General features: G+C 37.2%; 1 protein-coding gene across 3 annotated transcripts; it reads right to left on the bottom strand.

The window, feature by feature from the left end:
- Positions 1 to 45,041: 45,041 nt before the first annotated feature.
- LOC131069693 (protein WHAT'S THIS FACTOR 1, chloroplastic) lies at positions 45,042 to 128,109 on the bottom strand. 3 transcript variants are annotated; one of them, XM_058005216.2, is made up of 2 exons: positions 125,585 to 128,109; positions 45,042 to 45,140 (listed from the first exon to the last, which is right to left on the bottom strand). In XM_058005216.2, exon 1 carries the CDS (start codon positions 127,913 to 127,915, stop codon positions 125,603 to 125,605), a length of 2,313 nt encoding a protein of 770 aa, XP_057861199.2. In that variant the 5' UTR covers positions 127,916 to 128,109; the 3' UTR covers positions 45,042 to 45,140; positions 125,585 to 125,602. The 3 variants fall into 3 exon arrangements, with proteins under 3 accessions (XP_057861199.2, XP_057861200.2, XP_057861202.2); XM_058005217.2 differs by lacking the exon at positions 45,042 to 45,140 and adding an exon at positions 108,550 to 108,669; XM_058005219.2 differs by lacking the exon at positions 45,042 to 45,140 and adding an exon at positions 125,260 to 125,422.
- Positions 128,110 to 144,179: the final 16,070 nt, after the last annotated feature.

The following is a 144,179-nucleotide window of genomic DNA, read 5'->3' as shown; positions in this document are numbered from 1 at the left end:
AGTGTTCAGGGTTTACAAACCAATACAGAGCAGAGCTATAACCGAAACTCTTTTTTGCATTGGAGATGCATTTTGTGAGTTCATCATTATTGTTTTACTTCAGCAGAAGGTTGTAGTCAGTGAGACTCTTTAGTGATGAGTAGTGTGCTCTAGGCAGTGTGCCTTCCTGCATGTGTAGGCCCCATCTCTATGTAATATCTTTCATATGACCAATGAATTGATATTGCGGGTCACAAATCCCACCGTGGTTTTTCCTCTTTGAGGTTTTCCATGTATAATTTTGTGTGTTATGGTGTTCATTCATGTGGGTGGTTTATTTGCTTCAAGTTATATGTTTATTCATTTATTGGTTTATGTGTGTATGTTATAAAAGCATAAAATCTTATCTTACCGGCAGAACACTGATTCACCCCCCCCCCCTCTCTCTCAGTGTTCTTGGATCCCAACAGCATCCTTTCTACTTGTTGTTATATTCTTTTATAGTTACCGGTTACTAAGATAGTTTGTTAATAAGGTTAAAATTGATCTTACTGATAGAACACTGATTCACCCACCCCTGTCAGTGTTCTTGGATTCCAACAACTATACCCCTAGGGACTTCAATTTATTTTTTTTAAGAACCTTAATAAGGTCAAATACATGCATAAAAAACACAAATTATAAATATTATAGATTACCACAAGCTACCACCCTTAAGACCTTACAAACTCCAAAATAAATTAATATTACAACATAATAACACCATATAACAAGCATAAACAAACTCATATATATGAAAAGAAACATTTTTACAACAATAACAAATGATCCAATCTCCTCCATATGAGAAAGGATCTGTCATACTAAGGATACACAATAAGGAGTAGGAGATCAACCTCGATTTTTCATTGGCATGTACCTGCACACTTATAACAGGTGTTAGTAACACATTCATGGATCATATAGTCATAACATAATATAATATTATGGATCTCATCAAATGAATTACATCTAACGAACAATAAACATATCTCATCATTATCCATTAAATCAACCTCATTTTTTTATGAATATGCATCATAAACAATCATTAAAAGACACTAAACATCACCTCCTTAAGCAACTAAACAATATCATCCTCACATATCTAACATGCTAAATTGGCATTGTAATACCATCACCATAATTGAACTCCCAAGTCAAATATATAGAACTTCATTGTAACATCTCATCAATAAATTGTTAATCACCTATGATATACAATATAGATGACCACACTAATTTCAAGAATCCATTCGACACTGGAAAACATAATACATATGATACAAATAAAGCAGGGTGATCCATAGTTATGAATCAAACTAACCTAATTTCATCTAACCAAGACATCACATAATCAAATAATCTCAATGGCATCCACTCTATCTTTTAAGCAAACACACACACACACACACACACACACATAACCCAGTCAATCCATCAACATCACATCTATTGTAGAACAGTAAGTACACTTTAAAATATGAGCACTCTAATAGAACATACTCAAACATAAATGCATAAGTAGAACATGGAACTAGGTTATTAGGGTCACAATAGGGGTAGCATCACAAGTAGCATATTGGAGGATGACAAGAGTTTGTGCTTTATGTCATGGGCATATCAAATGTTATTGTAGGTATCTTGTTGGAGCATGAGAGCATCTTAGACATTCAAGTAGATTCATGGATGATAGTGAATTTGTTTTATTGATTGGCTCCTAGAAAACAAAATCGTGTCTTCCCATTGGCTCTTCAAAGGTGTTTGACATATGGGAGAACTTTAGAAATAAGGTATCTCAACCTTTGATAATTATCAACAAGATTATTTATATTTTTTAGATTATGTTACTATTTACTTTTTATGGTCTTCATTCTTAAAGATATTTCATGACAAAGTCAAAAATGGAAACTTTCTATGACGATATGAATGTGCATGTCCTTTGCATGTTGCATTTTACGTGTTCATGTATTGAAAACTTGTGAATTTTTGTGGTGTCCACTTTTAGAAATATCCTATTTACATTTTCAAATCCATCAATATGGATGTATACTTGAGGAGTGTTAAAGGAAAATTATTCATCGCAAGGTTATGCTATTGGATTTCCTCTAGAAGAGAAAGATGAAAATCTCCATATTAAGGATTTAGGCCTACAAGTATATTGTAGAAATATTTTTGTGGATTAATACATTGGTTCAATGTTTTCAAGAGTAAGTTTTTACTCTAAAGGGATTTCTACAAGTATATAGCTAGTTCTTCTCTTTTGTCTATCATTTTTCTATTCTTCTTTCATGTTCTTAAAGTGTTCATTTAGATGTCATTATGTTGTTTAAATTTACTTATATTTTCACACTGTTGGAGACCAAGAACACTGAGAGGGGGTGTGAATCAGTGTTCTACTGGAATGGAGAAATTTAACCTTATTAATACAACAACTCAGAAACCGGTAAACATAAAAGAATATAACAATAAGCAACAATGTAATCACAAAGATGAACACCATAGATTTATACATGGAAAATCTCAAAGAGGAAAAACCACGATGGGATTAGAGACCCATAATATCCATCAACTGTTCAGATGAATAACTATTACAATAAGGGGCTTGCACATGCAGGAAGTGTTAGTATTTAACCACATAAGTATCACATAACATAGGCAATTATACGTGGAAACCCTTGGTTATAGGGAGAAAACCACGGTGGGGATAACCCACAATCTCTCTTACTGCAGTGAAAAAGAGTGCCATGTTAAGAGCTTACAATCAGTTCTTTCGAAGAACATCACCCTATTAGAAGTGACTGGTATCCGGTTAAGAATACCTTAGAGCCTGTTAAAGTTCACCTTGCAAAAGGATTTTACAACTTCATATTTCAATTGACTTTTAAGTGATTTTACATAAAGAATCGGTTAAGGTTTGCCCTGTTAAGGGATTTACAATGTTTCAATTGTTAGAAGGCAACAAAGATGATTGATCTATCTGATCACACTACCTCTGTCTCATAGATCCACTCTGCATACTCTATTATGTTGATCGGTGTCGACTTCACCGTTTTATACTTCTTTCACCTGCACTCTATTCTGCTCCTCCTGTTTTCACTTTCACATTCTCCACAACAACAATTCAAATGAATGATGTGGATATATTAGCCTATAGTTTTGGCGCCAACTTTCCCTCCAAAAATCAGATTCAAAATTTTGTTATCACTCCTCAAATTCCTCTCCAAAAATCATTCCAAGAATATTAGTCAAGACAGTCGTTCATGCCGATAAGTTCGCCAATTGAAAAGGGAAGATTGTCGGTTCAACTAGATGTTAACTGGACGTTTCCAAGTTTGTCGGTGAAACTCTTATTATGTCTATGTATCAATCAAATTCTCCCTAACCAGTTACCTCTTGTATACCGGTCTATTATCTACTTAGTCGATTATCCTTTGTATCAGTCTACTCACTGCTTAGCTGGTCTACACTCTATTTCATCAATCTATACTCTTCTTAGTTGGTTAACCTTTGTATACTGGTTTATTCACTGTCGATAGGAATAAGAACTCTTGTTCTTTACCAGTTGTCCTTTACTCCTTTATCGATGGACTCTAAAGACTTAGAAGATGATGTTGCCAACAATGACAACTATTTCATTCACCGGTCATACAAAAATGCCAACAACTATTTGATCTATGATATCCTGACTCTCATTTAGTTGTAGAGATAGTTCCTTTCTTTTAGCATGACAATTTCTCAGTCTCTCTTTCAGCTAAGCAATAATTTCATTAGCTTCATCAATATGCTTTTGATATCGGTATTCCTCCATGATCTTTTACCTCAAGTTGTCAATATTTTCTTCAGAGGACCCGAGCTATGATACCAATTGTTAGTATTTAACAGGTGACTGAGAGGGGGGGTGAATCAATCAAAGCAATTTAAACATAATTCAACCATTCAAACTAACCGGTCTGCAACTATCCTTCATATTGTCTTAAACATTGTGTAAACCATGAAAGTAAATAACATTAAAGAAAAGATATTTGCATGCACACGTAAGTATCACATAATACAGGCAGTTATACATGGAAACCCTCAATTAGAGGGAGAAAACCACGGTGGGGATAACCCACAATCTCTCTTACTGCAATGAAAAAGAGTGTCATGTTAAGAGCTTACAAACAGTTCTTTCTGAGAACATCACCCTGTTAGAAGTGATTGGTATCTGGTTAAGAATACCTTAGGACCTGTTAAAGTTCACCTTGCTAAAGGATTTTAAAACTTCATATTTGAAGTGACTCTGTTAAGAGATTTTACATAAAGAATCGGTTAAGATTCACCCTGTTAAGGGATTTACAATGCTAAAATTGTTAGAAATCAACAAATATGACTGATCTATCTAATCACACTACCTTTGTCTCATAGATCTGCTCTACATACTCTTTTCTATTGATCAGTGTCAGCTTCACCGTTTCATACCTCTTTCACCTAAACTCTATTCTGCTCCCCCTGTTTTCACTTTCACAGATCACTTTCACATTCTCCACAACAACAATTCAAATGAATGATGTGGATATATTAGCCTATAGTTCTGGCACCAACTTTCCCTCCAAAAATCAAATTCAATTTTTTGTTATTGCTCCTCAAATTACTCTCCAAAAATCATTCCAGGAATATTGGTCAAGACTGTCATTCATACCGATTAGTTTGCCAGTTAAAAAGGGAAGATTGCCGATTCAATTGGATGTTAATTGGATGTTTACAAGTCTGTGGTTTGAAAATCCTATTATGTCGATGTGTCGATCAAATTCTAACTAACCAGTTACCTCTTGTTAATGGTCTATTATCTACTTAGCTGATTATCCTCCTATGTATCGATCTATTCACTTCTTAGTTGGTTGACCTCTTGTGTGGCGGTCTACTCACTGCTTAGTCAGTCTACACTCTTCTTCACCGATCTATACTCTTCTTAGTCGGTTAACCTCTATATACTGGTTTATTCATTGTCGATGGGAATAAGAACTCTTGTTCCTTACCGGTTGTCCTTTACTCCTTTATCGATGGACTGTGAAGGCTTAGAAGATGATGTTGCCAACAATGACAACTATTTCATTCACCGGTCATACAAAAATGCCAACAGGAAGGCCAACAACCTAGAGCACACTGCTTATCACAAAAGGACTCTCACTGACTCCATAAAACATCGGACAAAATTCCTAAATGAAGATTGAACTACAACTATAGCATCTCCTATGCCTAAGTACAATTCTAATTAAGCTCAATACCAAAGGCCTAAAACCTCTTCCACAAATCCAATTCGATCACCAATGATCAACCAGATCTTCTGTGTGAATGATTACAACATTATTCACTTTCATACATCCTTATCATCCTCACACATGATCTACAATGAAATATTACATTATATTTTTACCAACGCGGGACCTAAACAATTAGGTCGGCCACCTAAAAGACAATACAATAAATTCATAACATAAACCCATAATCTAATGATCAACCAAATCAGCTTCAGCCGAAAACAACATAAACCAATCCTTAAATCCTGTTGGTAACGCATTAGGAACATCAACCAACACGTTACATAAACCAATCCATAACCTAGATAAACTGGGACCCAATTTAGGCCCACGTGCTAAAACAATGATCCCAATCAACCAAGTCTCGAACATGATAACCATCAACATCCTTAATCTCTACCAGAAACTACACCAACACCACTTATGCATAACATCAAAGATCTTCATCAAAGCTTTGTCGATGAAACCCTCACTGGAACAACAAACCAAGCTTGTCAGCAAGTAGGATAGCATCCGATCCCCAAAACAAAACTGATTGACTGAACATGAATCTGAGTAGCATGAATAAGCCAATTCCATAAGCCAAAACATACCGGATCATCATGATCTAACCAAATGTAATGCCCCGCCAGGAAACCCCGAAGGGATAAGCCAAAATTACAAGAATAGAGTGCAAATTTTTTTTATTTTATTTTATTTTAAAGTTACAACACATAAGATGCAACAAGATAACAAGATTCAGATTACATAGCAGAAGACTTCAACTAACTCCTAAAGAGTTTCCCAACGAGATTACTTAATTTATCACAATACACTTTACTCACACAATTAATCCAAAAGCTGAATATCTTAATAACGAGATAATTCACAATTAGGATAATTCTTTTCAAAAGAGGGAAATGTAAACCACAAGCGAAGATTCATCATTGAGATCCATTCATAATCTTCATTCAAGCTTTTCTTTTAAAATTACAAACCATACATCTAACATTCTAATTCACTAGGATTTCATCATAACATAAGAGATCTTTCCAAGCATATTAAATTTCCTTAGCAACAACTGAGTATAATTCATTACTCTAAGATACCTTATTCCATATTCCAACTTATTACATTTTAAAAGTCGATACACACATGCATCTACGATAAAACTCATCTAAACTACTTAGGCATTCGATCAACATGGCATTCAAGAAAGAACTGAATATAAGCATTTATAGTTAATTCCCATTCATCCACTTAACCATTTTAACATAAGCTAAACATACCTGATAAAGCTGAATAAAGGAAACATAAGAGAATACACCACATAACACCATAATGATCTTGGAGTTCACCCCTAAAGGGCTACATCTCCAGGTCTGCGCAACTGCAAGACCCCTATGATAAATAATAAGGTTAAGAGTACAAGAGGTTACACCAAGTACTATCCAGCCATCAAGGCGATACATAAGCAATATACAAACGACCACATCGGTCAATAATACATAAACGATCCTTAAAAAGAACAGGATCCAGCCGAACATAATCCAAGCTAATACAAGAGGTCCAAGAGAGCATCCATAAAACTGAGCCATCACCACCCAAGGTCTAACATGAAACCGACACTCACAAGGGCAGAGACAAGGACGACTCACAAAGGTACTCAAAATAGGACAAAACGACAACACACTAGTGAACGTAGGGACAAGTGTCATCACACAACCTGGTATGGATACCATGGCAAGTCTTCATAGGTCCCGGCCCCATACACTGGTAACCCTGGCAACCTAATCCGAACTTCCGGCCCATCCAAGCCTCATGTGGACCCACACATCCTCTCGTGAAGACAAGGAAGATGGTTTGCCATTTCAAACCTTCTCACAGCATGTCGAGTCTATGCTAGCACCCGTCCCATGTGTGAGGCACATTATCTTATTTAGAGATTATTTTCTAATCTACTTAGGTTATCACTTATTAGACTCACTTCCGACGGGTTATCCAGCAGCCACTTTGGGCGCGGCCCCCAATCGAAAGCCACTTTCCCATACGACACTAGAACAAACTCAGACGAACTCAAAACCAAGGAAAGCACATGGTCTGACGAATGGAGTTCAAGAAGAGAGAAGCAATCATCTGGTCAAACACGACTCAAGGATAATCACTTACTGACGGTACTCTAACTAGAGACCCGACCAACAACGGTCAACCACAATCATCATTCGACTCACACACAAGGAGGATATGACCAACTATGACAACATCACAATACAACAGTCAACTCGGAAATCGAGGACTAAAACAGGCACACCAAATCATTTCATACGACAGGGTCCTACCAGACAAAGCAAGACATGCCATTTCATAATTAAAGGCGAATACAGAAATTAAACTCGCAAGGCGATAATCAGAAAGGACAATATCTTCTCAAACTGATTTAAACATTAAAATCGATCAAGTTTTCTACAAGATCCAAATCAGATTACAGTTATCTATCTCATCAAGGGTTAAGTTGTTCTTGGTTTTCTAACTCCTAAGGTTCAAGCATCGAACAGGAAAATTAAGCCATAATGAGTTTTTAAACCAATTTCATATTAATCAAATTCAGACAACCATTAACCAATTAAACTAAGATATTTAATCTCCAACAAAACATCATTAACATACCGGTCTAAAACCGACCTCTACAGTTTCTTACTTTTCAATTTCCAGATACATTATACGGGTTACGGAAATAAAAATGCAGAAGGAGAATCTAAATGGAGATAATCATTTCCAATAACATAATATTCTATTTCATTTTTTAAACAATACTACCTCAATTAGCCAACTTCCCTAATCAGCTAGCAGGTAAGATCTAGATTCATTAATCTAAGATCAATAGGGATATAAACAACAATATTCAATTGCGAAAAATTCACGTTTGAAGAACTTAATTAGAAAGAAGGCGTAAATCACAAAATAAAGTTGAAAACAAGTAGCCTATAACTCCATTATAAAGTTAATCACTACCAACTAACATTTGTCAAGTTTAATGCCTCCTTAACCAAAATTAAGAACTAACTAATCACTAACATTACAATAATATTCAACATATTATAAGCCCCCCCTTTTTTTTTTAAATGGTAAAAAAAATACATATAAAAAAAACCATATTAAAACTAGGTTTTCTTTTTAACAAGAAAATAAAACGCATTTTAAAATAACGCATTTTGAACACGCATTAAAAAAAAGCATTAAAAAAAAAGACAAGGCGAGGCGCTTTTGCCCTAACCCTAGCCGAGGGAAAGGGCGGCGGCGCTCGCGGCTGTGCTCGCGGCGGCGCCCGCAGGTGCCGCGGCGCCCTGCGGCCACCGCCGTGGGCCGCAGCCGCAGCCACAGTCTGTGAGAAGATAGAGGCACAGGGGGAGGAGCGAGGGGGGCATGCAGGGGGAGGAGCAAGGGGAACCCCAACTCACCGCTCGTCTAACACAAAACCTCCGCCCAGCTCGGTGGACAATGAACACACAGTCCGAAAACAAATACGTTTTAAATTTAATTGAACACACAGTGCGGTAACAACACAACGCCCAGCATGAAATTAAATGTTTTCTTTTCCCCTTTAAAAACACAGTTCGAACTTGGCTAAAACGCCATCCCCAAATTTCATCACGAATATAAATTTCAAATACACTATGAGTTCGGTTTAAACGAACTGGGTTGGATATCAAAATTTTCTTGATGGATTTCCCATCCTTTCCAATAACAAAGGGTTTCAAACACCCAAACAGCCATGAAGAAAAATACACATTTCCATTTAAAATCTCCAGCCAAACAAATTGATTTTCAATCACAAATTCATTTCTTTCAATCAAAACAATAAATTCTTTTGGCAACAAGAAGACAATTCAGAATTCCTACCTTCCTTCGCAATCCTGGTATGGCTGAGGGAGAGCCCAATCCTGCCAGATCCAGACTAACAATCATCCTCTCCAAAACCCCCAATTTTTGTCCAAAAATCCTCTCCAACCAAAAATTTTCCAAATTTGTCCATCCTCCAATATTTTCCCCAAATTTGGGTTATATGGAAGAGTTGACCCAAAAATTCCATTTTTGGAATAAAAATTCTTTATTTACAAATAATACTCAAAAATTAATTCTTTTTCCAACTATCAACAAATAACTTGCTTTATCAATTCAAAATTCGATTTCTTTCTCAATCAATTCAATTTAACCTTTCAAATTCTAAAAGCCAACAGAATGCAATTGACTCTATTGCGATAAAATATAAAACTTTCTTTTTTCAACAGCATATATAAAATGCATTTAAAATTCAAAATCAGTCATTTAATCAAACTTACTCCAAATTTAAAATAGGCAATTCATTAACAACGAAAATCGCATAACGAATACCCGATTAATTTAATCCATTAATCTTCACTGCACAAACGCATAAATACTCAACATAATTACTAAGGACTAATTAATCAACTAACCAAACACACCAGGCACGCAAATCGAGAAGGCCAACCAAACAGACGACTTGCAAACCCAAACAAGAAGGGATTACCAACGACGACTGGCGATGCTCACTTGAGCACGACGAAGGCCGACTAGGGTCTTACGGCCACCTAATCCAACTCTAAGGATTAAAAAGGGTACACTCAAACCTGCACATCCAGGTGAAGACGAACCTCGCACTCATGCGGCATTGTACTTGAAAAATCCTGCAACCAAGAGTCATACATGCATACATATATAAAATTTACTGAAAACGTTAGCTCGATGTTAATACCACGAAATAGGTACACTAACAACTTGCATATAACTAGTGAGAAAACCACATCAATAGCTATGCGTTAATTCAAACATCTGACTATAACATAATATTACGATAAACTAATCAAGATTAAACCAAGGTTAGAAATAGACTAGGGTAGGGGTACTACACCAAACATCCTATCGGGATCAACTAGATACTGGTAAACAACCAAAGCAGCTAGTGTAGCCGGTGTTGCCAATGTTGCTATCAGTGACAAACATCAATGTAACATATAATCAATTCCTCCAAATTTCTAACAATCTACATTATCTTTCCTCCAAATATTATGTGATGAAAAATTAACCATGTTTTTTTTTTTTGCCAAAAGTGACAAGCCACCATAATATATTATTATTAAACATAAAATATTTACAAAACTAGTTCAGAGGAGCATATCGACAGGAAAGAACCAGCAAAAAACCCTATAATTATAGCTCGGAGAATATATAAATAATTAACCCAATCATATCATTAATGGCTATAAGGTTCAATCATGAGTTTACATATGCATATATCCATGTGCAAAAAAAACATATCAATGTTATTAACATGTGTTTTTTTTCAGCTTTTCGTATGCAAAGTGGGAAGATCATTTTGGAGCTTAGACATAAGTAAATGATCGTGAAAAATTAGCAATGTTTGTTTTTGTTTTAAAGGCATAATATTATGTGCTTGTATCAATATATTAAATATCTAGTTAAGGAAAAGAAATAAAGAATACTGTAAGGTGCATTTGAGTGGTACCTCTACAATGTTATTTCCCCTTTCACCCAAAACACGGCCCAAGTGTGAGGATACCCAACATAGGGGTTAACAATCAAAGCATAATCACCAACAATGGTCAAAGTAGGACTGACACAAGAAGTTGTTAGACTTGTGTTAATATTGTTGTCATTGATATCAAACCACTCGTCTTGTATGGATCGGATAATGTATGTAGTATATTGAGGACAATTCAATTATCCAATTTGGTGAAGATAAGTTATGTATAGTTCATTATTATTATATTTGATTAGGATGTTGTATGCAATCAGTATGTGCATTTTTTTCTATGAATAGGTGTTGTGCATTTTGGTATTAGGAGTGATGCAGTAAGATGGAGTTCTTATAATGGAGTGATATCCGAAAGATCTCCATCTCTGAAATTTTGTATTGTGTTTTCTTTGGTCTTGGTATCAGTTATGTGTCCAACTATGAGCTATTTTGGTCATGTTAGTTGTATATCTTCAAGTTTTATGTTGTGGTACTCTTGGTATGCATGGAATCTGTATCTTTGGATTTTGGAGACATTATACTTGAGTTTTGTGATGATGGGTCAATACCTTTGGGTTCGGATGACCCTTTTCCATTCTTGTAATCATGGTAAATGCATCGATAAATGAATTATGTAAAAGGAATAATTTTGAGATCTTGCGGAGGCTAACTTGGTCAAGGTTTTATTAGATCAAGTGTTAAGCTAGGCTGAGACATTATCCCCATGTATATGTCCTCTGGTATATATGTAGAAGCATGTGGTGTGTGCGATAGTGTGAAAGGAAATGTTTGAGGTGTGTGTATGTGAGTATTCAGTGGCGAAGGACACATAGCAGTGAAGATAGCAGAGAAGTAGCAAGATATGGACAACGAAGGCAGTTAGTGTAGAATCAAAAGTGCAGATAGTATTGTAGAATCAAAAGTGCAGATAGTATTGCAATATTGCAGTAGTCCTTTACCGAACCTATTGTAAGTGCTGAAGGACAATTGTATAGAGATCTTTCACTAGATCTGTTGTAAGGTTTGTGATATGTGATCTTTTTGTCACAGATTTCAGCTAGCCTAAATCATGGGACAACCCCTACGAAACTTGTCCATTTCGTAGCCTACGTCCTCCAAGGTCAGTCAAATTCCCTCGTAAGTCATGTTGATTTGTGTCTACATTTTTGTCATTTTTTTTGTTTTCATGGTTTTGCCTTGATCTTTTATTTTATTTTTTTATTGCACTTCAGGTTTTAAAACCCGAAATGCAGTGTTTATTGTGTTTTCCTACACATCGGGTTTTAAAACCCGAAGTACAATTTTGGTCTACAAAGTAGTGCAGGTCAGATTTTAAAACCCAACCTACAGATTTTCCTATTGGCACGTTGGATTTTAAAACCTGGCCTGCAGGTCATCCCCCTCGATAGATTGGGTTTTAAAACTTGACTTGCTAACCTCTTTTAGTGTTACATTGGGTTTTAAAACTCAATGTGCAGACCTTGTCTGACTCCATTAACAGGGTAGGTTGTTTATTCAAACTTTGTAAGGCACGGCTGTTGATTGGTTCTATTATCTTCCTAATAATTGTATCACAAATTGAGCTAGCCTCAAAACAAGGTTTGAAGCAAGGTTCAAAGCCGTTGAAGATGAGCATGCACTTTTAGGGCAGTTGACTCAAATGAAGAAGGAACCATAGGAGCCTGTGCAAGAATTTGTGGAAATTTTCAATAAGTTGCACAACCACATTCCGGCTGCATCACAACCTACTGCTAGAAACTTAAAATGTTTCTTTATAAATACAAAATTGTCGGAGGTGAGTTTTCTTTTGGGTAGAAATGCTCCTGCAAATTCTGTTGTTGCACAATAGCTAGCCACAAAAATTGAAGACAAACTTATCCTTGTCGATAAGATAAAGATAGATCCAAATGCATTCAAATAAAACTCTTCTTTGGGAGCATGGTCTACCAAGAGAACAAATCCCATGGTGTAGAGGTTGGATAATGAGTTACTTGCTCTTAAAAATAAATTAGCTCAAGGTGCATTCTCTTCTCCTTGCAAAGACATTCTGAGGAGGTCGTATCCAAATATTGTTCCTAGTTATGTATCTGAAAATCAGGACAAGCTTCCTTCACTGCCAAAAAGGCGTGTAATTGAGGCACCATCAGCACATACAGTAGTGGGGAATTTTGAATCTGAATAAAGTGATCTTGCTAATCTCTTCCAAGAGGAGGAAGCAGACATGGCTGGCGACTCTCATATCTGGTTTATGTAGTACAAAAAAGTTGTTGAACAAAAAGAAAGGTATATTCTAGATACCATGGACAATACACAAGAAGAGGTTGAAGGCCACTTTTCAAAGGTGTTTGTAAAGGAGGACAATCACATCATGAGATGTGAAAAGATGGACATGCATGAAGGTATCAATCAAGTTGAACAAGATGAGAAGACTGCATCTATATTTTAAGCTCATGAACTTCAACATATTATGCATGAAGATAACAAGGAACTTGATGAAGACCTTTTCACAAACATAATAGAGGATTTTTGCTCATCTTGATAACAATTCTCCAAAATCTGAATTTTGTGAACAACATGAAGAAGCATGCTATGCAATCATGTCTTTACTTGGCTCGCATGGGGAAACTCATTCTAATCAACATGAAATTATGGTTGAAGAAGTAGTTGATAAAGATGTAATCAATAAGAAGAGTTCTATTTTTCGTCTTTTTAAGAGGATGTCCTATAAGACATCTAGTTTGGTTGGAAGCTAATAAGATCTCAAAAGTCACACTTGTTCCTCAGCATGAAGATACAATGGAGGAAGGGATAAAGGATGCATCTATGGTTGAGCAAGGGCAGTCCAAAAACATTGATCCAATTTGGAGCAGAAATAGGTGTGATTTATTTGAGGAGACGAGAATTTGTTCATCTTTTTCAAGTAGTGCATCAAGATATGGTACAATTGTTCGTGCCTCAATTAGTTGTGGCTACTTATGATCATGCAAGGCATTGCAAGCTACTGAAGAAAGGTAGATATTTTGGTGAGCCCGTGAACGGTTTCACTTAGGGGATTTCAATGGTCAATTAGTTTATAGATTAGGTTAGTTTCCTTTTTCAATAAGTGAAGCTCCACAAGTTTTTGTCTTGTTTTCAATTAGTTTCTTTGCATCAGTCTTGTCATTTGTATCTTTGTTGGTTGACTCTATAGCCCAATGGATGATAAAGGCACTTGGAGTTATAGATTCTACAACCTTCATTAGTAAAGGTCATTCCCCAGCAGAGTCACCAAAAAATTGTTGGGTAAATATTTTGTCACCAACATACCAATGAGAAAATATATTTTTCACACATAGCTATGTTGAGACAAATTCCTCTCATCAAGGGGAGGTTCCTTGGTAAAATTTTGGTATTTCAACAAATTGAAAGTAAATTCGAGGGGTAAGATCAAGGTGTATAAATTTTATTTTTCCGAATTCACATATATCCTTTCACTTGATAAAACTTCTTACAAACTAACGAACTAACTACACTTGCCTGCAATGATTAAAACATATCCCTAAGTCAGCATAAACACAAAGTCTTATGTGAGTACACTCTAATTTCCAATCTAATAACTATTATAACTTACAACTCAAAGTCTTCAAGATATAAGTGAAACTTCCATTAACCAAAAGTAATCAACAGTAGTACAAAGCCTCCAGCTTAATCACCGTATCACAATAAGATTTTTCAAATATGAAAGATAGTTCAAAGTCTATAATCACAATTAGAATGCTCCTTTAATAGCATAAACCAAACACCAATACCATCAAGAAATTAAAGAACATATATATAAGCAATGAATGAAAGAACATTCACTTATATACACAATTTTTTGCCAACTCAAAGTTTGGAAACAAAGGGAATTGTCTTCTTTATTTGCTTGAATAATTTTCACAAAAAAAGAGCTCAAAGTTTCACTTGAGGCAACAATTCGGTAGAGTTTTGCTACGCATATAAAAGATAAATATTTACAAATGAGGTTCCTCCTTTTATAAGAAAGGAGTTGAGAAAAATGTGGGCACAATTGACTAATTCAACTGTATAGTCCCACTTGACTACAACTACTGCATAAAATAAAAATACAACTGGAAGAAAATTTGCACTAAGAAAAGATGCAACTACGTCAATTTAAACTAACTAGTGTCAACAAGACACTTTATTCTTCATTTCCGTCCCTCCGGATTTACTTGGAGAAGGATTAGTCATCTTCTAGAATCTGTAAAATTTTAATCATGAAAATCAATATTCACCATTAGATTGTCAGCTTCAAAGACCCAGAATGATGCCTGAAAGATCAAAATTACCCTTAGGCAAAAAGACTAAAAAATCATCAAATCGGGTTTTAAAACCTGATCTACACTTGGGTAAGTCATATTGGTAGATTGAGTTTTAAAACCTGATCTCATAATGTTGCAGGTCAAGGATGTAGGTCAAGTTTGGGTCGGGCTTTAAAACCCGATCTGCAGTTGGGCAAAACCTAGGTTGCAGATCGGGTTTTAAAACCCGACCTACACGTGCAAAAAAAGACTGACAGTGGATTTTAAAACCCAACATGTCAATAAGCAAATCTGGATTGACAAGTCGGGTTTTAAAACTCGACCTGCACTACTTTGCAGACCAAAATTGCACTTTGGGTTTTAAAACCCGAAATGTAGTCCACTTGACTACAACTCCTGTATAAAATAAAAGGAGGAACCTCATTTGTAAATATTTATCTTTTATATGTTTAGCAAAACTCTGTCGAATTGTTGCCTCAAGTAAGACTTTGAGCACTTGTATTGTGAAAATTAATCAAGAAAATAAAGAAGACAATTCCCTTTGTTTCCAAACTTTGAGTTGGGCAAGAAATTGTGCATATGAGTGAATGTTCTTTCGTTCATTGCTTATATATATGTTCTTTAATTCCTTGATGGTATTATTGTTTGGTTTATTCTATTAAATAAGCATTCTAATTGTGATTATAGAATTTGAGTTGTCTTTCATTTTTGGAAAATCTTATTGTGATACGATGATTAAGCGAGAAGCTTTGTACTACTACTCATTACTTTTGGTTAAATAAAATTTCACTTATATCTTGAAGACTTTGAGCTGCAAGTTATAATAGTTATTAGATTGGAAATTGGATTGTACTCACATAAGACTTTGTGCTTATGCTATTTTAGGGATATATTTTAATCATTGTAGGCAAGTGTAGTTAGCTTGTTAGTTTGTAAGAAATTTTATTAAGTGAAGGGATATATATTAATAATGAAAAAAAAGAGTTACACACCTTGATCTTACCCCTCGAATTTACTTTCAAGTTGTTGAAATACCAAAATTCTACCAGTGAACCTCCCCTTGATGAGAAGAGAGACTTTGTCTCAACATAGTTGTGTGTGAAAAATATATTTTATCATTAGTACGTTGGTGAAAAAATATTCACCCAATAGATCTGAGCTTAATCTTGGAATTGATCTCATGCTTTTGGAGATGCAATCCTCTTCAGTTCAATATTTTTTGTTATAGTGAGCATTCTGGTAGTTGGTCATCTTTTGTATCTTTGCAGTGAGCATTCTGATAGTGAGTCATTTTTGTAATCTAACAGTGAGCCACCTCTTTTGTAAAACACCATATAACTAAGTATATTCTATTGAGAGTTAACACTCTCCATGGTTTTTCCCATTTGGGTTTTCCACATATAAAATTTGGTGTTCCTTTTGTGGTTGTGATTTTCATGTTTATTTTGCATTTGTTGTTTCATGTGTGTTAAGCATATTTGGTTTGTTAGTGTATATGGTGAAAATGGATAAACAATAATAACAAGATTGAAAGGCTAAATGAATCCAACCACTAAACCCTAGCCTAACAATGAACAAAGATCCACCATAACATATGAAGATTACCTAAGACAATGCAAATAACTCAAAATCACAAAGATTATACCATCACATGTCCAATAGGGTTTTGATCTCCATTCTTCCTATCTCCATTGATCTTGCTTGATATATTTGCTCTCAGATTTTTATATGCACAAGAGCTCAACAAAGAACGGAATGTGGTTGCAAGTAGGATCGTAGTGTAGCCAAGTACTCCAAAATCAGTCATTAGGGTTTGACAATGAAGGAAGCATCTTCTTAAATAGAAGACACAATAAGAAATGGAGGGTTAAGATTGAGAGGTGTAAAAAGAGAGGTCGGCTAGGATTAGAGGGTAGGTAAAAGAAATACCAAAATAATGAAAGAGGTAGGTAGTGTAGGAATTAAGAGATGAATGACATGTGTCATGTGTAGAAAAAGATAATGAATTAATTAAATAAATAAAGATTTATTTAATTAATAGAAGAATAGGACAATTAAATAAATAAAATATTTATTTAATTTAGGAAAAGGGGGTAATTTAAATAAATAAATGTATTTATTTAAATGAGAAATAAGGCTAGAAGAGGATAAATGAATTAATTAAATAAATAAAAATTTATTTAATTAATAGAGGAATTAGGCTTATATAATTAAATAAATAAAATATTTATTTAATTAGACATGACAATTTTGGGTGTCTACATTTTGCCCCTCTTTGAGACAATGCGGCTTGTCGCGTTGTTTCAAAGAAGATAAGAAAAACTGATACAGAGTTGCCCCAGTATGAAAATAATATGCCCCCTCGAGAGATTGGATGAAAATGTCAGAAAAGATTGCAGACAATCTCTCGATAAGAAAGAAAGGCTAGAATGGACTGACTGGATAAAGTGACAAAGTCACAGGATGAAGAATATTGACTCGGGAAATGAAGGCGAGGGCTAGGGTAGGCTATAAGATAGACCACGGGCAAAAGACATCCTCATTGTCATCCACACCCTTACAAGATCATAGTGCAGAGCGAGAAAAGAGCAGCAGCAGTCAGCAGCGATGGCCTTCGTTCATAGATTCGACCGCGTTCGCCGATTCTAGAGGCCAGCAGAGGCAGGAGAGCCGGTAAGTACCATGAAACCTCCTCGTACTTTCACGCATTTCAATTTTTGTCATTAATACTCAATAGGTAGCAATAAATGCGCTAGGAATAGGGTATTTAAAAAATGCAAAAACGCGCAACCGTGTCTGTGTCAGTGCCAGGCGCGTCTGTGTCCAACAGGTGCGTCTGTGCCGGTTCCAGGCGCGTCTATGCCTGGGACCGCGTTTGTGCTGCATGCGGGCGCGTTTGAGAATTTTAGAGGCGTCTATGTTCTGAAGTCGCGTTTAGGTTCCATAGGCGCGTTTGTGCAGGATTTAGGCACATTTGTGTTCAAAAAGCGTGTCTGTGTTGCAGAAGCGCGTTTGTGCAGTCAATAAGCGCGTTTATGAGTTTAAAGCGCGTTTGTGTGTCAAAATGCATGGTTGTTGGTCTTCTAGGGCAAATCGGCAGTTCTGTGATGAACATACGTTGTCGATTGGATAAGCTGCTGAGGGGATACACTCAAACAGGTCCTCTAGGAAGACTAGGATAGATCAAGGCACTTTGTGATGAACAGGGAGTACCAGGATAAGCAGCACTTTGTGATGAACAGGGAGTGCGAATGTGAGTAACACTTTGTGATGAACAGGGAATGTCACACATGTAGTACTTTGTGATGAACAGGGAGCACTACTAGGGTAGATAGCAACACTTTGTGATGAACAGTGAGTGTCACTAGGATAGATAACCAAATGCATTTAGATAGCAAGTAGCATTTTGTGATAAACAGTGAATGCCACGATAACTGACATGATTGATTGGTTGACTGCAGGAGTATCTGCCTATGCTGGAGTCACGGGAGAGATTCCCGTCGACACAGAGATTACGAGCAGAGTTGTCATTTGAGGAGAGAGCAGCTATTGAGGAGATGGGCCTCAAACATGTACTGTATGTGCCTGAGTTTCAGGAAAACATGGGTTTGCTGACTGTGCTGGCGGAGAGATGGCACTCCGAGACTTGCACGTTTCACTTGCCGATGGGGGAGATGACAGTGACCCTCGAGGATGTATATAGGATACTGCACATACCGATCAATGGAGAGCTGATTCCATATGATCAAGATGGAGACAGAGAGGCGCTGAGACGGGTATTCCAGGATCCCGGGTTGGAGATGAGAGCAGGGCACGTCGCATGGGATACCATGACCGCGACAGGTTTAGCGCTGCCAGCTGTGATCGGAGGAGCCATCAGTGGGTTCTTGTGTCCTGACAGGGCTACACGGGGATTGGCAGTGGGCTGGGGAGGAGCACTGGAGATACTGGTGACTGAGCACACTAGATATGCATGGGGGCCATGTGTCTTGGCGCATTTGTATTATGAGCTGCATCAGTTTGTCTATCACGGATCAGTGGGACTGGGCTGTGGGGTTACATTGCTGCAGGTTTGGGCATATGAGCACCTTCCTATCACACGGCCGATTCACTTCAGGGGCAGAGGGCATGGACAGAGTTTTGTACATTTGTATGATATGATTACGTCACAGCCTCGGATTGGTCAGCTGGAGCACTGGAGGCATGTTATAGATGATATTGACACAGTCATCTGGAGCCCGTACCTGGGGTGCGAGGAGTGGGAGGATGACGCCTTAGAGCTGCCATATACATTTAGGAGTAGATATCTGATTGGGCGGACACCCTACATTTTGGAGAGACAGCTGGTTAACAGGGTAGGCAGACAGTTCGGCAGGATCCAGAGGATGCCGCGAGGCTCAGGCATGTATGCCCGTACAGTCAGGGATTAGGCACAGTTCGGGCCATTGTTATTGTATGATCAGGCCGTGACACAGATGACAGAGATGATGCCACTACCCTGGGATATGTGGCCGGAGGTTGAAGATGTGGGTATGGACGCAGAGTACTCTGCATATTGGGCAGAGCATCCATTTCCACGGTTGATAGATCCGGGAGAGCTGCTGGAGGGAGAGGTTGGAGGGGATGATGATGATGATGGTGGAGGGGATGGAGGTAGGGGCCGACGTAGACGGAGGGGAGTAGTGGGGGAGAGGCGGGTGGCACCTCGGAGGGAGGGAGGACAGGAGGGAGTAGCCCAGGTGGTGAGGGGTCGAGGTGGATTGCCCTTGCAGGTACCAGCAGCACAGGGACAGAGGCAGGGACAGGTACAGAGACAGGTGCCAGTACAGGCATAGGTACAGAGACAGGTGCAAGTTCTGAGGCATGTACAGAGACAGGCACCGGTTCAGGCACCCAGACAAGTACAGGGGCAGGCACAGGTACAGGCACCCGCAGAGGAGGAGGCACAGGCCGAGGCTGAGGGTGGGGATCCCGAGGAGGATGAGCTGCTAGAGCTGAGAGAGATCTGCCAGGGCCAGGCAGACGAGATCCAGGAGTTGCAGCGGGAGAGGGATCGCCTCAGGATCAGGCTCCGAGATACAGAGCGAGAGAGGGATCAGGCCATCCAGTAATATACTGAGGCTGAGACAGCTCTGAGGGCAGGGAGGCAGGCGGCAGAGGACATAGGGGCAGGCTACGCATATGTGCTGCGAGCCGGAGAGGAGATTGGTTACTGGAGGGACCTCTACTATGGTGCAGTGTCAGCGGATCAGCGGGCGAGGAGCTTCCATAGACCATCGCGGACAGCGACGACTACGGGAGGGAGTCGTAGGAGGTAGGCATCTAGTGGTGGGGTCATGGGTCCTCCACCACCACCAGATAGGCAGGGGGATCCTGGAGCAGGTCCATCTACAGCTCAGCGTCCATCGAGGCCAGGCGGCTCCGAGGGAGGGAGTTCATCATAGCCATAGAGGGCTCCCCTTTGTATCAGTATATGTATCATTTTTGTATTGTAGACACCTGCGGGTGATTTTGTAGCCATATGAGTCTTTTGACATCATTGTATCATGACACATTTGATTATATATAAGATGAGTCATTATTTTTGCGGCAGCTATATGCATGTGTACCTTATGTGATGAAATGTTCTTATGTAATACATGTTTTATGATATGGATGTTTATATGATGCAATGCAATATATTTTTGTTCTTTTATGTTTTAGATGTGATGCATGATGCAAATGTGAATGTATGTAATGCAAATGAATATGATAATGCAAATGATTATTTACATAATGAAAATGTGAGATGTGCTAACATGTGTTGTATGCAGGATGTGATGCAATTGTGATATCTATATGTATGTATGAAATGCTTATATGTGGTGATGCAGGTGTAACTATATGAAATGCAAATGTTTTTGGTGTGTCATTATACTCAGTCATGTGATAGCGGGCTACGCGGACTCGAGAAGGACAATGGAAGTCAATCAAGAAAGGGGGATGGAAGGCAGAAGATATGAACGTGAAAGAGCTTCTTGTGCATTATCATCATTGAGCTTTATTATGGCAGAATAGGTTATGACAATCGAGGCATTTGTTCGGCCCAGAAAGTCATTGTACCTGTTTGCATGGAGATAAGACAGTCACAAACAAGGAATGCCCCAGTTCATACTAGACTCACAGTGTCCTCATATCCTTGGACAAGTCATAGCATTACTAAAAAACAATCCACAGACAACAAATGCAAATAGGTGACGATACCCCATCCTCGCCTTTCTAGTCAAAGACATCCTGGAGATAGAATCTCTAGCCAGAGACATCTTGGAAAAGCTAAAAGACATGTCACCAAAAAGATAAAATCAAAAGAAAACCAAGACTCGACACCAACATCCATTGTAGTCCTCAAGCTTAGTGTCTCTTGTCACTTGTATAAGTCATGTTTGATTGTGGTCACAATGTTCACTTTCACAAAAGGGATAAATTAACACTGAACCATAATGTTGTCTGAGTCTGTTGAAAGATTTGATTTTGTTGAAGCCCACTGTTGCCACTGTGTCTCATTTGAAACTGACTAAATCCATGAAACTGATACTTTATTGCGGAGAAGACGGAACTTTATTGCAGATCTGCGATGTAAATGTTGCTTTATTGCGGATTGTGCGCGAATAGACTTGAAGGAAGCTGGAAGAAACTGTACTCCTCGAAACATGTGATGTTCCCAGTTCCACACCCATCACTAGACGTAGGATTTGCCTTAGCCACAGATAGGATCTGATTTATTATGGATGGAAAGGGAGTGAAAAGGGAGGGTTATGGATGGCTAACCAATCTTAGGTAGATCAATAACAAACCATGATGGGAATAGGTAAGTTTATCGTGAACGAATAGGTTGTGAGTGTGTGCAAAGTGAAAGATGAAAGAGAATCCTGAAAGAGGGAGAAGAAAAGTCTCTACGCATGGCGCTGGTGACCCAATTTTCACCATGGTACTTGCCCAGGGCGCCACCGAAGTGGTTTTCACCGTTGGACGAAATTATTTCTCTTTACTTTTTTTTCGATTTTTTCAATTTTTGTTGTGTCACAAGGTGCCTGTTTGCCAGGTTTTCACCAAGTAACGATTTTTTTGTTTTATAATTTTTTTTGTATTTTTGAATTAGGATGTTCCAAAGAGCTTATGTGTAGAACCTGCGAAGGTGCATGCTGTTGATAGGATCCTCCAAGGGTTCACCTTCTGTAGTTGAGAGCTGATATGCCCCAGATCCATATACCGCTGTGATGATGTAAGGACCAAGCCAGTTTGGTTCGAACTTGCCCTTCTTATCTCTGTCTTGCTGATTCTTGGGGTTTTCTCTGAGAACCAAGTCACCTACCTCAAATGTGCGAGGCTTGACTTTGTGATTGTAACTGCATTGTTCCTTGACTGAATGATGTGTAGCTCGAGTGAATATCTTCCTCGATGAAGGAATTGAGATAGAATTACTACCGTGTGGACTACGCAGGCCCATATGCGTGTCACCTGAAGAAGTTTGGGCATCCCTGATAACAAAGTCCCTTGAGGAAGCTCCATTAAAGGTCCATGATGTATCACTAGAAGAGAATATATGTATGGAACAAGTGGATGAGTTATCAAGGCTTATGACTGTGAAAAGAAGTGAAAGTAGGATAGCATGATAGAGACTAAGGATCAACAAGTATTCTTTTTGACTTAAAATTGTAGAACTTTTGCCCCCAGTTATTTTGGTATTAGGGGAAATCATCTCTTGTTCTTTTTTCTTCATGGGATTTTTATCCTTGACTTTGATTTTTGCAGAGTCCAATAGCTTTTGATTTTGATTTGTACTAAAGGACTTATCTTTAGTTTTGACTTTTAGATTTTTCTGTTCATAGCTTGATTCTTGATCCCCAATGAGTAAGGGCTTTTGTAATTCTTGTTGATCCAAGTCTGGAAGTGGAGTGGAAATGGAATGAGTGGATGAAATGGTAAAGCTATGTGAGTTCTCAAGAGGGATGGCAATACACTCAATAGATTCTTTGTTGGAACCACTCTTAGGATTATTGATATCAAGAGATGCTTGCACCACTAGAGGAGATTTGCATTCGGACTTAGTAGCCACAACACTAGGTGGTTCACACCCAATTCCTTGATATTGCAAATTGTTTGTAATTTGTTCTTGTTGACTGAATACCTTAGCAGATAGTGGGAGTTGATCAACATGAAAGATATACTCACCACATCCCATGTCTTTAAACTTGAATTTTTCTTTTAGCTCTGCTTGTTTGGATGTAGAATATTTTAAGGATTCAGGATCCACATATGCCGATGAAGGAATAGCTTCGCAATTGACTGGGATTGTTATTTCTGATCTAGGTTGTAGATTGTTGCAATATATGAATGGATTTGGATCTGCTTTGACAGTCACTTCAGCTCCATTGTGTGGGAACTTGATACATCGATGATATGTAGATGGTATTGCTCTCATTTCATGAATCCAAGGACGTCCTATTAATATGTTGTATGTGAGATCAAGATCAAGGACTTGACAAACCACATCCTTGTAACTGGCCCAACTCTGAGAGGTAAGGTGACCATGCCCTTGGATGAGCGCTCTTCATCATCATATGCCTTGATGGTGATTTGATTTGTTGAATTCACAGCTTTATCAGAATATCCCAATTGTTTAATTGTGCTCAATGTACAAATATTCAGACCTGCTCCTCCATCTATCAAGACTCGTTTGATTCTATGTTTGTGTATGAAGGCTTCAATGTGTAAAGGTGCATTATGTGGTTGACTTACGAAGGCGTCATTGGCTTCTGTGAATGTAAGAGAGTGTGGAATGGAAAGGTATCCCACCATGGCTTGAAACTGGTCCACGTTCAGATCAGTAGGAACGGTAGTGTCTCTCAAGATTTTGTCAAGAATAGCTTTATGAGTGGGGGATATGCGTAAGAGCTCAAGTATGGAAATGAGCGTGAGTGTCTTCCCTAACTGTTCTACAAGGTCATACTCAGGCTTGGTTGATGAAGGAGCCGTATTTTTAGTGGAGGCACCTAGCAACGTGATTTTACCTCGACGAGTTGTAACATGACATTCAGAGGTAGGTTCAGAAGAAGATCCAACACCTCTTAGGACAATCTTGGGTCTCTGAGGAGGATTCTCAGGATTTTTGTTTTTGATAGTAATAGTAGAGATATGATTGTCCATCGAGATGTGATTGATAGTAGAATCATAATTGTAAGGTGCTCTAGTGTAATTGGCTTGATCATCTGTGACTTTGCCTTTTCCTTTGTCATGTTTTGGGAATGGTTCCTTAAACACCTCATGTTCTTGATTAGATGAATGTCCCTCAATCTCAATTTCACCTCTATCAATGAGATCTTGCACAATGTTTTTCAATCGATGGCAATTACCTGTCTTGTGACCCTTACTCTTATGAAATTCACAATACTCATCATCATTCCACCAATTTGGTTTGACCTTTGGTTCATATGGAGGAAAATCTAGAACTGTGATCACTTTGTTTGCCACAAGCTTTTTGAATACTGATTCAAGTGGTTCTCCCAATGGAGTGTACTTCCTTCGTGGTCTAGAAGTTGTTTGAGTGTTCACCTGATTGTTGGTAGAACTTGATCCATAAAAGACGAACTTGGGTCTCACTGTGTTGGCATCAACAACACCATCATTAACTGTGTTCTTGTTCTTGTTCCAAAATTTTGGTTTGTCCTTTCCTTTAAAGTCCTCTTTGTTTTCTTTGAATATCTTAATGACTCCTTGTTCAATTAAGACTCTTTCTGTTGCTAGGCCCTTTTCAATAACATCCTTGAATGTAGACAAACAAGCTTTCCTGAGATCATAGCCAATAGCCTTGTTAACATTTTGTGTGAACATTTCTACCATTTGCTTCTGTGGGATTTCGCAAGAGCATCTGCTAGCTAGATTTCTCCATCTTTGTAAAAATGTTGCGAAAGATTCTCCTTCTTTTTGCTTAGGATTGCACAAGGTAGTAACTGAGACATCTGTTTCTATATTGTAAGAGAAATGCTGAATGAATGCCTCTGCTAAGTCGCCCCATGACTTAATACCAGGAGGTAATTGAGAAAACCATTCCATAGCTTGATCGCCTAAGCTCTGTGGGAACAACCTCATCAAGTATGTTTCTTCTGCCGCTACCTCAATGCAAGCTGTGAAGAATTGTCTTATGTGTGCCTTGGGGTCTCCTCTCCCTCTATACTTATCAAATTTTGGCGTCACAAAGTGTGCAGGAAACGGAGGCATTGGAATGCTCTTATCAAAGGGATAAGGACATATATCTCTCATAGTGTATGTAGGTTTTGATGTACTCATGTCCTCCATCTTCTTTTATAAATCTCTTATTTGTTGCTCCAAATTATTCTTGGGAGGAGATTGATTTCTTGTAGCATACCCCATGTTTGAAACACCCATTTGAGGAGGAGCTTGTTGCATGTATGGATGATACTGATCGTAGACATGTCCATATGGAGGTCTATATTGATGTGGCATATATGGAGCACTTGGCATAACTTCATGTTGAGGGACCCCATGTCTATTTTGTGCATATATACCATATTCAATAGGCATTTCATTTTCCATTGTGTTGCCCCCAATTTTGACATGAGGTCTCCTTGTGTCAAAATTTTGGGGATGCCTTTGAATATCTACTTGTTTTGATTGATCCATACCTTGAGCATGTGATTGAGCATATCTGTCTGCATAAGGCTTCCATGATGGTCTTCGAAGGTAAGTATCATATGTTTGAGCTTGTGTATGTGGGATCTCTGGTTTTTGAAGCAAAACTGATGGTGACTCAGGCATCATATTCGGTCCTCTATTTCCTCCACTATTTGGTCTCCTTTGATCCATGTTGGATTGAGTTTGTTGTGAGGGTCGACTTTCCATAAGTTGAGACATGTCAAAGTCATGAGGTATTTTAACTCCACTTTGTGCCATCATGTGTAAAAAGCACTGTCGATCTCTCCTCATTATCTCTTCAACCAATCTATTGAAATGAGGATTCATTATGGAGTCTTCTATGTCTGCTGATAGTATTGAAGAGTTGTCCACATTGTCATTGTGTGTAGTATTGTTGTTTATAGTGTTTGCGCTTTCCACATTTGGATTGTTTCTATAAACATCCATGTCTGGTAATGTAGTGTGCTCAGGATTGAAGAATAGATCATTGTCATACTCATAAGAACTCATGTTTGCGGATTCTTGAGCTTCTTTAGCAATTCTCCTAGATTTTTGAAGGCGGGTTTCAACCATGAACTAGGTGTTTGACCAAGATGTGAGAGACTAGATGAAAATGGAAAAGGTATGGAAGACCAAGAGTTGTATGAAGTGTAAATGAATCTTGAGGTGTACTTGCAATGTCCAAAGTGTAAGACCAAGTATGTAAGTAGTAGAGTAGGTGTGACTTCCAAAGAGAGGATCGTTTCTCTTGATGAGGTAAGCTGACCTTGACTCTAAATAAAACCAAATGAGACCCAAAGGTAAGAAACCTTGATGAGGGACCACTTAGCAAAGTGTAGTTGTATGTAGTGTGTTGACAAAGTATGATGAGGACAAGCAAGTGACCTTTTGACTCAAGTTTAGACAATTGTGAATGTAAAATGAGATGTGAAGCAATGATGGACTATGTGAGACCCAAGGACAGGTTGAATGCTAGATGAAACCTGAAGAAACAACCTAGGAAGCTCAAGTATTCCGAAACTGATTTCTTTTGTTTGCTGGACTGAAATTTTTCCAATTTGTGAAGTTTTTGGTTGTGACCAAATCTGAATGTTTGACTATTTTTCGTGACAAGAGGACACAATGTGGATGAGGACTCAATGTTTGCAAGTGTTTAGACTCAAAATGACTCCAAGAAAAGTGTGTTGTTTGATATAAAATTGTTTTGCATACACTTGAAGACACAAAAGACACAATGTTTTTTTGTTTGGTCTTGATTGTTTGAATGTTTAACATAAGTCAAGCACAATTCTTATGGCTAGCCAAGAAAATAGTTGTTGATCCCACATGGGGTTTTACCCCCGAGGCTACGCTATTCAGAGCGGATACTTAGATGCTTGACCTCACTGGCTCCACCCTCGGCACTCACTTCTCGGGTCAGCCAAGCATCAGTCCCCATGAAAACTCCCCATGGCGAACTTTTTATCTCTACTAAGAACCGTATGTGTGTGGGCCGCTACCAGAGGTCCAACCTCCTGCCCCAACAACTAGAAGGATTTGGGCTTCTAAAACAAAAAGGTGCTAGTAAGGGCATCCGCTCGTGTGGCCATACATGCGGCACTTTCAGCTCTGTAAATACAGAAGGCTCCCAGCCGGTAGGGGTTACGCCCTACAAATGATCAAATAAATTTGATCAAACGGGTTTATGGGGAGACATAGTGTCGGTATGAACTAATCAGCACACGTTATTCATAGGTTTCACCATGAATACATTTGATTATAGTGGTTTGGATGAGGTGGGTTTTTCTCGCTACCACTTGGGTCGTTCTCTTCTCACTAGTAGTCCTTATGACCATACGGGAAGACAGGCCCTCTAAAGATTAAACAAAAAGAGCCTATTGCTCAAGACACAAAAGACAATGATTCAATTTTAGTGCACCAATTGAAGTGTTTGCTAGTCTATGAAAACAAGGCACATAATAAAAATCCAAAAACCTTTGCCAAGGACCTACAACAAAGATTTATTAGTAGTTTGGATTGTTTCAAATGATCACCCCTTCCTGCAAGCACACAAGTTAGGTAAATTTTAGATCCAAAAGACTTTGTGAAATAAGGGCCTTCAACAATGCGTTTTGTTGACCAATTAAAAGACCTGATTCATCATAAAAAAAGAACAACTGTTAAATTTTAAGAGATTTCCAGAAATGTAAGAAAATCCAACAAATTTGCTAATTTGCTCCAAAAATTAATTTTTTATGAAAAATCATAAAAAATTCATATAAAATACAAAATCGATCCAAAAAATCTCAAATTTTTAATGAAGAGTATTGATGGTCTTCCAAACCTGAAAAAATTTCCTGCAACAAATCCAAGCAGTTTGTGAGATATGAGTAAAATAATGCAAAACCCTAATTTTCAAAGATCTAATTTTTGAAGAATGATTTTGCATCAAATTTAAAATCACAAAGAACGGATCCTATGTATAATTCTGAGAGATTTTCAAAAATGTAAGAAAATCCAAAAAATTCTCTAATTTTCTCTCAAAATTAATTTTTTATGAAAAATCATAAAAAATTCATATAAAATGCAAAATCAATCCAAAAAATCTGAAATTTTTACTGAATCTTTCTGATACTTTTCTTGACCAAAAAAAAATTTTATGTCAAAATTCGAAGCCGTTTGTGAGATCTGATCAAAATAAAGAAAAACCCTAATTTTTAAAGATCTGACTTTTATGGAAATATTTTGCATCAAAATTAAAATCACAAAGAACAGATCCTGTGTATAATTATGAGAGATTTCCAAAAATGTAAGAAAATCCAAAAAATTCTCTCATTTGCTCTCAAAATTAATTTTTTATGAAAAATCATAAAAAATTCATAGAAAATGAAAATGTGCTCCAAAAATTCTAAATTTTGGATTGAGAGCTCCTGATATGTTCTTCAACTTGCAAAAACAATTTGGTGCAAAATTTCGTAGCCGTTTATGAGATATGATCGAATCTCTCCAAGATCTTGATTTTGTGTCTAAAACCCTAGCTGCACAAGATTATTCTCCAAATTGTTTTACAAAACAGCAATATAGGGTTAGAAAAATCTGCAAAAAAACATAGATCTAAGAAAAATCCATGTCTCACGGGGCGTGCCAAAATGTGTATGGTGAAAATGGATAAACAATAATAACAAGATTGAAAGGCTAAATGAATCCAACCATTAAACCCTAGCCTAACAATGAACAAAGATCCACCATAACATATGAAGATTACCTAAGACAATGCAAATAACTCAAAATCACAAAGATTATACCATCACATGTCCAATAGGGTTTTGATCTCCATTCTTCCTATCTCCATTGATCTTGCTTGATATATTTGCTCTCAGATTTTTATATGCACAAGAGCTCAACAAAGAACGGAATGTGGTTGCAAGTAGGATCGTAGTGTAGCCAAGTACTCCAAAATCAGTCATTAGGGTTTGACAATGAAGGAAGCATCTTCTTAAATAGAAGACACAATAAGAAATTGAGGGTTAAGATTGAGAGGTGTAAAAAGAGAGGTCAGCTAGGATTAGAGGGTAGGTAAAAGAAATACCAAAATAATGAAAGAGGTAGGTAGTGTAGGAATTAAGAGATGAATGACATGTGTCATGTGTAGAAAAAGATAATGAATTAATTAAATAAATAAAGATTTATTTAATTAATAGAAGAATAGGACAATTAAATAAATAAAATATTTATTTAATTTAGGAAAATGGGGTAATTTAAATAAATAAATGTATTTATTTAAATGAGAAATAAGGCTAGAAGAGGATAAATGAATTAATTAAATAAATAAAAATTTATTTAATTAATAGAGGAATTAGGCTTAGATAATTAAATAAATAAAATATTTATTTAATTAGACATGACAATTTTGGGTGTCTACAGTTAGATCAGAAATTCTAAGTTCGGTAAAAGTTTTAGTATATGTGGGAATACTAATTCAACCCCCCCTCTCAGTATTTCGGCCCCTTCAACCAATCCAACAGAAGCAACATGGTCAATAGCTGGCATGAGAACCAACACACAAACAACAAGTACAAGGGGAGAAAATCAACACCCAAGACAAGTAATAAAACACAAGAGGTGGGAATAGAAGACACAAAAGCCCCATCAGCAGCACCAATGTTGGAATACAAAACCCTCAATTCATCAACCACTCTCAAAATAGCACCCAAAATGATGCAAGAGCATCTGGTGGTGTAGGGGAAATCCTGCATCTCCCAAAAAAATTCTCTTTAGTTAGTTTTCTTTTAATGTTTTTGCTTTTTTGGATACCCATTTGGAGGAATAAGAGATTCCAACTTTCAGAATTGACAAGTTGCTATTTCTAGCTGACTATCAAATTTAGAAAGTTTTTATTTGAAGGCAGATGGAGCCCGAGTTTTGCAAGAAACTTGAGAATGGAAAAACAAGCACTTTGGCAAAAGAATCGGGTTAAAATAATTTATGGTTTGAAAGTTATTCACGTTTCAGTTTCTCAAAAAATCAAAAAAAAAATCTTCTGAGTCAAATTTGATGCATTGGATTCTTAGCATATTCTTCACTCGGAGAGCTTTTTGACTCTTCAAATGGTGCATCAATCTGATAACTAATTCAAAAGTTATGGTTGTCAGAAGTTGGACCATTTTTTGGAACGTTTCCAATTTTCAAATTTGGCTCAATTTTGAAATTCAAATTGTATGTTTTGGTGCTAGACCGCCAAATTTTAATTTCTAAATTGTAATTTTGGCTTCAAATCGGTGGAAAGGCTATTTACGACTCATTGGAGGAAACTTGTGAGTTAGTTGTTGTATGTGAGTTTTTGGAGAGAGTTTTTGGGTTGGAAGATTTTAGATTGTGGGAAAGGGTTTCCAGAAAACTTGGTAAGTTGTAATGTGTCCTAGCATGTGAGGTTTTATTTCTCTTATATGTAATTGCATGTATCACAAATAGTTTTCAGATAATAATAATATAGATCTTTTATGTCTCTTTTGTTGTGTTTTTTTGTGTCTTAGGTTCTACCCTCATCACAAACAACTACCATCACAACCATGTCTAGTAGGGAACCAACATCTACAACCAAGAGAGCTAGATAGAAGAAATTTTAAAAAATGAATGTTGTTTTCAATTATTGAAAATATGTTAAAATCATTTTTTTAGAAGTATTTAATGATGAATACTAAGAGGGGAGGGGGGGGGGAGGTGAATTAGTATGCCAAAAATCTTTGAACTAAAACACTTACACAGTCTAAAGATAAACCGATAAAGCAGTCTGGCAGTCAAACCGGTTACCACGCATGCAAACCAAAATGTGAATAAAACATTCACCCACAAAAGCAATACAACCATAACACAAGATATTTGACGTGGAAACCCAACTGGGAAAAACCACAGTGAGATGGAACTCACAAGTCACTATCTGCAGAATAGAAACCAGACCGGTTAAGGTCAGACCGATTAAGGTCTTACAATGTTCTTCACCAGAACAGATCCTATTAGGAATCTCAATCTCTATTAGGAGATAAGTCCGATTAAAGACTACCTTGTTAGAGGATTTTAGATTCACATGTGTGAACCACCTTGTTAGAGGATTTTACAAAGGCTTTGAGGCCTACCCGGTTAAGGGCTACAAACTTGTCAAAGATGTGAGTAATCAACAAGTGTTTGATCTATCTAATAGCACAAACTGCTTGGTTAGATCCAGTATTGCTCATAGCTAATGCATTCCAACATTACTTCAGTCTCCTCTATCTCTCTCTCAGTTACAACTCAATCTTCTTAGATAAGATCACTCTCAACTTCCACCTTAAACCCTAGCTCAACATTAACCCTTTTCACAACTTCTTCAACAACTTTAAAACCCTAGACATGATGTCCTTTTAAAGGAATCTGATTTCATGTCGGTCCAATAGGATTACATTACAATTTCCTAGGTTCAATGAATCTAGACATACTCAGTAACACGACACAAGAATCACCGTCAATGTGTCGGCACCGTCAAACAATTGGTGGATTGGTAACTCATCACAAAATGTCGGTTGGTAACTCATCACAAAATATTACCGGTTCATACAAAATAGCGGTTGCCGGTTTGACAAAAATGAAGACTGGTAAGAATGTGTTGTGTCGCTTTTCTCCCTTGTACCGATTGTGATCTGTGAACCGCTTGGGGCCAACATGCCGCTTCAGACCGGGAAACACATTCTGCAAAATCACCACTAGTCTAGAGACTAGTATACAACATACCGGTTGGAACAAAATACCAGTTGAGCATAAGCTCATACATATAAAGGGGATCTTAATACAAGTGTGTGTCCATCAATGACAATCATAGCATAAACCACAAAAATGCCAACAATCTCCCCCTTTGGCATTGATGGCAACACTTAGGAAAATAAAATTTTAACATCTAAGTGTTTTACAACAGAAAAACTTGCCATTAACAAAATTGCTCCCACTAAGCATATTCACTATCCCTTAATCAACAGATTGTATAGAAATTTTGCATTCAAAGCATAATCATCAGAGCATATAGCATATATCACAGCATATATCAAAATTCCAAAACAAATACTTCTCCCTCTGATATACTTCTCCCTTGATATATCAAAATTTCAAAATTTTAAAACCAAAAACTAGATATACTTCTCCCCCTTTGCCAACAATGACAAAGTACCGCTGAAAAACCTGTTTCCATATATATATAAAAGAATTTATGAAAATAATGAATAATACTTGTCAAAACCCGCTTTATAGTCCTACAAAAATTGTTTCATGGAAAGAGACCAGGACTCAAGTAGGGAGGTCGCCACTTCCTTCTCTGTCTGCATTTGTCATACCTGTTCCTCCATGGCATCTATTGTGCTTAGTTCTTGTGTGACTGTCAGGGCATCCAGGTTCAAATAGCATTTCTGGAGAATTTGCAGTCATGGAAGTAATACCAGTTGAAGCTCCTACAAATCCCTAGACCTTGTGCTGATCTCTTGCTCCACCTTGGCTGACTGGATCTGGAACTGGTGAACGGTTTGCCCATATGCTGCAAAGGAGTCGTAAGGAGTCTTGAATGTGCTCAAGTAGGACTGTAAGTCCGTTTGAAGTTGTTGCTTCTTGGCTAGCACATCATCATAGAATAGATGAGGTTGATAGATTTTGCTGAGTAGCAAGTTTCCCTCATCCAAGGCACTCCTTATGTCGTTTTGATCCTTTAGCAGTTCAGTCCTAAGCTCATTTAATTTCTTCACTAGAGCAACATTAAGAGCCTTTTGGTGCTCTTTCTTTACATTGGCCTCTGTTGCTTCTTCTAGACTCTGCACCTGATCATCCACTACAGTACACAGAAGTTTAAGTTGTGCTAGTGATGAATCAGTGTCAGGAAGATTAGTACCGGGGATTAAACCGGTAAGTGTGTCTACAGCTGCCTAAATGATGTCTCGTTCCCTTTTCCTTCGAATGATCTCAAGGCACTCTTGAGAAACCTTGATGCTCTGCATAAGTTCCGACTCACTTGCAGATTGGAGATCGATAGGACTAGAGAGATCAACCGGTGAGGGTTGACTTCCGGTTGCCTTCGGAGTCTCCACCTGAGAGCTTTTTGTCGATTCTCGTTCCTTGGCTTCTTCAGCTTTCTTCTTTTCCGCTTCTCTTCTCTTCTCTTCTTCCTTGTCTTCCTCTGCCTTTTTCTTCTCCTCTGCTCTCCTCTTCTGCTCTTCCTTTTCTTCTTCTTCCCTCTTCTTCTTCTCTTCCTCTTCCTTTTTCTTCTTCTCTTCCTCTTCCTTTTTCTTCTTTTCTTCCTTGTCCTTTTCTTCTTTCTTCTTCCTTTCTTCTTCTTGCTTCTTCTTCTCTTCATCTTTTCTTTTCTCCTCTTCCTCTTTTATCTTCTCTTCCTCTTTTTTTTGTTTCTCATCTTCATCCCTCTTCTTTTTCTCTTCATGTTCTTTTGCCGCTTGTTGTGTGTCCACAGCTTGTTCACCACTCTGATCAGCCTGTTGCCCCTGCTTAGTTTCCTCAGAAGGTATGTCCTAAGTGACATCTTCTATATCCAGGGCATCGACATCTATAGTGTCGATTGGTTCCTCCACCAAGTTGCCTTCCTCATCAAAAACCTCATCTGGTTTGGAAATAACCGGTTCCTTCTCCGCTTGGAGGTTGGCCATTCGAGCTTTGTGAGAGCTGATAGCATGGGCCATGTGTTGATGTGTATCCTTTTCTACATCATCAACTCTCCCCTCCAACAACCAAAGTCTTCTTCTCCTTGTGAAGAAGAGACCTTTATTTTGATCTAATATATCAAATAATTCTGAATTTGAGAGTTCGAGGAAGTACTGTTCAAAAACTTTCTCCCTGATCTCCTGTTTCTTTTCAATGACAATGCGCCATTTGTTATCCAATGCTTTAAATAATGAATCCGGTGTCTGAGATTTAATCTCTGATGGTGACCGGTCATTTTTACATAAATAAAGAATGATTTCCTGCAGTACTTCATCTTTTTCCTCATTATTGAGTTCATCATAATAGTCTATTAAATCATGAAGTATCTTTCTCCTAATATTCTTTACTATTCTTTGACAATGTGTCAAAGGTTTGTAAGAGGAGATATCTATATTTACCGGTGCAGATGCTGCCGGTTCATTCTTCTTCATCTTCTTGGTCTGTCAAGCCTTCTTTGGTTGTTCATCAGACTCGATTTCTTCAGAGTCTGGTTCAGTTGCCTTAGTCTTCCTCTTCCTTTCGAAGACTTTTGCCGGTGTTACCTCCGGTTTCTTCTTTGTTGGTGACTGCTTGGTCACTCTAGGAGTCACAATGGTAGTCGGTGCCGATGCTGCAGGCACTGCCTTAGCTTTCTTAGCTACCGGTTCTTTTCCCTTCTTCACCGATGGTTCTTCAACCGTTGTGATCCTCTCCAAGTAGGTTCCGGTTCTCTTAGCCTTTGGATCAAGAGGCGAGGCAATAAGGGTTGAAGCATATCCTTCCAACATGTCAAACATGACCTCATAGCCCATAGGCTCCACTTCCTCCATTCTAGGCTCAACAGCCTCCATTAGACATTTGTCCACCTGAATAGTGAAACAGATGTCATCTTCGTATTTCTTCACTATGTCTCCTGAGATTCTTACCCTCTAACTCATCTTTCTTCTGAACTCATCAAAGTATTTGTTTAGTACCTCAGGGTAGCCGGTTCCAATGGCTTGCACACTTTCCTTTATCTGCTTGGTTATTGGTTGGTCAGAGGACCACTAGACATCTCCTACACCTGGAAAGTAGCCTTGGAAATAGAAAAACAACCCTACCAGTAGTTGTCCAAACTTAAATTTTAGTGAATTGTCCTTTTTGATTTCCTTAAGGTTTTACAGGAGTTGCCTCTGCATGTCGGTGCATAAGTCAAAAGCTGCATCCTTTATTATCATTCGATAAGCGGCATTTACCGTTGCAGTAGATACAGAATTAATCCTGCTGGCTGAGAATGTTCTGTAGCCTATCACCATGCAGGCGTATTTCACCAGTTCATCCTTGATAGAATTAACTGTCATACCTCGTGAATCACTTGTCGAACTGGTGAGCTTGGTCATTTTCGTTTGGCTTACCGTTCTCGGGGCTGGCACTTCCCCTGTGTTGCAGAAACCGGTGACTGCATGAATTGCCTCAGGCATGATATCATGCATTCTCTCCAGGTACATCTTATCACCATGGAATCTGCTCAAGATGATCCTGATGTGATCCTCTGTGAAGTCTTCAAGGAAATATATAGCGTTGTGGAATTTCTTCTTCTCTATGACACTAAATTCCGGTTTGATCCTTTTATCCTTTCCACAAAATAGACCTAATTGAGTATGAATGGCTAAAGACTCTAGGTCTTCTATTTTGCAATCAATATAATCTGAAATTCCTTCTTCGACTATGACTCCAGCTGGAACTTGTGACAAAGCATTATACTTGGACTTCCTTTGAATGAAACTTTCTGACTCTATGGATGTGCTTGAACTGGTATGAGATGCGGAAGCCATTGTAGAGCATTTCAAGAACACGAAAAATACCTTGCAAACGCGAAATTAGGGCTTTCTGATTCTGCTTTACTTCGCTCTTTGTCAGATGCCAAATCACCGCTTTGTGTTCTCCACTACCGCTTGCAAACTAGATTTGAACCTCTTTCAAGGTTACCCAATTTCTTGAAATCTAAGCTCAAATCGCCTTTTCTTCGCTCTGCACTTGAAAACTTTTCTTCGCTCGAAAACAGATAGTGAGAAATGATTTGAAAATTGCATTTATACATGTCTCTCACCTACCATCATTAATGCTCCTCTATTAGGGCGTTAACCCTAATTTGTCTTTTTACCATTTCCGGTCTTCTACCAAGCGACAAGTGTAACATACCGGTTAAGGTGTTTTACCAGTGTCAACCAGGGGTTCGAAAGCAATTCGCCATTTGCTCCCCCTAAGCCTTTGAGGCTTAGTTTGCCGGTTCCGATATTTCCACACTAGGTGCAGAAACCAGTTCCTCCTCCGACAATATTGGTTTCTTCTTCCATGTTTTCTTCATGTCTCCTTGAACTTTTTCAACATCTATTTCTCCTTTCTGAGTGACCAATATATCATCAGATATACTTTTTCTGCTTCTGCAGAATCTTGCAATGTGACCCGGTTTGTTGCAGTGATAGCAAACAAGTTCAGGTGCTCTCCAAGGTCCATTGTACATGTTTCCATTCTTTCTTTTGCATGTTGCAGCAGTGTGACCATGACCATGACAGATCATACAATTTTCTCTCCATCCGGTTGTCGCTTGATGACCACCGCTTCTTGACTGATAATTGAAGACATTAAACCGGTTGTGGTTCCAGTTCATAAAAGATTCAGGACCAGTTCCTTGGGTCCTCTGAGGATATCTTCCAGTGTTATCCATTACAGACCTGCATTCAAATGCTCTATGCCCAAACTTGTTGCATGCATAACAATGACCATTGAACTTATTGGATCTAGGTACATTGTTGATAAAATAAAGAAAATTATTGTAGGCTTTGCGCCTACATACATTGGCAGTGTGTCCTTCTTTAAGACAGTTAAAGCAAACAGGTTTGAATTTTTGCTTACCTTTTCCTTTGAGTGTCGGTTGCTTCTTTGATGCTTCAACATTTGTTCCTGAGGATTCTCCTTCCTCATGTCCAGAAAAACCAAGACCATTGGTATTCTTTGTCGTTCTAGATGACTCAAGCTTTTGCTCTAGACTGACTATACTTTTGCCAAACTTAGCAAGTATTTCCTTTGACTCAAAGAGTTCTTTGGAAATAGCAGTGTTTGTCTCCATAAGACTTGCATTTTAAAAGATGGCAATGTTCAGTTCTCCTTGCATGTCTTCTTTTTCCATTTTACTCTCATGAAGGCGAGCAGTTAGTGCACTAATCTCATGTTTCAACTTGGAGATCTCATGATCTCTGTCTTTTACCAGATCTTCAGCTTTTCTCTGGTTCTCAAGCTCTTGACTAAACCGAATAGTCAGTCCTTCCAACTCCTTTCTCAAATTAGAGTTTGAATCATTCAACTTATTCACTTCAGCAATCATAGCTTCCATGTTAGCTTCATCTTCAGAACTACTTTCAGATAGTTCCATCGGCCTCTCTGCATGTTCTCTTCTTTTTGCTTGAGATGCCTTGTATTTGACCATCAGATCATCATAGGCTTGCTCAGACTTAGTGAGCCATTGAGTAAGTTCCCTCAAGGTGTATTCCCCCATATCTCTTTCCAAGTGGTTAAACTTATAGAAAGGTTGGTTCTGATACCAATTGATGAATACTAAGAGGGGGGGGTGAATTAGTATGCCAAAAATCTTTGAACTAAAACACTTACACAGTCTAAAGATAAACCGATAAAGCAGTCTGACAGTCAAACTGGTTACCACACATGCAAACCAAAATACGAATAAAACATTCACCCACAAAAGCAATACAACCATAACACAAGATATTTGACGTGGAAACCCAACTGGGAAAAACCACGGTGAGATGGAACTCACAAGTCACTATCTGCAGAATAGAAACCAGACCGGTTAAGGTCTTACAATGTTCTTCACCAGAACAGATCCTGTTAGGAATCTCAATCTTTGTTAGGAGATAAGTCCGATTAAAGACTACCTTGTTAGAGGATTTTAGATTCACATGTGTGAACCACCTTGTTAGAGGATTTTACAAAGGCTTTGAGGCCTACCCAGTTAAGGGCTACGGACTTGTCAAAGATGTGAGTAATCAACAAGTGTTTGATCTATCTAATAGCACAAACTGCTTGGTTAGATCCAGTATTGCTCATAGCTAATGCATTCCAGCATTGCTTCAGTCTCCTCTATCTCTCTCTCAGTTACAACTCGATCTTCTCAGATAAGATCGCTCTCAACTTCCACCTTAAACCCTAGCTCAACATTAACCCTTTTCACAACTTCTTCAACAACTTTAAAACCCTAGACATGATGTCCTTTTAAAGGAATCTGATTTCATGTCAGTCCAATAGGATTACATTACAATTTCCTAGGTTCAATGAATCTAGACATACTCAGTAACACGACACAAGAATCACCGTCAATGTGTCGGCACCGTCAAACAATTGGTGGATTGGTAACTCATCACAAAATGCTGGTTGGTAACTCATCACAAAATATTACCGGTTCATACAAAATACCGGTTGCCGGTTTGACAAAAATGAAGACTGGTAAGAATGTGTTGTGCCGCTTTGCTCCCTTGTACCGCTTGTGATCTGCGAACCGCTTGGGGTCGACATGCCGCTTCAGACCGGGAAACACATTCTGCAAAATCACCACTAGTCTAGAGACTAGTATACAACATACCGATTGGAACAAAATACTGGTTGAGCATAAGCTCATACATATAAAGGGGATCTCAATACAAGTGTGTGTCCATCAATGACAATCACAGCATAAACCACAAAAATGCCAACATTTAAGTGGCAATCAAATGCAAATAAAATGTTTGCCTACAATCAACAAAAAACAAATTAGGAGAAGGATAGATATACAAAGTTCCAAAAGCATCAAAGGATAATTCAATAAACAACGTATCCAAATCAATTGTCAAAAATTTATATTTGCTATTAATCGTTTTCATTAGTTTTTTTCCAACAATACCTTGTTTTCACTTTTTCCCCAATCACTTTGATCTTTCTATTTGAAATCATGCATGTCCTAACAAATTGTCACATTTCCATGGATGTTTACAATCCACAACAACTTGTGATAGAGCTTGATCCTCCAATCTTCCCTTATGGAGCTACAAGGAATCACTCCAAAGGCTACAAGGGAATTGAGTTAGGACTCAAGATAAGCTTGTTACAAATATAAGAGATACTACATAGATTTTTACGAACACTGAAAAACAAGGATCCAATGGTTCCTCACAAGACTTCTAATTTCTTCAAAAAATCCCTCCAACCACATGGCTCAACAATAAACAATTCAAATAGAGTCTAGGTTTATGTTTTATCGGATGAAAGCTTTCAACATCTTAATTTGAGTAATAACACGCTTTCTAACCCACTTCTTTCCACCCTTATGCTCATATCTATAATGTCTACAAGGATGAGGGGATTATTGAGTGTCAAATTTATTTAAATGAACATGCACTTAAAAGTAGTTTTTTGAAAGTATGGCCTAAATTAAGTGATTTGCATGCATGAATTATAGAGTGGTGAAAAAATCTTGAGGATGAATACTACATCATAGGACTCCATTTGAGGCCATGCAACGACTTCTTCAATTTACAAACCAAATTAATTTTACCTTTTACTACATAATTCTCTAATTGTGTTGTATAAATATCATCCTCCAAATCACCATGAATGAAAGAATTTTTCACAAGAATTTTCTCAACCTCTAAATCACAAGCAGCAACAATATCTAAAGCAAAAATCCAATGGATATAATTTTTGCAACAAGAGAAAATATCTCACCATAATAAAACCCCTCAACTTGAGAATAGGATTTCACAACCAACCTTGCTTTATACTTCTCAATACCTTCATCTAAACTAATCTTCTTCTTAAACAACCATTTGCAACTAACAGGTTTTAGTCCTTTAGACAATGGTATAAGATCCCATGTATCATACTTTTGCAAAGTTGTCATTCCTTCATCCATAGCAATTTTCCAAGATTCTTCATCATTCATACCTATTTCCTCCTCTACAAATCTAGGTTCATCTACGTTAGTATTGAAAGAAAAAATGCAACTTCAATCATTAGGTGAATACCTTTCAAGTGGTTGTCTACTTGTAGACCTTTGAAAAAGCTAAGCTGGAGATTCTTCCTCCTCTTATGATGATTCAAAACTAGATGAGATCTCTTCAACTTCTTGTGTATCTATGGGTCTCGAGTCAACTTTCTCAAGCATAAAAGGAATTTCAATCACATCTTTATTTTTAGTTTGTTATGGTTGAAATGTAATAAAAGATGGGTTAGTTTCTCTAAAAATAACACTTCTACTATGTATCACCTTTTGTGCAACAGGGTCCCAAAGCTTGTATCATTTCGCACCATAACTATATCTAATAAAGACACATTTCATTGTGTTGTTCTCCAACTTTGTTCACTTCTCTATTGGCATGTGTGCATATGCCTCATAGCCAAAAACTCTAAGATGTCTCAATGAAGGCTTATGACCAACCATATCTCTGTAGGCATTTTATCAACAAGAGATAATGTAGCAGACTTGTTAATTAGATAATAGGAAGTGGTAACATCTTCAACACAAAAATTTTGTTCCAGACCAACACCACTTAGCATACTCCTAGCCTTCTCCATCAACATCCTATTCATACTTTTTGCAAATACAGAATTCTCTTATGTATATGAATGCCACAATATTTATAGAATCTATCAAAATCATTAGAGAAAAATTCATTGCTATTATCAGTGCTCCAGTATTTTATTTTATTTGCAATATGCAACTCAACAATTGCTTTAAATTCTTTAACTTGATTGAAAACTTTAAATATAATCTTTATAAAATAAATCCATGTCATTTTTCTATAATCATCAATAATAAAAACATAATATGTGGATTTTACAATGGAAGGAATGTCTATAGGACCAAACACGTCAAAATGAATAAGATCCAACACACCACAAGATCTATCAAAATTCAAGTAAAACTAAACACGATTTTATTTTTCATAAAGGTAATGCTTACATAAATCAAAGTCAATATTTTCAATCATTTAAACCTTCAACAAGGTTTTTAATTTTTCAAGGGCATTAGACCCTTTTCGCCAATGTGGTCAAGTCTCTAGTGTCACAACATAGTCTTATCTACATGTAACTTTGATTCAGTAGAGAGAGCACCCTTAGGTACCCAAAAGCCAAAATCGTCTACTAAAGGTGAAACCCTCACCTCTTCAAATGAAATGTCTACTTATTTACTTTTCACAGGAATACTATTATACTCAACAGTGTATGCATCCATCTTATACATTGTGCCAAATATGACACTCTAGCCATCACCAAAGCACCTCTGACCATTTTGCATTCTACATCAAAAAAGTCTACGTGCACACCCGCATCTATTAGTTTTCTCATGGATAATAAATTTTGTGAGTCCAGGGATATGCAAAACACCATTAATCCTTTTTATTCCATCATCAGGAAACCTAATTTTAAATTTACCACGGTCAACAATATCTAAATAAAAATCATCACCCAAGTACACCTTACCTCCATCAAAATCTCCATATTCGAAAAACCAATCTATATTCGAGGCCATATGAAACTATGCGCCTGAGTCAATTAACCATGCATCATTACATGCATGAATGGAAAAAGTTGCAATGAACTCATCACCATCTTCCTTCTCAGACATAGAATCAGAATCAAATTTCTTCTTTTTCTTCTTTACACTCCTTAGAAAAATATCTAGACCAAGATTCCATCAAATAACTTTGGACTTTCCATGAGATTTGGATCTCCCCTTGGACTTAGATTTGTTATGCTCCTCATTCTTCCTGCCTTTTTCCTTAGATATTTCAAGAACACTTAGGATCTCCTTAGCATTCATGGACACCTTCCTCCTCATCTCTTCACAAAGAAAAGAACCCACCACATCTTCCATCTTCAAAATAAAAGAAGTATTGCCAATAGCCATCACAAAAGAATCCCATGAATAAAGAAAAGAACAAAGAAATATATGACATTTCTCCTCCTCATCCATATTGACACCAATAAATGGAAATTGAGCCACAGACATATTAAATGCTTCTAGTTGGTCTTTAATTTGGCCACCCTCTTTCAATCTCAAGGAAAATAATTTCTCCCACAAGAAAATCCTTCTCACTAAACATTTGGCTCAATAGATCTCACCAAGTTTCTTCCATAGTTTCTTTGTAGGGGACTCTCCATGCACATTGATTAGAACAATTTTTTCCAAGCACAATTTGATTAGAACCTTGGCTTTATTATCCATAGCATCATAATAAGTAGCCATAATAGGATATGTAGGTTTGAATGCATTCTCACCAATACAATCTCATAGGTCTCCACCTATTAACAAATCCTCCATCTTTAGCTTCCGCATTCAAAATTATTTTCTAAAAATTTATCCACCTTTATTCTCCCTAAAGAACCTTCCATTTGAAAATTAATACAACAAGATCACAGAGTATCTTCTACACAAATTGTCATTAAAACCTATAATAGTTTAAAAAAACCCAACAACCCACAACTGTAACCAAATTTGATCAAGCTCTTATACCACTTCAAAGGAAGTTAAGATTGCAAAATAACTTCCTACACTAACCTTGATAAGAGGGTTATTCAAAAAAAAAACAGATTTACTTAATATAAAAAAACATAAATAGCATGCATACCACAATAGACTGATTTACATGTAGAAAACCCCACACTCCAAAAGTCACCCAATATATTATTTAAAAATCAACAACAAAATGCAACATACTTGCAAAACAAGCTTCTCATAGGAGTATCACTATCTAGAGATCCAGAGGTAAGTCAACATCTATAAGACTCTTACACCCAACCTCCATCTTACACACCTAATATATAAGAGATACAGCACATGAAAGCGTCAAACGATATTACAAAATTATGAGCTCAAACCAACCAAAAAGTGGCTTCTAACTTATTTCCAATCCAAGATGCCCTATGATGTGTCATAACACACACCAACACATCTAGCTCTCTTTTATAGTTCATTTATGTGTCTAATATGTTTTCATGTTTCCCATTTCAGTAGACCCAACTTTCAGAGGCCATAACTTTTCATCTAGGTGATAGAGTGACAAACCATTTGAAGTGATGAAAATGTCATGAAGTGCTCTATCAAGATATAATTGACTATGCCATTTACAAATACTTTTTGGCCCATTTGGAGCCTTTTGGGCCTTCAAAATTGACTTTGAAACATTCAAATGTAACTTTCAAAATTGGAAACCTCAGTATCTTCAAATCTAGACATGTCCTTGCAATTAAAATTTACCAACATGCTTATTTATCCAATATGTTCTTTGGGGAAAATTTTTAATCAATCCAAACTTAATATAAACTTACTATGAATAGTTGTGTCATATGAATGCAAGGTTGAGACGCCATTTTTCTAACTAAATAATTATAGTTAGGTTTTAAGTACAATTTCTTAAAAGCATTGACACAATCCATGAGACTTCTAATTCCATTGCAATTATCATAATAATAATTAAATAAAATTGCTTAATATAATTACATAAGAATATTCAAAACACATGGATTTAACTTTGACGAATCTATTTTCAATGGAAGTGGTCTCCCCTTCAAATTAGTATTGAACTTAATGCAATCACCAATTGGACCTGGCTAAAATTTAAAAAAATACAAGTGCAAGCTATCTATGGAATCCATCCCTACCTCTACTAATTGATTGGAACTATGACTTACAATTTCTACACATGAACATGGAGTCACTCAAGTGAATGTATTATTGTTATGAATAGAGTGCAATGTAGCATTGCTAAATTCTTGGAGGAACTTTTGCACTCTTCCAAGAGGTGCATTCTTGACATAAATCAAAAGGGGGGCCCAAGTAAACCACCTATAAAATGAAGTGTGTAAACACAAAAAGATCCTTTTGTACCCAAAAACTAATTAAAAACCTAGTGATTACCCCCCATCACTTGTAATATTATATTAAATTTCATTTCATTATTACCTACTCAATAAAATATACAAATTGAAAAGGTATACTATCTCAATCTTCAAATAAACTTAGAATCAAATGTGTAAGGAAACATTGATCACTCTTGATCGATTGAAATAATTGGTCCATATTGAATTGCATATCCTTCCCACTTACTCAATGTCCCTACGTATATTTAATTATTGATAACATACATTCACACATCATTACACCTAATGGACACAATTGTTCTCGTTTACTCCATAGAATGCTTATCTTGTTGTGGCTCTCATTCTCAAATATAGTGGAGTGTATGCCAATTATATATTATATGACACATTTATAAATTATACATATCAAATGGAAAGTTTTTGGTTCAACAAAAAACACAACAGAAGGTAAAAATTGCACATAAATCTTCCTTCAATGAATGTTCCATCCTTCATTCTCAAGTAAAAATGGATACTTGTTCTGAATCATTGATTATGCAAGACTATATTGGTCATGGAGTTCCATATTACCCTCAAAGTGATTTCCCCAAGTGTTGTTTGTGCCTTGTTTGTCAATAAAGAACAACTCCCTTTTATGGTTGTCCAATGATAAGTGGCATAGTCTTCTTGACTACTAGAAGATGACATTTTGTAATCTAGTTCTTTAATAGTATTCAATATAGAGCACATTTAATAGAACATTAAAATTTTAAATGCAACAATTTATCATTTTAATGGAAATATGCATTAATTTAATTCTTAATTCAATTGAAACAATAAAAAATATTAGACAACAAATTTATTATTTGGAAAATTTAACTACTAAAATTAATTTAATACTCATCTTTATATGAATATGCAGAAAATCACAAGATTGCCTAGAGCGGATTTTGGTTCAAAGTTTTTTGTCTATGAGCAATCTAGGAGTAACCAAATGTTTTCAAAACATAGCACATCATTGCGCTTTACACAAGTATTTGTTCAACAAAATAATGCTCAACACATGTGCACACCATTCCCTAGTTAGGACCATCTTGTGTGCACTATGTACCTTGATTTAGACACGCTCTAGGTATGCCCCATTGTCTAATGCTCATAGCCTATGAACCCAAAATATCATTCCTTGCAATTCCTCAATCAATTTCCCTCTTCCTCTTCACCCTACACAAATCAGTTTTTCACAACATATAAAATATTCAAAGCATGGTTCCAACTATCACACCCCTTTACAAATTAAAATTATATTACATTTATCAATAATCATCCCTTGAAAGAACTTTGATAATTATTCTAATACATTTGTTTAACTAATAAAATTAATTCCTCTTTTAATTGTTTTTACATCATTTCAATATGGTGAAAGAGTCCCATAACAACTATATCTTTGTTATTTATGTTATATTATGTGAGAAGTGGGAACCGAGTTATGATCTGATATTGGTCGTAGATCACATGCAACTCCAAGCAATACATGATCGAATATCAAAATAGCTAAATGAAGAGAAATCTAAAATAATATAAAATATAGACAAAGAAGAGAGTTTTAAGAAGACTCTCATTGAGCTATCATTGAACTAGTGAAGGTGAGAGTATAGTTCTTATTATATAGAAAAATAATAGCATATACATCCAAGAAGTGCATTAAATCCCACTCCCCTTAAAAAGTGGGAGGTTTTACCTACTTGGTAAATGTCAAAACATGTGGCATAACCTCCTTACATGAAAATAGAAAAGGAGTTTAAAAGGTGACAAATAAAGCCGAAAGAGGATGAGAAACCCAACTACACCATAACCTCTTAGAAAATGAAAAAATAGTGACAATGTGAGGTGATACAACAAGCCAAAAGAGGGTGTGTAACTCAACTACCCCTGAGTAGGTGGGAGATACACATGTAATTGAAATATTTCACCACGTGTCCTCATATTAACCACTCGTAATAACCTAAGAAAGATTAAATAATGTGTAGGAAAATAAATACCCCCTAACATAACAAAAAATAAAACCTACACTATCCCTCCCCTTAAGCATAGCTTAGGTGGGTGAAAAGATGGGTCCCGACAAATGAGGCCATGTTAGGTACCCATGTACATAGAAGTTCCCCCCAAGAGAAGAAGCCCCCCCATTAAAAGAAAAAGCCCCTCTTCAAATAGACACCTATCGCAATAGGAATCTATATATATCCGCCCAAGTCAATATCCATGCCTGTTGTATACTGAATTCCATAATTGTGAGTAACATAAATGTAGTGGAGGATCGGCTTAGCTACTTTTAAATGCAACTCAAGTGGCTCTTGCATGAATCAAGAGACCATGCTCGCACCATATGAAATGTCAAGTCCCATATGAGTCAAGTATATGAAAGTCCCAACAAGTTGTCGATATAAAGTGCTATCAACGAAGCATGAAGAGAACTTAGCCTCAAGTTTGACCCCTAACAAAAATGGAGTTGGTGCAGGCTTATAGTCAGCCATGCGAAATCTAGAGACCATATCAAGTGCATACTTGGGTTGTTCAGAGAACACACCTGCAGATGACTGAGTGATCTCAATCCCCTACAAGTAATGGAAAAGACCCAAGTATGACATCAAAAATCTATCATGTAGAGAAGTTTTCACTACCTTGATGGTGGATGAGTGACTCCATGTGATCAACAAGACATCAACATAGAGATCCAGAAATGTGAAAGTTTCATCTTGCTCTAGAATGTATACGTTTGGATCATAATGGCATCGAGCGAAAGAAACTATCAGAAGGAATGAGTTCACATTGGCATACCAAGCTTAAGGAGCTTGTTTGAGGCCATAGAGAGACTTTCGAAGTTGACACACAAGTGAGGGATCCTGAACAAACCCCCATGACTACTTCATGTGGATTTCCTCTTGAAAGTCACCATGAAGAAAGGCATTCTTCACATCCATTTGATGAACTTCCCAACAATGGGCTACAACTATAGCAATGAGAAGTCGAATGTAATTTGTTGACATTTGCATGAAGATTGCATTGATGAAATGTTATGTAGTCATTGATGTCAACTATAACTGGTAATGATGTTGTTATGATGTTGTTTTGCAACCAATGGAAGAGCTGGTAATGGGAACTGCAACCGGTAGGTGAGCTTGTGGAGGAAATGAGTATTACTTATGAAGAGGAGAGATCAACCGATAACCCTACCTGTTGATATGCCAAAACCCTAACCGATGGAGCTTGGTGAATCGGTTGTATTGGTTTATGATCAAATGATGAACGGTAATGATTACACCACATATGCATGTTGTATGAGAAGAGCTTCAAATGATTTTTGGCACGTAGAGATAACGGTTTTATCTTGGGAATGAGCAAGTTCATTGCATGGAGTAGAAACCGCGTGATGAGTTACAAAGTTCGATGAAGCGGTGATCAAGGAGCAGTCGAGGTTGTCTTGAAAGATGTGAAGTGATTGCTATGTAATCCAACGGTCATACTTGAACCGATTTGTTTGTAATCTCTATGAGATGTTAGGTTTGTGATGTGTTACCGACCTATTGATTTGTTTATAAGGTCGATAAGTTGTTTTGTTGTGTGGTTGGCAATTTTTTGGGGGTTGAGAGTAAGAGTGGGTGGTTGCCGAACCTGATGATGTATTTGCAGTATGTGTAAAGGCAGATACGGGCATGAAAAGGATCTGATCAAGCAAGTGTAGTTCTATTCAACAGATCAACAAACCCCTATTGTTCTCTAACAATTACAACAGTCAAATCCCCTAACCGGGTAAGCTCTAACAAGCTTAGTGTTATCTAAATCCTCTAACTAGGTGATCCATTAGCTTGGATTTCAAATCCTCTACCGAGGGTACTCCTAGCAAGGTATTGCTTCTAATAGGGCATTATAGTCAATCCCTTAACCGAGTGGTCCCTAACAGAATTTGTTCTTACCAAGACTTTTGTAAAAGCTTTAAAAGGCTCTGCTCCTAACAGGGTGAACTTCAGAAGCATTCAGAATACTTGTGGGTATTCATCCTCACCATGGTTTTTCCCATTTGGGTTTCCACGTCAAAATAATTGTGTCAAGTGGTGAATGTTTTTGTGGTTATGTTTCCTATGGTTAAATTGTTTAACTACTAAATCCACCTAGATATGATTTGGTGATCGGCAACAATCTGAAATATGTTTTTACTTTTGTCGGTAAAGTATTTGAATGATTTGGTTAAAAGGTTTTAAGAGTTTCAGAGTTATTTTATTGTTATTCTGTTATGACAATCAACCGGTTTACTTGACAGTGATATTGCATTTGATAGTTCAGTGTTTAAACCAGTCAGTTCTGAGTTTAACTTGAGAGTTTGTTTTTAAGTTTGGTAAAAGTCTAATCAATTTTCCATCTACTGATTCACACCCCCCCCCTCTCAGTAGTTGTTTGGATCCTTATTGATTCATCATACCATCGAAACTCATCTTACCAACTAGTACAAAAGTCTCTGAGTAGTCAATCCTGCGAGCTTCGGAGAATCCATTTGCTACCAAGCAAGCCTTATACTAATTAACTGGACCATTTACTGCAAAAAAAATTGGCAAATCCACTTGCATCAAACAAGTTTCCTTCCCTTAGGAAGAGGGACTAAATCCTATATGTGATTCCTTTCTAAGGAATTGAACTCTTCCAGCATTGCAGCATCCCACTCGGAAATACCCAAAGCATCTCGAAAAGATTGTGGATCGGAAGCTAAAGCAATGAACAAATGTGGAGCTTCCTAAAATTTTGGCATTGTTGTTCCTACATTTGATGGATCACCTACCCAATCACCTGATAGCTCAATGTTTTGTCGAGCCCAAACAAGCACTAAGGCTAGAGAGTTGAGGGGAGAATTATCAACCTCTAACTGATGACTATGAGAGGAAAGTGAATCCTCATCATCACTGTTGTCATCTGAAGTGGAGGAATAATAATCATTATCAATATTAAGAAGATTAAGATCCTCTAAAGAACTAGCATCACAATGCAATGTCTTCAATGTGACAATGGACGAAGAAGTGGTATGAGAAGAACTGGAATAACTCTCCTCAAAATGAACATTCCTCTCAATGAACAACTCGTGAGTGGTTGGATGGAAAAGTCTACACCCTTTGGCATCATCCGGATACCCAACAGGCTTACTCTGTGAATCCATAGCCTTGTGTTTCTCTACTAGAATGTCAGCCCATTCAAAAGAACCAAACACTCTGAAGTGCTTAATTGTGAGTTTACAACCAATCCAATTTTGAAAAGGAGTAACCCCTTTCACAGCCTAGTGAAGAACTCCGTTTTGTATGTAACATGCACAGTTGATGGCATCTACCCAATACTGAGGTGCCAAAGACTTAGAGTGAATCACACAATTGTTCATCTCCTTCAAGGACCTATTCTTGTGCTCTGCTACGCCTTTTTGTTGAGGATTGTATAAAAGTGTGTGTTGCATGTATATACCTTTTGAAGTACCAAAATTTTCAAACTAATTATTAACATATTCACTCACATTATATGTACGCAGAATCTTGATGAATTTCCCAGATTGTTTCTCTACAAGAGCCTTAAAATCTAGAAAATCCATACATGAATGTCAATGCATATCTAGCCTTGTTAAAAGATCATTGTGGAGATGGTCCTACCAAGTCACAGTGTATCAACTCCAATTTTTGTGTAGCTCTCCATGCTTTTCCTCTATCATACTTCTCCTGGGGATGCTTACCAAGAATGCATCCTTGGCAAACTCCATACAAACCTCTCAAGTGTTTATTCACAAAATGCAAGTGTATATGGATTTGGCAAGTTATAGTTACTTCATGTTTGAATGATTCACACACCGCATAGTAATTGGGTCAAGATGAGCCTTAACATTTCTATTTTAATCAAATTTAAATCAATTACAGCTCTAGGTCAGACAAGACACTCAATTTCAATAGCTAATCAAACATCACCCTATAGGAGGCCATGTGTCAACCTTGCACATATTCCTAATATTGCAAATTGTCATCCTCTCCACAAGGAGTGAAAATGTGTCATGTAGCCTCTATGTGTGTCATGGCATGGGGTTACAAGCACACAAGACTTTGTGTTTTTACTTTGTAGTTGTTGCGCCACTCACCAAGATGGTGTGAATGTAATGAGGACTTAAATACTTAAGGAGCACGAAGATACACCATTGGTTGAAATTATTGGAAAGCACTCATAGGACAATTCAAAAATAGAAATAGGTGTCCCAATTTTGCCTAGACCAAACTAGGGCATTGTTGTGAAAACACAACAAATTGTCGCCTAGGAAAGAAGATTATCAAAGGATATTCTTGGGAAGATTGACAATGATAAAGACCTCTTCTTTTTTGATACCCACACTACTAAATTACCTCTTGAAATAGAAAACGAAGTCTTTATCTATTCTGGTGTATGCTTTGAATTCTTTTCGCTACCTTTCAAGAGTGAAGGAAGAAAAGGCAATGTTAATGTTAAGCTACATGAGTAGGTTAAACCCTCTAAGTAGACCAAGATAGAACCTTACAACCAGTTAGGCATCCATAGCCACAACAAGAACATCTCCATGATTCCAATTGAACATAGCTCTACTACCAGACGAACATCCATAGCCCCGACAAAGTTCTTGGTGTCACCCAGGATAGTTGATTTTCTTTTAAATACACAATCCTTTCTTTTATTTATAAGTTATGTTATGTTCTTTCGCTTTCAATATCAATAGGTCAACACTAAATTCATGTCACTAGGTTATAAATCGAGGTGGTAACAAGCGCAACCTTTAGATTTTCCACTTAACATAGACATGGGCCTCTATAACATTCTTTCCAAAGAAGCACAAACTATATATTATAAGTGTTGAATTCCACTAACATTTTCACTTGATAGGACAAGCCTACTTTTAAATGGGATGTATTGAAAGAAAATCCAAATATCAAAGTTTCCTACGCAAAATATCACTTCATAAATTAAAATATTAGTGTCTTATGTCCAATCTTTATCAAGAATTGCACTTGCCTCTTATAGTCCTCACTGACACTTCATGGTGTTGAGAATGGGTGTCTCAAACTTACTGATTGAAATCTCGAGCAGATGGCACTTGGTCTCTGAAATGAGATGTTCGGTGTGAATAACCTTCATGTTATATACCTGCCTGTGAAGCAATGTGCAAAGTGTTGCAAGTTAGAGGGAAACAAAGTTTAGATCTTCCCGTGTAACCCTGCAGTGTGTCTTAGGCGTGACAAATAGGGTCGCGGGATAGAGAGATGAAGGAGACTTGGTCTTCATCCTGCCACTCTGCAGGACTCTAAGGGTCCAATAAGAGGACTTGCGAGATAGAAAAAGATGGTTTGCTTTGTCTTTCCCGCCACCCCACAAGGGTTCTCTCGAGAACACAAGAGTGGTGTGGGGTAAAGACAAAGGTAAAAGAGATAGTTCCTCCCACCACCCCATGTGACACTAAGAACCCAATAAGAAGACATGCAGGATAGTGGAAGATAGACAACTTGTCTTCCCCATCATCCCACGAGGGGTGTCTAGAGAGGACAAGGGTAGAGCAGGATAAAGACAAAGGGTGAAGGGATGGTCTCCCCGCCACCCCGCATGGTGACTAGTGGTTAAAAGAAAATGTTGCGGGCTATTAGGGAAACAAGGAGTTTTACTTACCCTCCCACCCCATAGGTAATCTAAGGGTTCCCGAGGACCTATGCGAGCTAACTAGGGAAGCATGAGGCATGCCCTTCCAGCCATCCCGCACTGATGTCAAAAATGACTTCAATGATAAGTTGAGTCGAAAGCAAAAAAGGTGGGGACCACGGTCGAATTTCAATTGACTTGTTGAATTGTGTATAGATGATTGGTGAAAACTAGAATGACTCAGAAGAAGCATTGGAGACAACATGGCATGTTATTGACAATCTGAGGAAGTTCGACAGTCAGAGATGTGATAATTGAATTGAACTGGTTTTCAACAGAGACATATAAACGTCTAGAAAACAGTTGAAGAGAAGGTTAGTTGGTCATGTTGGATGATTGAAAATTTTGTAATGTTGAATTGAAAAGCCTATTGTGGACATAATCTTTTGAATTGTTGATGCCTGAACAGAGACCAAATCAAAGCTCGAAAATTTGTACACTTATATGTAAATAGTTTTTACTGTAATACAAAATATTGTTTTGGTGTGTGGGTTTTTCACCTATAAAGGTCTTCCCACGTGAAATATAGAGTACATCTATGTGACTGTGTTTTTAATATTGCTTTGTTTATCTTGATTATGTATCTTAAGTTGTTATAATTTAAAATGAAATACACATTTGCTTTATTTATCTAAGAAATTAACATTATGAAGGCGTTTTCTGCACTCTTCTTTCCTTAGAGTGGTATCAGAGCCTAGCCAATTGTGCTATCATTGTGGGTAGGATAGGTTTTTGGTGTTAATTCTGCAATGGGAGTTTTGTAGATATTTGTTTGAAATTGTAGACTGAGATAGCGAGCACATTAGGAAGAGTGGACACTGATAAATTCAATGGCAGCAACTATGAGTTATAGAAACTCGAGATGGAAGACATGTTAGTTGATAGAGACCTCTGGATTGCATTGTCTGGATCAAAACCATCAGGCATGAAACAAGAAGATTGGGATCTCTCAGATAGGAAGGCCAAAGGGCTGATTAGATTATGTCTTGTGAATTCTATTCTCTTGAATGTTCATGAGAAGACAACAACTTCTTTGTGGAACAAACTTGGTGATATTTATTAGGGAAAGTCTCTAGTAAATAAGTTGTTCTTGAGGAAGAAGTTATACTCCTTGAAGATGAGTGAAGGGACATATGTGGTAGATCATTTAAATGCTTTCAACGGGATCATTGCACAGTTAACTTCTATTGGAGATAAGATTGGCAATGAGGACCATTGTATGCTTTTATTGTGTTCCTTGTCGGACACATGGGACCATTTGGTGATGACTATTAGGAGTATAACAACCACTTACAAAATGGAGGATGTGGTTTCTTTGATGCTTTCAGAAGAAGCATGGAGAAATTCTTTTGAAATGGACAAGGAGGCCCTTGTTGTTCAAAAAAGATCAAAAGAGAAATGCAAACAGAAGGACAAGAAGTCTAAAATCCAAATCAAAGGAGAGATCAAAGTTTCCTTGGAAAAATTCCAAGGTGAAATGCTAGAATTGTGGGCAGACTAGCCATATCCAGAAGGATTTTAAAGAGGAGAAAAAGAAGAAAAATAAAAACTCTTCTGATACTGAATCTTCTCATAGCGATGCAGATGCCTTCATTGTTGCATTGGCAATGCAGACAGCTAACAATGTTTGGTTGATCGGCTCTGGTGCATCTTTCCACATGACATATCATAGAGAATGGTTCTCCAAGTATGAAGAGAATGATGGTGGAAATGTTTACCTGGCTAGTGATTCATCTCTTGAAATTGTTGATCAAGGAAGAGTCAAAATTATGGTTCCTGATGGAAGAACGAAGGGAATTGATGGCGTAATGCACATACCAAGTCTGGCTCATTATTTTCCTTTTGTTAGTAAGTTGAATGGTGGTGGTGTACAATTATTATTCTTAGGTGGTGGATGTAAGATGACTAGAGGCTCTATAGTGTTGGCTAAGGATGCAAGGATCAATACTCTATTCAAGATCGATGCACAATCTATTCAATGTAACAATGTCTCTGGAAAGTCAAACAAGGTTGCCTGGAAGAAGAACGTTGCAAGTTCAATGGAGGTTAAACTTCTTGATGGGAATACAATTCTTTGGCATCATAGACTTGGTCACATAAGAGAGAAGGGCTTAAAAGCTCTGAAAAATAAGAGTCTTGTTGAAGGGCTCGATGATTGTAACCTTGAATTTGAATTTTGTGAACATTGTATATATGGAAAGCAACACCGTCTTTTAATCTATTCTAGTCCTCATAAATCTTCTGGTTTGTTGGATTATATTCACTTTGATGTATTTGGTCCAGTTAATGTTCCTTTGTTGTCGAAATCTAGATATTATGTTTCTTTTATAGATGATTATTCGAGAAGGGCATTTGTGTATTTTCTAAAAAATAAATCAGAAGTGTTCAGTTGATTTAAGGAATTCAAAACCTTGGTTGAAAATTAGACTAGTAGGAAAATTAAATGCCTAAGGAATGATAATGGTGGTGAGTTTTGTTCAACGGAATTTGATCAATATTGCAAATACCGTGGAATTAAAAGGTATAAGACCACACCTTACACTCCACAACAAAATGGAGATGTTGAAAGGTTGAATAGAACGTTAATGGAAAAGGTGAGAAGCATGTTGAGTAGTGTTGGTCTGGAGCAGAAGTTCTAAGTTGAGGTTGTGTCTACAGCATGTTATTTACAAAATATATCTCCAACTTCAGTGTTGGTGGATAAAACGCCTATGGAAGCATGGTCTCGTAAGAAGCTCTCTATGAGACATATTTGTGTCTTTGGCTATGAGGCATATGATTATGTGCCTGATGTAAATAGATCTAAGTTGGATAACAAAGTTGTTAAGTGTATCTTTATTGGCTACAGTTTGGAAGTGAAAGGATACAAGCTTTGGAATCCAGTGACTGAGAAGGTATTGTACAGCATAAGTGTAATCTTTTGTGAGACGAAGACCACCTCAATTGATATGCAATCTGAAAAGATAGGGAAAGAGGAAGAAGAAGTTCCAATTCCTCTAACCCCAGAAAAGGAGGAACTTCAAATTCCATGTGTACCTGAAAGTGAGGAGAGCTCAAGCATCTTTGATAGTTCTGGTCAAGAAGAAGAACAAGAACCTCCACCTTAGTCATTGAAGAGGTCTACACGAGAGAGAAGACAACCTGATAGGTATGGTTTTTCATTGTTGGATACAAATTGTGCCTATAATTTGGTTACTAACACTAATGAGCCTAGGACTGTGAAAGATGTTAATGATATATCAGTAAGAGATATCTTTCCCTTGACTGCTATATTAGTTATTATAATTGCTTTATTAATTCCTAGTTAACTCTATTATTATTTCTACAACTGCATGTTAGCATCACTTTGTTAACCTAGTTGTTGTCTTACAAAATATGATTTCTTCATATGTTAACTAGTTGTTAAGTATTCTTAATTTCATGCGATTAAGTTAATATTCTTATCGAGTTGCTAAATGGATTGCAACCTCTTGTCTATGATCATGTTCTTTCCGAACTGAAAGTCATGTCATTTCATTGGCATTGACTTGTATTTATATATCCCTTGATCGAGGTAATTGAAGGAGATATATTGGTGCATAGATAATTGCGATACACATAAAATTATATTTGTGTGAATTCTAGACTGTTGTGCGTGAAGATATTTGTTCTTATATGCTACGTGAAGACCTTTGTGGTTATATGTTGCAATCAGGGTGATTAGTCTGCCAAACGTGATTAGGTAAAGGCTACGATAGAATTATATGTTGTGTGCAATATATATAACCTGCAATACATATATATTCTGAGTGCAATATATATATTGAAATATACATATTGTGAGAGCAAGAATAAATAATCAATTTATTTATTGAAGATATCTAGCACATAAGAAATTAATTGATAACTTCAAGATATTGATATATATATTCAGATACTTATGTTATAATTCTAAATTAAAAAAGTAATATCAGAGATATTTCTCTATACCTCTGCAATTTTAATTCCGATCCATAAAGTTAACATGGTATCAGAGCAAGTTTAACCAAGATCGTGATTAGAATTGTTTAAGCAATAGAGAAATCATCTGCTCTTCTCATCTAAGGGAGTTTATCCAAGTCTCTAAAATGGTGAACGGACTCAAGGTTGAAGATAGACTTGATGGTGCCTCTAACTTCACCTCTTGGAAGTTTAGAGTCCTAATTGCATTAGAAGAAAACAATATTCTCAAATTTGTTGAGAAAGAAATACCCAAGCCTTCTAATGAGGATAAGAAAACATAATGGAGAAACAATGGCATAAAGGCTAAGAAGATATTAATTGATTTTGTAACAGATCACCTTATACCTATTAAATCCAAGTTGAAGACGATCAAAGCCATGTTGGAGACTCTACAAGGCATGTATGAGATAAACAACACCAGCAGAGTTCTTGCATTGAGGCAATAGCTTCATCACATTAAAATGGCTAAAGGAGAATCTATCATCTCCTTCTTCATGAAGATCACCGAGTTGAAGGATCAGCTAGGTGCCATAGGAGATGCAGTTGAAAACAAAGACCTAGTTATGTTGGCTTTAAATGGTCTTCCACAATCTTGGGATCCCTTCATCAAAAGTATCAGTGGAAGATCTAAATTGCCAAAGGTTGATCATCTTGGAGCAGATTGCATTCAAGAAGAATCCAGGTTGGCAACAAGAGGTATTGGTTGTAGCTCTCACAATGAAGACAATTATGTTCTTGCTACCCAAACTTCAAAGAGAAAAAGAAGAGAAGGGAGAAAAAGAAATTTTAAATGAAATAGAGACAGGAAATTATATGTTGCTCCTAAATCAAAGAAGAAGATGGATCTCTCCCATATTCAGTGCTTCAAATGTGACAAATATGGTCACTATGCTAGTGATTGTCCTCCAAGAACAAAATCACATGCCTCTACTACAAATGTGGATGATGTCTATCCTCAGAAGGAACCAAGAGATGACTCAAGTGGATTTCTATTCATTTCAGCTCTTTCAAGAAATATCCCAACCAACAGTAACACTTGGTTGATTGATAGTGGTGCTTCACGACACATTACAGGATATCCAGCTTTCTAACTTGGTAGAAAGAGAAACCAACTTGAATGTAACAATTGGAGATGATGCTTGCTATTTAGTGAAAGGTGTTAAAACCACCTCTCTACATCTAGATTTCGGCATCCCTCTTCACCTAAGTGATGTCTTTTTTGTACCAGGTATCAAGAGGAACCTTGTATCAATTTTAGCTTTGGAGGACAAAGGATATCAAGTTGCATTTTTACAAGTAAAAGTTCTTGCTTGGCCAAAGAACTCTAGCATTAAAATAGCTAAGGTGATTGGTGTTCGCCAAGAGAGTCTATATAGACTTTCTACTAGCCTAACTCAATCATTGATGCATGATTCTATCAATTCAAATGAGCTATAGCATAGGAGACTTGCTCATCTTCTCTTCAGAGCTCTTCCGTCCATGGAGAAGATGGTTACTGGCCTTCTGAAACTCAATCAGGAACATAATGATACTTGCAAAGGATGTGCAATGGGTAAAAATACTAAGGGTCCTTTTCATAGTAGTGAAAGTAGATCAAAATGTATTCTAGATCTTGTTAATTATGATTTATGTGGTCCAATGTCTATGACATTCTTAAGTGGTGTTTGGTATTATGTAACCTTCATTAATGACTACTCTAGAAAGAAAAGGATTTAATTTTTGAAGACTAAAAAATGAGAAATACTTGAGAAATTCAAAGAATTCAACGCTCAAGTAGAAAACTTGTCAGGAAAAAGGATCGACGTTCTAAGATCTTATAACGAAGCAGAATACACCTCTGGAAGCTTCTGTAATTTATGTATTGAGGCAGGGAATAAGAGGGAATTTTGTCTTCCTTACAATCCCCAACAAAATGGAGTTGCAGAAAGGAAGAATAGATCCATAGTTGAGGCAACCAAAGCTATGATCCATGATCAAGACTTACAAACCTTTCTTTGGGCAGAAGCATCCAGAACTGTAGTATATGTTCAAAATCGGAGCCCTCGTTGAATATTGGAAAGTATGACTCCTAAAGAAGCATTTATAGGTGTGAAACTTGAGGTTAGTATTTTGAGAATCTTTGGTTGTCCTATTATATTCACGTGCCTAAAGATAAGAGATCTAAGTTAGAACCATCTGGCAAGAAAGAAATATTTGTGGGTTATTGTGAATCTTCAAAAGCCTACAGGATTTATATTCCAAGACAGAAACAGATAGAGATCCACATGGATGTCTCTTTTGAAGGAAATTTTGCATTCAAAAGATCTAAAGGTTCATACATAGAAATAGATAATGAAGACCAAGAGACTCCTCAAGACATAGACATTGATCATACTCCTGAGATTCAGAGGGAATATATTGAACCTGAAGAGGCTATTGGTCTAGTTGAGCCTTTGGAACCTACAAATGGTCCAAGAGATATTGCTATAGGTCGAAAAATACCTCTATGGAATAGACAAACTATGCAAGATGCAGAAAAGTATGCAGCTCCTAGAGGCACATTCAAAGAAAGAAAAAGACCACAAAAGTTTCCAAGCTATGTGGCATCAATGAGTCACATCATCGAATTTGAACTTTCCAATGTTGAGGAGGCATCAACTCAGCAAGTGTGGAAAGATGCAATGACAGAGGAATATCAGTCCATTCTCAAGAATGATGTTTGGGATGTTGTACCTAGACCAGAAGGGAAATCAGTTGTATCTTCCAAGTGGCTTTTCAAGATCAAGCATGTAGTTGACGGGAGCATTGAAAGGTACAAAGCAAGATTTGTGGCTAGAGGATTCTCTCAGAAAGAGGGAATAGATTATGAAGATACCTTTGCTCTTGTAGCTACACAAAATGGACGTAAAGATGGCATTCCTTAATGGTGTAATTGAAGAAGTGTACATTAAACAACCAAATGGGTTTGTGATTCAAGGAAAGGAATCTCATGTATGTAGATTGCAAAAGGCATTGTATGGCCTTAAACAAGCACCTCGTTCTTGGTATGATAGGATTGATCGATACTTGATGAGTTTAGGGTTCTCCAAGAATGATGTAGATTCAAATTTCTAATTCAAGGTAATTAATGGTGAGACTAATATTGGTTCTTTGTGTTGATGACTTGTTTCTTACTGGTGAAGATCATCTCATTGTCAAATGCAAGAAGGGGTTAGCTTTTGAATTTGAGATGAACAATTTAGGTCTTATGCATTACTTTATGGGATTAGAGGTGTGGCAGAGACCCAATGAGATTATTCTAAGTCAAGGAAAATACACCATAGATATCTTGAAGAGATTTGGGATGTTAGATTGCAAATCTATGTCCACCAATGGAAACAAATTTTAAAAAATTGAGTGAGTATGCCGCTAGTTCAGATCTGGTAGATCCCACCATGTACAAGCAATTGATTGGATCCTTGATGTATCTAGTCAATACTAGACCAGACATTTACTATGCAGTGAGTGCCCTCAGTCAATTCATGTGTGAACCAAGGCAAATTCATCTAGTTGCAGCTAAGCATATCTTGAGATACTTGGGTGGAACAGTTGGATATGGTTTCAGATATTCTTCCAGTGTAGATCTAAAGCTACAAGGCTACTCTGATTCTAATTGAGTCGGTAGAAAGAGCACCTCTGGATGTTGCTTTAACTTGGGGTCTACAATTATTTCTTGGTGCGGCAGGAAGCAATCCTCACTGGCACTAAGTACAGCGATGGCATAATACATTGTAGTATGTGTAGCAACTCGAGAAGCAGTGTGGCTTTGAAAGCTCCTTGCGGGATTTTTTGGACAATTATTGGAGTTGATTGTTATTCATTGTGAAAATCAAAGCAATGTAAAGTTATCTGTCAGTCCAGTGTTCTGTGACAGAACAAAACATGTTGAGATCAAATACCATTAAATCAGAGATATGGTATCGAGTAAAGTTATTCAATTGAGATACATTTGCATTGATGAACAGATGGTTGATATTCTCACCAAGCCTATCTCCAGAGTGAAGTTTGTGCATTTTCAAGACAAGCTTAGAGTTGTGGAGAATGAAGCCCTTTCTTAGAGGGAGTCTCAACATCAGTGATCTTTTGTATAAATACTTATTTCTCTATGCTAAAGAAATTTGAGGTGAAATCCCATGTCCACCTCTAAGACAGAGATGTGGTTCTTTACACCCTCTGGGAGTAGCCATGGTGGATGTCATGTTGAGTGACTCCATGACAACATCATGTTGAAAGACTTCATAATGATTCTCTTACTTGTGTTTATCCACCTTCTGGAAGTAGCCATGGTGGACGTCGTGTTGAGTGACTCCATGACAACATCAGGTTGAGTGACTCCGTGATGGGCACTTGTGAACATATTCCTTTCCACACATGGGAGTAGTCATGATGGACATCACGTTGAGTGACTTCGTCATGAACTCTTTTGCACAAATGGGAGTAGCCATTATGGATGTCATGTTGAGAGACTCCATGACATGTATATATGGAAAGATACCTCCCTAGCTAACAGAGAGTGTTAAAGTTATAGTAGCAGGAGATATTTTTCCCTTGACTACTATATTAGTTATTATAATTACTTTATTAATTACTAGTTAACTCTATTATCAATTCTACAACTACATGTTAGCATCACTTTGCTTACCAAATTGTTGTGTTACAAAATACGATTTCTTTATATGTTAACCCGATGTTAAGTATTCTTAATTTCATGTGATTAAGTTAATATTCTTATCGGGTTGCTAGGTGGATCGCAACCTCTTGTCTATGATCATGTTCTTTCTGAACTGAAAGTCATGTCATTTCATTGGCAATGACTACTATTTATATATCCCTTGATCGAGTTATTGAAGGAGATATATTGGTGCGTAGATAATTGCGATACACAAAAATTACATTGTGTGAATTCTAGACCGTTGTGTGTGATGACCTTTGCGCTTATATGTTATGTGAAGACCTTTGAGGTTATATGTTGCGATCAAGGTGATTAGTCTTCCAAGTGTGATCAGGTAAAGGCTACGATAGATTTTATTTTTATTTTTTTTTGGTGTGTGTGTGTGTGTGTCTAGTGATATATATATATATATATATATATATATATGTATATTGAGTGCAATATATATGCTGCAATATACATATTATGAGAGCAAGAATAAATAATCAATTTATTTATTGAAGATATCTAGCACATAAGAAATTAATTGATAACTTCAAGATATGTGTGTGTGTGTTGTGATACATATATATATTGAGTGCAATATATATGCTGCAATATACATATTATAAGAGCAAGAATAAATAATCAATATATTTATTGAAGATATCTAGCACATAAGAAATTAATTGATAACTTCAAGATATATATATTGAGATACTTGTGTTATAATTCTGAATTAAAAGAATAATATCAAAGATATTGCTCTATAGCTTTGAAGTTTTAATTTTGAGCCATAAAATTAACAAAAGAGGCAATACAAATGTTGTAGTGCCCCTCCAAGGCTTGCATTTTGATTTACATATTGATAGACTTATTTAGAAATGTGGTCAATGCTTAGATGATTACTTATGATTCTATTGCTATCTTAGAGGGTATCATAATGCTAGTTACTCTATGTAATTTTATTTTATGACTCATCATGTTGGAGATTTATATGACTTAATGACGTTATGATGGTACTAACCCTATTTCATGATCATGATTTTATGTGATGTTTTGATGTTATATTGTGTGGTTGTCTTCGTGATAGAGATGATGTCATATTACTCATAGCAAGCATGATGTGACATTGTGATTCTCTATCACCCATCTGATCATTACAATGTATATGTATTGTATACGTTGTGTTGAGTGGTGGATGCACGTTTGCAAGTACCAAACATCGACTCCACCTGATCTCACAGGTATGAGCATGTCTTTATCTCAATGGCAAGTTGTTGGAGATGGCATGTGTTTTCCTCGAACACTATAGGCTTAAGTTGTCACCCTATCAGTTGAGTCATGTTAATATTGTCTAGTGGCACACTATGTTTGTCGGGACCCTTGTTATGTGATCTTGTGAGTATGATTGTTTAATTAAATTAATATTGATTCTATTGCATAGTTTATTAAGTGGCTAGATTGAGATATTAATATTATCTAATTATTTATTTATTTATTTATTGGGTTCTGAAGTTTATCTTATTTTACTTTAGTGTTTAAATGATTATTTAATTTATTGTTGAGATTTCAAAATTATTTGACTGATTGATTTATTTGATCTATCGTTTATTTATTGTTTAATTGATTTAACATTTGATTTATTGTTTCATTATTTTTTATTGACAATTAGCTTTTATTTATTTATATTTTAATTGAGTTTTATAAATTGTTAATTGTTGGATTTTATATTTATTTTATTTATTTTATTTTACTGATGTCATTTTGGATTTTCTATTGTTATTATTTATTATTTGGCTATTTATTTAATTATTGATATTTAGTTTATTAATTAAACAAGGAATTAATATTTTATTAATAGATAAATATTATAATCCATAGTTATTTATTTAATTTATGTTGTGGTTTATTATTTATTGGGAGAATAAATAATATTATCATTTGTGAATAATATTTTATCTTGGGCAAACTATTATTTAATTAATTGTTTTTCTACCCCGCTTTGATTAATTTGATTTATTATATTTTCTACCTACCCTTTCACCCTATTGGTTGTTTTTATAAGAGTGGGTAAATAGTATTGGTAAATGATATCTACCTCGTAATCATGCATAGTAGGTATGAAATCTAGTTTTACGGATTATTTTGATTGGCCAACAGTTTTCAATAGTTTAAATGAAATATTTTATTTATTTGTGATTACCATTTTTCTAGAATTTCTTTTGTGAATTGATTTCTTGATTGAAGATTGTTGGTTGCTAGATTTTGGCTTGGATTGGCTTTGTGGATTGCTCTTCATAAGTTTCATTTTTCCATTACCTCAATTTTCGAGGTCAGAGATCTTGTCTCTCTGCAATTTTATTTTGAGGAAAAAATTGTTTGCACAGTGCTTTCCATGAAAGATTGTATTCGAGGTGTTTTGGGTAGTATAATATTTAATTGAAAAGATATAGCTATATATATATATTTGATTTTTGTGTTTGCCATGAATTTTATTTTGGTGTTGAAATTTTATGGGCATATGCGCCAAGCAAACAAATGCGCTATTTTGTTTCACAAATGCACAAAAGAAATTAACAAATGCTCTAAAAGAATTAACAAATACTCTAAAAGAATTAACAATGCTCTAAAAGATTTAACAAACACTCTAAAAGATTTAGCAAATGTGCTAAACGATTTGTCATATGCACTAAAAGATTGGTCAAATGCACGATTTTGTTTTTTTGATGGATTTTTGATAATTTTGTCATTTATAATCAGTTTTTATGATTGTGGCTTTCTTTCCAGAGGCATGTTGTGATGTCCTTGAGGTTCTTGGTTCTGTGTATTGCTCAGATTTGAATTGCTTTATTGTTTTGGGGCTCTAGTAAGAGGGATATTGCCTTACCATTGAGGATTGTGAGTATATGTTGTTATAACTCCAACAAGAAGGAGAATACCTTGTTATTGAAGAAGGTTAATTGCACCTCCAGCAAGAGGATATGTTGTGCCTCGTTGTGGAGGATCATTTTGTGTTACTAGATTCATATTATTGTCCTATTTGTGTGTTTATAACACTTTTGAGGCTCTTTTTATTGTTGCATTATGATGCATTGAGCTTTTGACATGATCTTGTGATATGGATTTGTATGTATATGCATAAGTGTCCTTTATGAATAAACTTTGTATCAAATTTGTGGTGGTATATTGGATGCTTTCCATGTTGAGTTTCATGATGTTGTAAGATGTATCTTCCTATGTTTCTACCCTATGGTCTTGGTTCATGTTTGGGAGAGTGGGCTCTTGCATGTGTTGGACCTAGGTTATGAGCACTAGATCTCTAAGAAGGGGGCCTATACCTATAGAACCACATCAAGAGTTTATGGTTTAATTGTGAGTGATAACATAACTAATAATTAATCAGTAGATTGGGTATTTAGGAATTACCTAATCATGATAAAGAATATGATGTTGTATGCCCCGATTGGATGGACCCAAGGAGAGGGTTTTGGGATCCTAGATTGGGAAGACCGTTGGAGCGGTATACCCAATCTCCCTTGAGTGACTCCAAGGTGGAGACAGATACCACATGAGGTTAGCATGTGATGACAGTCTATCCCACATGTGTCCATTGTCCATATGACTTGATTTGTTGATTTTCCCTCTAGAGGTTATTTGTTTCATTTAGCAATGTGATGAATTTTGATGTTATATTTCTTATGATGGAGTCGTGTGGTGTCATGTTTTATCCTATGGTTGTTAGGTGTCAACTTAGGTCTTGAGTGTGAGTTGGAGCCTTTGTCATCTCCTAGCACGGGGGTGGTTTTTATTTGGTTCCACATGCTCGAGTGGTTTGATGCCTTCTTCCATTGGGATATTCTTCTTGGATGCTACTGTGCATGGATTGGATTATTGGATCTTCGTTATGTGGATTTTGTCGAGCATAATCTATGTAATTAGAATTGATATCACGTGGTATGAAAGATACAATGTAAAGGAGACTAGGTATTCAGTATATTGAGAACATGTATGATAGGACTTGTAGTAGGATGATTTTAGAATGAAATTTATTGTATGGGATTGTTGTAAATGGATACTCAATTGTTTATGTTATTTTTTATTAGGAAGGAATAAAATGATTGAGAGCTATGAAAGCAATGTCTTCTGTATGTCTTGTGGATGGTAGTGAATATGTTAACAATCATGTAGGCCTTGATTTGATAGATGTTAATCTTCAATGTTAGTTATCTTGGGATATGGAAATTATTGAGTAGTTGTGGAATTACATGGAATATATGACTCTTTAATATGCGGTTGTCCTATGGTGCTAATTTCTATGTATTAGATATATTACTGGATTACAATGACTTGTAAATGTGGAAGATGAATATGTACTTAGGTAACTTGTATTATTAAACATTAGGATGGAATGTAGTAAAAGTGTCTATGTGCTTGTTCCATGTGCTCTTTTGTATTTGTACATGATGATGTAGAACTATGCTATTGTAATAAGATCTAGGTTGTAGAAATGCTCATCATATTTGGAACGTGATCCTATGTTGAATTAGGGAATTAAAAGTTAGATTCACGTAGTATCATATTTGGAAGTAGATAAGTGTTTGTTGTTATAATCTTGCATACATATGAATATGGATAGTAGTATTCTTGATGAGTTGTGTGCCTAAGGAAATAATTTAATCCTATATGTAGGAGAAGGATAAATGCATCTAGATTCACGGTGTTGTGTGTTTAATGAATAAAGATGGGTAATAGGAACATTTGGTTGGTACTTTAAAAGGACCTAAAGAGTATGCAATGTGATATAGTTGTGTAGATGTGTTAATGATTTAACATAGTTGTGTGGAAAGTAAATGATTAGATGGATGATAGTATATAGTGTTCTAGAGGGATATGTGATGTGTTAGAATTATGCCAAATAGTGACATTGAGATACCTTAGGGAATGGATATGTTTTGCATGAGTTTATTAGAGATGTTAATGGTTATTCTGCTTGTGTAATATGATTCTATGGTTGTGTTCATGTTGATTTATGTATTCATGTAAATAGTTAATGATGCATTGATGTATGAAGGTAGTAATGTTGCATTAATGAATGTTAGTGATAACATAGAAGTCATGCTTTGTCTTAAAAGAAAAAATATATATCCTTTTGTTAGTAGATTTTGGTTTATTTCTCTAGGGTATTTTGGTGGGCATTACAAATGCCTGATTTAGATTCCTAGTTGGAGGTCATGAACGAAGATGTGGCTTCACTAAAGAAGAATGAAACCTTGCATTTGGTGCCCTTGCCTGAAGGTAGAAGACCTGTTGGTTGAAAATGGGTATTTACGAATAAAATCGGTCTTGATGGCAATGTGGAGAAGTATAAAGATAGATTGGTTGCGAAGGGCTATTCCCAAGTTGACGGAATTGATTATGGAGAAAACTTTTCTCCTGTAACAAAGCTAACATCTATCAAATTTCTTCTGTCACTTGTAGCTGCATATGACTTTGAGATCGAGCAGAGATGGATGTGAAGACAGTTTTCCTTCATGGCAACTTGGAGGAAGAGATTTATATGTCCCAGCCTGAGCATTTTGTGGTAAAAGGTAAAGAATCCTTGGTTTGTAAATTGAAAAAGTCCCTCTATGGTTTGAAACAGTTACCTAGAATGTGGTACCATAAGTTTGACACCTTTCTGTTGTCTCTGGGTTTTGTAAGATCAAACTCTGATCAGTGTGTGTATTACAAAACTGAGAATGTTCGCGTACTTATCATTGCTTTGTATGTGGATGATATGGTGTTCATTGGGAATGATAAGGGTATGAATTCTGACTTAAAATCTCAGTTGTCAGCACGGTTTGAAATGAAAGATTTAGGTTCAACTAGGTATATTCTGGGGACGGAAATTAGTAGGGATAGAAAGAATAGAAAGCTTTGGCTCAATCAGAGCAAGTACATTAGCAGTGTCTTGGATAGATTTAACATGTCAGATTGTAAGCACCTAGTTGTTCCAGTATTACAAGGAACAAAACTCTCTGTTGAAAATTGTCCAAAATCTCCATCTGAGATGGAGGACATGGCCAAGGTGCCTTATGCAAGTGTAGTTGGCAGCCTAATTGGTGCATGAGCACCCAAGACAAGATTGGCCACCATGAGGCCATAATAAAGATTTATGAGATATTAAGTCTATGATGTTAAAAATGACCATTTATATTGTAATCATGGCTAATAATGTCATTTGAAGTCATATTGTTCATGTATTGAGTCATTTTGTAATAAGTTGTCAAAATTGTCATGTTGGGCAAATAATGTCAAAATGGGTAATTAAAGGGGGTTCAATGGGTAGAATAGGAGTTTAATAAGCATTTTGTGTTTCATAAGGTCTCATATGACCCTATTGATGTAATGGAATGATTAATTAGAGTCATGTAGCAAGAAAGATCAAAACTTGTTAATTAGAGTCCTGTAGCAAGAAAGATCAAAACTTGTCAATTGACAACTAAAAGTGTCAAGTTGACAACAAATTAGGGATGTAACGCCTAAAAGGTGGTTGTATGGGTGGTTAAGAGTTGGTTGTCGGTTATCATGAGAATAAATGTATTTAAACATTGGTTTGAATGCCAAAAGCATGAGAGAGACACAGATTGAAATGTAAGAGTGACAAATTGATAATAAAATCTCACGGTTTCCTCCAAAAGCTTGTTAAATCTGTTTTTATTTGTGACTGAGGTTTCTATTTCTTTCTTCATTATGGATTGATCACAGGCATATCAAGATGGAGTAGGGTTAATACATTCCTTTGGTGTTGATTCTGAAGTCTTTTCATTCAAATTTGATCAATTTATTTTGACTATTCTATATATTGTTGTAGGTGACAGTTTTGAAGGGTTTTGAGGAGTCAAAAATGTGAAATTGACTCATCCTACTTTATGTAACTTTTGTAACTTGTAGGATGAGTCTACAATGTGTACTATAAGTGTTTTTGTTGTTGAGAATGCAGGGAAGATCATGAACATGTAAGGAGAGTGCCTTATGGGAGGAGAGTCACAAGTTGACTTAGTGAGTAATCGATGCCATCTGAAGGTCTGAAAGATTTCATTTAATAAGGGTAATATTTTATGGTGGGTTATGTGTATGCAAGTTGGATAAAAGGTTTTGCATCTTTTGATTGGGTCTAGAAGTAACTGAAAGTGGGAGTTTGTGAAAACCCTAGGTGTGGGTTCTTAAAAACAAGGGTTAGGTGTTTGGTTGGGTAGATTGGCATGGCACCTCGTGAAACTTGGAAAATCTGATGTTTGGAGACATTTATTAAGATTGTTTCAAGGTTTGGAATTGAAGGGAGTTGATATGTTGGTATTTGATTTGGAAAAGTGGGCTAATTGGGCCTAGTTGGAAAGTTGCAGAGTGTTGGTTCGTACAATTTGTCCAAAGGAGTCATACCTGATTTTGGCATATGTTAGTGTACTCCCAAAAGGGTATCAAGAAATATAATTCGTTGGTCAAGTGGTTTGGAAAGTTTTGAGTTGATATGCAAATACCGGTTTGAAGGGCTAGTAGGAATAAACCGGTTAAGTGTTGTTTTGTGTATTGGGGGTTAAACCGGCCAACTTGGGTATGTGGAATCTTGTGTCAAGGTGTCATAAGTTTACACAAGGCTCTGCATCACTAATGCATGCAATGGTTTGTACAAGGCCAGACATTGCCCAAGCAATGCGAATACTAAGTCGATTTATGGCAAATCCAAGAAGGCCGCATTGGGATGTTGTGAAGACAGTGCTTAGATACCTGAAATGTACCTCTCAATATGTTTTGTGTTACCATGGAAATTTGGTTGGATCGCAGGGGACTATTAACATTCAGGGATATGTGGATTCTGATTAGGTAGGGGACATTGACAATAGAAGATCCCCAGTGGATATGTATTCATGTTGAATGGTGGTGCAATCAATTGGATGAGCAAGCGGCAAGTTGTAGTCACTTTATCTACTATAGAGGCAAAGTACACTGCAGCAACTCGTGCGTGGCAAGAGGTTGTTTGGCTTAAGCGTTTGTGTTCTGATGTTGGGTAAAATGCAGGACAGATTTCTATTTGTTGTGACAATCAGAGTGCCATTTGTTTGGCAAAAAATCCCACTATCCATGTCAAGACGAAACATGATGTGCAATATCACTTTGTTCGTGACATGGTGGAAGATGGAAAGGTTAATCTGGAAAAAGTTGATACTCTGAAGAATGTTGCGGATGTGTTGACAAAACCTATGAACACAGCAAAGTTCAAATAGTGTGCAAATTCGATGGCCCTTGGAGCCCACGATTCTCGCTAATCACTAATTGTTCTGGAGATACAAGTAAGTTCTTCGTCAAGTGGGAGAATGTTGAGAATGGGTGTCTTAAACTTACTGGTTGCAATCTCGAGCAAATAGCACTTGGTCTCTGAAATGAGCAATTCAGTGTGAATAACCTTTGTGTTATTGACAAAGCAATTGAATAACCTTTGTGTTATATACCTCTCTATGAAGAAATGTGCAGAGTGCTACGAGATAGCGGGAAACGAAGTTTAAATCTTCCCATGTAACCCCATAGTGTGTCCTAGGTGCAACAAATAGGGTCGTGGGATAGCAGGATGAAGGAGACTTGGTCTTCATCCCACCACCCCGCGGGACTCTAAGGGTCCAGTAAGAGGACTTATGACATAGCAAAAGACAGTTTGCTTTGTCCTTCCCGCCACCCCACAAGGGTTGTCTGGAGAACACAAGAGTGGTGTGAGGTAAAGACAAAGGGTAAAGAGAGTTCCTCCAACCACCCCATGTGACACTAAGGACCCAATAAGCAAACATGTGGGATAGTGGAAGATGGACGACTTGTCTTTCCTGCCATCCCTTGAGGGATGTCTAGAAACAACAACGGTAGTGCGAGAAAGACAAAGGGTGAAGGGGATGGTCTCCCCGCCACCCCATGTGGTGAATAGTGCAGGCTAACAGGGAAACAAGGAGGTTTACTTACCCTACCACCCCACAGGTAATCTAAGGGTTCCCGAGGAGCTATGCGGTCTAATTAGGGAAGCATGAGACATACTCTTTCCGCCATCCCACACCGATGTCAATATTGACTTCGATGATAAGTCGAGCCAAAAACGACAGAGGTGGGGTCTACGGTCGAATGCCAAGCGACTTGTTGAGCTGTGTATAGATGATTGGCGAAAACTAGAACAACTCAAAGGAAGCATTGGAGACAACTTGGCGTGTTATTGACAATCTAAGGAAGTTTGATAGTTGGAGATGTGGTAACTGAATCGAATTGGTTTTCGATAGAGACATCAACGTCTGGAAAACGGTTGAAGAGAAGGTTGGTTGGTCGTGTTGGATGATTGGTAATTCTGTAATGTTGAATTGAAAAGTTGATTGTGGACATAATCTTTTGAATAGTTGTTGCCTGAACAAAGACCAAATCAAAGCTTGAAACTTTGTAAACATGTATGCAAATAGTTTTCACTGTAATACAAGAGATTTCTTTGGTGTGGGTTTTTCACCTGTAAGGGTTTTCCCACGTGAAATCTAGTGTACATCTCTATGATTGTGTTTTTCATATTGCTCTATTTATCTTGTATTGTGTATCTTAAGCTATTGTAATTCGAATTGAAACACATATCTGCTTTACTTCTCTAAGAAATGAACATTAGGAAGGCGTTTTCCACACTCTGCTTTCCTTACACATGGGACTCCTCACAATAAATTCCTTAGAGGTACGGTCACACTTCATGTCAATTTGTACAAGTTTAATCATGAGGAATGATTACGAACTCATATTTTAGACAGATAATTAAGTTCGTGCATGGGGTTTTTCCCTGAATTTTCTATTTACACCATGCAAGATCATAAGAAATAGCATTTTAAACTTTTGTTTAAGGCCTAATGAAAGGGAGATTTAGATAATCATGGATACTCACATTAGGCTAACTAATAACAAGAATCAGTTGGCTTTTCCAGACCTCATTTCATACCTTCACCTAGAGTGTACGACTAACATGAAATATGATTTTTTTATTATTCCCATTAAGTGGGTGTTGGAAGAGGATTTCATCAGGGATGAGAATAAGTATCACATCACTACTGACATTGTGGCACAATTTTTCACATCTCTTGATTTAGATGACTCGAAGAAACAAATTATCAAACTCATCAAGGCACTCTTTGGACACCAATAGACAAAGTTAGTCACCCTACCTAGTCTCAACCTCGCCCTTCATTCACAAGGCACTCACCAATAGACAAAGCTAGTCAATCCCCCCATTCCATCCTTCAACAATTGCTTGCCACACCTTATCCAAATCCCTCTTCTCTAAATATTGGACCCTAACCTCCAATGATCCTAAAGCAATTTGCCACCACCATTGTGTCAAAGATTAGAAGATGAAAAGTGTACACACCTATAATAATCCAAGATCTCATTGAGAAAATGTGATCCAAGTAGAAGAGGTGAATGATCAAAGAAACAAGTCAATGGCACCTCCCGATGCCAACATGTAAATCGTCACCCACCCCTTTCCTTAGCACTCAATTGCCAACTATGTTGATGTGGTAGTATCCCCTCAACCAAACCAACTTCCACCTCCTCCACTACCTTCATAACGCCTACTACATCTTCCCCTCCCACTATCTTCCAATCCTCAAAGATAGTCAATACTTTTGAGGTCGGACCCTCTCATTCCCATACTCTTATCTCCTTTTATCCCTTCTAGCTTATCCCACTCTTCATCGATTGCAAGTCAACTCCCCCATCCCTCTTGTCTTCCTATTGCCTTCTTCCCTAAAGAGATCCCTAGCACTAGCTATCTAAGCTCCTTGCACATGGAAGTTAACATTTTATTTAGACACATCAATGATGCCTCAAAAAACCCCACTTGCATCTTCAATATAGATACGCATGAGTTCTTAATTATTGTTGCCTTGAATCAAAGGACCTACATGTTGTGACGTAATCACACATCGCCCCATTGCAAATGGGGACCCCCTTCTTTTCACTTTTTCAGGTAGTGTTTTAGCGTCTTAGGTTTTGTCTCTGATCTCTCACATTTGCAAATGAGTCAAGTTTTTCAAATTCAAAGGAGTGATCAAATAAATAAGGAGAAAGAATGATCAAATAAATGTTTTCATTTACTCACAAATCATTTCTCAAGGCTGAAAGTTGAAGCTTAGGAAACATTTTTTTTCTAAACTTCAAAGAAAATTTTGAAGTAAATTGCAGGTACAAGACAACTTCGGGACAATTTCTAAACTTGGAGACAAAGTTGAAAGCGATTCCTTAAAGTAATTTAAGGAATTTCATGGAAGGGTCTAATTTCTAATTTTCACCACCGTATTAAATTTAACACATATATATTGTTTTTATTCAGAATTCTAATTTCCTTTAGACTTCATGGAAACTTTCAATTACAATTTCTAATTTTCTAGACTTGCAAGAGAACTTTCACTCCATATTCTTTAAATTTTACTCAAGACCATCTTGCTTTTTATGCTTTTATGCAGATTTGGAGGCAAGAAATTTTGCAATCAAACCTAATTTCAATTTTCAAAATTTCACTAAGTCTGATTTTTAGTTACAAATTCTAAAATTTCAGAAAGTTAAATCAGAAATATCCTTTGAAATTCCATCAAACTTTGCACTCTTGGACTGGAAACAGACATCAAACCCTCTATTTTTTTTAACTAAGAATTTTTTTATTATTTTAGGTGGTAGATGTCGACTCAAGGAGGGCTAACCCGAAAACTATAGATTAAGTTCAAAAAACAAAAGACCTTAACTGGAATCCACAATTATGAGCAAATGGAAGAAGGTTGGAGATACCACCCTTGGCCATGTGGACCTCGATGGCTTCAAGAAAAGAATGTATGGGCTCGATGAATGCTTTCCTTCACCCTTAGCACGCAAAATGATGAGAAATGAAATTGTTGAAGTAGATGGATTTCGTCCAGCTACGCAATGCAACAAGCTAATAATATAATGTGCTAGACATTACAACATCTAGGAGAGACAAGTTGTGGCGCCTGATGGCAGAGTTTTGGCCTACCTTGGAGAAATGGCCATCAAAGAAGCATTTCACATTCCAAATTACCATTCCACTATATACAAGACCAAAGAGGAGACCTTAAAAAAAATTGAAGCAAAACCTAACTCCTATGTTGAAGTAATCAACAAGCAGTGGTTGCAAAAGCCAAGGGCTCATTATACCAAAACGCCTAAGAAACTGTTTTGGACATATTTCAAAGAAGAGTATGGAGACCTCATCCTATTGCTAGACAAACTCACTAGAAGCCCTCAAGCCTCACCATTCGAGCCTTGGATGTTTTATTTCATCGATTAGGTCACTTTTGGTGTTAAGATGATAAATTAGGAAAAAATAATCAATAATAGCATAGATGAACAACTGAGAAACATGGAGCACACAAAGTCTTTTTACATGAGTTCATACATCATTTACATGTTGGTGAGATGTTATAGATATGAGGGATTGATTCGCAATGGCGTTGTGGGAAACAAGGATGGTCAATTCAAAGCATATGACTACTATCCGCAATTGCATATATAGCAGAAAACCCATTTCAAAAGAGTCGATGATGCATTCCTAATGTACATCGCCATGATATTTCAAAGAGGCACTCATCAACAATTGACACGACAGGCCAAGGATTTGATAGGCATGTTTGGATATTGGTATATTCAATTCCCCAAATTCACAAACCTGATACCTGAGGGTCCAAGAATTTACAGGATGCCCATACAAACTTCCAAGATATCCTAAAAATAAGATGATATTGCTAGAAGTCATCAGATAGTTGGACATATGAGAAAATCCAAAGAGGCAAGAAAAAGGCTAGAATTTATTTTCCCCTTTTCGTTGGAAAGATGTTAGAATCATGTCCATCAGCACAGGCAACTGATAAGGTAGATGTGGAACTCCAATAGTACGCATTCTCCTTTTATCAATCAAGGTCCAACTTTGATCCCCATCACCATATTGGGATGGTAAACATAAAGAAGTATAAACACAGAGATAATCTTGAGGATTTTTAGGCCAATGCGACTGATGAGTATGAAACAAGAAATAGAATGGGGTTCAGGATATCAGTGAGTATGATCAAAACAATTGAGCTTTTCCCCATACCTGATCAGCTAGAAGATGATGGAGATTACACCCACCCACGCTATGAAGAAGAAAGAGATAAACCTCTTCCTACAACAAATTGATCAGAACTTGAGCTTTTAGATTTAGATACATTGATGAGGCCAGTCATGAAATACAATAAGTGGTGTGTGGATCAGCAGACTCACAAAATGAAGGAGAAGAATACTACCTTCACCTATGATTTAATCGGAAGCATGGATTCTTGTTCTTCCGATGAGGATGAAGTGACTCACAATGTTAAAAAAACAAAGAGTGGAAATTCTAGGAAAAGGAAGGATACAGTAGAGAGTTCAATAAGGTCAGGAAGAAAGAAGACTTCGGATGAGGAGATTATACATAAGAGGTAGAAATCAAACAATGCATCTTCCTCTACCAACACTTCTTTGGTTGAAGAAGTTGGCTCGTCCACAGATAGGAACAAAGCTCCAATTGCAGATAATCTACAAATTAAGATGGAATTCCTCCTCCAATTTGTGAAGAACCAAATGAAGAATGAGTCCAATAGCAAGTTGCTCCTGATAACCTTGATAATCCAATGACAGTAATGGATGAGGAATTGGAGAATATTGAAGTTGACATCTTGGAAGGAATGATTTCCACACTCAGGGGAAATGAAGGAAATGAAGGAAATGAAGAAGGTGATAGCATCGAACAACCAATGGTACCAGATTGGCTAATAGAAATAATGAAAAAGTAATCTATATAGAAGTCCAACCAGTGGATGATTCAACAAAGTTCTTAGCCAGATTGAACCAACTAGTGGATGATTCAACAAAAGGAGGCAAAGAAATATTCTTTAATCCATAAAGATGGCACGGGATCTCATTCAATAAAGGTGGTCATTCCAAAAATTGACAAAACAAATGAGGACATCACTCCTAAACATTACAAGCTAATGACTATGGACTTAGGTCCTGCTACAAAGGAATAGGAAGTCTAGGATTAGATGATTTGATCAAGGCCATCAAGGAAAGGCTAAGGAAAGAGGAAGAAAAGAAGGATAAACTCAAAGTGGAGAATGAACAATTGAAGGATTATATCTAACATTTGATAAACCCTATTAGAAGAGAAGATGCACTAGTCACTCCACCTTTGGCTCTTCCACAAGAATCAGTTGAGAACTTTGAAGGAATGAAGATGGCAGCCAAAAAAACTGAGGAATGGATTACAAAAGTTGCAAACAATGCCATCAAATTCATGGAAGAATTGGCAGAGGTCTATGGTTGGATCTCTTCATTCATATATAGAATCCAGAGCATAGTTGAATTCTAGGAAGATTTTCAAACTGTTCAAGAGAAGACATACCCATGTTTAGAGGTGTTGAAAGGAATCCCCTGAACAAGACTTGTTTAGGGGAGAAGTCTTGGAGAAGATAAAGATTGATGGTGCCAGAATAGAAGAAACAATCAAAGTTGTCCAAGACAAGGTCTTTGTTACAGTCTCTGATGTGGCTGAGCAAGAAATTGTCTAAGACAAGGACTTGGATGTAGAGAACTTGAAAGCCAAAATTTAGAGCAACTTCTTCACTTCTACAAATCCAATCCAGAAGCAACATTTTAGCAAGGCATCCTCATTTTCTATAAAGTCTGGCTTTCGAAAACTGGAAACGGATTGGATAGCCACTTTTGCCACATGTGAAGATGAGATAGACCTGATACAATACAAGATCAGCATTATGCCAAGTGTCCCAATGGAAGAGCTCAACCCCATGATGACCAATTTCAAAGAAAGTTGGACCTAATAGTTGTTTAGTTCTCATTAATCTATTTTGGATAACTGTTGTAGCTTGCCTTAATTAGAGTTTAATGTTTTAATCTTCATCGATGATCATGGATCAATCTGGACCGTTGCTTTGTATTGGGGTATCTATATAAGCCCTCTTTTCATTTGTTAGGGAGAGATTTCGAAGAAATTGTTGTAGTGATACTTCTTAAGTAATAGACATAATTCATTGAAGTTTGGTGAATCTTTGTCCACTTTTGCAAGTTAACATGGTTTCTTGGCTCTCATTAGAATAGATTTAGTTTCCAAGTTGATAGATTGAATGAAGGATCAATAAAATTGCTTAATGTGGAGTTGATGTGTTCATACTTATATAATTGAATGATTTTCAATTATTTTGCAAAGATAGCCTAAACAAGTAAATGAAACTGTAACTTTTATTACTATATTCATTGTTCAATATGTTGGTGAATATAAGTGATATGAAAATCTTTTGAATTTCTTAAAAGATAGCACTGTTCTTGTGTATAGTTGAATTCGGCGAAACAAGGATTGGTTTAAATTCCACTTTTATGAATTTTGTCTCCAAGGATCATAGGATTAGCATAGGATTGGAATTATCTTCCTAAACCCTCGCCCCATTTTCTTTTTTTTTCGAAGTATTAGTAGTAGTAGGATTGGAATGAGCTTATTGCAAAATCATTCCAAAAAAAAAAAATTAAGTGTCAGGAATCAGCAAAATCCTCAGATTGATTAACTCCTCCAACAATTAAGTAAGTCCCCCTTGAAATTACCAACAAATCACAACAAACTAATTAAGACTATCCATACGCATTTGGGAACCTTGGAGTCGTCTTTGTGATCACACATTTCAGTTGTTTAGCACATAGAAGATTTTGATCAAGAGATAATAGGATATCTTTGAGTATTTTATTTTGTGTTCAACATGCATAAAACCACAACAACACTACCCTACATCAAAAGTATCACTGAGATGTGCCAACAACCCCCTCATTAGAACTCTTGGATGCCTTACCTTGCAAATCACTATTGGGTCTAAACTAGTACAAACTACATTTCAAATAATTCTTTAAGGTGAGTATTTACATCTCCTAGGGCATCCTGAGTTGGAAACAAAGGAAACCATCACTTCCATCATCCACTATTGCATTAAATTACCCTTCCTTGGGAAAATTTGCACCAATCACCATACCTCTTATCAACTCAATGTTGACCTAAGCATTTTATCATTGATTATTTCACTCACCACACCTCTTCCCAAAACCACAACCATATCAAACCAACCTCAACAAAGATCCCAATATCCCAATATCATCCCCAAACCGAACTTAAACCTACACCTTAAATCTTGCCCCTTCCACAACCCCAACTAAAATCCATCCCTACCACTCCTATAACCTTCCCCTTTTCTCTAATAACTATCAATTTCTCCCTTCCTCCCCTCTACCTTGCTAGCCTACCTCATGACTCATATTTTTCCCCACTACTCCTACCTCTACTAGTTTCTCCTTTCCCACCCTCACTCCTTGCATTGAAAACCCCATCCCAACCAATATACTCAAACCCAACCCTTTTTCCTCTATAGCCCTAGCACCCTCTTCTTCCTTCAATATGGTGACTGTCCATCAATAGTCTTTAGATCTTAAAGCATCCATGTCTATTAGCAATTCAAACTTAGGTTATTGTTCATTTTACATCTCACTTGGCAACTCCTTTCCCTAATGAATGTATTTCTTCCTTGGCAACAAATCGACTTTCCCTTCTCAATGAAGTAACCCCTCCATTCTTAGACATTATGGAACAATTGATTTCAATCTATCTTTTTCTATGGGAGTTCCTTCTTTCCCCCATAGTGTTATTGACATTTTGATTGGCATCCCCTTATTCACTCTAGAGAAACCTCACATCCTTTTCCACCAATTCATCACTTTCCTACAAGTCATTAGGGTGTGGATGACTTACTAGATGATTAGTGAAGGCAAAGAGCCATGTGTTATATATATCTTACTTTAGCTTGGAGGACCCATTTTATCTCACATGAACATGGATATAGGACAAATACCATCATGTACCTTTCTTCTATTTATCATTTGTCTTATGTGTCTTTCTACATACCACTCCATTTTGGGACGATGTGTTTGACCTCTTCTCTCACCCAATTTGACCTGATTAAAAATATTTTGCTACTCTTTATTTGTCATGAGATGCATCACTATATTTCATATGATGAAATGAAAAAAACACACACTAACCTTGAAAGGCATAAATCACTTTGTATACTTATTGTTGTAATCCTCTCCTCCTTCCATGGCATCATATAGACACAATTTCAAACGGAGCATTCTTCTCGAGCAACATCATCTTTGCTCACCTCTATTTTCTTGGGGCAAGTGTAGTTCTCAAACTCTATGGATATCTCCCCTCTATTTTATGATCTTCCATCTATATTTCATCCTATCTTTTGCATGTAATTTAAACAAGGAAAGGAAAATTCTTACACCTTTCTAGTAACCAAGCACATCCCTTACCCTTTAACTAGCCCCTCTACATGCACCTACCTGCTTTGATTTTTTCTTATCACTATAATTATTGATTGCACTTCTCTTACCCCTCACGAATTCCCCCACACTAGCATCATTGCTTTATTCATTTGAGAACACAAACTTAACAACGCCTTCCTCTCTATTTCCTTCGAAGTGTATTATGTGCATCGTGTATCGCACCTTCTTTCTCTACAAATTTCTTTTGATGCTCTTTTGTAATGCCTACTTATTTCCTTTCTCTCTCTTCTACACAATTCTCCTCTCATTCTCCTTAAATTGATTGTGTTGTTCCCCTTACACAATCATTTTGATTAGAGGCATATCCTTTATACTATTTATCTTCAGCATTAACATGTTGGCCCTTGGTAATACTACGAAGAAATTTGAAAATGCCTCTGGCTATTGTCCTGCCTGTTGATCCTACTCACTCCCATGTTGTGGTTCTCCGTGACAGCACCCCAACCCTGACTGTCGCAGTGGCTCCTGTTGGTCCCTCTTGGGCGACAGCGGTTGTGGAGATACCTCGTAATGGCTCTACTTGGGTACAGTCAACTATTCGCATAGGGGGGGAAGGGGGTTTGTCCCCGTATCCTATGCGGCCTCTATTAATGTAAATAAGGATTCAGATCGGGAAATAGAGAATACTGTGAAGGTTTTTATAGGGCATGGTGTTATCTGGAGATTTAAGGGTATTTGGCCCAACCTCCCGGAGCTGCACAAATGGATCTCTCAGCACTGGGATCCGCTCATTTCTGGTACTATTCACATATACCCTATGGCTAAAGGTTTTTTTGTAGCTAAATTTGAGAATGCAAAGGATAGGAAAAAAATTATGGTGAAAGTTTTTTCTATGAGAGATAAAATGTTGCTTTTGGCCAAACCCTGGCACTATGATTTTAACCCCCTTTTTGAAAAGTTCAACAAAGTCCTGATTTGGGTTAGGCTTCCTATCCATTTGTGGGCTAATTCTCTCTTTGAGGAAATTGGTGATGCTATAGGGAGTTTCATTTTGGTGGATAATGAATCATATGAGCTTTATCAGACTACTTTTGCTCGTATTTCGGTGGAGCTCAATATGTCTAAGGGACTACCAGCTGAGATTGTCATTAAATCCTTTTTTGGCAGCTAGGTCCAAACTTTGGATTACAAAGGTATTTCGTTCAAGTGTCGAAAATGCTTTAAAACTGGCCATGCGGCTGGGAATTGTGGGCTTGAGAAGAAAAATCTTGCAGCTTCATGGTGGTCGAGGGCCTCTTACCTACATTATACAATTAAGAAATCTTTGGACTCTTCTAATGACTCGTTGGATGTTGGGGTTTCGATGGCTGGTTCAAACTCTTCATTGCCAAAGAATGTTTCTTCGGATGCCACTGAGGATGGCTCGGTGATTAAAAATGCTAGGATGCATGATGTTGTTGTCTCTTCTACTGAAAATGGTTTGTTGTCTCTTAGCCCGCTAGCAGCGTCTTTGTGTGTTGTTACTTCTCCTGCCCCATCTTCTGATGGTGGCCATGTACCTGCAACGATCATAGATCCCTCTCCTCTCGCTCCTCCTTCCATTCTGAATAGATCAGTGTTGGGCTCTTTGAATTGGTCTCTTGCGGCAACTAAAGTTGAAGAGGGTTTGATTACTGTAAAGGGGAAACATTCAAAGACATCCAAGCCTTCTTTCGATATGACTCTTTGTTCCCACAAGGCTAGTTGTAAATCTTGAGGGCCCTCATAGTGGGTTGTTTGGGCTGGTTTTTTGGGCCATGTCTTAGGATGGGTTGCCTGTTGTCTTTCAGGGCAGACTCTGTTTTTTGGTTGTGGCTCTCTCCTCTTTGTTGAGAAGTCAAGTTCTATCCCTATTATGATTTGTAAAGGGAACTAGCAAAGATGCATTGAATCCTAATATGTATCCAAAGCATTACATTTATGCAAGTTAACTTCAGTGGTTAGTATGATTTGTAAAGGGAACTAACAAATTTGCAATGAATCCTAATATGTATCCAAAGCATTTACATTTATGCAAGTTAACTTTAGTAGTTTTCCATTTACATACTTCAATGCAGCTTCTGCACATAGTGACATAAGCCCATTGAAGTGGGGATAAAATGCAATGTTAAAATTGCACACCCTCTACAACTTCCACACTATAAGTTGCACACAATTAGTGTCCATTTTTGTGGCATATCTTAGGTCACATTTAATCTATTGTAGTAGGCTTGCACCTAAACCAAAAAGTGTCAAATTGTGTTAACTTGGTTATTTTTCAAATCTTGAATTATTCGAAGCATCTTTCTTCATTTTCTCACATTCAAATCACAATATTTAGAAAAACCCAACTCCCTAACTCTAGCAAACCCACACTAACATCAATGTAGCCACATTGGCATCCACAAATAAGATCAAAAAATAATTTACTAAACACGAATTTATGTTGTAAATTCCCAATGTGGTTTCTCATTGGCTCCCATGTTGGCACCAATCTTTCCCCGATCCTTTTTCTTCAGTTCAAATTAATTTTCCCCTCCATAAAACACGAACCAATGTTTCTCGGAGGGTTCCAACAATCATCTTCCATTTTTTTACATACTAAGCTTCTAGAAAGAGTTGTTATTCTCACTCTCTCACCATTGTCATCTAAAAAGTCTTGTGCGCTTTCTTGCTAGTACACAACATTTTCTACAATGTGCTTAGCTAGATATTATGCAATAGGTTGAGGAGATTTTATCTACTATTGTTGATCTTTCACATCATTGGAGGCAACAAGCATCAATACCCCTTTGTAGTCCTCTCTTGACTCAAGATCTCATCTTCTTCATACTTCCATTCCATCACACTAAAAATAAAATCTAGCCCATCTTTGGCACTACATTTGGTTTATTGACCTCCTCAATTCCACAAGTTTTTAGCAAAACTCACATGTTGTATTTACTAACCATAGTCACTTTCCTAAGCTCACTCACTTCTATTGACTATCATTGAGCCAAATGGCTAAATTGGGGTTTAACCACCTTGGTAAGCTCCTAAGCAATCTAACAATTTTTCCAACTCATGGGATTTTACACTTCAAGAATCTCCATTTCAAAAGCCCAATTATTTACTCACCATATCCTCTTTTTCCTTCATCCTTATTTTCTCATTTGTAAAGATACCAGTAAAATTGTTCCATTCATCATTTCTCCTATTTTTTAGCAATTCATTTATTGTTACATGTACTGCTCTTTTTTAATTTTTCTGTGTGCAGGACACAGGCACAGTTGTGTTGATGTCCCCAGAAGTGTATTTGTATCTTGATATCAGAATTTGTCCATGTTCATCCTGAAAACAATCTGAATCATTTAGATATCTTGTAGATATCCTACAATCTGTCTCCTCAAGTTCCATCCCTTATTTCTCTTTGTCGAATTTATTTAAACAATCTTGACCTCTACTACATTCATGCATTCAATTGCCATTAGATTCAATCACATTAAATAGCATAAACCTACTTCCTGTAATGTTTTTACTTACTAGTTGAGTTCCATTTAAATTAAAAATCTAGCTTAGATAAGTCACCTTTAGTAATCTAGGAGGACAAATAACTCAAGATTTAATTGGTAATGTAGTCTTTTGTGTTTGCTTTAAGTAAATTCATTTAACATTAGATTAACAGTGGATTAGAAAAGAATTCACCACAATAAACTAGTAGGTTATCTATTTTGCATCGACAAGAACAAAATTGTTTAAAACGAACATGAAAATCAGCCGGTCCTTACCAACTTGACAGGCCAACTAAACCATCCTACAACCTCAGTGACATGCCCCTGAATTAGAACACAACCTCTATTAATATTAAACTAAGGAGATGATAGTTAAATGAGGGCTAACTGCACTCGGGTAAAAGAAATAAATGAAGAGGGCGAACTACAATGTGAAATGTCTTAATTTTATCATTTTATTTAAAAGTGATTTATTAAGAAAGGCCGACCTCTTAGAGAGATGCCTCTCTCAGAAAAGTTGCCTCTCTTAAAGGAGGCATGAAATGGTATATATAGAGGAGGAAAATAAGATATAGGAAGCATCCAAAAAGAGCAGAAATTCAAAGTATAACAACAGGTAAATAAAATATGTTCTAAGCATATCCAAAAGGGGAAGCACATGCAGAATTGAGAAATGTAAGAGCAGATGATAAGAATTCTGAGCTGGAATTATGATCTGGATTATATCTGAAATTATGATATAAAACTGGAATCAGAAGCATTGATCAAGAAGAGATTTGATACAAGGCAACCAGATTCAGGCATACAATCATTAAGTATTACACTCGTGATTTGGTGGTAGGCAACATGATGTGATTCTATATATATATATATATATATATTCACGTATGAATAATATGGATGTAATGATGGGATTCTATATATTATGATATGATCCCTTATATCTGGAATGTAGACAATAATGTGTAATTCTACGTATGTCTGTTTAAATGCTGAAGACAACCATGATAGAGATAATGAGGGAATATAAGGAGGGGAAACGGTCATGTGGTCCTCTTCTAGGCACGCCACCTCATGGTGGTCACTGATAGTCCAATGAGGCCAAGGGGGCTGCCCATGGTCTTAGAAGGGAAGGATGTTTCGAATGTTTTGAACACTCTATTGTAGTTTTGCTTCAAAACCTCCACCATGCTTGACCATTGGATTAAGGAGCCCAATCATGGGAGGAGAATAAGGATGGCATGATGAAGGAGAACGATTATAGGATTCCTCACTAGGTACTCCCCCTCATATGGATGGCAAAGGGCCACATGAGGACAAGGGGGATGGTATATCCGCTCTTGGCTTAGGGTAGTGTTGTAACATTTTCACACATCGCCCCATTGCAAATCGGGACCCCCTAGTTTTTGCTTTTTAGGATAGCATTTTGGCATCTAAGGGTTTTGTCTCCAGTTTCTTGCCTTTGCAAATGAGTCAAGTTTTTCGAAATTTGGAGTCACCAAAATCAATGAGGAAAAGTGGTCAAATGGACATTCTGATTCTACGGATGTGCTCAGACAAGTCGAAGGAATAAAAAACACAATTTCCTTGGGTCAATTCTGACAACTTATATTTAGGAAATTTTGTTTTTTTTTGCTTTTTCTAAATTTAAAAAAGTTTTGCTTTTGGCATTGTAGGGCCAATCCGTGAACCTGCTTTTTTCTAGAAATAGAAAGTTGCTTTTTTGCTTTTTTTTCGGGAACGCAAGTGGTCATCAAGTCAAGAAAGATGTTAAGTCAGGGGAATTCATCCAAAACGAACTTTCAAATCCAAAGGATAATTTCCAAAAAGGCTAGTTGAAGATCATGAGAAAACAGCTAAGTCTAGAGTCAAGATCGAGAATATTCATTGTTCAAATCATCAAGATCACTGGTCCATGAAACGTTCCTTGAGCACATGCAAAGTTCGCCCAAGACACATGAAAAGTTCCTTGAGCACATGCAAAGTCCATTCAAGACACATGAAAATTTCCTTGGGCACATGCAAAGTCTGCCCAAGACACATGCAAAGTCCACCCTAACATGTATGGAATCAATTCCTAACCAAGTGTGAAGTTCACCCAAGGAGGGGATAAGAGGGGGAAATTCATATTTGACTAAGTATAGGTGAAAAAAGGCAAAGGTTTGTTAAATTGGTGATCAGATTGGATACACAAAAACAATAATATGTCTTCACAAATAATGCTTCACACTGTGAAACTAGATTCTTAATAAATGTGGTTCAGACTTCTAAAGAATGACACAAGTTCAGTCTGCCTCAATGTAAGATTCAATTTGCTAATGAAGAATCCAATGTGCGGGTGGTGATACATGAATTGTTGAAAGAGGATACACGGTATGTTGTAGATAACAATGAATGAACTGCTGAAGTAATAATATGAACTGTTGAGTTTATTAGATAATTCAATTTGATGTAATATATAAGGTTTGCTGATATCGATAGATAGTCTGTCATACACCATTTGTATCTCCCTCATCCACAATTAAGGAGAGCACTGATCTTGTGTATTCCCCAATAGGAGTCGACTCTCCTCAGGGAGATGTGACTGTAGTTAGAGGATCGCACCCTTCCAATAGAATGACGAGTTTATAATCATTAATTTGTTATAAAATAAATAATACTAATGATCAATCGGTTAGGGTATAGTTATGATTAAATATAAATAATCAAAATACAAAATGTGTAAGGCCGATAGGCCATTCACACATTTTGATTTGCAGAGTCTACTAGGAGGAGACCAACTAACACTATATCACTAACACTCCCTCTTAGCTAGGGAGGAATCCTTCTTGATCTCTACAAGTCACATCACCTCATTGTGATGACTAACACAATGACTATACTCATGAGCAAGCAGGAAGCTTATCACCTCATCATGATAGCATATCACCTCATCGTGATGTTTGACCACAATGTCTACTCTCATATGTGGAAAGGAAAGATATCTCCTCACAAGGATATCAACCATCATGACTCATCCATAGATATCACCTCACATGATATCAACTATTATGGCATATCCATAGATATCACCTCACGTGATATCCACCATTATAGTTTATCCATAGATATCACCTCATGTGATATCAACCATTATGGCATATCCATAGATATCACCTCATGTGATATCCGCCATTATGGTTTATCCATAGATATCACCTCACGTGATATCAACCATTATGGTATCCATAGATATCACCTCATGGATATCCACCATTATGGTTTATCCATAGATATCACCTCACGTTATATCAACAATAGATCGGAAAATCGCCCAGGACTTGCCAAACTTAGTGAGTCCAAGTACGATTCATGCCCCCCAAGTCTGGCGAGCTCAGACTCGGACTCGTCCAAGTCCAGGGGGCGAACTCGCCAGACTCGCCGAGTTGGCGAGTTTGGCATAAACTCGCCAAACTCGGCAAGTCCCATGCCTGGGACTCGACCGGTGGCAAGGCCCAAAGAAACCAAAAAGAATGCATTTTTTAAAGTTTTTTTAAAATGAATAATCTCGTCTTTGTTCACTACAACCTTCGCCTGAGAATGAGAAAAATTAGGGTTACAACATGTCAGCCAATAGAAAAATAACCCCTGATGCCTTTGCTAAATAATAAAAGTCTTTTTGGCCTCGCGGGGCGCTGCCCCTTGACCCTGCCGTGTATCGCGACAAGGAGCGCACAAGGGGCGTTGCCCCCAAACCCTCGTTGAAAAATATTGGGGGAAACTACGTCGATAGAAGTAGGGAAAATTTAACCTCTAAGTCTAACACTGATTGGATCGACCAGATAGATATAGACGCTGAGACTGCAGCCATGGCAGAGGAGTTGAGAGCACGAGCAGAGACGGGAGATTCAGAGGTAGATAGTGACACAGATGTTCCTGATGTTGGTGAGCATGGCATGGTGTCACGGGGAGCGGCTATGGCTGCCGAATCATCTAGGACCTACCTTAGACGCCTTCGCAGGAGGTCGGGGCGAGAGGGTGCACGCTCCTTTGAGCCATAGGCTTGTAGTTGTATTTACCTTTGGTATTCGAGTGGAACTTGATGATGATCATATGATGGCATGGATTTTTTATTCCATGAGTTTTGTAATATTGTATACATTTGACAATATTTATATATCTATGTTTGTTATTTCCTTCAGCTACAACTTGCGTTTATGCGTATGTGATTGATGTATACTTGTGTATGTAATCAAATGAGCCGAGTTTGATGATGTTATTGTGTCTTTAAGGTGTATTCAATAAAGGGTGCATGAAACAAGTTTTAAATCTTCAAAAATCTCTAAATTTCTTGAGTTTTTCACTTTCCCAAGTCCAGCCGAGTCTGACTCCGAGTCCCGAGACCGAGTCTGAGTCGGCCTTGCCGAGTCCGAGTCCCGTTTTTATGATATCAACCATTATTGTGAGATCATCACCTCACAATGATGGTAAGATGCACAAGTGCATCATTGTGAGATTGTCACCTCACAATGATATTCACCATGGCTCATCAGAGGGTGAACGCACAAGTACAAGAAAAATCATCACGGATTCTCTCGGGTGATGTTGTCATGGTGTCACACATGACATCCACCATGAACCATATCAAGGGGTGGAGATAAGGGTTTTCACCTCGTCTCTCTCAAGGAGAAATGCATTAACAAGAGTTTACACATTAAACACCTTCTCAATTAGAAGAATGCATTAGTATAACTAAATCAATGATGTTGAGACTCAATCTCAACTAGGGCTTCATTCTCCATCCTACCAAGTGTTAATTTTAGTACTTTCAGATTAAATAAAACTCAGAAAATCAGAATTAGTTTCTAACTAGGTTAATTAGATTTATTCTTTTCCAGATTTAAGCATAGTAAAGGAAATGAATGCAGTAAAGGAAAGGAAACCCAACCAGAAAAGATCCTCAGATCCGATTATGGTTTTGTATTCAACTAATAATTACACACTTATCTAGAGTATAGATGTTGCAGTCACAAGGAAGATGACATAGAAGTCTACACAATTAGTTTACTGATAGAGATCATGATTTGCAGTCCTTCTAATCTGACTTGTGCATAACAAGGGTTAGCTGCACCTTTCAACTAGTTCGCAGTCCTTCTATAGGGTTTGCTTGAGCCTTCAATGGAGTTCTCTATCTTTTGGTGATGATCTGCTGCCTTTGATAAAGTTCGTTGTCTCCTATTAATGATCTGCTGCCCTTTAATGAAGTCCATTGTCTCCTATTAGTGATCTGCTGCCCTTTCATGAAGTTCGTTGTTATCAACTGCCTTGAATATGTATTTCGCTTCCTCGGGATATATTTCGCATCTACTTGAAAACTGAATGAATATTATGTGAAGTATATGCTTTATTTATAGGAGTAGCAATACTTCTAATCATGTTGGCCTTCTTTGCAAATTAAACATTTTATTTAATTCCTTTTATGCGTAATGGATAGGGTCCGCCCTATCATAGTGTCGTGTTGGGTTTGGGTGTAGCGTGGGGACCTTTTAGGTGAAGCCGAGAGGTATGGGTCCTGGCCCTATATGTTGGAGAAGGGGCTGGCCCCCCTTAGGCGGATTCCAATGTTGCCCAAGGCAATTGGAATCCACCAGCCCTAATTACAAACAATACCAAGCTTACCTCAAAAGTACACAAACTTTAAACTGAAGAGAGGCTTGGTGAGACTGTTTGTCGTCTGCTCATTAGTACTAATGTATCTTAAGTGAATAGCATACCTTTCCACTATGTCTCTAACATAGTGATACTTGATCTCCACGTGCATTAGTGATACTGATCACTAGAGAAACCACCTTGGCATAGTCCACTCCCTCTGAACCAATATGACCAAAATCCTTGGATATCAATCGAAGCACATCCTCTTAGTTGCTCCCTATGTCACGGAAGCATCCCCTGCTCACATTGTCCCAATCATGGAAGATATCTTGCTTCGGGAGACTCTCATCATCTGGTATAATCCTCATACGGCTGGAAGTGCTAGATCCAAAACCACCATGGATCTACTGTCATAAGATCGAGCCGTAGGCAAGAATATGACCATCCTCAGATTCAAAACAAAATCTCCTTGCAGTACACTCCCTCTCATTGGAAGAGCCTTCTTGTCTCAACTTGCTTCATAACCCTAGATGCTATCATCACCTGCACAAATGCCACTATGGCTTTCACAAGTGAACTATTGCACTTTTGCAGGTAAACATTTGTTTTATAAAAAAATTGGAAATGCAAAATCTCCACTAAAGTCCTCTGCATATTCTTCCTGAATTTCGATCTCTTCATCACAAATAGAACTTCAAAACTCTATAACCTGAAAAGCAACAGGCTGTGATTCTAAAGATGTTTTGTATGTAAGGGACAAGTTTCTCATAGTAAATTGAGAAACTTGTTGACAATATTGTTTCACAAATAACACGCATAATGTAATTGCATGAATTAATAACTACATATGAAATTCATGAACATTATTCAACCATAAAACTTATCTCTTTCAAATCAGAATATGAATCCATCTGAATCCTTTTGTGGAAGAGTCTCACCAACATCCGCAATGGAAGCTTGAGGCATGGTCCTGATTGGACATTTCATTGCGTAGTGACCATATTTGTCACATCTAAAGCATTGGATTTCTGAAATATCATTCCTTCTTTTGAAGTGTCCTTTCTTACCTTTCTTCTTTGAGGAGTGAGAGGCAAGAACATGAATATCTTCATTTGTAGAACTTTGACCAATGCCTCTTGTGACCAATCTTGACTCTTCTTGAATACAGTCTATCTTCAATCGATCAAACTTAGGAAGTTATGATCTTGCGCTTATCCCTTAAATAAATGACTTCCAAGATGAAGGGAGACCATTGAATGCCAACATGGTTAACTCTTTGCCCTCTATAATGTTTTCAATGGTAGAGAGTTGATCTCTCAATTTAGTAATCTTCATGAAGTATGAGGTGATGGATTCTTCTTTCGTCATTTTGATGTGGTGAAGTTGTTGCTTTAATGCAAGGGCTCGTCTTGTGTTGTTGATCTCATACATTTCCTCTAATGCTTTGAACATGTCATATGTCATTTCCAACTTGGAGATAATTGGCACAATGTGATCTTTCACTGAGTCAACCAACATCTTCATTGCTTTGTAGTTCTTTTTCTTCCATTGACACTTCTCATCTTCAGTTGGTTCCGGTATGACTTTCTTCATGAATTCATCTAATTCGTTTTCACCCAAGGCAAGCATAATTCTAAACTTCCAAGATACGAAGTTTGATGCTCCCTCAAGTCTGTCTTCAACTCTAATTTCATTCACCATCTTGACGTTTGATAGTAGTAGTCGAACTTGAAGACAATGGTAGGAGATAACCTTGCTTCTATAAATCTGATCTGATCTTTCCTTAAGCCTGCTCTGATACCATGTTAAATTGGTGATCAGATTGGACATACAAAAACAAAAATATGTCTTCACAAAAAACGCTTCACACTGTGAAACTGGATTATTAATAAATGTGGTTCAGACTTCTAAAGAATGACACACATTCAGTCTGCCTTAATGTAAGATTCAATTTGCTGATGAAGAATCCAATGTGTTAACAATTCGTGTATCACCACCCGCACATGGGATTCTTTAGAAGTCTGAACCATTCGTGTTAGCACATTGGATTCTTTAGAAGTCTGAACCATTCTTGTTAACACAATGTGCGGATTGTTGAAAGAATCCAATGTGTTAACAATGAATAAACTGCTGCAGTAATAATACGAACTGATGTGTTTATTAGATGATTCGATTTGATGTAATATATAAGGTTTGCTGATATCGATAGATAATCTGTCATACACCATTTGTATCTCCCTCATCCACAATGAAGGAGAGCACTGATCTTATGTATTCCCCGATAGGAGTCGACTCTCCTCAAGGAGACGTGACTGTAGTTAGAGGATCGCACCCTTCCAATAGAGTGACGAGTTTATAATCTTTAGTTTGTTATAAAATAAATAACACTACTGATCAATCGGTTAGGGTATAGTTATGATTAAATATAAATAATCAAAATACAAAATGTGTAAGGCTGATAGGCCATTCACACATTTTGATTTGCCGAGTCAGCTAGAAGGAAACCAACTGACGCTATATCACTAACAAGGTTGGAATCAAAAAAAAAAAAAATGCCCAAGTATAAAAGAAAGATCAGAAAATATGGCTAAGTGTTGGTAGATTGCAAGAAAGTGGTAAGTCAAGGTGAAGTTCTCAAAGAAATTTTCCTATCTAAATGCTAAGCCAGCCTTGTAAACCAAGAAATCTCCTTGGTCGAGTGCTCAATCAACCTTGCAAATGAAGAAGATTCCTTGACTAGCTATGAAGGTTGCCTAAACAAGAGGGAAATTTCCTAATCAGCTATGAAGTCTGCCCAAGCCTTGTGGCAAAATTCCCAGCCACATGTGAAGTCTGCCCTTGCAAGCACTAGAATTCTAATCAAGGATGAAGGCCGCCTAGGGAAGGTTGAAGTTTCCAAGTCAACATCAAGTCTGCCCAAGGTGAGGAAGAGAAGATTTAGCTAAGTGTTTTGGCAAAGTCAACCCAAGATGAAGAGAAGGAGAAATTTGGCTAAGTATAGGTAGCTTAAAACAAGTTAAAAATCAAAGCAAAAAGGTTGAATCAACATGAAATTCGCTTAAGTGTTGATACCTTGGAGGAAAATTTGAAAGTTTGGCCAAGTGTCAAGGAAATTCCTCAAGCAAGAAGCAAATCCATTCAAGAAAGATGAAGGAAAATTTGGCTAAGTGTTGGTGGATTGAAAGAAAAGTGGAAATCAAGTGCTAAGTTTGCCCGAGGATAGTCAAAATTCCTTGTCCAAATGTTAATTCCACCTTGGGAATAAGAAAAATGCTTTGACCCAACTATAAGTCCACTCAAGCATATGGAATGCCTAAGTATTGAAAAGGTTCGAAACTCTATAAAATTTGGTTGTGTTGAAAAAGTTCGAAAGTACAATTTCCAAGACATCTTCCGAGAGAATTTCAAAACCAATTTCCACATTTGAAGACAAAATTGAAAGTGGTTCCTTAAGCAATTTGGGGGGTTTCATCAAGATTCCCAAGTTTACTAAGGGTTGAAGGCAGATTTTCATTCAAAATTCCAAATTTCTTTCAGACTTTCAATTGGAGTTTTTAATTTTCTGGATTTCCAAGAGAGATTTCACTTCAGATTCTTCAAGTTTTATTCAAAATCATCTTGCTTTTTTATGCTTTAAGGGGCAAATGCTTCAATTTAAATTTTACCAAGTTTAATTCCTAGAATTTCATGAGTTAGATAGATAAGATTTATCCTTCTTAAATTCCTTCAAACCTTGCACTCTAGGCTAGAATCAACATGAAACCCCCTTCTTGTTTTTAACTTGGAAATTTTTCTTGATTTTCAGGTGGTAGATGTCAACTCAAGGAGGGATTTCTAGAAAGACGCACACAAAGTTCAAAGCTGGAGTCCAAGATCATGACGAAATGGAAGAGAGTTGGGGATACCAACCTTGGCCATGTGGACCTCGAAGACTTCAAGGAAAGAAGAAGAAAAGAAGAGACAATCCAAGCAATTTGAGACAAGGACATGGACATAGAAAGCCAAAGTTCAAAGCAACTTTTTCACTTTTACAAATCCAATCCAGAAGCAACATCTTAATAAGGCATCCTCATTTCCGTTCATTGAGGATGGTTTTCGAAAACTGGAAACAGATTGGAAAACTACTTTTGCCACATGTGGAGATGAGATGGACATTTTGCTAAGTGTCCCAATGGAAGAGCTCGACCCCATAGTGACCAGGTTCATTGAATTTGCCGCCAAAAGAAAGGATAAGGGACACCCGCTTCTAGAAGAAAGCTAGATTTGATGGTTGTTTATTTCTCATTCGTCCATTTTGGATAATGATTGTAACAAACCCTAATTGGGACTTCAATGTTTTAATCTTGGTCGTTGATCTTGGATCAATCTGGGTCGTTGCTTTATAATGGAGTGTTTATATAAACTCTCCTCTCATTTGTAAGAAGAGAGATTTCTGAGAAATTGTTGTAGTGATATGTCTTAAGTGCTAAGACATTATTCATTGTTCAATTGTTGGTAAATTTTGTCTATTTTGCAAGTTAGCATGGTTTCTTGGCTCTCAATAGAATAGATTTCATTTTCAAGTTGATAGATTGAATGAAGGATTTGATAGAATTACTTAATGTGGAATGGATGTGTTCATACTTTTGATAATTGGATGATTTTCAATTATTGTGCAAAGTTACCCTGAACCAATAAATGAAAACTTAACTTCTATTGCTATATTCATTGTTCAAAATGTTGGTGAATATCAGTGATATGAAAATCTTATGAATTCCTCAGAAGATAGCATTGTTCTTGTGTAGTTGTTGAATTTATCGAAACAAGAATTGGTTTTGGAATTCACTTTTGCAATTTATGTCTCTCGAGTTCACAGGATTAGCTTAAGATTAGAATAACCTTCCTAAACCCTCATCTTTTGCCTTTTTTTCAAGTATAGTAGAAGTAAGATTCAATAGAACTTATTGCAAAATTATTTTAAAAAAGGGAAAGTTACAAGTGTCGGCAATCAACAAAATCCTTTGATTGATTCACTCCTCGAACAATAATGTAAGCTCCCATTGAGATTACCAGTATATCACAACGAACCAACTGAGACTCTCCGCATGAATTTAGAACCTTTGAGTCGTCTTTGTGATCACACAGTCCATCAATTTAGCACATAGAAGATTTTGATCAAGAGAGAATAGGAAATCTCTGGGTTTTTATTCTGGGTTCAACGTGCATATAAAACGCACCAACAGGTAGAGGATCATTTTAGGCACTCTATCATGCCTTCTTAACCTAACTCTCCTATGATTGAATTCCATTAAGGAATTAGATATATCATATGATTGAGTTAATGTTCCCAACCCTAGTAGGATTTTAGGGCGAAAAACTAGGGCATTTAAAAAGGGGACATTACACTCAGTCACTCTGTCTATTGGGAAACCCAAATTCTGATGCGTAGTCTTGCCATGTCTGCCCAAAAAACATAATAAAACAGAAGAAACAAAAGCAATTCAATAGATATCATAATATTTTAAATTGCTGAGCTTTTATACCAAATATAAGTCTGAATCAAAAACTGGTTGGCCAGGTCAATTTTGGGTCAAAGTCTCATTACTAAAGTAGCTTGAATGTCAAGAATATCTATATCACTATGACTTCAATTCCACATCCATTTAACTCTAGGTTACGTACATGTTGGCATAGTTTGCAAACCCTATGAGTACTCTCAATTTTTTTGTTAGGTGAGCTTTCACAAGTTTAACTCGCGTTTTTATAGATGCAAAAAAACATGGGTAAAAATGTCGACGCACGTAAAATGCTGGTTAAAATGTGTTTTTCACATGTTTTTGCTATTAAACCGTGTCTCTTCTCTTTCGAGATGTCTATTTTTAATTTAATACATTTGGTAATTGAATTTTACCAAAAAAAATTATGTTTCTTTGAGAGATTTTAATTTTTACTTTTAGTACTTTCTAAGTTGCCAAGTTTTTGCTGAGTGTTTGTCGAGTTTTTGCCAAGTTCAAAATTTTGGGCTTGCCAAGTACTCTCTGAGTCTGAATCTGCGAGCTATGCATGTTGGTATTCTTCTAAAAATAGGAATAGAGCGAGCAATGAGGTGTTCCATGCTCAATATAAGTGCAACTATATTTGGATGTGTCTCAGCAATTGTAGGACAGATTAGTAGTGATTAATGATCCATGTCAATGAATTGCCGATTAAAGTTGATGGCACTGAAAATTCTTGCTCAAACATTAATATATATTTTCCCACTTTTACTTTTTATAATAGTAAGCCACTATACCTATATAGAGATTCCAGTGTACGGACACATCTCTAACAATCTACATCACTCTTAAGACTGTTTTTCCTCTCTACCTAACATTACATTATGCAAATCACATAGTTACATGCTTCATGTTCTACTGATTATCAACATTGTTTATGTCTTACAACCCAAGTCACAATAACATGGTCACATCTCCCACAATTGCATTAGGCAGATCGCTCCCAAGCATGAGATAGTTCAGCTAAGAATTGAGGATGCCGCTAAGGGGAACCTAGATATTTCTGGGGCAGTGTGAGTCATTCAAGATAACTTGGGCATTCTTCTCTTTTCCTATGCTTAGGGCATCCCACATACTTCCAATAACCTGGTCAAAGCATTGAACTCAGTCCTGGGAGACCCAGAATTGGGATTGCAATTACAAAAAAAATTGAAGTGCTTAATGTGGAAGAAGAGTGATTAATTGTTATCCAACAATGAATGCAATGCAGAAACTCCCTTTTTAGCATCCTACGTATGAGCTTAGATAATCATGGTAGACCACTTTTACACAAAATAATTAGCTATGGTGTATAGTTATGTGGATTATTACCTGATTTTTGATTTTATGTTTTGAAACATGTTATAATTTAGGCCAATATTTTGTATGGTATTAACAATTTGATATGTATGCAGCAGTTGGCTTAATAGTTTAGATGAAGAATTCATTTTATTTCCAAATAGTATATTCATTTTTGTTAAGATAGCTGCTGCCTGCAACTTATGTCCTAGTGTGTTTTTCAGGTGCACTGAAGGAGTGATGATCCAAGGGAGGTTAACAGACAATTGTTGACACTTGCCACTGACCACAAGGAAATGCAATTTACTTGAGTGATTCATTCATTGTGCTAGTCTTGTTTTCGATTGATATAGTTGTTTTTCATCTGATAACATTCATTCCTCTTTAAAATTGTCACTTGTTGAAGCAAGTAGAACGGTAAATGAATCGTGTCATATTCCCTGCCAGTATTTAAGGTCACGGCCATTCGTAGACTTTATAACAATTAAACACAGGCCAACTGAGATTAAAAAATTATTAATAAATTGAAGCCGACTTAGTCAAGGGACATTGCAAGTAAAGTTAGGAAAATATCTGCTAAGGCCAACTTATTGAAATAATTGCCTATTAAGAGGTTTAGAATAAATCAAATATAAACAAATATCAGGCCGACTTCATTATTGACACCCAAGTTAATATCAATAAGCAGCAAGGGGTGTAAGTAAAAGTAGTGCTTGTGTTAGGAGGACTGTGTTAAGATCTGACTTTATAAAAAAAGCAATAAGCAGCAGTTATCATAAGCATTAAAACAGCGATTAAGATTATGTTAGATGCAGCAAGTAGTATGACAAAAGGTGATGTCCCTCTTAAGAGTCATCTCCGTTCAAAAGGACACATCCCTTCTATGGAAACATGAGAATATAAAAGGGAAATAAGGAACGGAATGGAGGGCACGGGATAGGAATGGGAAATGGAAATATATGGAAGAAATTGAATGAGATCAGATATTCAAAAAATTGTCTTATTAATAATACTTCACAATTTTCTATAATGTTGCAATCAACAGTTACACAAGAGACTTAATCACATGGGTTACAGGCAGCCACATTTTTATGAAGGGACAGCAATTAATTAAGAAGAAACACGTCTTTATGAAGAAGGATGTCCCTAGCAAGAGTAATGACTCTATGCCTCCTCCTGAAGGCTATAAGAGGCAGATTCCCATTTAGAAGAAGAGAGGGAAGAAGATCAGAAGTTTAAGTGTGTGTGTGTATATATCTGCATTCATCAAGGAATGGGATCAGATCAGTATTGGATATAAGCAATCTGCATTTCAGAATACAGCCATCTTGTGTTCTAGCAAGTATTTGTGGTATGCATGATGAAGTCTAACATATAATCTCTTATGTATTAGGTAATGATATAAAATGCTAACCAATCTAGATTCTTTATTTATTTATTAAGTTTACTTATTCTCCTACAAACAATCATGGAGAGATAAGGAAACACAAGTAGGGAGGGCAGAGATGGGTTCCCCTTCTAAGTAGGCCACCCCGTGTTGGATGGACGAGTTCCTGCCACTTGTGGGCCAAGGGGTGTTGTATCACGCCCTTGGGCTTAGGTGCGGTGAATGTTCCAAGGCACCCTATTGCGCTTTCCTCTCCAATCTCTACAATGGTTGGTTGTAGAAGTGAACTCAAGAATGGAAGCAATCATATATGGCTTAATAAGGAGACACAGTAGGGAGGACAGAGATGGGTTCCCCTTCCCCTTCTAAGCAGGCCACCCCATGTTGGATGGACAAGTTCCTGCCACTTGTGGGCCAAGGGGTGTTGTATCACATCCTTGGGCTTAGTTGTGGCAAATGTTCCGAGAACCCTGTCGTGCTCTACTCTTCAACCCCTACTATGGTGGATTATTGGAAATAAAACTATAGATTAGATCCCAATGACTGATGTTATTTAACTTAAATATCTATTTCATTGTTAATGTGATTGATTATATATGCATTTATATGTTAATGGATTCCTAACCCTTATGGAAATAAATTAATAATTGGCCTTATGAATTATATTTTAAATGTTGACTATCATTATTGCAGGGGTTAAACCAAAATTTATGTTGGAAATGAAATTGTTAATTGGTAAGTTATATCTTAATGAGCTAAATTTCTTATTTTAATTGAACTTGTGATTTTAGGGAAAGATTTAGGATCATCCCCAAAAGGGGGCAAAATGAATCGATTGTGGATTCTTAAATTCTGCTATATTTGAGAGTTTAAAAATTACTGAGATAGCACTAATGGCAGGAAATCAAAAAACGGCAACCCTCATGTTCAGCTTCCCTAAACAGCCTCAGGGAGAGTATTGTTGCTGATGAACCTGGTGCAGTTGGAGGTGCAATCTATACTTCGAACTATCAACAGCTTTGTCGCCCATCTGCTGCATTGAACTTTCGTATTTTGTTATTTGAAAACTTCTATATTTTCAGGTGTTGTTGGTCCAAGATTTGGGTTCTTATAAGGTTTCCTTTTATTCTGTAATTTGATGCTATCGACCTATGTATGTAAGCTTTCAGTTATTGCAGATAGGCTCCAGATATATTCTCTAAACAAATTAGTAGCTTTATCAGACCATTATTTTTTCTAGGCCATGATTTTGATGCCAAAGCTTTAGTACTTAAAAGCTATTGGCAGGATGATGGATTGTAAAAGCTATAACTTTTTTCAAGAGGATGCTCGGTGCTCCCAACTGCAAAAAATAGAATTCGCCAGCTAGATCTAATTAAATTCTAAAGTATAAAAGAACATGACAACAAAGTGAAGTTGTAAACTCTACTACTAGGATTCGTGTATATTGCATTACATATCAGCATTGAGGCCACAGATTAAATGACTAGAAACTCAATCAAATCAAAACTTTTTGTTATGTGGTGACTACAAAGGCATGCTATATGTTGTTGTAATTAATGTATGATTATACTATAGGTTATATTCAGCTTGACCAGGTGGATATTACAAATATTATGCATATCTACATATTCTTTAGATAATTTTAGAATTAGCTTTCTTTATTTCCTAATTTTCTCTAGTTAGGATTTTAGAAAAATCTTGCTCCCTTTCCTAATTTTCTAGATAAACTTTGGGAAAATCATACTATGTTTAAGAGACCAAGTTGTCTCATCTCCTCTCGTACTTCCTATAAATGCGACTTCATTGCATTTTATAATTGCACAGTTTGTGAGCTCAGTTTGGTAAACAATATAGTGCCATGTTCATTCATATTTTCATCTTTGTAAATGTTTATTTATGCACTAGATAATTTTGCTTTATTACTGTTCAAGTTTCTAAAATTTGATTTCATTCAACATGTGATCAAATCTTACATTGTATTAGAGCATCTTTGCATCAATCCTACAAGATTAGAGCCATAATCATAAATGCCATAAGAGCGTATCAAATTAGACAAATTTTGTCATTCAAAGTTATTTATTCCTAAGGTTTAGAATATTGTTATTAGGTTGCCGTGAAGTCACCTTTTAAAAGAGGCCTCAGAGAAGAAATGACCAGTACCATTGCATTAAGAAGACCCAAAAACCTTGAGGATGCCTGTCAAATCATCAAATTTGAGAACTTTCTGGGAAATTTTCGCTACTGCAATGCCACATTATCATATAGGTACAATGCAACATTATCATACACATTCATACTGCTACATCAACAGGTCTAGTCAACAATGCTCCATCATCGTGATATCATGTTCATAATGTCACTAGCTTGAAGATTCATTTTGACACCTCGAATTTGGAAGGCTTGTATTCCCTCATCTGGACTTCAATTAAGATCATTTTTTTTATTCTAGCTGTCCTTCAAATGGCTATACAAGGGTTATATTGTTTTTTTAGATCTGGGATCCAGGTTTTTTAAATTTTTAGCTTTATCAGATTCTGGCTCAACAATTCCCTTTTTCGAAATCTCATAGCCCATAAAAACTCGTATTTTATTTTATTTTTTTTATTGAAGTGCATAATTTTGCATGGTTTACATTGGTAACTTTTGCTTTTTTACTATTCTGATTAAATATAGTGAATTCATTTCTTGGTACTTTTTGGTAAGCACGTATTGCAAATTTATATTAAAGGGGATTGTGTAATCTCAAACTAAAATAACGTTTCACTTATTTTTGGGAGGTTTCTATCAAGGTTTATAAGTGTAATAACCCAAACTAAATGCAAACAAATAATCAAACCCAGAAAGACAAAAACAGTATTTTATATTATTTTCATGAAACATATACATGCAAATGGAAAGCAACAAAACCATTACAACTCGCTAGGAATGCACAACATATTGATATAAACTCTGATACATCCTAAACATACTACAGTATGCAAACTAATCGCCCTATTGATCCTACACCCTCTTCATAATCTTGTTATTGTTCTGCACCACATTCTACACTTGAGGTTTTTGTCCCGAAGAATGCATACACATTCGCACCTAAAGGGTTCTGCTGTTGATCCAAATGATAATCTAAACATTAGGATATATTCGTAGATTAGTTTGTTAATAATGACAATGATAATGTAACTAATATTACACACGTCTTTTTGTTCTTACTCTTTTTTAACTGCCATCTTTATGGCATTTGTAATTGTTGTTTTTTATTAGACACTCCTCAAAGATATAAGGCCGCTATCTCCTATGATGTCAAACCTCTTGTCTCATCTCATTCTTTTGCTTATACCAGCAATGGTACAAAGCCAATGTGGTTCATGGAAAAAAGAAAAAAGAGAAATCCACAGTTGCAGAGGTTGAGGGATTCAAGAAAAGTCATTAGTTTACAAAATCTACTATGGATCATGACGAAGAATCGCAAATTTTTTTTTTGTAGTCACAATCATGCATGGAAAAATTAGGGGCATTTACAAGGTCAAATCGCAAGCATACAAAAGTCACATTTTGAAGATAATTGTGTGGGAAGGAGGATACGGATCATGGACAAATTGTCGGTACCAAAATCTTCTAGTTGCAAGAGTTAGACACAAGTTTCATCTCATGCCAAAGACAAGAACTTGTCGCAAATGTTTGAAAGACAAGGTGGAATTTTCAAAAATCATAAAGAATGCGATAGGGTCACAGCTGAAACCATATCTAGAAAGTGTTAAAATAATATTAATATCTTCTATAATGGTCATCTTCTATTTTTAGCAGTCATCTTAGTTATCGACTTATTTAGCTATTTAGCTTTTTAGTCGACTTATTTAGCTTGTTAAGTTAGCTTTTTATTATTTAGCCTTTTAAGCTATATTTAGCTATTTAGCTTTTTAGTCGACTTATTTAGCTTGTTAAGTTAGCTTTTTTTTATTTAGCCTTTTAAGCTATATTAAAAAGCTAAATATAGCTTAAAAGGCTAAATAATAAAAAGCTAACTTAACAAGCTAAATAAGTCGACTAAAAAGCTAAATAGCTAAATAAGTTGATAACTAAGATGACTGCTAAAAATAGAAGATGACCATTATAGAAGATATTAATATTATTTTAACACCCTCCCTAATGGTCATCGTACTCAATATCCTACAGAAGACACTGCAAGTGTTTTGATCACAAATGCAAAGAACTGAAAACCCTAGGACCTGTAAGACGAGGTCTGGCCTAAATCAATCTGATCAAGGCAACGATATTCAGATATCATGAACATGCACTGTTTCCAGGTGTTGTGGCAGCTGTTGAACTTTTGGCTGTGTTCCAACATGATGCTGGTCAAAGATGCCATCATGGAAATCGAGGTTCATCGAGATCAACTGAGTGAAAGCAAGAGATAGAAAAATCTGATTTTTTTTTTAAATATCAAAATAGAAGCAGCTGCACAAAAAATCTGAAACCCTGGAGGAGAATTCTAGCACGAATTTCGAGGTTTGGAAGAAACCCAAAAATTAAAATTTTCTGCACACTTAAAACAGCATAAACGGTGCCCAAAAACAGCAAAAATCCCAACATCCAGGGAAATAGCAAAAATTGTGAACTGTTGTTAAATTCCAAGGCAAATTTGCTGGCACAAAATGAGGTGCGGAAAACGAGGCACCTAGAAAAATCTGAGACCAACCCAGAAGAGCTCTTGAAAAACCCACCTAGAATCTGAGAACAAAATGTAGATCCAACATCTCAAAAATTGAGGCACGGAAAACAATGCACCTAAAAAAATCTGACGATGACCCATTTGAGGTCTCAAAAAACCCACCAAGAATCTACAACCAGAATAAAATTTCGACTTGAACTGAAGGGTCAAAACTCTAGTCAAAAATTGCATAAACCCTAGGAAAATTTTCAATCTACAAAAAATAACCTCTTGGTTGCAGGCCCGAAAATCTCCAAAACCTTGAAAAAAACATGAACTGCTGCCCAACACAAAGAAATTTGCCCACTTACCAGAAACCCTCGAAACCCTCAAAAAGCCTTCAAAAAAGCAAAATCGTTTTTTAAAAAGAAAATCTGGAAAATATTCCAAAAAGAAGGCCATGAATTTTTATTAAAAAATTCGCCAAACTTTAAAGAATCCCATCAACCCGCTCTGATACTATGAAAAATAAATTGAATGTATGATTCAATAATCGGATAATTACATTGAACGATATACACACGTATATATAGAGGTTACAAGACGATGTTCTATAATTAGAACATAACGTTAAAGTAAAAGACTAAAGAGCTAAACGTTATGTTCTAATTATAGAACATCGTCTTGTAACCTCTATATATACGTGTGTATATCGTTCAATGTAATTATCCGATTATCGAATCATTCATTCAATTTATTTTTCAGAAAGGGCACGGGAAGCCATTACAATTTGCAATATTTGCAAAAAAGATGTAATTTTTTGAAGGTCATGTATATTTTTTTCTATATTTCTACAACCTTGCCATGAATATTTTTGTTTTTAACATTCCTTACAAAGTCTTGCCTGCATTCAGAAGGTTTAAAATCCGAAAAAAATTTAAAAGGGAGTTTAAAAGTCTGAAAAAATTTTAAAAGGGAGGTTTAAAGTCCGAAAAATTTTAAAAGGGGGTTTCCAGATATTTCAGAGGGTTTGAAATTTTTTGGATAAATTTCTAGTTTTTCAGTTATGAAAAAATTTTATTTTCTGGGTTGCTAAGTAAATGGCCGATACTTGGAATGTAGTATTGATGGAGTAATGGAAATTAAAAGGTAGAAATTAAAACATATAGAGTCGCAAGATACAAGTTATTTTTGAGTATCAAGAATGTTACAGAAACGTGTTAGGCATATAAACCAAGCCCATTAATAACCTTAGTGACTTTGATAGACAACAAGTTATCTTTAAGTATCAAGAATGTTACAGAATCATTTTAGGCATATAAACCAAGCCCATTAATAACCTTAGTGACTTTGATAGACACCAAAGAGAAGCCCTACTGATTTTAAAACTATCAATATTAGAAGATCTGAATTTTCAACACTCGAAGTGCTGCATCAGCACATGACGTATGGGATAGCTTAAAAATTAAATATCAAGTTTCAGAAAAATGTCATGTATCTCAAAAAATTGTAGCTTTCTATCAAATTGTTTGATGAGGGGGTCTTTGTCCAAAGACTCCAAACATATCTTAAAAATTAAGGATCTTAAGGATTAGCTTGTCGCCCTCAATAAACATGGTTGCACTAGTCATTAACAATCTTCACCTTCCTTTCAAACATTTGTGGAGTCTTTGAATCTACTTTTCGAAACTCAAGCCCTAGCTTTTGACAAGGTCAATTAGTATTTACTATAGAGAGAGCGAAGACAACAACAAATAGGGGAATCTACATCCAAGCCCACTAAAAATGCTCTTACTGCCCAGTTAAAGGGCTAACCTCAAAATTCTTGTGACAACAGTCCTTCCACTCAATCCAAGAAAAAGTGTAACAAACTTGGCCATGTTAAAAAGGAATGCAAAAAGAGAGTACAATCTATCTTGCAAGCAAAAATCATGGAAAAGCTAATATGGTCATCGTTGAGGAAGAATATGAATCAAATGATGAGTTTGCACTCATCACATCTCATTCTAACAATGCTGACCACAAACACTGGTTCTTTGATTCAAGGGAATCCAGACGCTTCCCATGTCACGAGGACCAAAATGTAAAGTTTAATGTTTATTCTAGTCATCAAGTTATAGTTTCACTTGGCGATGGTCCATCACATGTGCTTAAGGGATGGAAGATGTTAGGGTCATAGTAAATGTTTCTCTCAAATTATTAGTATTTTATGCTTAATATGTTCTTGCTGTGAACAAGAAATTATTATCTATCAATCAAAACACTAGCATTTAAATGAGGTAGAGATTTTTGAAAGCTTTAAAAGCAGAAGAAAGTAGGCTTAAGAATATAGCCATATTCTTTGTCTGTTTAGATGTGTATTTTCTGCCTTCTCAAAAGTTTTCGATGATTGGATTGCTACAGTCTGGGGGAAAAATTGGGAATTCATGTGTCCTTCTGTTGTATGGTTCAAAGACGTCTCTTTGTTGTCTTCTTTAGGAATCATGGGATGCAAAAGAGGGTTGTCAAAAAAAAATTCTAGAACTTAGGGCACTCTATGTTTAGGCCCCTTCCATGGTCACCCAAAGAGGACTTCAGTGAAGTGGTGACCAGATCGGCCCCCAATTGGATTGAACTAACTAATGTACCCCCACAACTGTAGAAATTTATTCCCAACATGCTTAAGCCCCTAGGGAATGTGATGCAAATAGAAGAGTCCCGAATGACTCTACCTCATTTAAATGCTAGTGTTTTGATCTTGTTAAACCTAGATACAGAAATCTCTAGAATCATGTTTGTTCAAGTAAAAAAATTAGACTATAAACTGCAATATTGAACTTCTAGACTCATTAAACTCTTGCTTTTTGTGTAAGAGAAATGGGCATCAAAGGAAGGATTGCCCTAAAGCTACTATCAGACCAGAGGGGGCCTTCAAACCCTCTACCAATGTTCTGATTGATAATAACTTGTCTAAAAAGCATGAGAGTTCAAAAATGAATGTTGACTCCATTGATAATGTCGCTGGGGTTGAAGCCAATTGCGACATGGGATCAGGGAGAGAGACCAAGAGGCCTCTGACAAGTCTACGGAAAAAATTATATCATTGGTCAACCCTCTATTTGAGGGGGAACTTCAGATTATCAGGGCTAATGACCCTTCTACTCCCAAGGACAGTTTCACCAGACCTAAACCTATTCGGAAGCCTAAAGAGAATGAGCATCCCAGACCAGAAAATGCCCAACAACTGACACTTGAGACCACTTAGGCCAGGGCAGAGGTTTATAATCAGAATTTGGATATAGCCAACCAAGGAGTGGATGATGGGGTTGTTGCCAACTACTCTAATCTTAACCTAGGAGATAATGTCTTTGGTAAAGAATTGGTCATATCTTGCATGAACCCCCTATTTTCGGTACTAGTATGGATATCCCTCCTTCAATTGCGAAGGCAGGGTTTGCTAAGAAAGATAGTAAGAAAAGCTAAGAACCCGGACTCTAGCTCTAAGAAAAAGAATTCTGAAAAGGGTAAAGAGGATAGGATGCCTAAATGCTTTGATAAGCTATACAAGAACCAGATAATTCCTACCCCTCACAACCCATAATGAATTTGAAGATCGGCAGCTGGATTGTGAGGGGACTAGAGTCTTCTGATAGGAAATATGTGGTCAGGACTTATATGAAAAATTGAGCCTACATGGATTTGTTATACCTGCAAGAGATTAAGGTTGTAAGGTTCAAGCTGAAACTATGTTGAATTTCACAAGGAACAATTCCAAAGCCTTTTTCTCTAAGCATGACAAAGGAAAAGGGGGCACAGCAATCCTGCTCCACCCCAAGTGGACTGATAACATCTCTCGGAGGGGTTGTTCACCCTGCAATAGGTTGGTCTGGATTTCACTTATCATTGGCTCAACCTATTGGCATTTGCTCGATCTATGCTTCTAATGACTACAAGGAGAGAGCAGAGCTGTGGAAGTGATTGGTTGGGAATTTAGTCGAAATTCCATGGATCTGCCCTGGTCACTTCAGCATGATAGAGAATAAAAGAGACAAGAAAGGTGGAAACCCTATTTCTTGGAATGGAGAAGAACTGTATTATTGGATTAGGATGAAGAGAATGCTTAACTTAGTTGACCCCCTAGAAGAGGGGAGAGGATCCACTAACTCTATATGGATCTGCACCGGTGACTTCAATGTGATAGAGAATAAAAGAGACAAAAAAAGGTCGAAAGCCTATTTCCTAGAAAGGAGAAGAATTGTACTATTGGATTAGAATGAAGAGAATGCTTGACTTAGTTGACCTTCCATGACCTCTATATGGTTTACATGGTGCAATAACCAGTCTATGAACAAAAGAATATATTGCCGACTTGACAGGTTTTATGGTAGCAAGAATATGATCTCTTTTGTTGGCAATCTTGATGGCGCGCCTGTCTCAATCTTCCCCTTTGCCACGTTTGACACTCTCCCATCAATGCCACGTTTGACACTCTCCCATCAAGGCCTCTATAAGTGTTGGTAATACACGTGGCTCAGTCTAAACCCCATTCTTCATGGTTTAAAATGAATTGCTCCCTCCTACAGAATCAGAATTGTAGGGATGGTATTTGAATGGTCACTGAGATCTCCACAAGAGTCTGAATAAGAATCTAAATCCTATTCTCAAATGGGAGGCCTTGGTCTCTGTTTGGAGGAACATGTTTGGCATAATTGGTAAAAAGAGGGACATAAACAAAAACAAGCTGGATAATTTGCTACATCAGAAATTGTTTCTGCTGGAAAATCAACTACAATATAATAGCCCCAACCTTCATACTGAAGGTATGTTAATCGGGACTAAATCCTTCGTAATTGGTAAAATGAACTGGCTTCATGAAGGTGATAAAGGCTTTAAATGTTTTTTTAACATAATCAAATATAAACAGCATAAAGAAAAGATTGGACCAATCAATGGCAGTGGCTCATTGATTAAGGAACCAGAAGTTATGAAGCAAGTATTCTTTTCATTCTATCAGAAGCTTTTCTCCTCTGAAGATGATGGTAAATCTGCTGAGGGAAGGACCTTTTATATGAAGATGATCCTCTCGCAAGTGGGGGCTAAATCTCTGGTGTGGGACATCTCTGTTCTTGAAATTGTGAATACCATAAGGTCCTTGGCCAATGGCAAATCCCCTGGTCCTCATGGGCTACCAACTGAATTCTACAAGGCCAATATTGAGTGGATTGCTAATGAACTAGTGGAAGATTTTAAGGAGACCTTTGCATAGCTCTATTGGGCAAGCCATGAACAGAGGCATCATCAAATTGCTCCCTGAAGGTGACAAAACTCAGATTAGGAATTGGAGACCCATCACAATAAATAATCATAAAAAAATTTGGCCAAGTCCCTTGCTCCCAGGATTGTCGGGATAATGGGCAGGATTGTGTCTGTTACACAAACTCGTTTTATCCAAGGAAGATACATATTAGAGAACCTGATTACTAGCTAGGATGGTATGAACTGGACTAAATATGATAAACAGAATGTTGCTATGATCCTCCTGGACTTTGAGAAGGCCTATGATAGAATTCAATGGCCATTTGTTTTGGATGGATATGTTGTCAGCTTTTGGATTTCCTCAAAAATTTTGTAAATGGGTTAACATTCTTTTTTCCGATTCATCCACCCAAGTCGATGTGAATGGGGAGCTCTCTGAGCCTAGTTCCTTGCAAAGGTCCATCAGACAAGGGTGTCCCATTGCTCCCTTCCTTTTTGTTATTACAGCTGATGCTTTACATTATATATTAAGATCCAACTTGATCACTTTCCCCATTAAAGGCATCAAAGTTCCTAACCATGAGCAGCTTCTTAATGCTCAATTTGCAGATGATACTCCCTTATTCATTGAGTAGAGTGAATCCAGCTTTGACAATGTTATGAAGAGGATAGACCTATTTTGTGCTACTTCTAGTTCCAAAATCTCCCAACATAAATCCACTGTCATTGGCTCATCTAAAGAACCTCCTGATTGGCAGATTTCTAACGGCTGGCCACATAAAACCACTGTCATCGGCTCATCTAAAGAACCTCCTGATTGGCAGATTACTAAGGGCTGGTGGTGGGTTGAGCCTTCTAAGATTGTAAGGTACCTTGGCATTCCTTTTTCAGTTTCACCTTCCATAAAAAGCATGTGGGAGTGGCTATTCTGTAAGATTGAGAAGAAGTACACCAAATGGCAAACCCACCTGTTGTCTCTTGCAGGCCGGATTCCAGTAGTGCAGAAGGTAATAGCTTCTCATGCAGTATATCATGCCTCTGCATGGTTGTTTGATAATGTGCACTTTGATAAGCTTCAAAAAAATATCAAGGGAATTTTGTGGTCGGATGGTAAGGGGAACAGGAAAAGGCATTGTGTGAATTGGGCTTGGTGTTATTCACCTAAGGAACAGGGACGGCTTGGACTGAAGGACTTAAGAATTCAAGGGCAGCCCTTGGCTTCTAAATGGATATTTAAGGCTCTAAGGGTGATGAGCCCTGGAAGGTATTAATTAGAAACAATTTAGCCTTGTCCAGACCCAAGAAAGGAAAAAATTAGGATTCACTGCATATTCAAGATATCATCTTAAGACAGTTTGAGATTAAACCATTTGGTTCAGCTATATTCTCCACTCTTTGGAAGGCTTGTTGTAAAGTAAGGCACTTGATATGCAATGGTGAGGCAGTGGGGGTGGCCTCATCCTACCATGTGCCTAATAGATCAGTTTGGTGGAATATTGTTTCTCATGGGAAGCCTCTGGCTCTTTCTCAGGGATGCTCTGCTAAAGCATTGTATAATAAGGGAGTGAAAAACATGAATGATATTCGGAGTAATGGTAATTTAATGTCCTGGGAGCAGTTGAGGTCACTAATTGATATTCCTAGTTCTCATAAGAAAACTTACTCAATGCTTACAAGGGGTTTCAAGGCTTCTTTTCCTAGCAAAAGAATTTATGATTCTGAACTGATCAACATGATCAAGTGGCAATTTGGCTCCAATTTTCAAGAGGTTTCTGTCAAACACATTCATTTAATGTTTGTTGGCTGAGGAGAGGTCTTCAAATGGCTCAATCAGATCTGGAAACTTAATTGGTCTGATTCTGTGTGGTCTTATAAGCTCTTGCATATCCGGAAAAACTCTGTTGAAAATGAAAAAGCATGTTTCCAATGGCTTCTCTTGCTTAAAAAACTTGCCGTGTCCAGTGTTCTTCACAACTGTGGTCTGTCCCATAGGTTGTGAGTTGATTGCCATGAGAATGAAACTTTTCAGCAGTTGTTGCTTCAATGCAAATTTTCTATTCAGATTTGGTCTAATTTGTTTGGGTTGCCTGTTAAGAGCGATAGCAAGTCTGGTTTTTCTTGGCAGGAAATCTTATTTGGTTATGTGGATGCTTTCAATATTGATTTAAACAATTTTTGGCTTGTTTTGACTAATGAGGTTTTGTGGTGGATTTGGAAAATGAGGAACGAAGAGGTCTTTGAGGGCAAAAAGAGGAATCTTACTGAATTCAACAGTGAACTCACCTTCTTCTCTATTATGTTGCAGGTTTCTGCCACTTTGGAGATTCCCAAAGACAAGTTCATGATTCTGTTAAAGGAAGGGATCACAAAAGTTTATAAATCAGAGATAAAGTGTAACATCCCTACATTAATAATATCATTATTACCACTTCTTTCACCTTGCACTTAATATATGTATCAATGATTCAATAAATTATAGATGAATTATTACTGTATATGAAATGATTATAACATTGGGTATTCGTATCAATACTAATATTAATATTAATATTAAACGAATTATTAATATCAATGAAGATGAATTAATGATATTATTATGATATTATTATGCTTACATAATTATCATTCAACATATAATATAAATAAATAAATAAAAACAAAGAGAAAGAAATAACTACGTAAACAGTTACTAATCGACATACACAAGATCGGCACATTAGTATATGTTAAGAGGTGTTCCTTCCTAAACAAAAGTCACGCCCATACACATGAAGGAATGCGTGACTTTTCAAATACCAACGGATATTTAAAATGGGCGAGTTTCCACCCAAGGAGAGAAAAAATATATTGGGAAAAAGATCACGGGACTGGTCATGAAGTGGCAGGCTGAGCGATTTGATTGGTAAGAACGATTCCATTCCCCTTCACTGTTGACTGTATTCAACAGTAATTATTTTCTGTACTGTAGCTATGTAACATTAATTCTTATATGCAGATTTTAATTATAATAATTATATATATAAGAACAATGGTAATCTGAATACATATATATATAAATGAATTAGTGGTCTGTTCTTAATAATAAATAGACAGAATTAAATAGGTTCACAGTAATACAAATTCATCAAACACAATAGATTAAGGTACCTAGAACATGATTATAACAATTAATTATAAGAATCTAAGATAATAAGAATGAAATGTCAAATCAATGGAATCTTGTATCAGAACTCCTTAAAACTAACTTAACTATCAAATAGTTCCGTATTTTCCTATTCCCCATGGGAGATGGGTGCTGCTAGGGAGAGGCAGAGTAAAACCATCCAGAAGGATGCCCCAAGGGTGAAAGACTCCTCCTGTAACCTGGGCTGTGTGCCCCAAGGGTGAATGGACTGAGTTCAGTAATCTGGGCTAACTTGAGAGTTGGTGTCAAGCGCCCTAGGCAGCCAAGCCCTCTTCTGGGAAAAGGGGTCGGAGCAATTGGAGATTAGGGATAGTTTTGAAGTTATTGTTAATGCATGATAGCCTCGGTGAGATAAATGATTGAATGAGAGACAAATGAAGTCTCTCATTCAAACATTTATTATCGTGAGGGGGCACGATCAAGTGATGTCTTGATTGGCCATGTCCAAAAGACATGGCCGGTCAAGGCATCGCTTGACCGTACCCAGCCCACTACATAAACCAAATGAAATGTGTGAGAATGGACATTGAAATAAAAATGCTCCTCCTCTCCTGCAACATAAAAGAAGACAATCAGATTTATACAACAATTCAGTGATAGATAATACATAGAACAAGATAAATTTAAATTCTGATCCACAAAATTAACAGTTATGTTATGGGGTCTAGTTAGTTATGCTTAATTAAGGTAGTAACATAGATATTGTTTTGATAATTGACAGCATATAAATAGGGAACATTCCATAAAGTCAGCTCACTTCTTTCCGCAGGGCAAAGACAAACTGAACGAAGAACTTAAGCTCCTTAACAAATATTTGGAAGAGAGGAAAATCTCTAATAAGCTGAATACAGAGGGGACCTTTCCAAGATGCAAAAATCAGATTTTCAGTTTGAGGCCAAAGAGTTAGATCCGTATGTGATAGTGCCGCCCCTGGGCACTTATGAATGTGACAAGGCAGAGTGCAGCAATAACATAGTAGGGGCCTGGGATTAGATGATATACCTCTTTTGTTTTTTGCTAATATATGTGATGTAATGTTCAGTAACCCTGTTATTTTGTATTCATGATAAACTCATTATGTAAAGGTCTTGGATAGGGTGTTAGGAATGAGTAGTACTCAATTCTTTTAGATATATATGGTAATAGCTCCAGACTTGGTCAGGGGCTGACACTCCTCGTAATGTATCTCTGATTTTCGATCTATATTCAATAGAAAATAAATGAAGAAATTTTATTATAATATGCAACTTATAATTCTATGAAATTCAGAAGATAGAACTTATTTGGATTTTCTACAATAATTCTCCTTCAGACTGTCTTGTCAAAGATCAATAAATAGTAGCATATTCCTTGCAGCCAATCACATTGTGAATTCCTTGGAAATGCTTGCGAATGGTAATTATCAAGGCTGGTTGTCCTTGAATTGCCGAGTTTGGAAGGTGGGCCGCCCTTCCATCTCTCAGTCCACCTTGGAGGCACATCGTCCTCCTTGATCAAGCCAAAGAGCATGGAAGGCTGGCTGTCCTTCCAACTCCTATTCAACTTGATAAAAGCATAAAATGGGGGCTGTCCTTTTTCATCACTCATGGACTTGAAAGAGATTTTGTCCTTCTTATTTGCAAGACACTTCCACAAAGTCAAAACTGATTTCTCAAGGAATTTGCTAGATTATAGCTGATTGATTGATTTCTCTTTGTCATCATTTCTTGAAGGACTAATGAGTGGATGCTTAAATGAGGTTGGAATGGATTGATTCTTGAATGATTGATAATTGAATGATTGAGACTCATATATTGATTGATGAGTTGGTTTTGAATAATTGATAATTATATGATTGATTGAATGGATTCCTTTGATTGGATGATTTGAAGTATTGGTGAGTGATGATTAAGTGTCTATTGATTAGATGATTGATGAGTGATGATGTAATGAATGCTGGTTTGATATATTGGTGAAGCATGACTTAATGAATGCTAGTTGGATAGAGTGATGATAGAATCCTTGGAATGATCTCTCCCTTATATTTTATTGCTGAAAGAGTCACCACCTTTCACAACAATTGAGTCACCACCCTTCATTGCTGCCAAATGAGAACAATAAATTATTTCCCAAAATCCATCCTTCTATTATTGATATGCTCCCTTTAGTAATCCTTCCTTCATTCATATCCCACTTTCAAATGAATTCTTCTCCTTTTTATATCTTCCACTATGAGGGAGAAGTCACACCTCTTAATTATTTCTGCATTTTGAAAGAGTCACAACTCTTCCTCTTAATTGCTAGCTCGAACCTTAATTAAATTTTAATTAAATATCTTTTATTCTAGAAGTTCACTGCCCTTATTTCATTTCATTTGCCTTGGTTGGCCCTTCATTTTATTATTTATTCAATCACCTGTGTTTGATTTATGAAGGCTACAATCTGTTTCGAAAAAAAAATGATCTCATGGTGGGAGCATGACATTATTGAGAACCCCAATATTCAAATCAAATTTTGTAAAAAGAAGTGTATTGTGTCTAATGTGAAACAAGACAAAGTTCTTGCCCTGTGCATTGGGCAAGATGGCTTGTACAAGTTTGTTGATCCTACTAAAGCTAATTTGCATATGCTAGCTGTCAAAGATAACATCGGTGCTCTTTGACATGAAAGGTATGGACACCTAAATCTTCAATATTTGGTTAAACTCAACAACACCCATGTGATCCAAGGGCTGCCTCATATATAGGAAAACTATGGGTTGTGTGTTGCTAGTTTGGCAATTTGGCTAGAAAATAAAAAAGGATTCATTTCCTACAGAAAGCATATGGTGTGCTAAAAGACACTTGGATCTCATTCATGCAAATCTTTGCGAGCCTACCCAGAAATCTCATATTGACCTTGATTTGAGGTATTTTTTGTTGTTTGGAGGATAATTTCTCTAAGAAGAGTGAATTTACTTCTTGAGAAAGAATTTTGATTGCCATGGTGCATTCCTGATATTCAAGACCTTAGTAGACACATTAACAAGGCATCAAATCAAGGCTCTATAGTCCTATAATGAGAGGTAATTTGTTGGTGTTGGAAATAAGCCACACCCGGACCAACGATGGACTGGTCCAAGAGGGGCCACTAACTCAGTGGTAGAGCACTCCAGCAGTGTACGGAAAGTCCTAGGTTCGAGTCCTAGCTAATCCATGTCTCAACATCAGAGCTTGGTTTGAATTAGGGGTAATCAGATTAATTGTAGTTGTCCCTCCTCTTCCTATTTGCTCTTATCACTTCATTTGAAATGTTGAACTGTCTCAAGGTTGAAGATAGATTGGATGGTGCATCCAACTTCACGTCATGGAGATTCCGAATCATGCTTGCATTGAATGGAAGTGATCTGATAGACTTTGTGGAGAGATCATCCATTGAACCTGAGGCAGAAGAGGAAAAGACTTCATGGAGGAAGAAAGATTTTCAAGCTCAGAGAATGTTGGTTGACTCCGTGAAGGATCATATTGTACCTATCATCTCCAAGCTGAAGACTGCCAGCGAAATGTTCAAGACATTGGAAGAGATGTACGAAAACAACAACACCAGTCGTGCCCTAGCCTTGAAGCAGCAGCTTCATCACATCAAGATGATGAAAGGTGAATCTATTTGTTGTTCTCAAAAAAGAGAAACCCAAGTTCACCTACAATCTATCTATGAAATAGCCAATCTCAATCAATGAAAAGGTTCAAAGCTTGGACAACATAACATAGGATCCTAATGATCCTCCTACACTTCAGGTTCTGCTAGACCTAGGGGGGGCACCCTTTTGATGCATAAAATACAACCAGTTACAGACATATGGCATCAACAAAAGCAGATGAATCTCAAAAGGCTCAACAACAAGGAGGTTACTGCAGATGGGCTAGATCTACATTGACATCTCAACTATATTGGAGCATGAGATAGGTGGAACGTTACCACAGAACAGAAAGCAAAAGATATTATGATTTGATTTTTAAAAAAAGAAGCAAGTAACTTCTAGCTATAACAAATCAGTGCCTTAACCCGGGCATAGAGTCAATACAAAAACCACAAATGGAATCCAAGTTGCACATCAGATTCATTGAAAAAGATATCCCTGTATTAATGCCTAACATTAATACATTCTAGACTCAATCAAAGGATCATACTTATCCAAACATTGACCCAACCAAAATGATTGTTCACATAATTTAAACTCTTCTTTGAAGAGTACTTAAGAACACCCATTACACTCCCACTTTGAAACGACAAACCCAAACTCCCTTGAAGACTGGATTTATTGAAAATAAAGAATACCTGAAGACAATCCAATGCAACTGTATATATGCCTTGCATATATGTGACCTGCAACTAACAAACAATCTGCAAAATATATCTATTCAATGACAAAAGAAAAGGAACATCAACCATTACAACTAAGAAAATTACATGCAAAAATGGAACCCGTCTTGGAAATCTCCTTTAGAGAATTTCTCCAAAAAACTGGAACCCTTACAATGAGAAGAAATTTAGAATAAGAAGGAAGAGAGAAGAAATCGAGATTTCATCTCTAACAATGGCAACTGCCCTATCTTTCAACATTAACTGCTCACACACTTGGCCTATAGAAAATCTTCTCTAACAAACTGACAAATCCCCCCTGAAATCTCGAGGAAACTGCTCTTGAGATATATGTCGTGGGTTACACTTGACTGCAGAAATGGATTCCTCGTTTTTAGAGCTTTCCAGTGATATATAATACTTATATATTCGGGCAAAAAATAATCCCTCAGCCATCAATCTCCCAGATGAGCTCAATCATTTAAATTTTTGCCTTTTCACTATAGTCCGAAACTATAATTTAAACTTTGAATTTCCCACACAAATCTCTGCCACATGTCACCTCTGGATTGGCTCATGAGTCCCTCTGGACTCCACCTGTCTTGCCACCTGAGCACGGCTGGAACCACCACTTCCTTGTCTCTTCCTTGCCGCTAATCCGCAATGAATTTTCATCGTGCATCTCTGCATAGCGGATCAGCAACCACCGTCCAATCATTTCCAACCTGCTCGTTCTTTATTTTCTCCTCTAAATTGCTCTCATGTCGGGTCCCACCACTTGGTCGCCAAGTCGCGCTGATTAGCCATCGAGCTATTTACCATCGCGAATTAGCGACCACCATCGGATCATCCATCCGACCGTCAGATCTTCCTTGACTTGCCCACCCGTTAATTCACCTGGGCTACTCTCTCTTCTAGCGGGCCCGCCACGTGTCACTTCCTGATTTGCACTAAGCCCACCTTGACTGCCACCTCGCCAATCGCTACGTCGCGGGGGATAACCAACAAGCACCTTCATCTCGCGGTATAGCAACAACCGTTAGATCGGCTCAAACTTGCTCGATCCTTAATACCTGAACCACTCACCTTTTCCGAACGTGCTTTGTCGCCAAGTCCCAAGGGATAACCGGTGAGCTTCTTTCCATCGCGGTACAGTGACCACCATTGGATCTTTTGCATCACCGTCCGATCTTCCTTGATCTACCCGACCTTTACCTTGGCTGATCTACTCCCTTCTGCCGCGTGTCACCACGTGTCAGCCACTGGTTCGCCTTTGGATCTATCTGGGCGCCACCTTCTAACTGCCACGTGTCTTTGGTTCTATTGGCTTGTTCGATTTTATTCTTTCGGCCAAACTTCCTCCCTTGGCGAGCCGTTCACAAGTCTCATCGATTCTGCAGTTTCATCGATGCCCTTTATTTTCTCGGCGAGACCAGTTCTGATTTCTTTGATGTACTTTATGTCGATGGCACTGATGCTTTCAGTGAATCCATTTAGAGATCCATCGCAGCCAAGGTCTGTTCGATAGGTAACTCTTTGGTTTGTCTGCGCATCCAGTTGGCCACCATCTGGGTGCCACCTGTCGCGAGGGTATTGATTCCGGGCAGCTCACAACCGTGGTACAGCAACAGTCATGGATTGCCCCGGAATTTCACTCCACCGTTGTTCTTCCTCGAATCTGTCATTGGATCTCAGTGATCTGCTCGATCTTTAGCCTCTTCCCGCCAGCTTGCCCCAAAATTTCGGACACCTTGAGATGCGTGTGCACGCAGGGTCCACTGGGCCAAACGCCCTCGAGCTTTGACACTTAAGAAGTGTGCGGCTTTGTATTTAAATACAAAACACTCCCTTCGCAAAACCAATGTGGGATAAATGCTTTCCCTTGAAAGTTCATTTCTTTTGTAAACCCAATTTGGCGCCCAGGGAAAAATGCCTTATACAGGCTGATTGCATTTGTTTTGAGTTCTCTATGGCCTTTCCCAACGGCCACGCCAAACTTCACGCAGGGAAGAGCTGGTAAAAAGGGGGGGGGGGGGGGGGGGGGATTGGCTATAAGCCCGCCTATCGCATTTGCCAAAAAATTGATAAGCCATGCTAGGAGGAAGTGCAGATGCAAAAATTCTTGAAATGGGCCTCTCAAATTCACCAAATTTTTAGGAGTCCCAACACCGTCATAGCATACTTCATGACGATTTCTGATTTGAGAGATCAACTCTCATCCATTGGGAAGGTTGTTGATTATAGTGACTTGACCATGCTTGCTCTCAATGGTCTTCCGGCATCTTGGGAGTCTTACATTCAAGGAATTAGTGCAAGATCAAAACTTCCCAAGTTCGATCGTTTGAGAGCAGATTGCATACAAGAAGAGTCACGGTTGATAGCAAGAGGAATTGAGCGTGATCATTATGACGTAGAAAATCAAGTCCTTGCTTCACATATGGTTAAAGGCAAAAGAAGGAAGTGGGATAAAGACAGAGATTCCGACCCTGCCCCTAAACCAAAAAGGAAGGACTTATCTCACATGCATTGCTTTAAGTGTGACAAGTATGGTCATTTTGCTCAAGATTGCAAATTCAGGTCTACTCCTCTTGCTTCTTCTGCAGAAGTTGGCATAGGGACATCTCAAGAGGAGCAAAGGTCAAATGAAGATTTCCTTTTCTAAAAGGAGGAAATGTTAGAGGGAGCTTGACATCTTTAGCTTTAGAGGAAGCTTGTCAAGCCCAGAGGGAGCCAATTTCTTTCAGCTTTAGAGGAAGCCACATCTTTTGGTTAATGCATTCTTCTCTGGGAGAAGTTTGAGGTGAAAGCCCTCGTTACCCTCTGCGAGTAGGTATGGTGGATCCACCCTCTGCGAGTAGCCATGGTGGTGATGCATTCTTCTCTGGGAGAAGTCTGAGGTTAGAGCCCTCGTTCCACAGTATGCGAGTAGGTATGGTGGATCCACCCTCTGCGAGTAGGCATGGTGGTAATGCACTCTTCTCTGGGAGAAGTTTGAGGTGAAAGCCCTCTTCCACCCTCTGCGAGTAGGCATGGTGGATGTGATGGAAGAAATTCCATGATGTACTTGTGGTTTCCCACCCTCTACGAGTAGGCATGGTGGGTATTATGATTTAGCACTCGTGCTTGTTCACCCTCTGGGAGTAGCTATGGTGAACGTCATCCATGGGAGTAGCCATGGTGGTTGTATTCATTTGCATTTTTCATGGGAACAGCCATGTATCTCGGATCTTGAGAAGGTCTCCTCCCTAGCTAAGAGGGAGTGTTGATATATGTAGCTAGGTCGGAGCCCTTCTAGGGCCGACCTAGCACACCTAGCACGTTTGGATGACTAATGGGCTCGTGGCCTTAGTCATGTCCCATAATCATTATCTTGATGTAACGTGTTGGGGTCTTGTGTAACGTGTGAACCTAATTTGGCACCACCTTAATGCATTTGTTTGTAATTAAATGTGTTCCTTATGCTAGCCGACTTGGAGAATCAAAAGGCTAAGTCGCCTATATATACAAGTCAGCATTCATTGTTCAAACTCATCATCTCACTCAACAAATCTATCCTATCAACGAACTACCTCTCTGATCAGCGAAGTACAAACAAGGTCAGCGAACTGATCCATCTATCAAGCGAATATCTCATCTATCTTCTGCGAACTATCTTGTCACCTTGAGCGAATCTAATCATCAAATCAGATAAATCAGTTTGTGTGAACCTGAGTAACATTGTGTGAAGTTGGTGCACGATCTAAGCCTCCATTATGCTGTGATCTGGTCTGATTATTGAGCGAATTTGTTAGGCATCTTGGCGGGCGAACTTGTGATCTTCCTCTCCAAGTAGCACCAATATTCTGCCAATCTGAGACAGCGAAATTGATTGATTTGGTTTGGGCAAAGTCTTGGTGAATCTGCCCTAGATCAATATCACAATCAGATAAGTAATCTGATCTATAGTTGCTGTGTACCTGTTGTGACCATTTCACACATCGCCCCATTAAAATGGGGACCCCCTCTTTTTGCTAGTTTTGCTCGTCCTTCTCTCTGCTTTTTTTAGGGTTTTGGGTTAGTGAGTCAATCGTCTGGACTAGGGACAAGCCTTAGGGTTTCCATTTTAGTGTTTTCAGGCCAGAGTCCAATCCATTTTGAAGAATTGTTGAGCTTCCTCCCGTAAGATGCAATTTTGAAATAGGGTGAATTTGTCAGGGATCAAGAAAGTTTGTCTAGGTTCAGTCGGAATTTTGAATACAAGTCCAAATTTTGCCTAAGTGTTAATGATGAAATTGTGAATTTTGTCCGAGTGAATTTTGACCAAATTTTGAAAATTTTGATAATTGATCCTAGGCATTGGAAAAGTCTTATTTTTGCCTTGTTAAGTGACTGAAGCCCTAAAATCTTGATATTTTGGCCTGTGGAAGCAAAATCGCTCCTGTCCCTCAGCCAGGGACTAAGGCGAAAATGATATTTTATGCATCCTGGTTATTAATTTGTTTCATTTGTCTTGTGCAGAGTCACCAGGAGATGCAGTTGAACGTAAATTGGAAGATTTGGAAGATTTTTGAGATTCAAAACGGCAAATTTTTGAAATTTGAAGACAAATCGCTCCTATCCCTTACTGAAGGACCGGAGCTTGTTTCTCAAAATTTCACTATCCTTGCAGGATCAAGACGATTTTCGAATTGGAAGAGATAAAAGAGGGCATGTTCTGTCCATTGAATATAATTTGAAGAAATTTGCAAACAAGGAAATGTGCCAGGGGCAAAAATCGCTCCTGTCCCTCACTGAAGGACTGGAGCTTAAAATCCAAAATTGCCTTGTCCTTGAAAGATTTGAACGATTTCGCGATTTGAGAAGAACAAAGGAGGTACATTTTATCAGTTGAATATAACTTGAAAGTGCCATCATAAGGAAAATTGGCCCTAGAAGCAAAATCGCTCCTGTCCCTCAGCCAGGGACTAGGGCGAATTTTAGTGATAGCTCCCGTCCCTCTCCCAGGGACCAGAGCGATTTTCTTTATAGGACAAGTTTTGGACGAAGATCAAGTGAGAGTTAAGTTTGAGGCAATCAAAGGAGGCATAACGAATCCATTGAAGATAATTTGAAGATTACAAAACGCCAAGTGAGGTCCATGTTGTCCTAGGCGCTCCTGTCCCTCAGCCAAGGACCAGAGCGATTTCTTCCTAAGGAGAATTTCTCACCAAGTTGAAACGAATTCCATGTCAAAGGTGAATGAAGGAGAACATAATGAGTCCGTTGAAAACAAGTTTGAAAGTTGGCAAAGCAAGAATGAGCCTACAAGTGCAAGTTCGCTCCTGTCCCTCAGCCAGGGACCAGGGCGAAATCTTGGTTATTTTGACTTCCCTCCAAGTTTAAACCACTCCAAACCAAGGTACAAGGGGGCAATGATGTTTTGAGGGTGCTTCGAGAGAAATAAAGTTGTAAGGACCGCAAAAAGGGATGGAAATGCCCAAGTTCGCTCCTGTCCCTCTCCAAGGGACCAGAGCGAAATAGTCAAATATACTTAAACTTTGAAGGCCACGTTCGTTTCAAATGTTCAAGAAGGAATAAAGGACATCATTTTACGCCTTGAAGACAATTTGATATCAATATGATGGAGGATTTGCACCATAGACTAAAATTCGCTCTTGTCCTTCAGTCAAGGACCAGGGCGATATTCACAAAATCCATCATTTTTCTTCCTAGATCACATCAAAGCAAGGTTACACAAGATCCGAAATGTCATTTGAAAGGTGATGAATCAGAAGTGAAGGTTAAAAGATGACAAATTTGAGCTAGAATTCAAAGTTCGCTCCTGTCCCTCAGTCAAGGACCAGGGCGAAAATCACTTGAATGACAAGTTTGCTTTGCAAAAATGAAGTTTGGCGTGTGTGAAACAAACAAGGGGATCATTGCCTACCTCACGAATCAATTTGGCAACTTGGAAGACAAAGGCCAAGGAGTAAATGCAAAGTTCGCTCCTGTCCCTCAGCCAGGGACCAGGGCGATAATGATCTTAAGAGGCATTCATCTACAAAATTGAATAGACCAAGTTCAAGGTTCCTATTTAAATTGCCAGTTTCAACGTAAGAGATGTGGTTTTGAACGTAAAAGGCGAGAAATTCAAGAGCAAAGTGCAAAGTTCGCTCCTGTCCCTCAGTCAGGGACCAGGGCGATGTGGTTTGTACCCCTTACATCTCCCATGTTTTGGCGCCAATAAAATTTTCAAATTATATTAAATGCTAAAATTCGATAAACCTTGAAATATTTAATTAAAATTAGCATTTAAAATTGCGCATGAAACATCTAATTAATTAATTTTGCCTTTTAAAAAATCGAATTAATTAATTACGAAGGCATTAAATTAATTAATTATTAATTTAAATAAAAATTGGAGCGCTTGGGTTTTATTTTCATATTATTTAAAAGTCGGCCTTCATTTTTATTTTATTATTTGTCTTTTTTTTTAAAAAGTCGGCCTATGGGGATTGAAGAGGTAAGCCCTTATATAAAGGGGGTGTGATATGGTTTTTAAAACATCATTCAATCATCCTTTGCATGCGATTTGGAGAAGACAATTACAAGGTGCGAATTCCATCAAGAAGACAAGGAGAGTGCGAATTTGGTTTGAAGAGGTGCGATTCCCTTTATCAAGACGTTGGAGGCCCCCAAAAGTTGGCGAAGTTGATAAGGAAGACGCCTTTGCTAGAGGAGGACCACATTGATACTTCAAACTTCGATTTTTGCCTAGGCGAATTTCCTTATTTTGCTTTTTAGAGTTATCTCTCAAGTGAGGTATGGCGAAGTCTTCCCTTATCTTGAATTTTTGAAATTTTGATCGTCATAGTCTTAATCTTGAAATTTTGAATTTTAAAATTTTGAAATTTCAGTAGCTCGATCGTATTTAGGAAATGATAACTCAAAGACTTATCATGAAGTTTCCTAAATTTAATCTCTAATCTATAGTTATACATTGCAAAATCTATTACTTATTATGAAATGTTGTGTAGGTGTTACAATGGCGACCCCGAAGGCGGGAGCATCCACCAGTCGTCCAGCTCTCATGAAAGAAGATCAAAAGAACGAAGAATTGGAGACCAAGATCGTGTCTAAGTGGAACAACATTGGAGATACCAACTTGGGCAACTTCAGTACGAAGAAGTTTCGAGAGGTCCCTTACATTGGCAAGCCATCACCTGTCGCCAGGAGGATAATTGAAAGTGGCATCATTAAGGCGGCCGGCTTCCCTCCAGTAGTCCAATGCCATGAGTTGATGATCGAGTGTGCTCGCCATTATGATCCATAGTCCAGAACGATCGTGTCCAAGGAGGGAAACACTTTGGCCTATCTTTCAGAGGAAGCTATAAGTGAGGCTTTTCATCTTCCAAAGCACAGAGATATGGTCTACAAAAGCATAGAAGGAGCCAGGTCCATGTACGAAGATGATCCAGATGCTTGCCTAAGCATCATCAATAAGAACTGGTTACTCAAAAGTCGTCCTCGCCTGAGCAAGATTCCGAACACACCACATAGGATCGATTTCCAGGAGGAGTACAGAGATTTGATAACACTGCTCAACCGAGTCACAGGAGCCCCTCAAGCCTTCTATTTTGAGAAGTGGATGTTCTACTTCATCCAAGTGATAGTTCAGGGAAAAGGAACAATTCATTGGGCTAGAATGATTAGCCATTGCTTGGACGTACAGTTAAGGAGATTAAAGGCTACCAAGTCCTTCCACATGAGTTCATATGTCATATATGCCTTGATTAGGAGCTTTGAGTACGCAGGACTACCTCACAGAGGAGTGATTGGAAGAGGACCCGGCGAGGTCAGAGTTTGTGATTCCTATGTTCACTTGCATCATCCGCCAGGAAGTAACTACAAGTTAGTTAATGATACCTTCACGATGAACATCACCAGGACGTTGCAAGGCGGGATTCACAATAGACTATCTCAGGATGCACAAGAGCTAGTAAAGAGGTACGGTGCTTGGTTTATCCAATTTCCGAAATTTACTTATATTAGAGTCCATGGATGTCCTTCACCTCCATACATGTTGCCGAGATATCCGACAGACAGAATAGTGTTACTTGAAGTAACTAGACAGTTGGCAGCTTATGCGAAGGCATTCAAACACAGACATGGAAATGGAAGAGTTCCTGTGCCTATCATATTAGGGAATTCAGTTGAGGTATGTCCTAATGCTCTAGCCATGAATGATGCAGAGAAGGAGTTAGCTCTGTATTTTTTTTCATTCTTTGCCTTGAGAGAGAGCTTTGATCCATATGGGTATATAGAGGAGACAGTCGGTAGAAAATATAAGCATGAGTTTCAGATAGAAGATTTTATGATGAATCTCTTAGATGATCTTGAAGTGAAAAGAAAGATGCATTCTAGATTGCCTTTGGATTTCATTAGGAAATGCAAGATTTACAGAGTGGCCGACCAAGCTCAGGACAGTGGCAGACATCTCCAATCATCCTATGATCGAGAAAGCAAAGCAGTAAGGTTAGATTGGAATGAGCCCGAGGTTGTGGATCTAGATGCTTTGATGGCTCCAGTCTTGTCTTGTACTCGCAGATGGGTTGATGTGCAGCATCAGAAGTTGAGAGAACAGGGCATAGCTATGACTTTCACCTTGGAGGAGAAACCAGCTGAAGGTGGAACAAGTGTAAGCGAAGGTAATCCTAATCCCAGAAATGCAAGTGAAGGCAACCTTCGAAGTGTAAGCGAAGGCAATCTCCATCCTAGAGGCTCGAAGAGGAAAGAGAGACCTGAAAAAAGAGAATCTTCCAAGAGGAAGCAAGAGGGCCAACCGAGATCGTTCATCCAGCACATCTTCTCGACAAGAGAAGAGGACATTTGAGATAGAGTCTATGGAATCAATGGTACAGAACGATAAAGAAGGACAGGCACCTCGAAGGTCACCAGGTGGATCTCTCCAAGATAATGAGTTGCATGAAGATAAAGAAGATAACGAAGTAACATCTCCTCCCAGAGAAGAAGAATTGCCTAAGGAGATACAGGTTAAAGAAACAAGATCTGCCATCCCAGATTGGTTAAAGGAAAGACTAACAAGGGTGATTGTGATTGAAGACGAAGACAATGTGATTGATTTAGAGAGCCTTGTTGGGAATTCTCAGGATGTGACAGAGAAGAGGAAGGCCACTAAGATGTCCAAGATGATCAGAGATGAGACTGGATCCAGGAAATTGCAGATAGCTACACCGGCAGTGGACAAGTATGAAGGTGAGATCCTCGCAGAGGAATATGATGTAGAAACATTTGAGCTTGGTCCACTTACAGCCGAGCAGACACTAGATGAGGCCACCAATTCATTTGAGGCATTGAAAGACAAGCTTAGGGAAGAAATGGAGAAAAATAGAAAGCTTGAGAGAGAGGTCGGTGCATGGAGAACATATTTCAGCCATCTCAATCAGCCTTTAGGACGTCAGGATCCCGCAAGATCACCCGTACAGGCACTTCCCCTTCAATCAATTGGTGAGGCAGAGAGAGTCAGGAGTTTGGTCCAGCTGATGAGCTCATGGATTGACAAATCTCATACAGTTGCCATGGAATTTGCAACGAGGATGATGCAGACCATTCATAGGGCTATCCAGGTTCTTGAGATCATCCACAATTTGATGATAACGGTAGCCGCCTTTGCTCATACTAAAGATGTTATCATTCCTGTCTTGCAAGTAATCAGGCAAACATCAAGGAAGGTCCTAGTGCAGGAAAAGATAATGGATGGAGGACCTCATAGTTTACTTCAGTGGTCAACCTTACTCCAGATGAAGGAAGTTCTCTTCGAAGACATCAGTACTAGATGCAATCATGTTGAGGAGGTTATCCACCCGATCCAGGACAGAGTGTTTGAGGTACTACGTACTATTCTTGGCAGGAGGATCGAAGTTGAGACAGATGTGGATCTACAGGAATTGGAAGAAAGGGTCAAGGTCATCTTTTGCAAAGATGCTAATGTTATCACTGATGAGCAACGAGACCAGATGTTTGCTACCATGCTCCTGATTGAGAAGACCAAAGAACTTGAACCTGGATGGGACGCTGCTCTTCTCAAGGCATTTGATCAGGTCATCCACTTAGAAGAAAGAATGAGGAATCTTCCCGAGATTCCAATTGCTGAGATCGAAGGAATCATATCTAGATTCATTGCATATGCTAAAAAGGAACATTGGAAAGGGAATAAGATTCTAGATGAGAGGTTGTTATAGATGACATGGCACCTTAATTGTCATTGGTCTATCTCTTAGATTTTTGTGCCAAATTTAATATTTGGCTATGCATTTAATATTGTTCAGTAAAAAGGGGGCTATTTGTAATAAACCCTAATTAGGGTTTAGGTGTCATAATCTTGGCCATTGATCTTCTTTCGATCTGGACCGTTCATTGTAATTGAGGATGCTATTTATACCCTCACTTCTTTCATTTTGTCATAATGATGTATTAGAGAATTAGAGAGAGATTAGAGATTAGCAATTTGACTTGTAGTTTGACTTGTAGCAAGATTGAGCTTTGAGGAAGGAATTTCAAACAATTGTTGTACATGATGGCTTTGAGATCAATAAAATATTGAAGTTATGATGTTTTATTGCAATTCTTGTGGTTATCTTCATGGTTGTTCATTTTCTTGAATCATTCTCAATCAAAGTAGTTTTAGTTTGAAGGACAAAGTGTTGGACTTGATCTTTGGTAGGATTCACTTTCCAAACCACTAGCTTCTTGCTGATTGTAGGAATGCCTTGCGTGGTCAACTGGAGAAATTTGAATCACTTAAACCTTCAATCATTGTTGTATCTTGGATATGTGCCTTTGTGGTAGTGTCTTTGATCTTTGATGAATTGAAAAAATCATTTGTTACCTTAGAAGATCGCATCAATTTCAATTGAGTTGTTATTTTATGGCAATATTGAAGTTGGTAGAATCTTGCCAAGTCTCGTCCACATTGAGTCGTTCTTAGGGTTAGGCTAGACTAGATCTCTTGTGAACCCTACTCTTTTGATCTTTTTTAAAGAACTTGTTAGTTTAGGAAATTCTACTTCGGAAACATAAGGCCCCTTGATGACACAGCAATCACAACGACCACTGGTGCTTATCCACACGTAGAGACCCTACTAAAAAAACCATTGGAGTCACCCTAACTGATCCTTCTTGCGATATCTTCAGCAGTTAGAGACTTTATTCAAGAGAGGATAAGATGCCTTTGGGTATTTTATTCTTTGTATGATTGTGTACAAAATACACGTCAACAGTACCCTAGAAGGGTTAAATTGTAATCTGCTGCTATATCTAATCTAATCAGATCTGAGATCTTTGGTTGCTGGGTTTTTCCTCCAAGAGGGAGGTTTTCCCAGGGTACATGTGTGTTATGTGTATGATTTACTTTGCATTCTGATTTTCTATTACATACTGCCAATCTGATCACTTAAAATCAACATGGTATCAGAGCCAGGTCGAGGCTAGGAGCCCCAAGCACACGAGATATGTGGCTTAAGGGGGGGTGTTGGTGTTGGAAATAAGCCACACCTGGACCGACAATGGACTGGTCCAAGAGGGGCCAGTAGCTCAGTGGTAGAGCACTCCAGCAGTGTATGGAAGGTCCTAAGTTCAAGTCCTAGCTGGTCCATGTCTCAACATAATTCACCTCCATTTGCACTATATTAGCAATGCAGGACTGAGTGTTTCCATTCCACCGAGGTTGGGTTCTAGATGACCCTTTTCCTTCACCACATTTGCCTAAAGTACATAAGAGGCAGAAATAGTACTATTCCACTTTGGAAGGAGTACATGAGGATAAGCTTTCTTAACCAAATGATAGACCTCGAAGAACAAGGAAATCAAGTTCCAATTGAGCTGATAAGCATGTCCATTTTGCTCTTTCTGCTGATCTTTTTAAGGTTTATAAACCACAAAATTTGACTAAGACCCAAAGAAATCCAAAATGAGAAGCTGAAATGAAGGTTAAGCATGATGCTTTGCCGAAAATCATGCTTGGGAGTTGGTAGAATTGACTCCAAGAAAAAATCCCATGGGATGCAATGGGGTTCATAAGGTAAAGGGCAAAGTTGATGGTTACTTGGACAAGTATGAGGCACATCTTGTTGCTAAAATTTTTTACAATAGGTGGGAACAGACTGTGAAGAAACTTTTGCTCCTATTGCAAAGATGGCCACATTTCAGTTGCTTCTCTCCATTGGTGTTCAATTTGGTTGAAAGGTGTACCAAACAGATGTCAAAAGTGCCTTCCTAAACAAAGATTTGGATGAGGAGGTCTATTTGGTGTAGCATAAGGGTTTTCAAGATTCTACTCGTGAACATCTAGTTTGCAAGTTGATTAAGTCCCTGTACAAACTTAAGCAAGCTCCTTGAGCCTAGTATTTCAACATTGATAAACACCTAGAAGATTATGGATTCAGAAGTTTTTTTGATCCAAAACTTTATGTCAAATGCAATGGTGACAATATTGTAATTATTGTCATATATGTTATGTCAAATGCAATGGTGACAATATTGTAATTATTGTCGTATATGTTAGTGATCTTGTCATCACAAGAAGCACAAACACTAGAATTCAACAAGTGAATAAAACATTTGTGCAGCTTTTGACATGTCTAATCTACAAAAACTTTGAACCATCTTACATTATCTTGCAAAAACTTTTTAACATAATCTTTATCCTGCAAAAACTTTGAACCATAATCTTACATTATCCAATATGTAGATGAAAGATTGCCCACTTGAATATTGACCTACTTAAGTATCCATGTTGTAGAAAATGCTCTGTATGGAAAAATTGGGACTTGCAATTCGGTTGATTAATTAACATTCTAAGGCCTCTGTAATTGTTATTTGATAAAGCGCATTGAATTTTGAAGCAATAAAGACACACCATCAAAAAAAGTCGATAAAGATCTCAATTTAGTTTTAAAAAAATATCAACCCCTGGAAGGTATAGGAATCATGCATGTATTATTACCACTGCCAAAATTGATCAGAAAGCCAAATCAGAGAAATAAACATTTGACATGACAGAAAAAATAGTCAAAGAAGGAAGAGAACACACACGGACAACAATAAAATTTAAATACAATTTTTCATTTCTTGGATCACAAATGGATGTCCACCACAAATTAAACATACCTGCTCACTCAAAAGTTGCTAGGTGACCCTGGGGTTACCAGACTGCTTTTGAGATGGGTTCCGAGTTCCTCGACTTTGAGGTACTTCAAAGTTACTTCCTTGGCTTCCAGATGTTCTGGACTTACTGTCCCTGCTTCTAGAAAATTCAAACTTATTGCCTTGTTTTCTAGACAGTTGAGATGTACCGCGTTGGCGTTCAGATGTTTTAAAATTATTTTCCCTTCTTCCAGATGTGTCGAAGCTCCTGACCTGCATTCTTGCAGATGTGCCAGAACTCCTGCCTTGCTTTGTATCAAACGTGTCAGAACTCCTACCTTGTTTTCTATCAGATGTGTCAAAACTCTTGCCTTCCTTTCTGTGAGATACATCAAAGCTCCTACCTTTCTTTCCAGATGTCTCAAAATGTCTGTCTTGCCTTCCAGATGTCTCAGAGCTCCTTTCTTTCCTTCCAGATGTTTCAAAGCTCCTGCCTTGCCTTCCAGATTTCTCAAAGTTCCTTCCTTGCCTTCCTGATGTCTCAAAGTTCCTTCCTGGTGTCTCAAAGTTCCTTCCTTGCCTTCCAGATTTCTCAAAGTTCCTTCCTGTTGTCTCAAAGTTCCTTCCTTGCCTTCCTGATGTCTCAAAGTTCCTTCCAGATTTCTCAAAGTTCCTTCCTTGCCTTCCAGATTTCTCAAAGTTCCTTCCTATCCTTCCTGATGTCTCAAAGTTCCTTCCTTCTCCAAACGTCTGATAGCCACTGCCTTTCTTTATATATGTGTCAAAGCTCTTGCCTTGCTTTCCTAATGTTCGTTTATTTTTCTCTTCCAATATAGATTTTCTTAAATTAGTCCTTTGCCTTTGAAATGGTTTCGAGTCACTGCCCTGACTGTCAGAGGGACTTAAGTTGGAGGCTTGCTTACCAGATGATTGGAGCCTACCACGTTGTTTTCCATGTGTTCTAAAATCTCTCTCACAAACGTCTTTATCATCCTCTGAAGACTCTTCATCTGTGGTAACTTCCTCCTCCTCATCATCATCATCATCATTGTCATTTACACCAAAATCTTTCCTGGCATAATTTCTGTCATCAGAACTCTCCTCCTCCTGTGATTCTTCATCCTCACTATTGCCCTCCTGTAATTCTTCATCCTCACTATTACCCTCATGATCATCGTGACTTTTTTCCAGAGCATGGAGATTTTCACCAGCTACAGAGTCTTTCTCTTGTGAATTAACCCCCTTCTTCGAACATTTCCTTTTATCCCCGAACCCCTTCTTCATCACATGAAGGAACTTCCCCCTACATTTCATGAGAGGATGCTCCTCAATCAGCTTATCTCTTTTATAGGCCTCTCTGAGCACCACTGTCACAGTACCATTTTTCAAACTGACATAAAAGATCCCAGGATGACGGTCAAAACACTTTTCAAACTTCTCGGGTAGTCCCAACTGCTCCCGAAGGTCAATAAGATACCGCCTCACCGTTCTCTTGCTAACCATGAGACTCAGGAGCTCATGCAACACCCCAACCACCCTTCTCTCGGATAAATCACTTAATGGATCTATATGAGATGCATGCTCGTAGGGCGATATGTAGGGCAACCTCTGCCACTCCTCTGCCCATTTCACATATCCCTGTTTCACAGCATACCCCTTAGAATAATTCAAAGGAAAAGCCAAAGGCATCGTCTTTTTATACTCTCCCTTGTTAGCTGCCCTCCTCTCCATCTCGGAGACAGCCAACGTATCATTCCAGCAAACAAGATCCAATCCAGGCCTATTATCAGGCATATTGATTACACTAAAGTAGTCTGGAAAATTGGGTACCAACGTCTTGACATAATTCTGGGGCAAACCCATGTCCCATTTCAGCTGGTTTATATGATCTAAGTGAAGCTTTTTTTCTCTGGTCATCATCAGAAGCTTGCACAACCTAGTTGCAGCGTCTGATTCTTGCTCCTGGTGGATTCGGGCTTCTTCCTCTTCCAACTCTAGGACCTCTTTTGTCAACTTACATTTGTTCCCATTGCAAAGCTCAAATATTGAAGGGTATTTTTTGATGAAGTTGGAAACCCCACTGCGAATGCCCAGCTTCTTTTTCTTCCTTGAGAGAGCATCGATAGGCAAACAAGCCTCTGGCTCCTTCTTTATAATATCTTTCACAGAAATGACAGCCCTTAAATTCTTCTCCTTCTCTACCGCGACATCCAAACCTCTGTCCTTCTTCCATTGCAATTGAATAGTATACAGAAAAACTTTCTGCGTGTACGATGATGAATTTGTTTTTCTTGTGAAGGAATAAACTCTGTGGATTGTGTGAAAGGCACTCGTCAGGGTTTGTTTTTGAGACATCTTGCGTTACGAATATCAAGTAGCTTCACTGTCCATACCTGTTATTTGCTCTTTTTCAGCTTTGAACGCCCGCTTGATCTTCATTGGACTTCGAGGTTTTTGCAGGGTTTTGGATTGCTCATCATCGGACTTAATTTTTAGGTTTCGAAGAGAAGTGTTCCCGTTTAAACGCCCGCGGAAACTTTCCTACTAAGTATTTTAGAGGAGATACTAATTTGTATTTTAGAGGAGAGGGATCAGTAGTTGTACTGGGTCTAATAGTCGTTATAGCAATTGTGCATATAATATTGAGTCTTGTCACATATTTATATTATATAATATAAATAAACAATTCACATGTAAATAAAAAAATTACCAAATGTTGATCAAAATGGACCAATACTTGAACATAAGAGAACCCATAAATGTCATAAAAAAGACAAAAATACATTAATTAACAAGTGAAATAGGGGAAAGGACCCAGTAGTTGTGCACCCTAACTTCGCGTTTCTCAAAATCTTACTTGGAAATTTCAAATCACTCTGATTTTTTTACAGTAGCTTACTTGGCAAGTCCCCTACTTATAACTAAGGTTTCCGGGCCACATCATCAAATATGATGCCACATCAGCATGTTTTTTGCCAAGGTGTCCAAAACAGCCCAAAAAAAAAGTGAGACCAATAGGTGTGCAAAAGAGACCCCAATAGTTGTGCAGTTGATATGGTATCACCTGATTGGTTACTCTTTACAATATTAGTTATTTCCTAACAACTGTTGGTACATTTCCTAACAAAAATTGATATTTTTTGTTTCAAACAATAGGTTTTATTTGTTCAATTTTTGGAACAAAAGGTATCAACAACCCTCACAACAATTGATACATGCTCAACTATGGTACTCTTCCCCTAGATCATTTTTGTTTCAAATAAAATATCATAGTTATCCACTATAAGTGTGTCATTTATAAAATAAGATACTCACTTAAACAAGTACTGCTATCATAGGGTAAAAATATTATTCTTATGTGTACAACTATTGGGGTAGCAATGTATATGCATTGGAGTATTTCATATTAGTATTTTGTCCTATCACAAATATAAAAGGTGAACACAATAAATAGGGGAGAGGACCCAGTAGTTAAGCATGTACCAATTGTTGTGAGGGTTGTTGACACCTTTTGTTCCAAAAATTGAACAAATAAAACCTATTGTTTGAAACAAAAAATATCAGTTTTTGTTAGGAAATGTACCAACAGTTGTTAGGAAATGTACCAATAGTTGTTAAGAAATGTACTAATATTGTAAAAAGTAACCAATTAGGTGATGTCATATTAGCTGCACAACTATTGGGGTCTCTTTTGCACGCCTATTGGTCTCACGTTTTTTTGGGGTTGTTTTGGACACCTTGGCAAAAAGCATGCTGATGTGGCATCATATTTGATGATGTGGCCCTGAAACCTTAGTTATAAGCAGGGGACTTGCCAAGTAAGTTGTTGTAAAAAAATTGGAGTGATTTGAAATTTCCAAGTAGGATTTTGAGAAGCGCGAAGTTAGGGTGCACAACTACTGGGTCCTTTCCCCTACATTGTTTTTCTCCATGAAATGTGAGGGATTGTCCAAAGATTTAAGTGTTCAACAATTGGTCCCTTTGTGTTCATATAAGTTTTATTTTATATCATAATATGTTGTTTTTGTGTTCAACTATTGGTCTTTTAGTGTTGGATATAAAAGTTAGAGATAACACACATTTATGATTACTAATAGGTATTTGGTCCATTTAAGTTTCATATAAGTTATATTTTACATAAAAATATGATATTATATTAATTACAAATGATATTTTTTATTCAACAACTAGGGATTTTTAGATTAAGTTTTGGTCGAATCTTTAAAAAGTCATTTTTTTGACCCTTCGCACTAGATGTGTTATTTTGACGACTTGCATGATGAGTCACACCTTCAAACCTTAGTTGTAGATAGTTAAGTGTCCATATTACATTTCTATAAAAAAACTGAGGTCTTACGATATTCCATATGACGGCTACATGTTGATGAAGTTAGCCCTAACGACTATTGGTCCCTCTCCCCTACTCATAATTAAATAGTGTTTTTTTAAGTTCCTGTCAAGGATACTATTGCATCCATCATGTTTTTAAATTGCTTAAATTGTTATTACTCATTATCTTTGTTTTTAATGCAATGATTTTGTAAAGGTGAGTGCTTTTCATTCATATTTAAATAGTTTTTTATTTATATAAGAGTTTTAAAATGGTGACATTTGAATATTTCATTTTTTATTTTATTTTTTGGATTGATTTTGATAGAATGTAATGTGATTATATAGTGATATGTATATCATATTAGTGTAACTTTGGTTTCTTTCTTAATTCTTATGCATCTTCATCTATTCTTATGTATACACATTACATATATTAAACTTTTATTTATTCTATTTGCACATGCCTCCACGCATTCATCATATTATTAACCCATATTTTTATCTATCCATTCTAAATTCTATGATTGAACTTTCTTAGTCCTTAGTCAATTTCATGACGTGTGAGTTCACTCTAGCATGATATAGATCTAATCCAAAATTTATATTTTATAAATTCAAATTGTCAATTTCCTTCTTCATACTAGTTGGTATGACAAATCAAGGTGTGACAAAGCCCAAGAAGAGTCTAGGGACTAAGAAGGGCCCGGTTCATGGGGATCCACATTTGGCTGAAGATAGTGATAGGCAAAAGTGACACTCACTTCGCTCCTACTTAGGCATGCCTCTGGTTACACTTCAGGGCACACTGGCCTCTCTCTCCCCTAATCTCATTTTTGACCCACTAGGGAGGCATCTGATTATTGTGCTTGTGGATGTAGTGGTCTCCCCTCACTTAGTTCCTAAAACCTTATCTGCATGCACGAAAAAAGCCAATTTGTATCATGAATGTAGCGATTTTTGCCTACAATAGATCCGACGAGAAAACTCTAACCCTTTCCCTCCCTAGCCACCATCAAATCCACTTTATTCTACCTCTAAGGAGCCTAACCCTTCTAGTAGCCTTTGTTTTCATGGTTGGGGATGCATAGGTATTTTTTTGGAAGAACTTGTGGATTTTCATATTACAAATGAGTGTAATAAGGCAATTTATGTAGATATGGGTGTCACTCCTTGATTCTCATATTTATACAAAATCACTTGCCTCTTGACTTAACTCTTGATTGGATCAAGCCTACATGGAGTAACTTGACTCCCATTGTGATTTGAAATTTTAATTTTGGCTTCTTTTTGTTTTGTTTCAACTCTATTGCAGATTGCAATTTTGTGGTGCATAATGGTCCATTGTTCTTTGGGTAATCAAGCCTCTTCCTCACTTCATGGACCCATTTTTTTTATCCAACCACTGCCAAAATTATTAACATTCCTATCTAGATCAAGTTGTACAATCTTCCTCTATTTATGCGATATGTAGACCTCATCGAAAGCTTAATCAACCAAATGGGTATCTTTGTCAAGCTTGACACAAAAGAGGTGGTTTCTTCGCATGGGTACACCAGGGCTTGTGCCCTAGTGGACATTTATAAATGTCTCCCTCATTCCATCCAATTTCATTCTTGTCACTACACTTTAACTCAATTTTTAAACATTGTGGATGCATGCAAATGTATTAAATAAAATATGCATATAAACTTAGCCTATTCAACAAACACATGTAAACATTAAAATGATAAATATGTTGATTGGTTGGATGTGGTTGCTCACTGATCCAACATCATGAAAATGTTGTGAATATGATAGAGTAATGAAATGGACAACATAAGGCTAGCATATGAAGAGATGATGAAAATGGGAGAAGAGGCCTCAATTTATAAATTTTTCATGAGGAAAATCAATAGCCAAGATTCAATGTCAAATGGATGGTTGGGATTGAGTGAGAGTATGGTCTTGGATTTGGAGGCTTGTCCTTGTGAAAAGTATCACAAGGAGAAATGATGCATAAATGCTAAGTGTATGAGCATGTTTGTGAGCACAAATGGAGAAGCCCATGAAAGGAACATTTTTATGACATGTGTAAGAGGTAAGTTGACTCGTGAAAGTGATGTGTGAGAGTTAGAGGGCTTGTGAAAGTGACATGTTTGTAACATTTGTAAGAGGTGGGGTGTCTATGAGGTGAATTTTCATAGTCACACATGTGAGCGAGAGGAGGGTTGGGAACACTTGTCACATGATGGCAAGTTTAGGTCTCGATCCATGTAGATGGACTCAAGGGCTAGGATTGAGTGGACAAAAAATGAGGGTGATGAGGAATTAAATATTAGGAAAACAATGATGAAGGATAATTAGCTTAAATCAAGTAATTAAGTAGGTATTAGTTAATTGATTTAGTAGGAGGATTTGTAGGAAAAGGTTAGGCATAGTTAAATGTATGTAAATTTATTTAATTAATGGTGAAGGATAAAGGTGAAGGTTGAACTTAATTAAATAAATTTAAATTTATTTAATTAGGGATAAGGAGTAAACATAAAGGGTTAACTAAAAACATAATAAATATTTATCTAATTGACTAGAATGGGATAAGGTCAAATGTGGTCAGGTATGAACAAATTTATGTGTCTACATTTTGCCCCTCTTTGATATAGCATCATGAAGTGATGTCATATCAAAGAAGAATATATTATAGATGAAAGAAAGGGATAGGACTAGTATCGTGTTGCCCCAGTCATTGGTGGGTGAGGAAGGATGACAAGGAGGTGGCGATATTCCCCCTTGAGAGGACATGTAGGTTCCAAGAACGCGAGTGTTCTCTCTAAGTAGATAGGAGGACTATAGGACTAAGGATGCATGAAAAAGACAAAGCCAGTAGAGGGATGGATAAGAGGAAGAGTGGAGGAGAATCGTGTTGTGGCGGTATGAGCAACCTATATTTGATGTCATACTTTATGTTATGCATCAAGCTTAAAGGAACTAGGATGACAATTTGTCAAGTTCGTGATTAAAAGGTCAAGTGCAAACATATGCCTTATGACACCATGATATGGAAGACCATGATGCCTTGTGGCAATAGGATGCAAAGACCATGATAAATAAAAATAATGATAACACACACTAACAACAAGCAAGAACACACAACAAACCAAAAGTAAACCAAAAATTTGCCCCTAGTCAAGTTGAAAACCAATTGATTGATGAAGGGGATAGAAATGTCAACAATAAGAACAATGCATGCCCCATGGATTAGGAAGGATACATCCTATGATGACAATTGGATTAAAGATTGAATAATAGATTATCAATTGATTTGGATCAAGATGTGGATCAATTAAGGATGGTGGGCTAGATTACAAGATCGGATTTGGATTTGATTGATTTGGGATTTTTGGATTATAGGGATGAAAGGAGGATAAAGCGATTGGATAGGATGGGAGGAGGATAAATGAATTGGCTAAGAACAAAGGAGGATAAATGGATAAGATACGATATGAAGAGAGGGATAAATAAATTGTATGGGATGGGATTGGATGGTGGATATATGAGGATAAGTGAATTGAAAGGTATGGGATTAGATGTTGAATAAAGTAGGATAAATGAATTGGACATGATCAAGGAGGATAAATGGACTGGACAAGAGAGAGTTTTATGGATAATGAATGGGAACCAATGACAAGAGAGAACCAAGGCTTGTATAAGGATGGAATGGATGGAGAGATTGCTTGGTTAGGAGATGGAGGAATTGAGGGGATGGATAGTGATAGGATATGGAGGACTGACACGAACCATTTTTATTTATAATTATTAAATTATGAAAATGATTTATATCTTATGTTTATGTGGATGGAATTGAAATGATATTGAAACTAGATTGGAATTGAAATAGAAATTTACACACAAATGAATGATTTAAATTATTTTATTGTAAAATTGGGGATTGCCATTGCTAATGAACAATCGAGTGCAAGTGAATGCAGGAACAGGTTATTGTGGATGAACATGAGAACTTGGTTCCGACAGAGTTGTTTTATCTTTTTGAATACAGTATGGAGATGGAATCTCACACACCACATTAGATTTTATGGAATGCATCTTGCATCTAGATGAGTGTTTAAAATGACTTTAAATCGAATGCTTGTTTAATTTTGAATGATGGATTCATATTCAGTGTTCATAATTAATGTTATTTGATTTAGAGAAACATTTATTTTGAACGTTTATTTATGACTATGCACGCACTTTGATGATTGTTATTATACTGTTCATGCAGATGGAGTTATATATATTCCACATAAATAGATGAATATCATGTTTATTTTCCGTCATCGAACTATGAACTTATATATATATATATATATATATATATATATATATATATATATATATATATATATATATATATATATATATATATATATATATATATATATATATATATATGTATGTATACATACATATATGTATGTATACATACATATATGTATACATACATATATACATATATGTACATGTACATGTATACATACATATACGTATAGATGTATATATACATATATGTACATGTACATGTATACATACATATATGTACATGTATATGTATACATGTACATGCATATATGTATACATACATATATGTACATGTACATATATGTATGTATACATATATGTACATGTACATGTACATGTACATATATGTATGTATACATATATGTATATACATGTATGTACATATACATATATATACAAATATGTACATGTACATATATGTACATATATGTACATGTACATATATGTACATATATGTACATGTACATATATGTACATATATGTACATATATGTACATGTACATATATGTACATATATGTACATGTACATATATGTACATATATACATATACATGTACATATATGTATGTATGCATATATGTACATGTATATGTATATATGTATATATATGTACATGTACATATATGTATACATTCATATATGTACATGTATATGTATACATACATGTATGTACATGTATGTATATACATACATATGTATATGTATATATAGATACATATATATGTATATATAGATATGTATATATAGATATGTACATATCTATATATACATATATACATATATATGTATATATACATATATATACATACATATACATATATACATACATATGTATATGTATGTATATATATATACGTATATATATGTATGTATGTATATATGTATATGTATGTATATATATGTATATATACATATATATGTATATCTATGTATATATATATACATATACATATACATATGTATATAGATATAGATATATATATGTATGTATATGTGTGTGTGTGTGTATATATATATGTATGTATGTATATCTATATCTATATCTATATACATATGTATATGTATATGTATATATACATACACATATACATACATATGTATACACACACACACACACACACACACACACACACACACACACACACACACACACACATATATATACATATGTGTGTATGTATGTATATGTATCTATGTATGTTTGTATGTATCTATGTATGTACATACATACATATTGTTAGTCCTCCCTACTTTCATTAAAATTTCAAGTTTGAAGGTCGCCTTTATTGGTGTTTATTTTTCTTTCGGTCATGTTTTTTTCCCCTTTGAACCTGAGTCATTGAACTTTTTCAAAGTTCAAAGCTCAAAGCGCGCTTTAAAGAGTTTTCTTCACATCTTTGTTTTATGGTAAAAGCGAACACTTTGTTGAAATTTGTATTGAATTTGAACCTTTGAACCTTTTTGTTTCAAGGTTCAAGGTTCAAAGTCGATCATACGTCGGTTATGTCTTGGCTCATTTATTGTCCTTTGTGTTGTTGTGTAGATTGTTTTATGTGTGCTCTGTGTTATTTCCCAAATATTGAACTTGAACCTTTGAACCTTTTGGTTCTTGGTTCAAGGTTCAAAGTTAGAATTTTTAAAGTCAGAAGTTCCATGTAGAATTGGCACATGCATCATGAAGCAAATGTGACGGCGAGAAAAGAGAATATTCTTGGAATGTTTTTTTGTTTTTTTTAAAAGGTGGTAGTGCCACTTAATATATTTTATTTATATAAATTTGATTCAAAGAGCTCCCGGAGAAAAGAACTAGTAAGAAAAACTTTGATCCTTTCTCTACAATACATAGAAAGGTTGTGAGACTTAAATGTCAAATATGCCAAAAAAATATAATAACTTATAATGTCCAAAATACCGAGTGCCACAAAACATCCCCCAGTATCGAATGTTTTATGGAATATATTGAACAAGGTGCAGTCTGAACCAAAACATCACGAGAGTTGTACACATTTACATAGTAGTCCACAATCTATCTCACTTGTGCATTTATCCAACTTACAATCCAGCACGCTTCTCAAATCGACATCCATTCACAACATACAGATACAGCAAAATCACAAGACCCTACACTTATAATACCACACATACCAATTTATATCATTATGAAAAAGACCACTGCATAGCTATATGTAATATTATCCTGAACCCATATCCTCCAAAATTTTCCACTTGAGAATTGGATAAGAATCGAAATCACAATTCGGATCCATCATATTAAGTTCCTCCTTGGAACTTCCCATATTTGTCAAATGATCCGCAACTCGGTTCTCTTCTCTATACACATGTGAAATGGTAAAGTTTACAAATGTATCAATTAGTGTCCATGCTTGTTCAAGTAGATATCTTATTTGCCAATTATCAATATTTCTCTTTATGCAAGTGTTGATAATGATAGTTGAATCGCCTTCAATGTGAATATAAGAGATGTTCTTAGTTTTTTTACTAGTAGAATTCCTTCAAGTAAAGCATATGCCTCTGCAAAGTTCTTAGTACCCGGTGGAATAAAAGAAGATTTCAAAGCAAAAATACATCTCGTGTGATCCCTTATGCACACTCCTATCCCTGCATCACTCGGGTTCCCTTTAGAGGAGCCATCAAAATTTAATTTGAAATGCATTGAATATGGAGGACACCATTTCACTTTATTTCTATCAATTTTACTAGTTCTCACTCTTGGAAGACAAGGTGATATAGGAATAGAGATGCCTTTCCAGCAATTAATAACTTGACCATCCCAAGAAGCAAATTCCCTATTTGAATTGAACTGATTTGAAACACGAGCATTAACCAATTATGATAGTGATTTTTCAATATAATTGAAAACATCAAAAAGAGGAGATGTTTTCTTTCTAAAAATACGCTTATTTCTTTCCCACCAAAGCGACCATACTACTATGGATGGGATCACTTTCCAAATACATGTAAAAAGAGAGGATGAATATAAGATTGGGCATGACTGGAACAAATCCCATAGATTATTTGAAAGAGGGGTGCTAAAGGAAAGATTATCAAGCACAAACATCCAACAATAGTGAGCAAAATCACATTGGAGGAGGAGATGATATAATGTTTCATTGTGTTCACCACAAAGTACACAAGCAAATAGATGTGCAATATTCAATTCAACAAGTCTCTCACTGGTGAGTATTCTCTTATGTAGAGAAAGCCAAGCAAACATCCCTGCCTTGGGAAGAACAATGTTGTTCCAACATAAATTGTAGGCTCTTTGTGAATAGGATTGAACATACATCTGATGAATTGCCTTATACCCTTCCTTGATAGAGTTCTTTCCATTCTTCATAGGGCACCATATCAATTTGTCCAAACCATTAGAGATAAAGATAATGCAGTTCTTGAGAATCAAAGAAAATTTTACCTTTTGACCCAGGGAGATTGGGAGTAGAGTTGGCTTCTTCCAAATGACACGATTTGAAGGCTTCTCAAGATTATCCATGTAATCATAAAGGTGAGAACCCCAATGAGCAGTAAATATAGGGATCACATCTACTAGGGATTCCTCAAGATTAAGAGGGGGGAGACCACTCCATGAATCATGCCAAAATTTGACTTATTTGCCACTATGTACTTGCCACAATAAGTATCTAGTAATCACATTCCTAGAGTCCATCATGAAGTTCCAAACTGCAGACCCTGATGGAGAATCAAGGATAGTAAATATACGTGAAGGGGTAGGAGTATCTAAATACTTTACTTGCATAATTTGACACCACAAAGCATGTGGTTTTTCATATATATTCCAAACTAGCTTTCCCCCAAAGGCCTTATTCCTTTTTGAAATATTGTGCAGACCCACCCCGCCCGTAGATTTGCTTGGAGTCATTTTGTTGAGAGACACAAGTGAGATCTTTTTATCTTCTAAAAGATTACCTTTCCAAATAAAACTCCAAATAATTTTCTTGATATGAGAAACAATAGATTTTGGGGCTTGAAGGACTGAAATGTAGTAGTTTTGAATTGTAGCCAAAATAGTTTTGACAAGAAGGATTCTGCCTGACAAAGATAACCATCTAGCTTTCCACATAGAAATTTTTCTTTTTAATCTGTCAATCACAGAATTCCAAAAATAAAGTTTCCCTGGTCACATAAAGAAAGGGATACCCAAGTACGATGATGGAAGAGAATCCATTGGAAAGCCCAACGTCTGGATAATGTTGTTAGACACCATTTCAGAAGTATTGAATATGAATAGTTTAGATTTCTCCGCACTAATTTTCTGTCCAGACCCAAAAGTATATATGTCCAATATTTTCTTAATATGCCTTGCTTCTTGTATATTTGAACAACCAAATAAAAGTGTATCATCTGCAAATAAAGTGTGGGTGATAGAAATTGAGGTATTAGGGATGCATACCCCCTTCCAAAGACCCAGACTCAACTGCTTATTGTCCAATCTACTAAAATCTTCTGCCATGATAATGAAGAGAAAAGGTGATAGTGGGTCACCTTGTCTAACTCCTTGGGTGACTCGAAAAAAACCAGAAGGATTACCATTAACAATAACTGAAAAATGTGCCCTAGAGAGGCAATTTTTTATCTATTTGCACCACTTATCCGAAAAGCCAAACTTTTAAGCACTCTCAAAAGAAATGACCAACATACTTTATCATATGCTTTCAGCATGTCTAATTTAGCTATGAAAGCAGGGGATTGTGAAGAGTTAATTGAGTGCAAAACTTTATGAGCCACAAGCACACCTTCTGATGTTTCCCTACTAGGAACAAAACCTCCTTGTTGAAGAGATATTACTTTAGGTATCAAGGATTTTAACCGGAGATAGATAGATTTTGTGAAAATCTTGTACACTGAATTACACAAGGAGATAGGCCTAAAATATGCAAAAGATTAAGGGTCATTGGATTTGGGGATAAGAGCAAGATGAGTTAAATTGAAGTTATCGAGAATAAAAGCTTTTTGTCTTGACTCCTCCAAAGCCATTAAAATATCAAAGCCTAAAACGTCCCAACACTTTTGAAAGAATAGCATGGTGAAACCATCAGGGCTTGGAGACTTGTCAGGAGCCATCGAAACTATCACCTCTTGTAATTCAGCAAGAGAGAAAGGTTGCATCAGATAATTGTTATCACGTTGTGAAATCAGACAAGGGATGGAGTCTAGCAATATGTTGACACTGGACTCCTCGGGAATAAAAGGAGGGGAGGGAGCAAGAAGATTTTTATAAAGAGTTCGCCCTCTTCCCTAATTTCTTGTACATTAGTTAATTTTACCCCTGAAGAAGAGGCATTAATAGAAAAGATAGTAGATGTAGCTTGCTTAATATTTGCAGATGCATGGAAGAATTTAGTATTTTTATCCCCTTATTTTAGTCATAGCTCCCTTGATTTTTGTCTCCAATACTCCTCCTCTCTAGAGCACAATTCTTCCCAGTAGCTTTGTAAATGCTTCTTCTTTGAGAAAGTTTCTGGATTAATCCCAGTAGAAAAGATAAGTTCATTGACGTCCTTTAATTCCTTCTCTACATTTGTTTTTTCTACAAAGATATTTTTGAATACTTCCCTATTCCAGACTTTGACATTTGCTTTTATAAACTGCATTTTCATATAAACTTGAAACATTTTGTTCCCCCTGCAAAAGGGGGTACTCACCCACCATTGACAAAGTAGAGCATGTGTGGGTGTCGAAACCACATTCTTTCAAACTTAAAAGAAGATCTATGATGAGAAACTTCATGTTTATCTAGGCATAATGAGATAGGAAAATGGTCAGATCCAGAGAACGATAAAATTTTAGAGCTGAAAGTATATTTCAGGAGGATCCATTCATATGAAGTGAAAAACCTATCCAATATACTTGCAATTTGACGGGAAGTTCTCTAGTTTGTCCATGTAAATTGACCATTAGAAGGTGAAATGTCAGAAAGGGTGTTATCAGACACAAAAGATCTAAAGTCTTCAATCACCTTAGATGCAGTAGGATTGCCTCCCTATTTCTCATCCTGAGACAAGATGGCATTAAAATCACCATCCCAAGATGATTTTCCGATCTCCCTATTGTTGGATCTGACAAGTTATAGTATTCTAAAGAGCATGTTTCTCTTGAGGTGCTGTTGGGCCATAGATATTAATGAGAACAAAGGATAAATCAAAATTTTCAATAAGAATAAGATGCCAATTTGTCCCTTGGCTCAAAGTTTTTGCCTTGATTGTCCTGGTATTCCACAAGGTCACAATACCACCAGAAGCCCCTACTGCAGGAATATGTATGAAATCCCATAAAGTCCATTTTTTAAAAATCTTTTGAGAGGCTTCACCTGAAAGCTTTGTTTCTTGTAATAAAATGATGTCTGCTTGGGAGGAATCCAGTTGCCGCTTGATCTGTCCCCTCTTATCAGAGGCATTCAAACCTTTGACATTCCAAGATAGGATCCTCATTGCTTCTGAGAAGAACAACATGTTCTTCTCGGTCTTGTGTGGGGTGAAAACTTATCTACAATTGTAGTCTCAATACCTGTTGCGATCTCTTCTTGGGTTTTAAGAATCTTTGGCTTTCGACCTCTTTTTTTAGGTGTTTTATATAACAGAGGAGATGAAGAAACTGTTTGAGCAAGAGAGAGATGCTGAGAAAAATCAAAGTCAAGTTGTGTGGGAGGCTGAAAGGGCTGATATGAATTATCTTCAACCACAAGGTGTTCAACATGACTAGATTCTAATAAGGGTGAGGAAATGGGTGGTGAAGTATTGAGAGCAAGAGGCATAGCATCAACAACAAGGACACCTTGAATTTCTGGAAATTCCTCAAGAGAAATTTCATCTATCAAGTTCAATGCAACAGAGATAAGGATATCATGTGCCATTAATTCAATATTTGGAGTATCCGAAGAGGATCAAACAATGGGAGGATTGTGATGAATCACATGGAAAGGTTGGCAATTAAAAACCAAGCTATGAATCAGGTTAACCTTTGCATTATGTGATATATAGATTTCTTGGAATTGAGCATCTAAGGTTCCCACAAAAGTTAGACTCAAAAAAGAAGAAGTGGGCTGCTTAAAGAGAGAGGAAGCAAATATTTTCTTATACAACCAATCAACCAGGATTGAAGATCAATGGATCTTAAAAGATACTTTCTTGTATCTACCCCCAAATTTTTGCAGAGAACTTAAACCAGAAATAGCAACCCGATTGTGAGGAGATTTCTTCAAATTGGAGGGCTTTGTTCTTTTTTCTGCTGGAAGTAAAGCGTCAGTCATAGAGCCCAAAAAGGATTGAGAAGGAGTCAGAGAGAGAGGAGGAACATCCTGAAACTGAACACCCCAGAAAGGTCTTGCAATATTATCAACATTGTTTAGAGGTACGAAGCTCTTTGTTGAGTCAACTACACTTGTTGTCCCATTTGGTGTAGAAGGAGGAGATGGAGCAGATTGATAAAAGGAGCATTTATGGTAATTAGTCACAAAGTCCTTGCAGAACCTAATAGCATCAATGCTCGATCCTTGACATTGCGAATTAAAATGACCCAATTTATCTATTCGGTCATCAATATCTCTAGTACTTTGCATGCAAATGTCTTGATTCCATTTCCCTATGGAGGAAGTCATTATAATGGACTTGGGAAGTGGCTTTGTGAGGTTTAGCAATAAGCATACCCTGACGGTTAAATGGGCAAGTTCATATGGGATAAGGTCATGCTTGATAAAAATACCCATTTGGTTAGCCAAAATTTCCATAATATCTGGATCACGATATTCAAGCGGAAGCCCTAGGAGAGTAATCCAAAAAGGCATGAAAAGAGGGGGAACTGACTCCAGGATAAAATTTGGAATCCATGCCAAAGTGATAATACCAACACCCTTACAGAACCATCCCTTATATCTATGAACACAATTTCTATATTCTTTAGAATAAAAAATGGCAATAAAAAAGAGAGACTGATTATCCATAAAAAAAATATCCTTCAAGCCCAACCAATTCTGTTTAGCCCAAAATGAAAGTTGCATAAAGTAAATAGTAGAATGAAGTTTACCAATGAGGATTGTGGTGCGTAGCAGATCTATTTGAGGCTGAATAAGGTGGTCCGACAAAATGATCTTATACACACCTTCAGATTTGCCTGATTTTCCAATATTAACATCAATCTTGTTCTTTGGCGAGATTGGAGCTCAACTACCCTCTTTAGTTGTATCATTTAGACATTGCCCATTACCTTCTACATCCGAATTTTGTGCTTATGGATCGGGAAGAAATATGCAAGGGGTTTTCTTTCTCTAGCTCTGTGTAATCTATTTTGGTTTGAAGGGTGCTCCTTGGCGCAAGTTGTTTATTGGGAAATTGTTTGGGGTTGAAATAAATTTGGGGTTTATCAACTGGGTATTGTTTGGCCAAGTCACATATGATGGAAGATTAGCAGGATTAGCTTGCGATTCAGATAGAGAACGATGTGAAAATGGTGGTGTCCCCTCGCAAATGTCAAATGAGGGTTGTGGTGTTCGATCTAGTCGACATGCAAAACAATGTCATTGGAATCTTCTTTCTCTCTCCTTATCCTGAAGCCTACATGGAAACTGTTGGACTCCATTAAAAGAGCATTTGTTCTCTGATATATCATCGTGTAGATGCCACGTAGCCCGCCTAACTCCCACAGGTCCAGGTCCTAGTAACCTTGGTTGCATGTTTCGATGCATCACTCCGAGTTACTCAATGCACAACTTCCTCTCACCATGCACAATCTCGCTGCCTCACGACCTCCATCGATGGCCGCCTACACAGTCTCGCCTGTAGCTTCCGTCACCAACGCCTGACACACCCTCACCTGCAACTCCCATCGTCACCACCAACCCTCGTTGTCACCTCACATTCTCCTGCGATGGCTGCCTGTAGCCCCGCCGTCGACCCTCACAACCTCTCGACTTATGGTTTGAGAGGATTGCGTTTCTGGTTGCAGAGCTCTGTGCATTCCTGTAGACTTTGGAGCAAGATAAGATTTAATTTTGTCATATCTTTCTTCTTTACTTCCGAGGAGATCCACGTACATTGGAATGTGGGACAAACAAGACTTCATTATTGCTCTGGGACATCTGGTAGTGTTCACACATTTAGTCAAATAGTTTGTATGTAGCCTGAGGTGAAAAAGTTAAGGCACAAAAAGCTTCAGACATTTTTGTCAAACAGTTGGCAGTGCAGTCGTTTCGGTGCAAAGTTGCCCTCTAAAGTTTGTAAACCAATATTTCGCTCCTCCAAACTTGACAATTCCTCATTGATAGTTTCACAATTCCTTATCAATTCCAGGCGATTGTGCGAGCAATGACTTTCTTGGTTCAAGATTTGCCTATACCAAAATGACAGTGGCTATGCAGGGGAATATTTGCACCCCCGACCCCCCTGCTCGTCCTCCTTCCCTACGATGACACTTAGAATTCCTCTAGCGCTCAAGATGAAAGAATTCCTCCTGTAGAGCTTCGTGCGTTCCTTATTTCAAAATATTAGTTTCTAAATCATGGCAAGCAATCATGATAATTCACGAGTCGTGTGATGGAATGAACCAAAATCAAATGCATGTCGGTTATATATCAAATCAAGCGTCAACTCACACAAACTTAATTAGTACAACTAGCTAAGATTTGAGTGTGATTTTGTCCATTTTTGTTGCAAAAGCTAGCAATTATTTCTAGAATCTTCTTAGTAGTCGTGCAAGCAAGGAAAATTGGAGGTATTGTATCTGCATTCATAAGGTTTCCAATAATTTGCCATCGAGATCAAGTTAGTTTTAATCATTCTCTCTTATGTTGTATTTACTTGTTCCTGGAAGCTAGTTGTTGTTTGTTTCTCTTTGCTGTGTAGAAGAGTACATTTCATTCCTGACATTGTTTGTTTAAAATGAGAGGGGCCATTATGAGGCCAACTCTGCCAAAATTGGGTCG

Source organism: Cryptomeria japonica, chromosome 11, assembly GCF_030272615.1.
Source record: "Cryptomeria japonica chromosome 11, Sugi_1.0, whole genome shotgun sequence".
NCBI lineage: Eukaryota > Viridiplantae > Streptophyta > Pinopsida > Cupressales > Cupressaceae > Cryptomeria > Cryptomeria japonica.
The sequence above is the reverse complement of the archived record's forward strand: the minus strand, read 5'-3'. Positions and strand labels throughout refer to the sequence as shown.

Coding starts and splice junctions, on each gene's coding strand:
- LOC131069693 (XM_058005216.2), bottom strand. CDS start 127,915: ATGTCTCAAAAACAAACCCTGACGAGTGCCTTTCACACAATCCACAGA.